We start from the raw sequence: 144,179 nt of genomic DNA on the forward strand, positions 1-144,179 counted from the left end.
AGGGCGTTCGCGCGGCTGGGGTGTGGGGTCCCAGCTGCCTGGTCCGTCGCTGGCGGAGATGCCATTGTCCTGAACCAGAAATGTGTCTTTAAGTGAGAGGGAGCGGAAGAGTGAGCTAGCGAGCAGTTGTGGTTTGCCCTCTGGAATAGAACGCGACTGAAATAACCCAGTCTGGGATGAGGAGGCGGGGAGTCGCTAGCGCTCAGCTCTGCCTTCTCTCATCAGCGTTGAGAGTTAATTGCTAATTGCACAAAATGATAGTTTGAGGGCCTGTAATTAAAAGCTTAAACCTTTCCTTGTTTGGAAGAGGGACCCGGTAGGTTTATTCTTCTGGATATACTTTGTAACATCCAATGTGGAGGCTCCCTAAAAGACAGAAGGAGCGGAGGCCAGGGCCCCTAGGAACGGGGGGACTCTGGTGCCTGGCAGTACCTGAGCCTATCATTTGCCTTTTAAAAGCCTCCTTGGGTTTTCTGGCAGGCTTGCCCCTGTTTGAGGTGTGTTTGAATGTGAAGCCTCTACATGGAGTGAGAGAGACAACCAACTCCCCCCCCCCCCCCCCGTTGTTTCACCTTCTTAAATAAAAGGAGTTTTAGGTATTTTTTAAAAAAGTTGTTTTTTAACTTTGAGTGACTCAAACTTGGCAGATTTTAGTAAGGTCATCTTGGGTCTCCACGCCATTGGTGGTCTGAGAATGGATGGGCGCTGGCTGGCTGTGTCCTTGTCCTAGCTGCCCTGGGCCTTTGTCATGGCTAGCCATTAGATGGGAGCTTCATAGGAGAGAAAGTTTCCAGTCAGGGTACCTGTGGCTGGAGCCAGAAGATCCCCGGGTTGTGGCAGATGAACACCAAGGAGCACTCCTCTCTGGACGGATGGGGTCTGGCACCAAGGCCCCTTTTGAATCCTGTTTTATCCAGTCCTCTGGTTACATGGCTGATACACACTGCCATGCCGTGCACGTGTTGCACGTGAAACTGAACTGAAACGTGTTTTATGCCATTCCGTAGTGAAGATGCATGCTGGTGGTGTTTTACCTCACACGCCCTGGCGTGGGATGGTCATGCCTTCAGTGCACCCTGCCTTCAGTATTCTTGGGGTTAGAAAGGTCAGTGATGAGTCACTTTGCAGAAGAGGCAGGAGAGAGAAGGCCTAGGTGGAATCTGTATGAAAAGGGCACAGCACTACTCAGCAGTCGTCTGCGTATTTTTCAATTTTTTCTCAGATAAATGCACCCGACAAGCTAAACACTGACAGAACGTAGTAAGACTTATCTTTGACAAGCATGCATTATACTTTTCAGCTCTCTAAGAGCTGTAAATAAACTCCTGGTGAACTTAGCTGCAGTCCTGTGTTCAGTCCTGCAGCTTTTTGGTTCAATCAAAAGGAAGCATAACTATTGATTCCATGTCTGTGTAACTTGGGAAAAACCACAGTGCCCGTCTGCGACGGCCACCTGAGCCAGAGATGCCTCTACTTATAGGTGGAAAACAAAAGCAGCACACAACATCAATGGGCTTGGAGGCTTCGAGAAGCAGCTCTGTGAAGTGCTAGTTATCAGAAGGAAAGGCTTTGGAGGAGGAGTGTCTCTGATGGATGCAATAAGTAACGAGTAACCAAAAAGATAACTGGATGATGAGTAGAGATCGCCTTGGTTGAACCGCCTGGGCTCAAGCAGCCTGCTATTGCCGGAGTCCAGAGGTTCCGGGTAAAAGCATGGGAGATCATTCATTTCCGCAGTGCGTCGTCGTATTCCTGTGTTTGTTGCGGCAGCACACAGCACTGTGGGAGAACACTGTACGAGGCGGAGGGCATCCAGAGGTGCTCCTCTGAGGAAGCTTAGGATGCGGTGGAGACAGAGAAGTGGGTAATTGCTGTGGCCTGTTGTAGTGGAAAGCTGCTTCAGGTGCTGTAAGATGAGCCGGAAAGAGCAGCTTACCTGGCTGCAGGAGGGGGACCCCACAGAAGGCCTTGCAGAGCGTTTGTCTGTGAGCTGAGTGCGCTCATCGTGTTCACCAAGTGCTTCCAACTCTCCCAGCTTCCACGGCAGGCTTGCACCTCCTGGTCTACTTGCAGTTGGGTAGGTAGGAAGATGAACTTTGTTTTTTGAGCAGAAGGTACAAGCTGCCACTTCCATTCTAGAGTATTCTGTGGCTGTGTGAGACCCTATCTTTTTGCCTATGACAAGAAACCTTCAAGTTGGCTATGCTATGGGCCCAGGATTGTGAATGACTAAATTCTTTCAGAACTACTCATCTGAATAGTTCCCTGCTGTCCACATATCTCTAGCAAAGCGGACCCACAGCCCAAATCTAGCCAGTGACCTGTTTTTGTGTGGCCTACAAATAAGCGTTGTTTTTACATTTTTCAATTGTTATACCAAACAAGCCAACGGGAAGGAGGAAGGGCATGCAACAGAGGATATGCAACTGTATATTGTTCACAGAGCCTGGAATATTTATCATCTGGCCCTTTAGAGGAAAGACTTGCCAACCCTTGACAGAGGATGAATGGGAAATAAATCTTTGTTACCTTCATCTGCTGAGATTTTGTTACCTTAGGGTAGGGTATCCTGGCATGAACCGGGATGATACACTGGGTAGAGAACAAAGGGGTTCTGGGGTGAGTGGAGGGGGCAGAGGCAAGAGTACCACGTATGTCTTGGTCTTTTTGGTGTTGTTCTAACAAAGCACCTTGAGGCTAAGTGTTTTATCAAGAAAGGAGGTTTATTTACCTTACAGCTTTGGAGGCTGAAAGTGTAAGGTTAGTGACCCCCTCTGGCCTGTGGTGAGGGCCCCACTGACTGCATTAAAATTGGAAGAGAAACCAAAAGGGTCCTTTGCAGAAGGGAGAAGTCACGTGGCAAGGCAGGCAACCCTGAGATTCGGGGGCCAGGCTGGCTCTTATCATAGTAACCTGCTCTCGTGAGAACCAACTGGGTTCCTGAGAGAACTGCTCTAGTCCCTTCCAAGTTGGCCCCAGTGAGCTAACCCCCTTTCACGAGACTATACCCGTTAACGGTTCCACACCTCAACACTGACACTGGGCTCAAGCTTTCCAGCGAGGAATCTGTGGAGGACATACTGAGATCCTATCCAACCCACTGCGGTTCTGGGGATTCGGAGTGGCTCAAGGGTGGCGTTCAGGTGGGAGGTGAGGTAGAGGAAGACAAGGGCTGGATTGAGTGGACCTGGAACGCCACGCTCATGACGTTTTACCCTGTGAACAATGGCAGACTTGGGAGCGATTTGAGCGGAGGCCTGCCATCCTCTTAAGGTCACTCTGACTGTGGTATGAAAGGTGAATTACGTGGTGGGCAGGGTAGCATAAAACTAGAGGAAGAAAAATTAGAGGCCCTGGTATTAAGGGAGGATGTTAAAGAAAAGAGAGGAAGAAGCTACTATTTGTAGAGTTAGTCATGCTCATACAATTCATCCTGGAGATTCTTCTCCCCAGTCCTCTGGCTGTATCCCTTTAAATAATGCTGTGCAGACATGTACGATCCACATATATCACTGGCGATGTCTGATGAAAGTGCAGATTGCCAGGGCCCTCCCTTGGTGGTCCTGATTGAGTAGGTCCAGGGCGGAGCTCAGGCAACTCTGTTCCAGTGGATTCTTGCCATTAGCACTGATTAAGAAACTCTTTCAGAGAATGACTGCTTCCACGCAGGTTTGAATTGCACAGTGCCTTCACTTCTGTGACATGTGTGTAAGGTTCTTTGTGCAGTGTCTCTGAAGGGAGTGATGCAGGGCCCGTTGGAAATGCTAAGGCTAATGCGTATCGTTTCCTTGTTCAGGACCCTTGGGCGAATAGACGTGGGCCTCAGAAGTAACCTCCAGACCACTTGGCTGCCTTGTAGCATTGCAGGCCCACAGCCTCGGCCTAGCAGGTGAGAAGTGAAAAGAGCTGACCCTGTCTCAGACATTGTCATGGTGACTTCCCGGGACCCCGCCATCTGCTAATACCATGACAACCCAATAAGATGCATGGGCAATTCACCCCTCTCTAGGTCCCAGCCGGAGGGCGAGCAGGTGTAAACCAAGACGTCACAACTTTTAGTTTCTATCAGAACCTCCTGGAGGACTTGTTAAAGAGCAGCGTGCTGGGTCCCACTGGAGAGTTTCTGATTTAGTAGCTCTGGGGTGGTGCATGAGAATTTTTTTTTTTTACATATATAGAATTTAATATAGGATATGAGTAGTATTACAAATCAGTCACTAAATAATTTTACATTGAATATAATGCTGGAGGAAAATAGGTTATCTATAGAGAAAGAAATGGTGTTGGTAGACCTGCGTTGTTACCCCAGGTAAAGCCAATGCCTGTAATGCCAGTATCTCATGTGGGCTCTGGTGCAAGTCCTGGCTCCTCCAGTTCAGTTGCAGCTCCCTGCTGGTGTGCCTGGAGAGGCAGTGGAAGATAGCTCAAGTGCTTGGGCCCCTGCACCCGTGTGAGAGACCTGGAAGAAGCTCCTGGTATCAGTGTAGCCCAGCCCCGGCCATTGTGGTCATTTGGGGAGTGAACCAGCAGAAGGAAGATCTTTCTCTGTCTCTCCCTCTCTATCTGTAACTCTGACTTTCAAATAAATAGAATAAATTTTTTAAAGATTTATTTATTTGAAAGTCAGAGTTACACAGAGAGAAGAGAGGCAGAGAGAGAGAGAGAGGTCTTCCATCCAATGGTTCAGTCCCCAATTGGCTACAATGGCCAGAGCTGCGCCGATCTGTAGCCAGGAGCCAGGAGCCTCCTTTAGGTCTCCCACGTGGGTGCAGGGGCCCAAGGACCTGGGCCATCTTCTGCTGCTTTCCCAGACCATAGCAGAGAGCTGGATCGGAAGTGGAACAGCCAGGTCTTGAACCGGTGCCCATATGGGATGCTGGCGCTTCAGGCTGGGGTGTTAATCTGCTGTGCCACAGCGCCCACCCAATAGAATAAATCTAAAAAAAAGCAAAGAAATGTTATTGGATGTCTATTCTATTCCATATAGAAATACAAACTTCTTTCTTTTTTAATGAAGATTTACTTATTTGAAAGGCAGGGTTACAGAGAGAGGGTCACAGAGAGACAGAGACCTTCCATTTGCTGCTTCACTCCCCAAACAGCCACAACAGCCAGGACTGGGCGAAGCAGAATCCAGGAGGCAGGGATTTCATCTGGGTCTCCCACATGGGTAGCAGGGGCCACACACTTGGGCTATCCTCCCCTGCATTTCACAGGCCATTAGCAGGAAGCTGGCTTGGAAGTGGAGTGGACACAGACAGGTGTCCACATGGGATGCCAGTGGTGAAAGTGGTGGCTTACTGTGCTATGCCACAAAGCTGGCCCTAGAAATACAAATTTCAAACTGATTAAGATCTAAATGTGAAAAAAACACATTTATTTGACAAGCACTCATATATACAATACCTTTAAGACCTCTGAAAATGGCAAATGTTACTGAATGAGATAAAAAGCAGAAGCCAAAAGATAAGACATGATAAATTTGACTAGGTCATCATTTAAACAGGTTAACCCCAAACAAAACACACCACCAACGACAGAATCTCTTTTTGCTTAAAAGCATCACAGTGAATATGAAAGACAATCCACAGGCTGAGCGAAAATACCAACATCACATGTAATTGAAAAAAATTAATATTTTATATGAAAATGCACGTGTGTGTGCAGGGAGACGATGCAATGGGAAGAATGTGCAATTCTAACAAGTTCCCAGGGGCTTTCTGATGCTTGCAGTCTGGGGACACAGAAGCCCATCAGCATAGCTTATGCCCTCAGCTAACTCACTATAAAGCCAATTACAAGTAGCTTACATTTTAACTGGCAGTAGATCATACAGGACACGATACAGGATCCATTGTGAACTCATCAGTCTCCTTTATTTTTGCTAAGGGTCGAGTTCAGTTTGTTTTTCGATTCAGAAATGAGATGCTGGACCGTTTAGCTTTCTGGGAACTCAGATAATTAATTCCAATGATTCTGGTCCTAAATTTGATTGTTGTCGTTTAATAGAAATGATTTACAGGAGGTTTTGGAATGTAGTGCTGACGGCATTTCAAACACTGTTAGGACCGGAGTTTCTGTGGAACTGGGAGCTTTGTACCCTGGACTGAGCTAACGAAGCGTGCCTCGCTTATTAGGACTTCAGAGTTTTACTCTGAGTTGTGATGAATGCATCGAGTTGTTTAAGTGTGCATAATTTTGTCGTAATCATTCCGTTTAAAAAGTTTCCAGAGGCATAGAAGACAGAGAGGACAGAGACAGGGAGAGACCTCTTATCCACTGACTCACTCCCCAGATGGAAATCACTCCAAGTCTCCCACGTGGTGGCAGGGCCCCAACTACTTGAGCCATCACCCAGGCGTTTCCAGGGTCTGCGGAATAAGAAACTGGAGCCGGGTAATTAGTATGGCAGCACAGACTTCCTAGCCAGTGTCTTGGCCTGGGCTGAGCACCTCGCCTGCTGATGATAGTTCCATTTCTAAACTTCTAGGAGATTTGTAGTTTGGTGCGTAGTTTATATATGAGTATCTAGTATTTTCTTGTGATTTAAATTCTTCTTACACTGCTGTTTGAACTCCATGAAGGATTGAGTATCTGAATGAATATGTTTCCTTCCCCTTCTCAATTATTTATTTGAAAGGAAAGGTGTGTGTGTTGGGAGAGAGAGAGAGAGAGAGAGAGAGAGAGAGAGAGAGAGAAGAAGAAGAAGAAGAAGAAGAAGAAGAAGAAGAAGAAGAAGAAGGAGGAGGAGGGGGAGAGGGAGGGGGAGGGGAAGGGGGGGAGGGAGGGAGGGAGGGAGGGAGGGAGGAATTGAAATATTTACAGTTCACACCCAAATGGATGCAACAGGCAGGGCCGGGCCAGACCAGACAGGAGTCTGGAACTCCATCCGTGTCTCCTACATGGGTGGCAGGGGCTCAGGTGCTTGAGCCAACTTCCAGTGCTTTCCCAGGCACGTTATCAGGGGGCTGGATCAGGAGCAGAGTCTCACATGTGGGTGACATTATCCAAGCACTTGAATGATCACCTACTGCCTTCCAGGGTGCACATGAGCACGAAGGTGGCGTTGAGAGAGGAGCCAGGACTTGAACTCAGCACTCTGATGTGGAATCTGTCTCAAGAGGCGTCTTAACCCCTTGGCCAAACGTCACCCCTCTAGATGCTTTTGGAGAGACCCTCTTATTTGTATATTTTTGTCCCCAAAGGAATTAGTATGCCATTAAAGGTTTTTGACACTGGGATCAAATGTGCATATTTGGAAATAAGACCATCCAAGAGGGTGATTGTACCATCCAGCATCAAGAGGGCACCCGGGTGGCCCTTGAAAGCCTGTGTACACTGTGTGAATGTGAAAGGCAGTGTGGGTTAATGGTTTGGAGAGTGGGTGCTAGAGCCAGGCTTCCTGGGTTCAAAGCCTGGCTCTACTAATTACCGTAAAATCTTCAGCAAATTATTTAGCCTCACTATGCCTCAGTTTTTTCACCTAAAAAGTGGGAATGTCCGGAGTACCTGCTTCTTAGGAAGGTTCAGTGCATTCATACAAATGAAGCACTTAGAGCAGTGCCAGGCATGTGATAAATGCTCGGTGATTGTTAGCTGCTGTTAATGACGTTTTTCTTACTGTGATGATGATGTAGAAGAGAGGCATAAGAACAGGCCCAGGAGTTGACCATGTAAAAGCAATGGTTCTCCAATGGAAGGAAGACCTTTTTCTCTGTCTGTTTCTCTCACTGTATAACTCTGCCTGTTAAAAAAAAAAAAAAAAAAAAAAAAGCAATGGTTCTCAACCGTGATTGCTAGGCAGTTTAAATGTCCCACTCTAGGCCACTGCAAGCATGATGTTTGGGCATGGCACCAGGGCAGGAGCATTTGTAGGCTGCCCAGACTGGTCTGCTGTGCATTCGAATTGGGAATCGCTCGCTGTCAGACTGGAAGCCCTGGCCCAGAGGTGCAGAGAAGGAAAACTGCACAGTGAAATCTGAACGAGGCTACACCCTTAGGGATTCAGGAATGTTCCTGTGGTTCCTGCAGGAGAGGCAAAAGCAAATCCCCTCCGCGTGTTCCAGAATAGCCCCCAGGGGCCTCTGTGCATCCTGCTCCTGGCCCAGCATCTGACGCTCAGCTTGATCTGTCGGCTGTAAGAGAGCCAAGGATCCTGGGAGGTCAGAAGCTGGGCACCAGCCAGACTGTTAGGAACCCAGCTGGCGTCTACCTATCAGGTGATGGATTACATATCACCAGTCTCATGCCCGAAGGAATCAATCTACCAGCAAGGACTTGTGGAGCGCCTCTGTGAGACCAGCGGCATGCCAGGTGACTGGAGGGCAGTGTGGCTGCTCTGGGTAGGGGGAGCATGTTGTTACGGGTTTGTTTGCTTTTTCTGTGGAGCTAACTCAGGCTTGCTAAGTGGTAATTGACAGTCCTTTCTTCTTAGAAACTTTCTCTTGGATTTGCTGCCAATAGGAAGTGTGTTCTTTCTCAGGGCACTGTAGCATTCATTCATCGAGTGCCCACTCAATTATGAGGAATGACAGAGTTTGCCATCTGCGAGAGGAAAGAACACTTAATGATTCCTAGAGTCAGAAGTCTGGAATCAATGGACAGGAAGATCAAAGAGTTCAGGGGATTCTATTGTGATTGGAGAAGTTCTTTTAGCAGCAGCTGGGGCTCCCACTGAAATCTTCAAGGAGGCCTTGAGTGTGCCTTGTAGATTCCCAGGAAAAGGATGCTTTGGTACCTAAAGGAATAGTGATCTGAGCTGATAGGATGACAAGGCCCCAGGTGGTGGGTTGTTTTGCTAAGCTGTGGGGGAACAGAGTTAAGACCTGGTAGAAATTGACATTCTATTTTGGGATCTTAAGAATTATTTCCCCATCCTTGGAGAGATTGAACTCTCTCAGAAGGGATGTTTATCACAGCCAATTTCTGGGTCTCATTGTCTTTCTGAATTGGCATTCCATGCCTGTGAGGGAAGTAAAACGGCACCCTTTTGGAGAGGTTTCCTTGTCTAGTTGAAGAGTTCATGGTTATTGACCCAAATTCAAGGACAATTGATGGTTAATGACCCAAATCAGAACTCCTTCCTAAATTGACTTAGATTTGCCCTGGGAAGAATATAAGGAAAGGCCATTTGGAACCAGGGATCTGAGGCCTCACTGTTGGTAGCATGGCATCAGGACTGGGATGGGGTTGCGTGGGAATGAGACATACCTGAGATTTCTGCTTGCCTTTCCTTTTCTTCACCATAATTCCCCAATGTCACTGGTGTCCTTCTTTGCAATCAAACTCTTTTTCTGCTGTAAGAAGTAAGTACCTTGTACACAACAAAAAAAGTATCTATATATGTGTGTGTGTATATGTATATATATATATGATTTAATGTTTGTAAGAGCCTCCATTATTTGTGGAAATGATTTGGAATATGGGAAAATATATTTAGGTTTTTTTTTTTTTTTTTTTTTAATTAGACAGGTAGAGTTAGACAGTGAGAGAGAGAGAAAGGTCTTCCATTGGTTCACTCCCCAAATGACCGCTATGGCCGGCTGCGCTGATCCAAAGCCAGGAGCCAGGTGCTTCCTCCTGGTCTCCCATGTGGGTGCAGGGCCCAAGCACTTGGGGCCATCCTCCACTGCCTTCCCGGGCCACAGCAGAGAGCTGGACTGGAAGAGGAGCAACTGGGACTAGAACCCGGCGCCCATATGGGATGCCGGCGCTGCAGGCAGAGGATTAACCAAGTGAGCCATGGCACCGGCCCTGGGAAAATATCTTTCAATCAGGTTCTCTTGGTGCATTCCAGACAGATAACTCTCAGGGACTGACGACAAGGAGGATGGATCACTGGTTTTCTCCTTACGTCCCTTCCTTCCTCCCTTGCATTTCTTTGCCTGAGGTTGCAAGAAAACACAGAGAGGAGAGGGAGAGATGTTGGTTGACATGAAAGCTGTTCAGCATGCCCAGTGGGAAATCCATGGAGTTAAAGACAGTCTCTTCTTCCTTGTATGGTGACTTACAGAGCTCAGCTGCTGGCATAAGGGGTGGTTTTCTAAATGCGAAACATAAAAATGGTAGCTGTGTCCTACTAAGTGTGGCAAGAAGGTTTCAAATTTACATCTGACTTTCTTCTGAGTAGGGTCCAAGTACTCTGCATGCATGATGTCAGTCTCCCTGGGAGCAGAATGTGGACTGAGTGGGAGGAAGTCATTTCTCTTCAGCAGTTTGGAGGAGCTCAGACCCAGTTTCGTGTCCTCGCGGCATTGATGCTATGTGTGCTCTGATTGTTGGCGTTCTCGACCTCACACATAGAAGAATGGCCATGAATATTTAATGTGGCTAGATGGAATCTCAGTAAGATCTTTTCATAAACTCTGTCTCATGCTTTAAAGAAGCAGACCGTAAATTTTTATAGTTTCTTATTCTTTTCTTCCAAATGGGCATACTTAGAATTGGCCTTCATCTCTCTCTCTTTTTTTTTTAAGCAAAGTAAAAATAAAATGAGGACAAAACAAAAGATACCAAGTAGTGTTTGTGTTACCAAGACATAGCCCTGGGATCACCTCAGGTAAAACCTGGAGTCAGTATCCCCTGAAGGGGGATTTGAAAGCATCCTTTTGGGGCTGGAACTGTGGCATGGTGGGTAAAGCCACTGCCTGTGAGGCCAGCATACCATATGGGTGTTGGTTCCAGTCCCAGCTATTCCACTTCTGATCCAGCTCCCTGCTAGTGCACCTGGGAAAGCAGCAGAGGATGGCCCAAGTCCTTGGGCCCCTGCTACCCACGTTGGAGACCTAGAAGAAGCTCCTGGCTCCTGGCTTCCACCTGGTCCAGCCCCGTCCATTGTATTCCTCTAGGGGGTGAACCAGTAGATGAAAGTTTCTTTCTCTCTCTGTCTCTGTCTCCCCCTCCCTCTCCTTCTCCCTCTCCACTCCCTCTGGCTTTTTTTTTTTTTTCAAAATATTTGTTTATTTGAGAGAGAGCGAGCTCATCTGCTGGTTTGCTCCCCAAATTCCTGCAATACCTGGGGCTAGGCCAGGCTGAAGTCAGGAGCCAGGAACGCAGTTTGGCTGTCACCTGCTATCACCTGTCATCATTGCTGCCTCCCAGGATTCAGGTTGGTAGGAAGGTGGAAGCTGGAAGATGGCCAGCATGGATATGGAATGCAGCTGTCCGGAGTGGAGTCTTCATTGCTAAGCCCAACACCTGGCCCTGCCCATGTTATTTTGATTAGGATTTGTTGCAAAGCTTGGTGCTTAGAAAAATCTGTTAATAACTTGAGGACAAAAAGCAGTAGTTATAATTTGTCATAACTGTGCCTTATTTTTTTCCTTTGCAAGAAAATGTTAATCTTGTCCAATAAAGTTACTTATCTCCCCCCCCCCCCCCCCCAATCCCTCTGTGCCTTCTGTTTTGTTTTCTTAAAAATCTCAGGAAGAGATTGGCACTGTGGTGCAGAGGGTTAAGCCACAACTTGTGGCATGGGCATCCCATATGAGTGCTGGTTGGAGTCCCAGATGCTGATCCAGCTCCCTACTGATGCACCTTGGAAATCAGTGGAAGATACCCAAATATTTGGACCTCTGCCACCCTTGTGGGAGGCCTGGATGGAATTCCAGGCTCCCGGCTTCAGCCTCCACTATTGGTGTCCCTTGGGGAGTGAACCAGCAGATGAACCATCTCTCCATCCCTCCCTGTCTCTGTAACTCTGCCTTTCAAGGAAATAGATTAATCTTAAAAAAAAATTTAAGTGAAATCTCAGCTGACTGTGCCCACGGAAAGAAGTTTGTAGGCTATGAAGAGAAGTGGAGCTGTGCTTTGCAGATCTCATATCATTTCCTCAGATCAGGGTCGTTTCAAGAGATGATTCACTGGAGAAATTACCAGAAATATTGCAACAGGGATTATTTGGAAACTGAAGGTGAAGGCAGGAACTATTTATCGGGCCAAATTCTCTTCTCATTTCTCTTTGATATGAACTGATTTTAGTTAGTTGATTTCTACTGATGGGTCTAATAGTCTATTAGAGAAGACATTTTATTAAAATCTTTAGTCTATTTTTAAAATTTTATTTCAAACTTAATTATTCATGTTATTTTTGGTTGACAATTCATGGTATATGTGAATGGGGTATAACGTAATGTTTGATACAGTATATAATGCTGCATGAGTAAATCAATCTGATTAACACATCTGTCACCTGAATTATCTATCGATTTTTATGGCAAGACATTTGAAATTTACATTATTATTGATGATCATCATCCTGTTGTGCAATAGGTCTCCAAACCTGTTCCTTCTGTCTCTCTGAAATTTTGTGCCCTCTGATCAGTAAATTCCCAATCCCTCTTCCTCATGTCCTCCAGCCTCTCCCAGAATCTGTGTTTTTCATAAGTGTCTCAGGTAGGCAACGTGACTGGCCATTTGAATCTTGCTCAGCTATAAATACCTGTCCTAATTCAACACTTGGCAATACACATACTGGCTTTACAACCAAAGCAGCAAGTCAATTGTGACTTCCATGTGTTTAACTGGATTGAGGGGGGTGTATTTTTCTCCCCCATTTTTCCTTTTATTTTTTTCTTTCAATCTTCTAAGGGTTATTGTGGGAATCATTGATATAGTTGAATCAAATCAGAAACTGATGTTTTGTGGCCTGCATTTGTAATCACAGCCCCCAAGGAATCTTGTCAACTTTTCTTGCTGCACGGATTACCTTGCTAAGGAGTTTTCAATGTGTTTCTTTCCAAGGGCTCTCAGTGTGGGCTCTGGGAAGCTCCTGCCCCCACCTGTCTCTGGAGCTTGTCCTCTCTCTTTCCCGAGAACACCCTGCAAGGGTCGTGTGTTTGCTGGCACGCGCCTTCCACCTCCATCTCTAGTATCGTGTGGGAGGTGGTCCGTGAATATTTGTCACATGCACATGTTCTCATATTCCGTAGAACTGGGATCACAACACCCTTGCTCTGTTTGCCATGTGATTCTGCCTTCCTTATGCTATTTTTCAGGTTTCTTCATCTGTGTTGATGTCTCTATAACATTTGGGACCACAACCAAGGAGCCCACACTAGGAGACTCCCAGCAGGCACACGCTCAAAGGACCCTGTCCGTGACTAAGGAGGGTGATATCTCTATCCAGCCTACATGTACTGTGCCTTCTGTAATCTACTGAAATTCCTGTTGTTGATTCCTGGGATGGAAACTCCAATGTGGAGCAGAGTGTGAACTCTCGTTGACATGGCACTTTATACTGGGGTCTTGTGTAACGTGGCGGCAACAGCCTTGGCCTGGGTCTGAGAGACACCAAGCTTGTACTGAAGCTGTTCCATGGGAAGAAGTTAGCAGTAAGGTTCCCTTGCATGTAATCTGAACCTCAGAGTGTGGTTCTGTGGTACAACCATTGACATAGGCTGAGCATCCCTTATCTGAAATGCTTGGCATCAGAAGTTTTCAGATTTTGAATTCTTTTTTTTTAAATTTTTGACAGGCAGAGTGGACAGTGAGAGAGAGAGACAGAGAGAAAGGTCTTCCTTTTTCCGTTGGTTCACCCTCCAATGGCCGCTGCAGTAGGCGCGCTGCTGCCGGCGCATCGCGCTGATCCGATGGCAGGAGCCAGGTGCTTCTCCTGGTCTCCCATGGGGTGCAGGGCCCAAGGACTTGGGCCATCCTCCACTGCACTCCCTGGCCACAGCAGAGAGCTGGCCTGGAAGAGGGGCAACTGGGACAGGATCGGTGCCCCGACCGGGACTAGAACCTGGTGTGCCGGCGCCGCAAGGTGGAGATTAGCCTATTGAGCCACGGCACCGGCCAGATTTTGAATTCTTTCTGGTTCTGGATTATTTGCATTTACTGAAAGAGAAGTCTTGGGGATGAGACCCAAGTCTAAACAGGAGGTCTTTGTGCTCCTTATATACCTCATATATAGCATGAAGTAATTTTTATATAGAACTTTTAGTGTTACTGTATTTTGACTGTGACCTGTGACATGAGGTCAGGTGTAGGATTTTCCACTTGTGTTGTCTTGCTGGCCCTCAAAGAGTTTTGAATTTGGATTTTGCATTTTCAAATTAGGGATGCTCAACCTGTTCAGATAATATGAAAAAAGCACTTGTGTTAACATGTAACCTCTGATGGGTAGGCAGTGGGGGTACCCATGCCTGTCCTATGTGTGCGTCCTGGCTAGGTGGCCACAAGCTCTGGTTTTCCAGGCCGCAGAGGTCCACAACCACTCTGTGTAGATGGAGCAGAAATCTAGATTTGCTCTGAGGGGCAGTCATGCTCCCTATTCTGCTGCAGCCCAGCGTGACCACCCAGGGTTCAGACACCCTCAAAGGACAACAGTGAGTGGCCCAGAGTTTGCTCCAGGAAAGGAAGAATGGCTCTGTCAAAGCAATGAAGGGCCGGTACCGCGGCTCAATAGGCTAATCCTCTGCCTGTGGCGCTGGCACCCCGGGTTCTAGTCCTGGTCAGGGTGCCAGATTCTGTCCCGGTTGCTCCTCTTCCAGGCCAGCCCTCTGCGGTGGCCCGGGAGTGCAGTGGAGGATGGCCCAGATCCTTGGGTCCTGCACCCGCATGGGAGACCAGGAGGAAGCACCTGTCTCCTGGCTTCGGATCAGCGCGGTGCGCTGGCTGCAGCGCACTGGCCGCAGTGGCCATTGTGGGGTGAACCAACGGAAAAAGGAAGACCTTTTTCTCTGTCTCTCTCTCTCACTGTCAAAAAAAAGCAATGAGGGATTTCAGAGCTGCAAAGGACTGTACCTCTGTTACTGCTGTGAGGAAACCACACAACAGGGGCAACTCGTATGCTTCTGGCATCAGGAAGGAAGAGCTAACTAATAAGCCAGTGGTGGTGGATAATTCCAGGATGAAGATTGCAGCCCCTAGATGAAATGTTCATTTACCTGGGCACGTTCGTGTGTGTCAGGGTGTGTGTGTGTGTGTGTGTGTGTGTGTGTGAGAGAGAGAGAGAGAGAGAGAGATTTCCTTCTTCTATTGCTTATAAAATGCTAAGTTTTAAGTAACATTCTCTCTGCTCATCAAGACAGTAACTCTAATCAAATGATCAAATTGGCATTCTAAGAAGGGACTTTTTTTGAGTCTGAGATGACTGCAACATTTGTCATGCTCACTACCTTAATAAGGTGACATCTGTGTTGCTATTTCGATTCAATAGCTGGGCTTTGGGTCTAGGTTCTGCTGCTCCTGAACTCCGTGTACTTGAGAAAGTCCCCTAACTCCTGACTCTCACTTTTCTCAGCTGGAGAGAGGATGTCGTGACTGACCTACCTGTTGCCTCTTGCAGAGCTTCCTCTGGCTCCAACAGGATAAAGTATGTACACATGATTGTCAGTGGCTTTGATGGAGTATCTGGTGAGGTTTTTTGCTTTGATAGTGTGTTAATATTCAAAATGTCAAATTGTAAGGGAGGAGAAAGAGAGGTAAGCAAATTTATTTAAGAATCCTGGTGGCCCTCTAGGGAAGGAAGGGACTAAAATCTTGGCCTCCTTCGCTTGTGATTTCAGGTAACAGAGACCTTCAGTGTGGACTGAGCGATCTAGTGGTATAGGAATATAAAGCGTTGCTGTATTAAGGTACTTGTGAGACAGAGTTGTGCAGAGTGTGCACGGTGACACTGGATCTTGCCTTGTTCCCAAAAGTGCAGGATTCTTCCTTGAGCAGATGGCTGGAGTGTGTCCATCTAAGCTCAGGAACCCAAGTCACTTCTGCCCTGGGACACCCTCAGCCCCTCAGCTGCAGTTACACAGAGAAAGGCACCCTCCGTCTTTCTACCTGGAGATCCATGTTTTGTGGGCAAAGGTTTGCACTCCATTTGGTAGAATCATGTGGTTCATAACTCTAATCAGTCGCCTTGGAATGAGCTTTCTCTGTCCTAAAATGAAAGTCATTGATATATACATATGAAATCTACAGAAATAACAATATAATATTCTGTGTATAGCATAAAGGAAAAATGAGTAAAAACCAATTTGTAGTGCAGTGGTATGAGCCAGCCACACCAGAAGATATTTAGTAGTCAGACATTGCACAGATAGAGTGTCTGTGCTTGGTGTCCTGAGGTAGAGGTTAAGTCCCTGCTTGTGATGCCTGGAGTCCTGGCCACTCCCTTTTGATCCAGGTCCCTGCTGATGCTCTTGAGAATGCAGTGGATAATGGCTCAAGCAGTTCAGGCTCTGCCACCCTTGTGGGAGACTAGGATGCAATTTCAGGCTCCTGGCTTTGGCTTGGCTCAACGTAGGCCAGTGTGGCCATTTAGGGAGTGCACCAGTGGGTGGTTCATGTAACAGTTTGCAATAGTGAGACATGTTTAACAATGTTCCAAGTGAACTAAATAATAATAATCCCTTTATTGCACATAGCAGTTCCATTCCTGGAATATTGAGTTATATTAAAACTATGAAAAATAGGTTGTGCATATATTTAAAACAAAATGAGGACCTTGGAGATAATTATAAGCCTGGGGAAATTCTTAAAGTGCAGTGGAACATCCTTGGGTATTTGACTCATGCAGGCCATGTTTATGATGTGTAGGATCTGTCACCTACCTTACACAATGTCTAGAATCCTGGGCTTTACCCACTAAAAGCCAGAAATATACCTGTAGTCATTATGATGACCAAAATGTGCCCCATGTCCCCCCGACACCCTCTCTGGGAGTGTGCTGTGCTGTTGACATTGCTGGATGTCACGGTGCCTTTCACTGAAGGCAGGAATTGACACTGGAAGGTCTTTTTGAACTTCATGAGACACCATGTTTCTGGATTAATTTTGTTCTAAATAAAACATCATCCATTGGAAGCAAATATGCTTCTGGGATCGGAGGAGAACATCTGAGTCCTGATGCCAGGAGCTAACTGGAAGAAAGCGGGAATCAAAGACCCTTGGCACACAAGGAACTTTCTTAGACTTCATAGATCTATTGGGGTGAGCCGGCCATGAAAAGAGAGTTTAGACTTTATCCTTTTCTGGACAAGAGAGTCCCAGTCCGATCATGTTTGAGAATATACACTGGGCAGTTAGACATATCTGAGTGTGAATCCTATTTCTGTTAATTAGTAGCTTTGTGAACTTGGAAAAGTTACTCATGGTTTGAGCCTAAATCCTTGAATAGCAATAGTCCTGTTGTAACTGTTTTAGTCTGTTCCTCCTGCTGTAACAAAATACCTTCCATGATGTAAGTTATAAACAGAAATTTCTTGCTCAGAATTCTGGAGTCCACCAAGTCCACAGTCAAGGGGCCAGAACACTCAGTGTTTGGTGAGGCACTGTTGCTCGTGGATGGTGCAGTCTGTGTGTCCTTGCATGGCCCAAGGAGCAGGCCTCTTTCATAAGGGACTAATCCCACTCATGAGTGTTCTGTCCCTTGACCAGATCCCCTCCTGAATGCCCCACCTTCTGAGACCCTCACCTTGGAGATTAGATTTCAGTGTTGCAGGGGGTGACATTCAGATCAGCGCATCAGGTCGTGAAGTTGACTGCGTGGTTCCAGGAGCTTACTCCATTGAGCGCTTGTTGCTTCTGATGGCACAACCAGCCTTTGGAGGCTCACTGTAGTAGAGAAGGGCATTAGTGACAACTGAGGCTGCAGCGAACAACCCTGTGAGCAAAAAGGGAAGGGGGAAGCCAGCCAGCTGTGGAGCACGGCACAAAATGAAAGAAAACAGCTGTGTGATCTTTGTAGCTCAGGAGTGCTTACCCTGGCTACTTCATGCTGACTGCCAAGGGGGCTCTGAGTTACTAGAGCAGTAGGAGCATCATATAATAACCTTTACACAATGGGACCTGTAGGCAGGATCCACCAGGGAGCTCAAGTTCACCATGTCACCTTGACTTACCCCCAGCGAAGCAGAGTGGGAAGCTAGTACTAACCTAGTTAGTGGAGGAGGCTGGAACGGAAATTCATGGGAAGCTTGCTTATCACTGTTTTTTTTTTTTTTTTAAGATTTATTTATTTACTAGAAAGGCAGAGTTACAGAGAGAGGTCTTCCATCCACTGATTCACTTCCCAAATGGCTGCAGAGCTGGGCTGATCTGAAAACACTTGGAGCTTCTCCTGGGTCTCCCACGTGGGTGCAGGGACCCAAGAACTTGGGCCAACTTCCACTGCTTTCCCAGGCTGTAGCAGAGAGCTGGGTTGGAAGTGGAGTAGCCAGGACAGTCCGTATGGGATGCCAGCACTGCAGGCGGTGGCTTTATCTGCTATGCCACGGCGCCAGGCCTCATTATCACTGCTCTTTTCCTAAAATGTGAACACTCCCATGTGCTGAATCTGAGGACAGACACTCTCACACACACATATTTTCCTGGGACAAAACACAGAGAAAAACCATTTGAAAATATTCAACGAAAATATTTAGCTAGCTAAGAGCGTCTAAAGAGATCCAGCTTTCTTATGAAAAATGACCAGAATTCATAGAGAAACTATTGATGGTTGGAGAAGCCATCTTTTCCTTTGTGCCATGTTGCCAAAGAAGACCCTGGCTGCAGTCTTTGGTCAAGGGGCGAAGAGTGCTCTGATAATCGGCCTCTCTCCCGCAGGCAGGTTTTCAGATTTGGGTTCCTGTTGCATAGTGAGCCAAGTTCCTTTCCTCTGTCTTAAAAAGACTTTAAGAGCATTAAAAAGAAAATAAGACTATAAAATAAATGAGGACCGGGGAAAGGAAAATAAGGCAAAGGTGGGTACAGACAACGTGTGCCTCTGGAAGAAGGCTTTGGCTGTGGACTTCTCAGGGACCAGTATGAAGAGGAAAGTCACAGTGGGTGACCTGCAAATCGAACATGGAGCTTCTCAGGTGCTCAGGTGTCACCAGCACCAAGAACAGAAGCAGATTGTCTCAGCTGCTCAGAGACAGCACAAATACCAGTGTCCAACTTCCTCCAGTGCCACACAGCAGCTGCCCCGGAACTGTCTAGCACTGCTTTGTGTAACGTTCCTCCGCGCTGACCTTTTGCCAAAGTATAATTCTGTAAAGGGGAAGAAACAACCTCCAGGCAATCTTCCGTTTGTACTCTTCTCTTTCAATGGAACTGTTGTGAAATATGGAGCAGCTCGGAGTTAAGAGGTCATCTCTGCCAAGTCCTGGGAACACAGCTCCTCTCGGCACACGGGCAGGTGCAGAGCCACAGGCTTGCGACAGGTCACTCAGCTGCACAGAGGTGACAGTCCCTTATAAATATAAAAAGGGAGCTGGAAGGCAAGGCCGCCCACCTCTGCTTATCAATGGGCAGATGTCAAAAGAAGGGGTAACAAATCTGAGGGAGGAGAAGAAAAAAAAAACATAACTTTATGCCCTTAAGATAACCACAATTCATACTTTTGGTTATTTCCTTCTCCTTGTGGATAATGTTAATGTAGTCAGAGTATGCGTGCAGCTCTGTCCTCTTTGACTTAACTGAGCAGGGTACAATCAGTTCACAGGTTTCGTACTCTTGTGGGGGTGGGCTGCTGTGGTATCAGTTCCACCAGGGCTTCAGAGCTGCCCTTGCTAAAGTGTGGTACATACCGGGAGCCTTGAGTAAGTGATGCCTTCGGAAGACCACGGAAAGAGGCTGCTTAAGTGGATTGGGGATCCATAATACAGAGCAGAGGGGTCGTCAGGGGGTCCGCCCCCAGCGAGCAGAGGGGTTGAACAGAAGCAGGGAAGCTGAGGGGGACGGACTCGGAGATCGGAAGCCCCAGGGGAACTTAACCAACCTTTTAGGCTCCCCACTGAACGTGGAAATGGGGATTCCATTTTATTTGTAGCTTAGGACGGAATAAGTGTACCTCTTGTATAGGAGAGTACTTCCAAAAGTTCACAGAAAATGGATCTGAAAGATGTTAATTTTGATGCAAACTTTTTGAAATCCACGCACAGCGGGATCATCAAAATGTTCATGGAAAATGATTGTTGTGAAAAACTGTTCATGGATTGAAAGAAATTTTTGCACCAAGAATAAACTTATCTTTTAATTACATTTCCCACAAACTTTTTGAAATGCCCTCATATTTTTTTTTAAATATAAGCATGTATAAGAGCTGCTGTTTTATAAAAAGTGTAAGTAGAGTAATGGAAGGATTTGATATTGTATGGAAAGTGTTTTTTTTTTTTTTTTTTAAGTTTTCCCAGAGGTCAGAGGTCACTTATTCTCTCATGTCAGTAACTTCTTTTTTCAGGGTTGGGGGAGGAGCAAAAGTAATCTTAATCACAGAAGGTGATACTGATGTTTGCAAAGTATTCCCCATATGTAAACACTTCCCAGTGTTTTACTGCTCACTTTGTTAAATTTTCTAGTTTTATCTCCCAGAAGTAAAACATTTCTGATGCTTAAAGGCAACCACAGATTCAATGAAGGCATGTTTTGAATGAAAATCTTTTTTTTTTTTAAGATTTGTTTAGTATTTGAGATGCAGAGTTATAGGCAGAGAGAGGGAGAGGCAGAGAGAGAGGTCTTTCGTCCCCTGGTTCACTCTCCAAATGTCTGCAATAACCAGAGCTTGGCTGATTCGAAGCTAGGAACCAGGAGCTTCCTCCAGGTCTCCCACGCAGGTGCAGGGGCCCAAACACTTGGGCCATCTTCTACTGCTTTCCCAGGCCATAGCAGAGAGTGGGATCAGAAGTGAAGCAGCCAGGACTCCAACCAGTGCCCATATGGGATGCCGGCACTGTAGGCGACGACGGCTTTACCCACTACGCCACAGAGCTGGCCCCAACACTGGTTTTCTGAGCTTGTGCAGATTACTTTCTCACCTGATTGTCTTGCTTTGAACACGTGTCACTGTCTTTCTTTGCTACTGTTAATCACCTCCTGAGAAGGGATGGGTAAATGCATTTCCTTCCGTGGTGGTCGTTTTCTGCTGGCCAGATATGGTGGGTGGTGAAATCCCACCTCCTGCAGGGCCTCAGGGTGACTGTCAAGCGAGGGCCCTCATCTTCTGCCTTTCTGTCGTCTGCAGCTTATTGAAATCTGCCCCACTGTGTGTGAGCACTGTTCTCTCTGTCAGCCCTAAAAACGAAGGGCAGGGGACGTGTCAGTTCATGGCCTCAGACAATCCCTTTCGTAGCAAGAGGCATTCTTCAGAAGACATCAGCTGCATGTGACTTTAACCATCTAAGCTCTTCCCTTCCCAATAAATGAATGTGAGGATCTGAAAAGACACAATGAAATTAGAAAATCTCAATTGATTTAAGTAAGTGGCTGCGATTAATGAGGGGCTGTTTTCTTCTGCACTTACGAAGCCTCTTCTAGACCTGGAATCCACTTAGTGAAAGGAAACAATCCATACGTGTTTGGAATTTTTCCTTCTCTTCAACATTGCCTTTTTTTATCAGCTGCTAGTTTTACTACTGGATATAAAAATCTTATAGAAAGAAACACCCCTTTTTATATGAAAAGGGAATGGGTTTGTGTGTTTATAGCACAGCAGGTAGACCAGCACCAGGTGGTTGGTGTGGGTACAGCCCATACTTAGTTTCTGAAAAGTAAGTATGCTGTAGGCACCCCACCCTACAACAGGTCAATTCCCTGACACATTGATTCAGAATTTAATGATAATGTGCATTCTCCTTTCTCATTGGCTTCTACTTAAAGCCAGAGAAACATTTCCATGCTGGACTGTGTGAATGAGCTGTGCGTCCTCTGAAAGTCGATGGAATGTTTCTGTTGACCCCACTTCTTTCCTGTCCTTTGGAGCTCTGTGAGCTCCGTTCTTGGGATTTCTCTGGATCTTTCCTTGAACCCTAATAACTTCTGTCTCTATATTCATGGTTTCTAAGAGCTTGGTCCTCCTTCTTCCTTTAGTCTGGGTCTTTTTTTAAGATTTATTTTTATTTGTTTGAAAGAGTTACAAAGAGAGGTAGAAACAGAGGAGAGAGGGAGAGGGAGAGGGAGAGAGAGAAAGGAGTCTTCCATCTGCTGGCTCACTCCCGATGTGGCTGCAACAGCTGGAGCCGGGCCAATCCGAATCCAGGAACCAGGAGTTGCTTCTGAGTCTCCCACATGGTTGGTAGGGGCCCAAGCACTTGGGCCATTCTCTGCCACTTTCCCAAGTGCATGAGCAGGGTGCTGGATCACAAGTGGAGCAGTCAGGACTCAACCGGTGCCCGTATGGGATGCTGGTGCTGCAGGCCGGGGCTTTAACTTTCGGTGCCATGGTGCCAGCTCGTAGTCTGGTTATTTACAAGCCATGATAACAGTGGGATTCTGTGTCACTCAACCGTGGGGTTCTCAGCCCACAGACACTTCCAGGGTAAAGTTCGCCCCCTCCTCAACTTCTCTTCGCTCTCATCCTCTCATCTCCTCCCTCTCTCTCATCACCTTGTTTTGATACATTTTTAAAATTTTGATTTATTGAAGAAATACAGCAACACCATGAAAAATGTATAATTGACATTTTAAATGCCCAATTTTTGAGAATAAAGCATTCCAGATCAGATGAAAGTCCTTTCGGATGCTGGGGTCCCTTCTTGCTTCTTCTCTGCTTTCCTAGAGATAATCAGTCCCTATCGAGTAGCTCATCCAGCTTGGAGACTGCTCTGTTGGCCTTTCTTGGTCTATACAGCTGCGTCCACAGGAGCCTCACAGAAGATGGTCCTCTTGCTTTGGGTCATTAGGTCATTCTGTGTTGATGGGTGCTGTGGGCTAGATGGTGGCTGTGGATCATCCAGAAGCAAAAATAATAACCACGGACTCTTAACCCAAATTGTATGGAAGTTCAGCAGGTTGGTGCCCCATGGGCTAACTCCGTGAGGCAGAAGAAAGTGCAGTGACCAGAGCAGGTGCAGCCAGGCCTCTCCGGACCTGTTGCACTCAGAGTTCTTTTTGGTTTCCCAGCTGTATAAGCAGCTGGGTCCTCTGGGTTGCTCCTATTCTCCTTTCCATCCGAGAAGCCTACCTTGTGTCTCCAGCATTCTTGACCTCATTCTCCGTTGTTCTCTGTGTATTTAAGTAGATTTTTATGGTGCCTGTTCTAACACTGGTCTCCTGGCTAGTTCTTGGTTCCCTGGCTACATGATAGTTTGGCTCTCATATTCTTTTTTTTTTTTTTTTCTTTTTTCTTGACAGGCAGAGTGGATAGAGAGAGAGAGACAGACAGACAGACAGACAGAGAGAAAGGTCTTCCTTTTTGCTGTTGGTTCACCCTCCAATGGCCGCTGCGGCCAGCTCATCACGCTGATCTGAAGCCAGGAGCCAAGTGGTTCTCCTGGTCTCCCATGCGGGTGCAGGGCCCAAGGACTTGGGCCATCCTCCACTGTCTTCCCGGGCCATAGCAGAGAGCTGGCCTGGAAGAGGGGCAACCGGGATAGAATCCGGCGCCCCAACCGGGACTAGAACGCGGTGTGCCGGCGCCGCAAGGCAGAGGATTAGCCTGTTAAGCCACGGCACCAGCCTGGCTCTCATATTCTTAAACGTCCGCACCATCCCCAGGTCCTGCTGCACTTAGAGGCAAAAACTCAGCACAGGGCTCCAATACAGTTTCCTTATCCTAACCCCTCAGGGCAAGTTGTTGATAGTGACACGGGATGAACCTGACAGTGCTAGGCTAGCGCTGGGTGTGTGGGGGCTACCTTCCTACTGACCCCACCACTCATTATATGTGTGGTGGTTAATTTACAAAGTACTTTATGAGCTTCCTGTTCTTTTGCTTTGCCTTCAGCTTCCCTCCCTTGTTTCGTTTTTCCTTTTCCCTTTGGCTTGACTTATGAATCTGCTTGATTTTCTCATGCTGTATTGGTTTTCCTGTCCTCTCGGCTGGTGAATTGTAGGGACACATATATGGGGAGATGGAAAATATTGACCTGCCAAAATGTTAAAAAAAATCATACCTTCCCCCTGTGATGAAGTACCAAGCAGGTAAGCTGGTGGGTAATATAAACTCCAACAGGCATCTGAGATTCAGCACTCATGCTGAATGGGTTATTTGCTCTGGGGGATAAACTTGACTTGGTCTGGAAGAAGATACTACCACCGAAGAGTAGCCCTCTGCGTTTACATGCTCCATGTTTTAGCTTTCTTTGGTCTTGAAGCCGTTCAGTGATCACCACTGTGGTTTGTGAGGAGGGTAGGAGTTCCACTTTTCCTCTGTGCCGTTGATCCATCTTTCGTAAAGGTTAGGTGGCAGTGTTTGAGGACTCTCTTGCCTTGTTCCCTTTTCATGCTTTTTAAGGAAAACAAACGAAATAACATAAACACCGCACAGAGCGGGACTGAAGTGGAAGTGTTCCTCCTCCTCCTGGAAATTTGAAGATATTCCGATTCCCAGCCACTCTGCTTCCTGAGTGCCTCTTCTTGGCAGCAGCAGGGACACTGGGTAGACGGTCCCTGGAGCATCTGGAAGTCTGGATTCAGATGCGAGTGCCCCCAGCATTGAGCAGCTGGGGGACCTTAGGCAAATCGTCTAATCCCTTTGAACCTCAGTTTTCCTCTGTGTGAAACAGGAGTTGATGAAACAAACCTGTCTTCAGTTGCTGTGATACACAGAGACGGCGCGTGAAAAGTGCTTAGCCAAGAGGTATGGGCACACAGCGCTGACTCATACTTGCCATTCTTCCTCTGTTCCCTCCTCTTTCTACAGTGATCCAACACATAGTTCTCACACAGGACCGCCAGGATTTGACCTTGACTCTACCCTTTCCGTGTCACCTGGACAAAGCCTTCCACCTTTCTGAAGTTATTTCTGTATTTGGAAATTGATTATGATAATGATGTTGTCTCCAAGTTCACTTAAAGTTTTTGCTCAGTGCTTACAGCATGATGGATGTTCAGTGCCTCTTTGTTGTTATAAAGTAGTTAAGTATTTTCTCAAAGATCTAAAAACCTTGGGTCTCTGCTGGATTTCAGGGGTGCTGGTAGAGTTGAGATGGGGTAGGCTTAGCTATTTATGAAGTTTAGATAAATAGCCAGTGGTTTTTCCAAAGAATACTGTATTGATTTGTTCATTTATAATTAAGTGCAATTTCAGTTATCCTTTCCGTCATGATTTAGTCTTTATTTCTTGTCCCTTGGATGCTGGCAAGGAGATGGAGCTGCAGAAGGCTCCCCTCACAGCAGCTGCTGCCGCGTGTTTTGGTGGGAGGAGCTGCTGCCACTGGAAGGCAGCAGGGGAACTCCTTTCTTTTGAAGGGGGGACTTTTTCACATGCTGCCTCCCCTCCTCTCCAAAATGTGAATGTCCTCCAACGGCATTGCCATGTGGGGTCACACAAACCAGCCCCTGTGGAGTGTTGGTGTTCATGGGAAGTTGCTGACAGTTGTTGGAAATAAAAGCCAGGATCTGGGGTTGGTGCTGAGGAAAAGCCAGCATGCAGAACAGGTAAAGAAGTACCCACAGACAAGTTGTCTGCTTTCTAGGTACTGTGGAGCTAATCTATATCACACACTCCTTTGCTAGGCCCTCCTAGGATACAGTCCATGTAGGGTTCATTGTCTTTGCCCTTAACAAATGCAGCCTCTGATCTCATCGGTTCTTAGTTTGGCTTCTTCCGTGCACTAACCAGGCTGAGCATAATCATATAAGCTGTAATAGTGCTCTGTGCGTGTCATGGTAACTACATACCCCTTCCCACGAGGGGATTCAAGCCTCCTGACTTGGTCAGTAGCATCTCCAATCTGGCTCCAAACAGCAAGCAAAAAGTCCTTTTCCTTACCAGAAACAAATACTTGTAGCAAGGAGTCCTCACCCCACAGCCCTGATGATGTGGTCAGCTCTTCTTCAGATGTCTCACCGAATGTGGCCTGGAGGTGCAGGAGTTAGCCTTCTGTCTTTCTCTGTAGCATAGTAATTGTTGTCCATACTCAACAGAGCTCATGCCCACTTTCTGAAATGCTTTAAATTAGGGTATCATGATTCCAAGTCATCAAAACAAAAATGAACTCAATAGTTGTGATGTTAAACTAGCTATTTCCCTGGGGAATATAAAATTGGAAACCAATGCTGCGATGTGCTTTGCTCATACATGAGCTGCCCTGAAGGAAAATTAAATATATTTCAACTATAACTCTTACAAATAGCACAATTCAGGGGACCAATGGACAAAATCTTTTTTAGGGGGAAGATCATGAACACAAAGGGGAACATAGGGGGAGAGAAAGCAGAATCCAGGTCTGGGGAATGTTCTTACAAATGAGCATCTCCAACTTTCCTATGTTATTTATTGTATCATATCAATATTTTGGCCTGATCACTTAGTGACAAAAGCCTGTTTTCCTTTAAACTAAAAGTCCTCATATTTAGTTAAACACTGCAGTAATCAAATTCAGGGTTTTCCACAGCAAATGGGGAAGTCACAAATGCTTTGGAAAGAAATACTTGTTTTCCTGTTCATAAAATTCACGTGTGTACATAGATTATTTGAAAAATACATGAAAGCATGAAGATGAACCTTCCCAGTACAATCCCACTGTGAGACTGCTGCTAATGTGTTGCTGTCACTTCAGTACTTTACCGTGTGGTACTTCATTTCCTCTTTTGTGTGTGTGTGTGTGTATGCATTTTCCACATAATTTGAGTCATACTATTATATATATATGTATGTATAGATATTTGTAAGCTACTTTTATATAAACCTCATTTATTTTTGAAAGCTTTCCTCAAAAATATTTTAACCCAAATGTGCCAGGCTGTTTAGTTATACTCTGTTGGGTATTTTCACTGGTAATGGATGCTTTGGTGATCATCTTAGAATATTCATCTTTGATTCTCTGCCCATTTCTTTAGGATATATTCTTAGAAGGGGAATCAATTTGTGTAGGCATCTGCGATACTGCCAGTGTGTGTCTTAGCCCAATGATAGTTTCACTCATGAGTGCTTCACGGTGCTCCAAATTCACTGCATCTCCAGTGCCGTTGAGTGGGATTTTCTTCAATCAGTCGTTCTTAACTCTGCCTTCACAGTGGAATCAACACAAGAGCAACTTAGGCAAGCAAATAAATAAGCCTCTGACTGGACTTTACCCCAAACCAACTAAGTCAGCATTTCTGGTGAGTTGAGAGGTGGGAGAGGCGGAGGAGCCAGAGGCTTCTATAACTTTAAAGCTCACAAATGAAGCTAGTTGATGGAAAGGGGTCAGACTACTTTCCTAACTGAGTAAATGACAAGTATTCTCCTCTGCAGCTCTTCTGGTAACAAGACACATTAGCACTTGCATAGTACATGTCTGTCTCATTGGCTGGAAAAACATACTGGCAAGTTATGGTCCTGGACAAGATATTCTGCCTCAACTGGATTTTCATATACTTGGGGAAAAAGTAAGGCCATTCCTGCACCAAGAGAGCTTTTCATCCCCCTAAGCAGTTTACTAATTTGTTTTTAGAAAATCCTTATAGGACTTTTTTGACTTTTTCTTGTGTTATCTTTAAGCTTTATATATACAATTCTTTGAGAAGTAGTAAATTTCAATTATCTTGCCATATCACCGTTCAACTGATGATCAGATATGTTACGTATTTAGGCGCTTGCCACCCCAGTACATGAATTTCCAGATCTGAGTGTTTCTTCTGTATCTTAGTGCGGCATTAATTGTATCCTATCTTAGTTGCTCGGTAGATAAAATGCTAGAGGGCTCTGAGTAGCCTGCAGGCTTGGCCCGCCAGTTTTGATGAAGGTTTCTTGAAGCTCCAACCATGATCTGAAGCCTGGTTTTGATCTAATCAGTTCCTAGAAACCCTTTATGCACACCCTGTTAGTGAAAAGTGATGTGTAATGGTCTGCGCTTTATTAAAACATTTTTGTGTGCATGCAAAATAAGAGAAGGTAATGTTTCTTCTCTAGCGATCATACCACAAACTCTGATTACCTGCCTCAAAGTGATCGTCTTTAGAGGGTTCGTTCTCTGTTTCTGTCTTGCGTCCAGACCCATCCCTTGCTCTTCATCCCAGAATTCTTTTTTTTGGACAAGCAGAGTGGACAGTGAGAGAGAGAGACAGAGAGAAAGGTCTTCCTTTGCCGTTGGTTCACCCTCCAATGGCCGCTGCGGCTGGCGCGCTGTGGCCGGCGCATCGCGCTGATCTGAAGCCAGGAGCCAGGTGCTTCTCCTGGTCTCCCATGGGGTGCAGGGCCCAAGCACTTGGGCCATCCTCCACTGCACTCCCTGGCCACAGCAGAGAGCTGGCCTGGAAGAGGGGCAACCGGGACAGGATCCGGCACCCTGACCGGGGCTAGAACCCAGTGTGCCGGCGCAGCAGGCAGAGGATTAGCCTATTGAGCCGCGGCGCCGGGCATCCCAGAATTCTTTATATTCTCTTGCAGTCATGAGTGGTCGTGTGACATGCTTTTGACTAGTTGCATATAAACCTAATTCTGCTGAGGGCTTTGGGGAAGTGGTTCATTTTCTGAATAAAAGCGCCATGACACTGACACCTCCTTTCATCACTTAGTCTAGCCTTGGATACAGATGTGATGCCTGGATGTTGGCAGTCTCATATTGCAACTATGAGGTATCAGATCTTAGCAAAGGATGGAGAGTAGCAGAGACATTCCAGCACCTTTGCTGCTGAACTGACACTAACCGTTGTCCACATGTAGATTCCTTGTCTAAGCTTCCTTAGTCCAGTCAATGTTAGATCTGTTTCTGTGACTTTTCAATTGCAAACATCCTGGTATTAGTCAGTGTCATGTTTTAGCCATTGATTTGAGCTGGTTGTTTCCTATTGATTCCATGAATGGCTGGATTACAAAGGCCAAGACTGTCTCTACATGGAATGTGGCCCAGCCGCCTTATTCCCTTCTATTGTATTCTCCCTGAAGGCAGTGGCAGTGGTCAGACCTGGACTTGACTTGGGCTGAGAACTGGGAATAATCATTGCTTCTTGTTGTCAATCTCTGATAATATTTCTGTGTTTTGTTATCAGGTCAACTCACTTGGGTCTAAAACTATATAAGTTTAATTCAAATAGAAACAAATGAGGGGGGCAGTGATTGCCTATATCAGCTTCTCCAAGCTTTCAGCTTTGCACTGGTGGCCCCAAACACACAAAGTGATAGTTATTTGCTACCTAATTGTTGTTGCTGTGTGAGAATTTCTCTTTTTTTTACAACCCCTCTAAGGTGGGGAGGTTGCTATTTCAAGCAGGATATCAGTACCTCTTGCCATCTAAACACCATTATTCTCCTCCAGTTTTGATGCAATTTCTCTTACCCTTAATGATTGAAACAGTTTGGTAATGAATGTAATTTGAGGTTACATATATTTATTTTGTGCTGCCAAATGTTATGTCAGTCCCTTAATTGGTTTTGTTAGAGTGAACTTGAAGCCTTGGGTATACAAAGCAATTAAAACCTCTTGGCATTTTGCATCAATCACTGAAGCATCATAAATTTTTGATTGGCTATGTGATGTACATATTTACCAAACACAAGTAGTTATGATTTATGTGCATTAAGCTGGGAGAGGGCCAAGAAAATGCAAATATGTTTGAGGTTACACAGAACTATATTAAATGTTCAATCATTGCAATAATAACTAAGTGTTGAATCAAGTAGGAAAATAAAGACAAATCTAGTCTCCTGCTTCTATAAAATGATCACAAGGCTTACCTGTTTCAGGTTTCCAGGTGAGGGATTTTTAGATGGGTTTTGCATGGTTTTCCAGCTGTTCAATCTGCTTTTCTCGAGACATGTAGGAATTTATGGGAATGGTCAGTGTTTTGCCATTATCTTTGCTTTAGTCATTGTAAGTCTTTAGAAGTATAATGGAAAAAGGAGAAATCGTAATTCTGAAACAAAGACTTGGTTTATTTGTAATCCAGAATCATCCAACTCATCTTCTTTTGCAGATATAACATGGATTGGACCATAAAAGCAGCTATGAAAAAGAACTTTCCTTGGAGCCTAACTTGTAACATCTGCTCACTGGAGCATCCTCTTTCTGTGGCTCTGGCTCCATCTGAGAAGCACAGAGCTTGATCGTGGGAAGAAGGGAGCCTTGTGGACTGTTAGTTCCCAGGACAGTGCCAGGAAAAAGCTGCAAAGGAAAAGGTAGATCCTTTGCAGACTAACACACGAGAGCGAGGGGTGGCCTGTTCCAGAGAAGGCTCCTACTAGTCATGATCTGTGCTTTCAGTTCACTTGTTTATTTTCATCTTCTTTTGTGGTCAGGAAACCTGGATGTAGGCTTCAGGCTGACGCCTTGCTTTTTACATATGGAAGGGGATTTCATGAACAACCTTGCACTCTAAACTTAAGAGTATGTTCTAGGCATGTTTCTGGGTGACAGCTGGGTCAGGAGAGATCAGTGAGTGGAGGAGAATACTGGTGGGCTTCAAAGAGTTTATGAAAAATGGAATTAAAAGTTAATTTTATTACAAAAAATTTGAAGTCCATGCAGTCTTTTCAGAATATGCATTTTCCATGGATTTTAAGATACCTTGGATGTGTGGATTTAAAAATGTTTTGCACTTCTAATTCCATTTTTCCATGATCTTTTTGAAATACCCTTTTATTTCCCTTTCTTGATTCTCCATGTCTTTCTATTGATGTTTGGACTCCTTCTTATGGTGGTGCTAAGAAAAATAAAACAAAAAAGAAAAAATCAGACTTCATTGTGGAATTCAGTTGCCAAGTCTCGAAATCCCCCAAACTCAGGTGGGTACAGCATTGCTCAGTGTTCCTTGCTGCTGACCCAGCATTCGTTTCGTTGATGAAGCTGCTGCATATTCTTGGGAAGCCGAAGAATGTTAAGTTGTTTTACCGATGGAGGACCTGGCAAGAGAAACCAGTTTTTCAGTTTTAGCAGCTCTTGTGTGGACTGTCTTTGCTGGCCACAGGGCAAGATGTCCAAGCTCCATCCGCTGGTCGGGTGTGAATGCAATCCCTCCTTTCCCATTCTGTCCTTGTTAATTGTCAGCACAGACAACCCCCGGTGTGGTAAGACTCAGTAAAACTCTCATAGGCCCGAAGCAATGAGGAGAAGAAGTTGAAAGAAAAATCTCTACCGTGGAAGCTAATTGTATGCTTTTAATTAATTGCTCCAATTAGTCCCACTCTTTTCAGTTCTGCGGCTCTCTAACAATGTCAGCTGGGATGCTTCTGGAAGTGGAAATTGCTGTGATAGTCAGGTACTTGTCAATTAAAACTCTTACTATGTGCAATTAGCTTCTCTTTCCGTCTCCATGGCAGCCCTGGGGCGTGAGACAAGTGGCATGGGTAAGGTGTGTGGCTAAGGCCTTGCCACCGCTACAGTGAATTCCACCAATCTCTCTCCATCTTTATAGTTCTGATGGCAGACAAGCTTACTACAGAGAAAAATAAATTATGTAAGATAGTACAATTAGTGATATTTTGCATTTGGGGATATCTTAAAAGACCTAGTCTTTCCCTTTGATAATCAAACTTTGACAAAGAATACCAAGAACAGTGGATGGTAGATAGTTAAGGTAGGTCTTGGAGAAAAATGGCCATCAGACATCTCAACAAAGCATTTTGTGAACATCTTTAACTTATTTTAGATAACAATATTTGAGATTAGCTTACTCATTCATTACAACCAAGCTTGCTTAGTACCACCAACAAGAAAGATGAGATAGCCAGGCTTTAGTTATATATTACAGGATTCAAAAGATTGTTTCCCAAAATATTTAGACTCTTTATTCTGTAGCCTAAAATTTTGTAATACAACACATTGGCTTTGCTTTCAGATAGAGCTAGGACAGTGTGACAGTTATTGTATGACTATTGTTAGATAAAATTCTTTCTTTGGAAATCTATGTTTAAACTTACTGTGAATAATTATAAGCACAAAGAAAAGTGCACTAAGCAGGAAGGAAAGGGCCTCAGAAAGTTCATGGAAGATGCAAATTATGAGAAAACTATGTCTTTTCAATTTTTTCTGTGCCAACATAAGATTATCTTTTAGTTCTGTGTTCCCATGGACTTTTTGGAAATGCCCTCATGAATAGCTAGCTCCTGAGTTATCACAAAGTCAATTGCAGGTCAAGAATTAAAACACCAACAACAGCCCATGGATCCTCTTTTCTGTCCTCTAGATAATTCCTTCATCTTATGAAAGGGCAGCTACTTTGAAGAAAGCATCCCATTGACGTCTGACTTTCGTTCTTGTTTTGAAAGGATGGCTGTTGGTCTCACTGCATCTTTGAAGGTGATTTTCCTTTTATTCCAGGGATACTTAACATGTTCCCTTTGTGTCTGTTTTTCAGTAATTGTATCATGATTTGCCTCCATCAGGATTTCTTTGCCTTTCTTGGAATTCATAGAACTTCTTGAACCCACATTTTTTTTAATCATTAGCTATTATTCTCTTCAAATGTTCTTTTGGTCTCATTCTTTCTCTCCTTTTTTTCTGGGATTTCAGAAACATGATAGAACTTCTCACTGTCTTCCCTGCTCTCTTAACCTTCTTTTAAAGACATTTTGACTTTTTGTCTCTTTATGCTTCAATATTGAGGGTACTTTTTCTTATCCTCTAACTCTAGTGCATTCAGTCTGTCTTCAGCTGTGTCTAAATGAGAAACAGTGACTTGATCAGCCCTTGTCCTGACTGTTGATGTACAATTTAATACTTTATCCCTTTTAGTATTTTTTTGTTTAGTACTATTGGCTGACCTCTGTAATTAACACACAATTATTCTTAGGTGTTTAAATTTAACTGAAAAGTGATCACTGTGAAATATGAGTGGAAATAAGAGAGGGAGGAGATGTACAATGCTCAATTGGACTTGCCCCAAATGGTGGAGTTAGAAATGTGCCAGGGGATTCCAATACAATCCCATCAAGGTGGCATGTACCAATGCCATCTCACTAGTCCAAGTGATCAATTTCAGTTCACAATTAATCACACTGATAGGTCTAAGAGTCAAAGGGATCACACAAACAAAGACTAGTGTCTGCTAATACTAACTGACAGAATAAAAAAGGGAGAGAATGATCCAACATGGGAAGCAGGATACACAGCAGACTCATAGAATGGCAGATGTCCTAAACAGCACTCTGGCCTCAGAATCAGCCCTTAAGGCAGTTGGATCTGGCTGAAGAGCCCAGGAGAGTATTTTAGGCATGGAAAGCCAAGACATTCTGGGGAAAAAAAAAAAGACGACGACATAAATGAAAGATCTCTGTGAGTGAGATCCCAGTAGAAAGAACGGCCCATCAAAGAAGGAGGTACCTTTCTCTGAAGGGAGATGAGAACTTCCACTTTGACAGCAACCCTGTCTGGGTAAGATTGAAGTTGGCAAACTCAAAAGCTTCCATAGCCTTGGCAACTCATGACAAGAGCCTAGGGAGATTACTGACATCATAAACAAGAGTGTCAAATTGTTAAGTCAACAACAGGAGTCACTGTGTACTTACTCCTCATGTGGGATCTGTCCTTAATGGGTTGTCCAATGTGAAGTAATGCTATAACTAGTACTGAAACAGTATTTTACATTTTGTGTTTCTGTGTGAGTGCAAACTGATGAAATCTTTACTTAATATATACTAAACTGATCTTCTGTATATAAAGATAATTGAAAATGAATCTTGTGAATGGAAGGAGAGAGGGAGCAGGAAAGGGGAGAGTTGCGGGTGGGAGGGAAGTTATGGGGGGGGGAAGCCATTGTAATCCATAAACTGTACTTTGGAAATTTGTATTCATTAAATAAGAGTTAAAAAAAATAAATTAATTCTTCTCCTCCAGTCCATTGACATTTGAAATTTGGCTATTATATTTTTCGATTACATATTCTTACTTAAGTCTTTTACAGTCTGATATGTCCTTTAAAATCAGTGTCTAAGCTGAACTCATAATCTGGTCTTTTATTTCCTGGAAAGAGAGACCATAGTTTTGTTTTTATATTGTCTGTTTCACTGCTATATCAGTGAATACCAGAGGAAAACGATGCTTCCCCAAACAGTGGCATTCAGTGTGTTCTTGAGTGGTGGTGACAAAAGAACCAATTAAGATTCTCTTTAGATTGGTTCCTAGACTTTTTTTTTAAATAAAAAATATGATTTATACTGAAGTAGAAGGAACGTGTGTGGACTTAGAAGACCTATTTGGCAACAACATTATTTTAAAATTTACTCCTGATAAGTCCAGTATCTGGATCTACTGTGGGTCTGTTTCTAGTATCTGTAGGTTCTACTGTCTCTTGGGATTTTTTTCTTGCTCTCCTGTTGTTTTTCAGAGACTGTGTTGAAAAGTCATTTGTTGAATAATTTGATAGTACGGGATTGTTTTCTGCAGGGAAGGTTTTTGTTTTCTTCCAAGTGCCCAGCAGCTCCCATGTCTGGAACTGCCATGATCCGTTTGCAGAGACTAAAGGTGGCCCCAAGCTGAACTGAAGTCCCTGTGAGTCAGTCTGCTTCTGGTTCACCCACGATGGGGTGGCTCACGTTCTCTTCCCAAGCCCAGGGTTTGCGACTTTATCCCTTGAGATGGCAAACAATGTCCTTACCCCGTGTGCTGCCTCTTTCTGAAGTGGTAAAGGCCCCCAGAGGAAAAAAAAAAAAACACAAGGATTTTTACTTTTTATTGTCGTGTTAGCTCTCCAGAGCTACCAAGTAGAACATATGTATATGTATGTGTATGTGTGCATGTATGTTAGTTATCCTCAGCAGGAGGACAGGTACCAAATCCCCTGGTCTACCATTATTAGAAGCAAAAGCCTATTCACATCTCTTAAACAGCCTGTCATCCTGTTCTCATTCATAATAATCATTTTAAAGGGAAAATTGATTTGTAATCTACAGTGACTGCTTGCAGATTAATTAATTTCTGTATCTGTCAATGGAAACTTATTAATCACCGAGTGCTGTAAACTGCTTGATTGTTCTCAGACCAACTGTTTGATCCTGTTCTTTGATGTGTAACACAGGTATAGGCTTTCTGATCCTTTGGTTTTCAAGTAGACGTGACCAGAGGACCCAAATTGGTAGAAATACTGGAAGAAACATAGGGAAAACACTCAAAGACATTGGTATAGGAAAATATTTTTTTGGATAAGATCTGAAAGGCCTAGGCAACAAAAACAAAAATAAATAGAATTTTGTCAAACTAAGTGGTTTCTGCGTTGCAAAGGAAACAACAGTGAACAGACAACCTTGATGAAATGGAGAAAATATTTGCAAACTATGAATCCAAGGGTTTACTATCCAGAATAGATAATGTACTCAATTCTATAGCAAAACCCCCCAAATAATCCAATATAAAAATGGATAATTATCTGAATAGATATTTCTCTAAAGAAAATATGCAAATACCAGCAAGCTTATGAGAACAATGCTCAATATCACTAATAATCAAGGAAATAGAAATCAAAGCTACAATGATATGTCATCTTACCCCAATTAGAATAGCTTTATACAAAGACAAAACATAATTAATGTTGGGAAGGATACAGAAGAAGTAGAACTCTTGTTTTTAAAATTTATTTATTGGAAGAGTTACACAGAGAAAGAAGGAGAAGGAGAAGGGGAAAGAGAGAGAGAGAGAGAGAGAGAGAGAGATCAAAAGTCTTCTATCCACTGGTTCACTCCCCAGATGGCCACAACGGCTTGAGCTGCGCTGATTCAAATCCAGGAGCTATGAGCTTCCTCAGGGTCTCCCACATGGTGCAGGGTCCCAAGGACTTGGGCCATCTTCTACAGCTTTCCCAAGTCTTTGCAGAGAGCTGGGTCAGAAGCGGAGCAGCCAGGACTTGACCTGGTGCCCATATGGGATGCTGGCACTGCAGGCGGCAGCTTTACCCACTAAGCCACAATGCTGGCCCCGAAGTAGAACTCTTATATACTGTTGGTGAGAATGCAAATTAGTATAGCCATTATGGAAAACAATATGGGTTTCCTCAAAAAAATAAATAAATAAACCTAGAAATATAGCTGTCACATGATCCAGTGATCCCATTAGCCAGTATATATCCAGAGGAAATGAAATCATTGTATCAAAGAGATTTCTACACTCCCATTTTTTAAAACATTTTTATTTATTTATTTGAAAGTCAGAATTACACAGAAAGAGAGGTCTTCCATGCGCCAGCTTACCCCCCAATTGACCGCAACAGCTGCACCGATCCGAAGCCAGGAGCCAGGAGCTTCTTCCAGGTCTTCCCATGCAGGTGCAGGGACCCAAAGATTTGGACCGTCTTACACTGCTTTCCCAGGCCACAGTAGAGAGCTGGATCGGAAGTGGGGCAGCCAAGACCTGAACCAGCGGCATATGGGATGCCGGCACTGCAGGTGGTGGCTTTACCCACTAAGCCACAGCACCGGCCCCTGCACTCCCATTTTTAATGTAGCATTATTCATAATATACAAGATATGGAATCTAGCAAAGAGTCCATTGATGAATGAGTAGATGAAGAAAATGTGTATATAAACAATGGAATATTATTTGGCTGTAAAAAAATGAATGAGGTTTTGTTACAACATGAACAGCACTAGAGGGCATAATGATAAGTGAATAAGCCAAACAGAAAAGCACAAATGACACATGTTCTCACTCATCTGAGAAAGCAAAAATATTTGTACAGAAGAGGGTAGAACAGTTGCTACTTGAGGCTAGAAAAGAAGGGTAGAGAGTGATAAAGAGAGTTGTTAATAGATAGCAAAATGCAGCCAAATAGGAGACATTAGTTCTATAGCACAGTGGGGTAACTCTTCTCTGTAACTATTTATGATGATTTCAAAATAACTAGAAAAACACCTTCAAGTTTCTAACACATAGCAATGTGTTTCTAACACATAAATGTTTAAGGAGATAATTACTCTGATTTGATAATTATGCACTGTGTACATCTATGAAACTTTTGTACAGTGTCCCATAAATTTGTATAAATATTATGTGGTGATTTAAAAATTCAAATAAAAGGAGGCAGTAGTAAGAAGGTAGAGGGTGAGAGTAGGGAAGAGAAATCAAGGTGTTCTCACTTCTATTTGTTGCTTCCTGTGGTGTCCTGGATGGTACTCAGCCTCCTCCATGGTTCTAGCTCTTACTGGAAGGCCCATTCCTCCCATCACATGTCCACACCTAAGGGTGGTAGCGGCTTCCTCCTGTTGCTGACCTGGTCCCTTGGGCTTCTCAACTGTTAAATTACTGTCTGAATTCCTGCTCCTTTCAAGATTGAGTACAGTTACTTTATCTGGCCATAGGATTTTGCTATAACATGTATTGTATAATAAGTAAAACATACCCTTGGGTATAGTCCTCACAAGTAATAAAAGACATCTGTATAGGAAGAACTTATAGGCCATACATGTTGAGTGTCAAACATAATGATTTAAATGTTTTGAAAGGTCAAAGTAACCAAGCATGGGGGAAGCCCCTGGAATCCTCATGGTCTCATGGGGAGGTAAATTGGACTATAAGGGATTATGATAAAATAGAACAGGAAATACTCCAGGTAGATAGATAGGATGAAAGAATTGAAATAAGAGAATCTGGAAAACAAAATCTCTGTTCAGAATCTCCATGTGACAGTAGCCTTTGAATTGTTTTCCAGTTCAGACTAACGGCAGATGTGAGTTGTTTGATGGTTCTTGTGGTACATGCTGAAGAAACTCTATCAGTTTTGAAAAACCACGTCAGCTGTTTCATATGATGGCTTTCTTTTGGTCTAACTTAACACATTTTCTCCTCCTGGTTTGTGAGCTTGGGCCTCGCTAGAAATTATTCTGTCATTCATCGTAAACATGCTCTGTGTTTTTAGGTGGTGTCCACAGACAGCTGGTTGAAAGATGCGCAACGAATGAAAGCCAAGAGGTTTGTGAGCAAACACATATTTTTCCAGTGACTAAGGATGCATAATGGGGATCATGTATCTCATTAGAGTGTCTTTCTAAACCAGATATCTCTGTACTTTGGGGTGAGCTACTAGCTGCCTTTTTTTTTTTTTTTTTTTTAAGCTACACTGTAGGATCAGCATTCCTCTCCTTTTGGTGTGTATTCACGCAGTTAGTGGAAAGAGCCTTGAATTTGAGTCAGTCCTGAGTGAGCCATTTTTGACCCTGCTTAGCTCTTTGATATTGAGTGAAGAACTTCTTGAGTTTTGCCGCCTTCATATATAGACTGGGAAAACCAGTGTAATGATTCTGTTGGGATCATTTAGGTGAGAGCACTTGGTAAACTATCTCACAAAGGTAGCTGTTTCTTGCTCAAACATTAGCTGCCCTACTGTGTCCGAGCTACTAAGCATGGCCCGATTATAAGATTTGCTGGGAGAGAGATCACAGACACCTAGATGCACTTCTACACAGCAACCTTGTGCGTGTGGCACAGACAAGGGAGAGTCATGTCATATCCTTTCTTGCTTTGCTTATTTTTCATTTTTCACTTGCCACTCCTAAAGTCTTGGCATCTAGCCCATAGAATATTTGTATTCATTATGTGTACTATCCACATAACATGCTTGGCTTTCCTTCAAAGGTGGAAGTTGAAATCAATAAATGGTTCTTTATTTGCTTTTTAACTAAGCTCCATTTCCTCTCCTCTCTTATGTCCTGGAACCTTCCTAAGATATTTATGGCATGACACATATGTGAAGTGACGCATCACTACTCACATGGCCTTATTAGCAACTGATAATCTTAAAATTTCATTTCCTAAAATGGGTCCTCATTAGGTGTCCTTTGCTGTCCTGACTCCTCATTGTTAAGTCATCTGCTAAAAATCAGAGAAAGATCTCAGGGGGCACCTGCAAGCTTCTGCCTTCCCCACCTAGAACAAGTGTAAAATGGGTAAGAAGTCACATTATTTGCTCCGGGAATAATGCTCTTTTGCACTTTATGCTTATTTTGTCAACCAGCCACAGAAATGATATGTTTGACGTGAACTTCTTCCTAATTATTTTAATTATTCCAGAGGTTTCATTAGCAATAGCCCTTCACTGTTCCCAAACACTCTCCAACTCTGTGGAAGGGCTAACATCTAAAAACACCCTCCTAACGGGACCCCTGGAGACACGGTAAATGCTAGCGTGTGCATCTTCTGTTTGTTTCTTCCTTCTCAAATCTTTCAGCTGTTCATACCAAACATGTGAAAAGTCAGAGTATCATCATCATTTCTGAAAGGGAACTTTTTTCTGTTTGAATTTAAGGTTCTTCTCTAAACTCAGATGTGAGGGACAACTGAATGCTTTTTTTTTTTTTTTTAACTTTTCCTCCAATTAAACCCAGAAAATAATTATGGCCCATATTGTTGATTATGTTAAACAGTTTTCGGCTATCGGCAGACTAGTAAACTTTCAAACTTTCTCTTAGAGCCTCAAAGTGGCTGACAGGGACCCTTGAGAAGTCAAAATAAGTGAAACAACTTCTACGCTTCTCATCACACTGTTTATTTTAAGCAACATTTGATTAAGCATCTCACAGGAGATTAGAGGCAATGAATCAGAAATGGGAATATGAGTGCCTTGTGTCCAGTCAGCTCAGGCCACAGTAGCAAAATAATGCAGAACAAGAGGCTGCAGCAGCAGCAATTTATTTCTCACAGTTCTGGAGGCTGGGCATCCAAGGCCATGGGGCCAGCTATTCCTGGCCTTGTGAGGGCTCGCTTCCTGATTTGCAGATGGCCGTCTTCTTGTGTGGCCATTTTCTGGTGAGTGTACGAAGAGAGAGCACGAGTCTCTTCTTACAGGGGCACCAGTCCCAGCATGAGGCCCCCTCCCTCTTAACCTCATCTAGCCTCCCAGCGGCCTTATCTCCATATGTCGTCATACTGGATTAGGGGTCCCACATGAATTTTGAGGATGGGACACAGCTCAGCCCATAGTGTCCTACTAAATCATAGGTACCAGTGGCAGGCTAAACAGAAAGTGGCTACTTGCTAGGGAGGGACCAATGAAAGCCTGTTATAATATTTCATCTTTAGGAGTGGCCATGTAGTACAGGGACTTCTGTAGAGGTCGGTGGTTGCTAAGGGCCTCGTGATGACTAATGTTCACAGTAGCAGGTCTGAGTGTTTAAGAACTATCTCCAGTGCCCTTTGTTGAACAGGGCAAGCAAGAGGGTAATCTGTTTTAGAATTATTTTTGTCAAGGTACTTAAAATATTGCTGGAACTGGGGGTAGCACTCAATCCTTTGAAATAGCATTTGGATTGGTTTGTTTCCTGAAACCTGACAACCGCATGCGTCAACAAACCCTTCAGAAAGATTTTCTAGGGTCAGTCAATAGGATACCATTTTCAAAAAGAATAATTTTCTTTTTGACTACATTATGCAAGAGCTAACAAAATGTAATGTTGAGGTTTCCCTCATTGGAAGCAGTTCATCACATTTTTCACTACTGGCACTGAGGTTGAAAAAAAAATGTCTTATAGTGCTCTCATCTAAGCATATCTACCTGTGACAAGTCCTTAATTGACAAGTGATAACATCGACTGGGCCTCCATAGAAGAGAAGACCTGTGTGTGCCACATTTCATTCACTTGGGCCAAGGGACAATGGTGTTCCTTATTTATCTGCCCTTTTGTTTGGATGCCTTCTCTCCTGTTAATGGCCATTTCTTTGTCACTGCAAGGGCCAGGTTTCCCTTGTTACTGCCTGCCATGCTTACCAGGCAGTTGCATCCACCTCCACAAGACGGCTTATCTTGCCAAAGCTCCAGGGTTCTCGAAATCAGTTGGCTGCAGTTTTCTGTTATCAGTCCCTACAAAAGTGATGGCCCTGCCAGTGGGACCATAATAATTGCAATCATTTGGCAAATGTTTCCCATATTCTGGATGGTACTTGGAATGGCATGGTCAGCTTTTGCTCCTATAATTCTCTTTTTTATATGTTTCTTTTTATGTATATCTGGGCAGTCCCATTTGGTTGATCTGTCCCTTCTTTAGCCATATGATAACCTTTGGGTTCTGGTCTCATCTTGCTGGCTGTGATACTGAGCTCTGTGGTAAGGTGACGCTGCACATCTGGGTTAGAGCCACTCTGTCCTGATTTTGGAGTTTGTACCTGGATATAAACTCATTCTACTGGATCTCTGTTCTTGAGGTTGCCCCTGTGCAGTACCCCCAAATCAACACATGTTTAGTAACAGTGGGCGTAGTGTACTGTAGCACTGGCCACAGCTAATCTATTAGTAAATCCTAGTGGCTTTGCCTAAAGTTCTTGTTTCCTGATTCCATCTACTTGCCTGCAGCTTCCAGCTGTCACTCTGGCCCAGACCGCCCATCTTCCTCCCCTGGGCCCTGCCATAGACTCCTAACCATCTTCAAATTTCCTCTCTCATTTATCACTCTTTTACAACACAGCAGCCTAAGTGATCCCTTAATACACAAGTATCCCTCTACCACTCTGTTACTCAAATCATCTGCAACTGTTTGCTATGAGAGAAATAAGACCCAAATATCTCAAATCTAAAATGATCATCTTGTAGACTCATGCTCCATTCCTCATCATCTTTCCTTCTCTGCCCATTTATCTTCTCCTTAATTTATTTTCCACTCCATCACCCCCCACACTGTTAGAAAAAGTTCCTGCAGAAATGTTGACAGTAATATCGACCCCCGAGTTTAGAACTGTTCCTGGCTCCCACCGTGCCCTCAGTGAATACACGTCTCCTTTTTTGGACGGGATGATTCCTTATTTTACCCTCACAGCATTTCTTTCAGCAGTTCAGTGCTGGTATTCTGATCTGCATATCTGAAAAAGACAGCTTAGTTACAGGCTTGGAGAATGTAGCTATAATAGAACTGAATTTCGAACCTTGGTCTCTAGGACCCTAAGTTCAGTGTTCGTCACGTCACATGTTTCACCGCCTCTTGTGATGTGAAACTGTGTGGGGATGGTATGGAGTGCAGGCAGGTGGTATTCTGGGCCTTGGCAGGACAGAATGAAAGTTTTCAAGCAGTTACTGAACCATCTACAGAAAATTGATCAAGATCCCGTCATCCCACTAGGGAGAATGTGGAGTCTAGTTTTCTTTCCATTCTCTTCTGAATGAGTGGCTGGATTAGTCACCATGTTGTGGTAATTGCTTATTTCCGCCCTGCCTCACAGGCAGATCACAACAGGACAACCAGGTCACAATAGGACTAAGGCAGTCATCCCTCTGTATCCACAGGGGATTTGTTTCAGGAACTCTTATATAAAATGCATGGCATTTGCATCTATCCTATACAATTCTATATAGTTGAAATCATCAATAGGTTGTTTACAACTCTATTGTTCAAGGAACAATGACAGCCACCAAAAACAATCTGTACGTGTTTGGTATAGATGAGATTTCCTTTTCTGAACATTTTTGTTCCTCGACTGATTGAATCTGAGAAGATTGGAATGTGAGTCCCAAAGACTAACTGTATATGTGGTCTGTGTCCAGAGATGCAATCCAAGAAGTCAGCCAGGTCAGAATCATTCATTCAAGGATCAGAGTCAAATAACCAGCCACAGATCAGATATGGAGTGTCAGACATGAAATTGTCAAGAGTTTCAGCAGCAGGATCTTGTCAGTAGACTACTGGCCCATCACAGGAATGTCTGGGTGGTGTTAGACAAGAAGGGCACTGAAGAGTAACCGAGTGCCCTCACTTGGCTCGTGTTGGTGCCTCTGGGGCCAGGGCAAAGACTGTGTCAGGAGCCAGGATAACCCTGACAGGTGCACGACACTGGAATATACTGTTCTAGCAAGGGGGTGGAGGATAAGGGAGCTCTGTGATTGGTTGCTGATGTACTTGTCCTTGGAGTTCATCTCTAAATGTCTCATAGATTGATGCCACTTGATTTTTGTTTTTGTGTAGATACTGTTCTACAAACTTCCATCTGCCATTTTAACTTGAATGGCTACCAGCACAAGTCTGTTGAAACACCAGGAAATAAGTAATTAGACATAAATGTGTTCTGCAAAGTTAAGGGCACAGGGAAGGTGTTTACTCTGACAGTTGAGATGCCAATTGGAATGCCTGTTTCCATGGTAGAGGACCTGAATTCAAGTCCTGGCTCTGCTCCTGATTTCAGCTTCCTTCTAACCCATACCCTGCGAGATGGCAGGTGGTGGCTCAGGCAGCTGGGTCCCTGGCACTCGAGTGGGAGACCTACGCTGAATTTCCAGCTCCTGGCTTCAGTTCAAGTTGGCCCAGTCATAGCTGTAGCAGGCATTTGGGAAGAGAACCAGTGAACAGGAGCTCTTTCTCTATTTATATATCTTTCTATCTCTTTGACTCTCAAAAAATAAGTTGTTTGAAAAGGATAAAAAAAAAGGGTACAATGAGCCTGGCATGAGTTGTAATATGCTTTATTTATTACTATTGTTATTTAATTTATATAAAGGGAACAAATTCCATGTATTTCATTAGGGTACAGATATGTTTCTGGACCATGAAAACAGGAGACTAGCATGAGTTTCTTTTCCTTATTTTAACAACATATTTTTAGAATGGCTATCATATGCCAGGTCATATAGGTTATCATTATGGTTTATATAGTGGTTTGGGTGTCCTCAATCCCCAGAGTCCTGAGTTAATGAATTAAGAATTGAATGTGATCCAATTATGATGTCTGAAAGTGTTGCCTTAGACATTGATTAAATTGGATTAGATTGGTAAGGTGGGACTTGCATAATTAAATCAGAGGTTTTATAAAGAGCGGCCACCTGAAAGACATTATGACAAGTGTGCTCCCTGTCTCTCTCTTCCTGGCTCACCAAGTGATCTTCCCTCTGAACTCATTCTGCAGCCACTGCCGTCCTCAGATGCCAGACAAATGGGGCTGCTTGATCTTGTACTGTGAATCTCCGAAACTGTGAGCCAGAAATATACCTTCCTCCTTGATATGTAGCTTCTGTCAGAGTGCTGAAAAACTGACAAATGCAAGTAACCCACACTACCCAGAGGGAAGCCCAAACAAGGAGCTCAGAGTCAGTAACTTCTCTGTGGGCTACTTCTAGATTCTTACATTCCTGTTTCTTTCAGCTTTTAGGAATCTTAAAAGGAGAAATAACAAATTTAAAATAAAAGAAATTACTTCACTGGCCTGAATGTTGTTAATTATTGATTAGGGGAGAAATACACAGAGCATGCCTTGTAGACCATTTCCTTTCATGAAGATGGGACTTAAGGCTGAGCATGTGACCCAGTGATTAAATCACCACTTCGAACGTGCACATTTTATATCAGAGAGTCTGATTTGAGTTCTGGCGGCTTCACTTCCAGTTAAGAAGATGACAACCTGGTTATTGCCATGGAATGGGTTTCTAGACTCCCGACCTCAGCCTGGCCCAACCTTGGCTGTTGCAGACATGTGGGGCATAAAGCACTGGATGGTAGATCTCTTTCTGCATGTCTTTCTGTCTCTTTGCCTTTCAGATAAAATGGGAAAAAAAAGTTTTTAAAAAGAAGTAAAAAACAAAGGGATCTAAGTAGCCAGAGAAAAAATGTTAAGAGAACAGATCTGAGCAAAGTCCCTTCCTGATCTTCAAGTTGTAAAAGGATTTACATATATACTATGTATATCTTGTGTGTGTATTTATATCCCCCCCCCAATTTTTTTACGCTAAAGTTCTAAGCCCCAGTGCTTCAGAATGCGACTGTATTTGGGAATGGAGTCTTTAAAGAGGTAACTGAGTTGCATGAAGCCATTACAGTGGGACCTAATCCAGTATAATTGGTTTCCATCTAAGAACAGGAGACTGAGAACACAGTCAGGTATAGATGAAAACCACATGCAGGCGCAGAGGAAAGATGGCATCTACAAGCCACAGGGAGAGACTCAGAACACCATGGCCCCAGACTTCCAGCCTCCTTGACCTCTGGGAAGTAGATTCCTGTTGTCTCAGCCGTTCAATCTGTGGTGCGTCATGAGGAAAGCCCCAGCAGTCTGCTGCACACACGCACACACATGCACACACACAATAGAACTCTGGCATTAAGTTTTTTCAGAACTCAACAGTTCTCTCTGTGCTTCCTGGCTAGTTTAGAGCAGATATTCTCAGGTGCTGGATCATGCTGGGTTCGCTCAGCTCAATGGACGTGAAGCTCATTCTCTCTATTGGCTCCTTCACGCAGTGAACATTTTATTAAGTGTCTACTATGTTCCAGGTGTTGCACTAGGAGCAGGAAATGCAAGTGTGATAAGAATTTGTCCTGAAGGGATAGTTACGCTGGTCATTGCTATGGTGTGAGAAGTCTTCTGACAAACCTGTGGACAGCGCACCTCACTAGTGGGGCAGATGGTCCAGGTCTGTGTTGCCACCACCACTGACTCCCCTGGGGCTTTTGTCTTGTCTCTCCTGTTGTACAGTCTGCCTTCTCAGAGATCTCTCCAGTTCTCCCCTTTTATCTAAATGTCTAGATATTGGATATAAGCCTAGGATTTGCAGAACACTCGGCTGCTGCGTAGTCATTGGCGGATCCTGGTGCAGTAAATCAGATGTTGTGTTAACTCTGACCTGGATTGTTATCGTCTGACTCAATTCCAGAAGAGAGCTACCTCCTGTGACCTCTCCCCCTGTATTTCAGGCCATAAATAGGTGCTGGGGCCCTGCCAAGTTGGGTCAGTGTGGCTCATAAGGGACTGTGAGTTCCTTACCAGCAGCACACAGCTACAGAACTACTGTGCCACCCAAGGTGACTCATCACATCTGCCCCTCTTAACAAGGTAATACTAGTAATGTCACCGCCTGGCTGTCACTGTAATGCAGTTATGAGCCTGGGCCTCAGCTGACTGCCCTGAAGAGTCCTCAGAGGACCCAAACGGGAAATCTGGGAAACCTGACACCGTGATTGACCCAAGGCAAGTTTCAGGAAGTCAGGAAGCAGTCAGGGCGGAAGTGCTGGGCTTTTATACTCTAGTACTGGCATGAAATATAGACGACATTTGACATGACATCTGCTTGTCTTTGGGTTCTCCAAAGAAGGGGAACCAGTGGGAGGGGTATGCGTGTGGACAAGGTTGGGTGCCCCTTATCCAAAATGTTTGTGACCACAAGTGGGTCAGATTTAGTTTTTTGTTGTTGTTTTATTTTAGAATATTTGGCTTGAGCATCTCTAATCCCACACATCCTCCAGTCTTGGAAACTTTTTAAACATCATGCTAGCTCTCTGTCTTCAAGGGGAAAAGGAGAGAGAATGTTAATTTTTGGAAATTTGCTTCCATGGTCATGAGACCTGGCAGGTTTAAAATCTGTAGGGCAGGTCCGCAGGCTGGAAACTCAGGCAAGGTGTCTGTTGCTGTCTCCAAGCAAAATTCCTCCTCCTCTAGGAAACCTCAGTCTTTGATCTTCAGGCCCTCACCTGATTGGATAAGATCCACCTGCATTGTGGAGACTAATCTACTCTACTCAGAATATTACTGATTTTAAAGTTAAATCACACTTCAACGTTCCTTCACAGCAGCCTTAGGTTAGGACTTGATCGCACACCACCCAGCAGAGCACTGTAGCCTAGCCAAGCTGACATACAAAATTAACTCTCACACTTCCTGTAACTGAATCTCCATTTTCTTCATATCATTTGAGAATAAGGAGGTCAGGCAAGGTCATGAGTCAGCACAAAAACCCTCTTAAGTCTCAGATTCACGTCCCTCTGGATGCTTTTACTCCAGAGGCTAGAAGCCACTGCTCCATAGGCCAGCAAATCTGTCTTTGGAGAACTCTCATGGTTGGCAAATCCTTGCTTGAATTTATTTAACCCCATTTCCTCCTCCTATAATTTTCACGTCTTAAGTACATTTATTTCCTGTGGAAAAGCACCAAAACAGGAAAAAGATCAATTCATCTTAAACAGTGCCCCAAAGTGTACTCTCTGGGATATTCGTTCTGTATGACTCTTAGCATGGGGTGTGAGATAGAGGAGATTTTGTGGTTAAATAACTCTGGGAAACACTGCTTACAAATGCTTCCTTTGGAAGATTTACCTTGATTCATATCAAAGGCTTTGGAATCCTATAGCAAAAAAAAAAAAAAAAAAAAAAAAAACCTCAATTAACTAAGCTTTAATTTATCATTTCTCAGACACTTGACCTTGACAAGTCTCCTTTTCTTATCTCAGTATCATTCTACACATTGGAAATGAAGGGCTGGGCATTAGGCCCACATCCCACATCAGTGTCCTGATTCCAGCTCCCTGCTAAGGCATGACTTGGAGGCAGCAGGGGATGGCTCAAGTACTTGGGGGCTTGCCAGCCATGCGGGAGATGGATCCGGACTGAGTTCCTGGCTTTGCAGGCATTTGGAGAGCAAACCTGTGGATGGCAAATCTCTCTCTGCCTTTCACAAAGCAGAGTGGAAATGAAAGATTTCAACAGGCGTCTCTGACACTGTGAATGCCTGTAGTTCAGATGCTCTCCCCACGGTCACTCGGCACCATGGTGATTCTGTCACTTAGCTCTGGTGTGGACAAAACCACTTCAATTTTTAGTGGCTTAAGATAATTGCCATCTATTATTTCTTCCCAGTCTTCAGATGACTGGGTTATTCTGCTGATCTGGCTTGGTCCTGATGGATATTAGCTGCTTCCTTATGTATCTGCAGTCAGTTGATGCATAGGGTGGTGGCTGGCTGGTCTAGTTTGGACTTGGGGGGAATGACTCATTTCTATTCCATGTGCCTTTTATATCCTCCCAGCAGGTTAACCCAAGATATTCTCATTGCAGCCTCAGGGTTGAGGGGTGGAAATAGAAACATGTAGACACGCAATTTTCCACGTTCTACTTCTATCGAGTTTGCTAAAAAAATTCTGTTGGCCAAAGCAAATCACTCTCATGAATTGACAGCAAGAGTGGGGGGGGGGACCCTGCAAAGAGAGGGGATATGCAGTGGCCATTCATTGAGACCGTTGATCATATTCATCTAGCATGATTGTCAAATGCAATTCTGAGACATGGCACTGAAAGGACCACTCAGAATTATAGAGGGATTATAGTGGAAGTGCAGGTCCTCCGATAGCCAGTCCTCAGACATGCTCAGGGTAGGGTTGGTTCCATGTTCTGTTCAAAACTCCTCAGATGGTATTGATGGTGAGCCCACTTTGGAAACTCACAGTTTGGACCTTTCTTCTGTTAAACGATGTTAACTGAGCTCTTACAATTACAAATGCCACAAGGGGTCTACACAGAAGTTTAAGTTGTAGATGTTGGTGCTTCTTCCCAATGCGCCTTCAGTCAGGCACATAAGCCTGCAATTATATAGCAACAGGTCAGTTTTTAATCCCATTGCCATCCCACCTCTTTAAAATCTGTACTGTCTCATGAGATCATTGCAATTATGTCATTTTCTCAAACTGTGATCGCCACACTTCCTTCTGTGTGTGCCGTGCCCTCAGTGAAGGGAGGCAGTTGTGGGGGTGGGACCTAGTCCAGAATAGTGCTAGTTTAGCGAGACACTGAAGAGCCTGGAATAGATGATTCCCATCTCTGCGATTGAGCATACCAAAGGGTCATTGGAATAACTTGTAAGGGAGTTGACGGTGAATAAAATAATATCTCTCAAATATTTTTACAATTCCCCCCAAAGATATTTATATATTGTGTGACTAGTAACATACAGGTGTTACTGAATTTATTATGCCTAATTATTTTCATGCTTTTGTATGAGGAGCATCAAAAATTCTTGGAAAATGGAATTAAAAGATAATGAACATTTTCCATGAATTTTTGTAGCCCCCTGTGAAATATTTTATATATTTATCTATATATAACTTAGTCAACAGATTGTAAATGTGTAACTGACTAATAGCTTGTGAAATTTCAAAAGTCGGGACTCGATTCATTACGTGAGACAACAGCCATAAGAAAATATCATAGACCAGGTGGCTTAAACAACACTATTAATTTTCTCACAGTTCTGGAGGTTGGAAGTCCAATATCCAGGAGCCAAGAGGATTGGTTTCTGGTGAGGCCCATTTTCCTGGCTTGCAGATGGCTACCTTCTCTCTGGGTCTTCCCTTGGCTTTTTCTCTGTGTGCAAGGGGCTAGGAGGAAAGAGAGTGCATAAGAATGTGCACCTTGATGTCTTTTCTTCCTCTTATAAGGATACCAGTGTTATTGGGCTGGGTTCACCCCAAGTGACCTCATTTAACCTTATTTGTCTCTTTAAAGGTCCTATCTTCAAATGTAGTCACACAGGACCTAGGATTTCAACGCATAGTTAGGAATTGTCCTTCATGGCAGCCGTTGTGTTAGGTTGTTGCTGCATGGACAATGTCCTCTGTCCTTGCTGCTGCCATTTGAGAGCTATCAGAAGCTTCCCTAGCTCATTCCTTCATTTTGAGGATTCTGCAGAAATTCTAAGTGGCTGAAAAGACCCCTCGCCCTCTCTGCCTCTTGTGTTCCAACCACATATAAAACATTGAGGCCGCTTTTCAGTTAAAATTTAAACACCTAAGAATAATTGTGTGTTAATTACAGAGTTCAACCACTAGTACTAGAACAACAACAACAACAAGAAATACTAAAAAGGATAAAGTATTACATTGTACATCTAAAGTCAGGACAAGAACTGATCAGGTCATTGTTTCTTATGGTGTCCATTTCACTTAACAGGTTTCCCCTTTGGTGCTCAGTTGTCACCGATCAGGGAAAACAAATGATATTTGTCTCTTTGGGACTGGCTTAATTCACTCAGCATGATGTTTTCCAGATTGCTCCATCTTGTTGCAAATGACCGGGTTTCGTTGTTTCTTACTGCTGTATAGTATTCTATGGAGTACATGTCCCATAATTTCTTTAACTGAAAAGTGATCCCTGTTAAATTTAAGAGTGGAAAAAGACATCATGCTGAGTGAATTAAGCCAGTCCCAAAGAGAAAAATATCATTTGTTTTCCCTGATCGATGACAACTGAGCGCCAAAGAGGAAACCTGTTAGGTGAAATGGACACTATAAGCAACAATGAACTGATCAGCTCCTGTCCTGACTTTAGATGTACAATGTAATACTTTATCCTTTTTAGTATTTGTTGTTGTTGTTGTTGTTCTAGTACTATTGGTTGAACTCAGTAATTAACACACAATTATTCTCAGGTGTTTAAATTTTAACTGAAAAGTGATCCCTGTTAAATCTAAGAGTGGAAAAAGAGAGGGAGGAGATGAACAATTTGGAACATGCTCAATCGGACTGGCCGCAAATGGTGGAGTTAGAAATGTGCAGGGGATTCCAACACAATTCCATCAAGATGGCATGTACCAATGGCATCGCACTAGTCCAAGTGATCAATTTCAGGTCACAATTGATCATACTGATAGGTCTAAGAGTCAAAGAGATCACACAAACAAGACAAGTATCTGCTAATACTAACTGATAGAATCAAAAAGGGAGAGAAAGATCCAACATGGGAAGTGGGATACACAGCAGACTCATAGGATGGCAGATGTCCTAAACAACATTCCGGCCTCAGAATCAGCCCTCAAGGCATTCAGATCTGGCTGAAGAGCCCATGAGAGTATAGCAGGCATGGAAAGCCAAGATATCATGGAAAAAAAAAAAAAGACCTAAATGAAGGATCTCTGTGAGTGAGATCCCAGTGGAAAGAACGGGGCCATCAAAGAAGGAGGTACCCTTCTCCGAAGGGAGGAGAGAACCTCCACTTTGACTATGACCCTATCGGAATAAGACCAAAGTCAGCGAACTCTAAAGGCTTCCATAGCCCTGGCAACTCATGACTAGAGCCTAGGGAGATTACTGACGCCATGAACAGGAGTGTCAAATTGTTAAGTCAGCAACAGGAGTCACTGTGTACTTACACCCCATGCGGGATCTGTCCCTAATGTGTCGTCTAAAGCCAAGTGATGCTATGACTGGTACTGAAACAGTATTTTTATACTTTGTGTTTCTGTGTGGGTACAAACTGATGAGGTCTTTACTAATTATATACTGAATTGATCTTCTGTATATAAAGATAATTGGAAATGAAAAAAAAACAACCTGGTGTTAAATTGGAAATGGCATAGAAAATTAATTAATTTTAAAAAAATATTATGTAGGATCTCTGTCTTTAATGTGCTGTACATTGTTATTTAATGCTATAATTAGTACTCCAATGGTAGTTTTTTCACTTTATGTTGCTATATGGGGCAAACTGTTGAAATCTTTACCTAATATATACTAAACTGATCTTCTGTATATAAAGATAATTGAAAATGAATCTTGATGTGAATGGAAGGAGAGAGGGAGCAGGAAAGGGGAGGGTTGCGGGTGGGAGGGAAGTTATGGGAGGGGGGAAGCCATTGTAACCCATAAGCTGTACTTTGGAAATTTATATTCATTAAATAAAAGTTTAATAAATGAAAAAAAAACATTGAGGCCAAATACATATAGCTTGTGTTCTTACTTTAAAATAATAAACTTATGTATAATTTTCATATCTTAGAACACTGTAATATAAATTTAACTCATCTTTCTGTGCTCACTTGGATAATCTGTTACAGCTAAAAAAAAAATGACAAACTACCTTTCTTCACATTGCCAGGGAATTTAATTCTGTACAGGCACCTATTTCATATCATTTTTACCAATGAGGGTACAGATGATTGACACTTGAATCAGAAAGCATTTGCATCTCGGTGTAACAGAGCATTCTCATCTCCTAATCTGTATATGTGCCTCAGTGGAAGTTGGGAAGCAAATGTTAATGGCATAGCAGTTAAGAAGGGGGTTGTGAAGCAGGAGCCAGCAAATTATAGCTTACAGGCCAAGGTCTGCTTGCTGCATGTTTTTGTAAATAAAGCTTTATTTAAACATAGCCATGCCCATTTGTTTCTACAGTGCTTGTGCCAGCTTTAGGGCTATAACAGCAGAGACCAAAATACTTCGTGTCTGACCAATTTCAGAGAAATTGGCCTTCCTGCCCCGACTCAGTGAAGATCTGTAATTCCTGACTCTGCAGTTCTTGACTGTATGGTTTTAGGCAGGTTATTTAGGTTCTCTATGCCTTTGTTTCCTCCTACATAAAATGAGCATGGTAGCCTTATCTTTCTCAAAGGGGTGTTAGAACTGCAAATGAGCAGGTAAAGATGTCAGCCTTGGGCCTAGCCTAATCCCTCACACAGTAGTCGCCTGTATTAACTGCACAACCCACAACATTCTAAATCCATAATTGAAGATGCTAAACCAAGAAGAATTTATAATTTGTAATTAAAAAGGAAAATTAGCAGTAATTAAAAACCTGACCAACTTGCATTGACAGTGGTGAGACTCCCTCCGAAGTCTCTGCTAGCAAATGTGCAGGAATTCTATTTATATGTGGGGCATGCCCAATGGGAGCTTTCAAATGTTGCCAAGCATTGCTGGCACTAACTCATTTGAGAAAAATATAGCATGAATCCTTGGTAAACTCCGGCAGTATACTAAGTTTAGTTTATTAACAACACAGTTAGTAGCCCTTAATAATTCACTTAATATTTACCAGTAAATAGCCCTTCCATATTCCTAAAAATACAAGTGAGTGGAATTAAATTGTATTTTTAATTCTGTTCACAGACTACCAGTTCATACTATGCAGTTCGGTAGCCCTACTGCTTTTGTGACTTGGCTGGTGGACAGCCATCTGGTTCATGGATTCTGGTTCCTGAATTCAATGAAACCAAGTTATAGATTTCATCCCTAGTTACTTCGTCAGCTTGATTCTCTCCTGTGGCCACTGGCTGTACTTTTCACCATGGTCAGCTGAGGCAAATTGGCCCCTGGGGAAGATGAAGTAGTAGTACAAGCGGTTGGGTAAGCATGAGTATTTTAACTCCCCTGGAAAAATATGTGCCAGTGATGAGTGGTAGCTCAGTAGCATCCAGTTCTGTTCAGGGAAGTACATAATCCCAGAGCTAAGGGCAATGGAGGTTGCTCTCAGTCTACCTAGCCGTTTTGTGGGGTTATAGGCAGTTATCTTTGCAAGGGGTTAGTTTTATAATTATTTGTCTAACAACATTAATAACTCATAAAGGGTAATCGAGGTTTTTGTTACATGTAAGAAGTGTAAATAGGAAGTCCCTTGTCTAATCTTTTGAATGTTTGTATTCTTAATCAGTGTCCGGAGTCTCTTCACAAAATTCTGGAAATAAACAAAAATAGTTATTAAACTGTGAGCATGACTGGGAAAGAGACCTCAAGAATAATCAGTGGCATGGCAATATTCGTTTGCCACAGGAAACTCTAATTATATTTTCTCTTTTAGGTACCCAGTAGATTTTTATATAGACTTTTTTTTTAGAAGTTTTATGTTCAAAACAAAAATTATTAGAAGGTACAGAGATTTCCAAATGCCTCTGTTCCCCAAAATGCATGCCCTCCCTCATTGTTGGCACCCTCCACCAGCATGGTATGTTTGTTACAGTTGACTAACCTACAATCACATGTAATTAGAGTTTACCATAAGGTTCGTTCTTAGTGTTCTATACTCTGTGGGATTGGGCAGATGTATGGTGTAATGCATACACCATTATAGTGCCGTACGAAGTGTTTTCACTGCTGTAAATTCTGTGCTGTGTTTGTTCATCGTGCCATCTTCCCTAACCCTGGAAACTTCCACTATTTTGACTGTGTCTGTAGTTTTTCCCTTTTCAGAGTGTCACATAGTGAGAAGCATGTAGTCTGTAGTCTATACACGCTGGCTTCTTTCACTTAGTATTGTACGTGTAAGTTTCTTTGTCATTTCGTGGCTTGATAGCTCATTCTTTGTTTGTGCTGAGTAACGTTGTGGATAGCTGATGGTTTATCCATTTGCCGGCTGAAGGGCATCTTGGTTGCTTTCACATTTTGGCAGTTGTGAGTAAAGCTGCTGCAAACATCCATGTGCATGTTTTTATGTGGACATACGTTTTCCATTCCTTTGAGTAAATACCAAGAAGTACAATTGCTAGATCTTATTTGTAAGAGTACATTTAATTGGGCAAAGGACTTGAAAAGGCATTTTTCAAAAGAGAAAATCCAAGTGGCCAAAAGACACATGAAAAATGCTAAGGATCACTAGCCATCAGGGAAATGCAAATCAAAACCACAGTGAGGTTTCACCTCATACCAATTAGAATGGCTTTCATACAAGAAATCAACAAACAACAAATGTTGGCAAGGATGTGGGGAAAAGGTACCCTAATCTACTAATGGTGGGAATGTAAACTGGTGCAGCCACTGTGAAAGACAGTATGCAGATACCACAACAATCTGAATTGAGACCTACCATATGACCCAACCATGCCACTCCTGGGAATTTACCCAAAGAAGATGAAAACAGTATATGAAAGAGTTATCTGTACCCCCATGTTTACTGCCACTCAATTCACAATAGCTAAGATATGGAGTCAACACAGATGTCTGGAAGCTGAAGACTGGATAAAGAAATTATGGGTTATGTACACCATGAAATACAACACAACCTTAAAAAAAAAAATGAAACCCTATTGTTTGTAACAAAGTGGATGCAACTGGAAAACACTCTACTTAAGTGAAATAAGCCAGTCTCATAAAGACTAATATCATGTGTTCTCCCTGATCTGTGGTAACTAATAGAACATTAAAAGGTAATCTATAGAAGTGAAATTGACATTTGGAGATGCAATGACTTTGAATAGCCCTTGTCTTGACTGTTGAGGAACAGATTTTTTTTACACTAGTTATTGAACTCTTTACTTAGTATAGGATTAATCTTCTGTGTGTAAAGTTAGTTGAAAATAGATCTTTGAGGCTGGCACTGTGGCTCACTAGGCTAATCCTCCGCCTGCGGTGCCGGCACACCAGGTTCTAGTCCCAGTCAGGGCACCGGATTCTGTCCCGGTTGCTTCTCTTCCAGTCCAGCTCTCTGCTGTGGCCCAGGAGTGCAGTGGAGGATGGCCCAAGTGCTTGGGCCCTGCAGCTGCATGGGAGACCAGGAGAAGCACCTGGCTCCTGGCTTCGGATCAGCGTGGTGTGCCAGCCACAGCGTGCTGGCCACAGCAGCCATTGGAGGGTGAACCAACGGCAAAAGAAGACCTTTCTCTCTGTCTCTCTCTCTCACTGTCCATTCTGCCTGTCAAAAAACAATAGATCTTTGAAAAGAATAAAAATGGGAATAGGAGAGGGAAGAGGAAGAAGGATGAGAGTGCAGGAGGGAGGGCAGGTAGAGTGGGAAGAATCACTGTTCCTAAATTTGTTTTTATGAAATGCATGAAGTTTGTATATCTTAAAGATTTCTGGCAGGAAAAAAGTACATTTAATTTTATAAGAATTCCCAAACTGTGTTCCAAAGTAGCTATGCCATTTTACATTCACAGCATCAATGAATGAGAATTCCTGTTGCTCCATATCCTTGCCAGTATTTGGTCTTGTCAGTGTTCTGGATTTGGGTCATTCCAATAGCTGTGTAATGATGTCTTGTGTTTTTGATTGTGTTTCTCTAGTGACATAGGATGTGGAGCATCTTTTTATATGCGTATCTTTTATCTGAATATCTTCTTTGGTTAAGTATTTGTTAAGATCTTTGGGCCATTTTTAAATTGGTTTGTTCCCTTCCCTTCCCTTCCCTTCCCTTCCCTTCCCTTCCCTTCCCTTCCTTTCCTTTCCTTCTTTCCTTCTTTCCTTCTTTCCTTCTTTTTTTGACAGGCAGAGTTAGACAGTGAGAGAGAGAGACGGAGAGAAAGATCTTCCTTCCGTTGGTTTATCCCCAAAATGGCTGCTATGGCCCGCATGCTGCACTGACCCAAAGCCAGGAGCCAGGTGCTCTCCTGGTCTCCCATGCAGGTGCAGGGTCCAAGCACTTGGGCCATCCTCCACTGCACTCCCGGGTCACAGCAGAGAGCTGGACTGGAAGAGAAGCAACCAGGACAGAATCCAGCACCCTGACAGGGACTAGAACCTAGTGTGCCGGCGCTGCAGGTGGAGGATTAGCCTAGTGAGCCATGGAGCCGGCCTGTATGTTTTCTTATTGTTGAGTTCTAAAAGTTATTTGAGTAATTTGGGTGAGTCTTTTATTACATATGTCATAATTATGTTCATCCAGTCTTCAGTTTGTCATTTCAGTCTTTTAACAGAGTCGCTCACAGAACAGAAATTTTTAGTGTTAATCAAATTTGATTTATTATTTCTTTTATAGTTCGTGACTTTGGTGTTGTGTCTAACAGGGATTTCCACACCCAAGGTCATCTATGTTTTCTCCTTTATTATAGTCTGGGAATTTATAGTTTTGTGTTGTACAGTTCATTTTTTGATGGGAGTAAAGTTTGTATCTAGATTAATTTTATTCTTTTTGTATATGGGTGTCTGGTAGTTCAGCATCATTTGTTGAAAAGTCTATCTTTCCTTCACTGTGTTGCCTTTGCTCAAAATCAATTGTATATTATGTGTATATGGTGTATATGTCTGTCTATTTCTGGGAGCACGTGTCTGTGTGTATGTTTGTTTCCAGGAGTATCTACACATGTGGATGTATCTATTTCTGGAATTGTGCTTGTGTGTGTATAGAATTATGTATGTGTGTGTATGTCTGCAATCTCTTTTGTTCACTGATCTATTCTTCTATTCTTTTACCAGTATCACATTATCTGAATTTTTAAAATTTATCATTTGGAAGGATGACAGAGAGACAGAGACAGAGAGAGACAGGGGACAGGAAAGGGATGGGGGGGAGAGCTTTTCCATCTTCTTATTCACTCCCCAAATAATCATGATAGCTGTGGCTGTGTCAGACTGAATTCAGGAGCCTGAAGCTCTATCCTGGTCTCCTACAAGAGTGGCAGGGGCCCAAGTACTTGGAACAGCTTTACTGCTTTGCTGCTTTCTCAGGCACATTAATAGGGAGCTAGATCAGAACTGGAGCAACTTGAACTCTGCTCTGTTATGGGATGCCAGCATCACAACATCTGCTCCGTTATGGGATGCCAACAACCCTCTGCACCATCATGACTGGCCTGAGATTTACAGGTTATTTTGTTTTGTTTTGTTCTGTTTTGTTTTATGGTTATTGGGAGGCAGAGAGAAGGAGACAGAGAAAGAGAGAGGGAGAAAGATCAAAGTGATTCTTGATATAGTTGAATTAATATAAGGAGACTTTAAAAAGTACATAACAATAAAATTTAAAAAGTGTATTTTGGGGGCCGGCACTGTGGTGTAGCGGGTAAGGCTGCCACCTCCAATGCTGGCGTCCCATCTGGGCGCCAGTTCGAGTCCTGGCTGCTCCACTTCCAATCCAGCTCTGCTATGACCTGGGAAAGCAGTAGAGGATGGCCCAAGTCCTTGGGCCCCTGCACCCATGTGGGAGACCCGGAGGAAGCTCCTGCTCCTGGCTTCACATTGGCACAGTTCCGGCCATTGTGGCCAACTGGGGAGTGAACCAGCAGATGGAAGACCTCTCTCTCTCTCTCTCTCCCCCTCTCTCCTTCTCTCTCTCTCTCTCTCTCTCTCTCTCTGCCTCTCCTTCTCTCTCTCTCTGTAATTCTGACTTTTAAATAGATAAGATAAAATCTTTTTTAAAAAAGTATATTTTGTTGAAAAAATTTTTGAAATCCATGTATATTTTTTTCAAAATATACATTTGCATGAAAATTTTCAAGACTGGTCATATGTATGATTTAACAATTATGTTCTTCATTTTTGATATCCTTGGTTTCTTTTGTAAATCTAAGTTTCTGAATTATATCAACTTCTTTCTCCATAAGGAACTTGTTTGTGTGTGTTTTTTTTTCTTCTGAAGAACCTTCGTACTATTTTCCAAAATGGATATACTAACTTATTTTCCTATTAACAATGTATAATGGTTCCCTTTAAAATAGAATTACTGTATGGTTCAGCAATCTCACTTCTTGGTATATATCTGAAGAAATTAAAATCAGTTTGTCAAAGAGATACCTGCACTCCCGTGTTTGTTTCATATCACTTACAATATCCAAGATATGGAAGCAACCTAAATGTCCATCAGTATATGAATATATAAAGAAAATGAGGTATAATATACATACACATGATGAAATACCGTACAACATTTTAAAAGAAGCAAATTCTGTCATTTGTGATAATGTGGATAGAACTGGAGGGAATTTTGCTAATTCAGATACACCAAGCACACAAAGACAAACATTGTGTAATTTCTCCCATATGTGGAATCTAAAAAGGTTGGTGTTGTAGAAACAGACTGGAAAGGTGATTACCAGAGGTAGGGGAAGAGGAGTGGTTGGGTAAGTGGAAGATGTTGATAAAATGATACAAAGTCTTAGTTCAGCTGTGGAAATAAATTTCCCACTGGGTGGTGACCTCTGAAAGCAATAATGTATTATGTATTTCAACACTGCCAAAAGACGAGGTTATTAATGCTCTTACCACACACACACACACAAAAAGGTAAGTTGGTGAGGTGATAGATATGTTCATTAGCTTGATGGAGTTTTTCTTCAATGTCTACATAGATCGGAGCATCAGATTTTATCCTGTACATATAAACAATTGTTATTTGTCAGTTCAAAACAAAATTTAAACTAGGAAAAATAAAAATATATTCCTTAAGTACTTCTTGCAAGTCTGTTCTACTGGTAACAGATTCTCTCAAATTTTGTTTGGGAAGGTGTCTGTATTTTCTTCACTTTTGCAGGATAAATTTTGCAGAGTTCAAAATTCTGGATTGGTGATTCTCTGCTGTCAGCCTCTGAAATATTTCACTCTACTTTTTTGTTGCTTGCATGGTTTCTGAAAAGAAGTCAGATGTAAGTTTTACTTTTGTTCTTCTCTGTATAAAGGCTTTCTTTCCTGCTTTGACTTCCTTCAACATTTTAAAAAATCATCAATTTCCTGTAGTTTGAAAATGATGGACCTACCTGATGTTTTGTTTTCATTTTGAATTTTTCTTATTTAATATTGTGTACACTTCCTAGGTTTGTGGTTTGGTATCAGACATTGATTTGGGCACATTCACAGTCAGTATTGTTTCAAACATTTATTTTGCTTCTTTCTTTCTTCTCTGTTTGATATTCCCTTTATGTGTTTCAACTTTTGTAGTCCCACACATAGTTCTTAAATATTCTGTTTTGTTATTGCCATCTTTTTTTCTCTGTTTATGAATTTTTAAGGGTTCTGTTGAGACATCTTCAAGCTCACATGTAACTTCTTTTCTCAACTGAGTTGTCTAATAATGAGCCCATCAAAGGCATTCTTCATTTCTGTTCTTAGAATTTACATCTCTCTTTTCATATTGGTCTTCTGTTCTTTTTTTAATGTATGTTTTTATTTATTTTCATCTACTTGAAAGATAGAATGACAGAGAGAGAGAGAGAAAGAGAGAGAGAATGTGTGAAAGAGAGAGAATCTCTCCCATGTGCTGATTTACATATCAAATTCCTGCAACAACCAGGCTGAGTCAATCCAAGGCCAGGAGCCCAGAACCCAATCCGGTTCTCTCATGTAGGTAGCAGAGACACAAGCACCTTAGCCATCATCTGCTGCCTGCCAGAATGTGTTAACAAGAAGGTGGATTGGAAGCCTAGGAGCCAGCACTCAAATTAGGCACTTACATATGGGGTGTGAACATTGCAAATGGAGGCTCAAACCACCGTGCCACAACACTGCCCCCTGGTCATCTGTTCTTATTTGCTATCAACTTTATCAATTACAGCCCTCAGCATATCAAGCATAGCTGTTTTAAATGCCCAGGCTGATAATTCCAACACCCCTCCCATAACTGAACTGATTCTGATGCTTGCTCTGTCTTTTCAATGTCTGTGTTTTTGCCTAGTAGTGTGACTTGTAATTTTTCCTGATAGCTGGACATGATGTCCTGGCTAAAGTAAACTGCTGTACACAGGCACTGAGCAATGTGGTGGAAGTAAGATGTGAAGGAAAAGAAAGCATGCGGTCATTAGTTCTCAGTCCTTAACTAAGCCTGTGCCTCAGCTCCGTGAATGTCACACTTGCTTCTTAGTGTTTCCAACTCCTTCAGGTGGGATAGAATGGCAGCAGGGGCCTGGAGCTGGGTGTGCCGCATCTCCCAGGTCATTTAGGCAGTGGTAACCCTGGAATAGGTGAGGCTTTGGTTAAATATGGTCTTCTGAAGGCAGACACTGTTAAAGCAAAACAAAATGCTCTAGTGTACTTGGTTCCTTCTTTCTGGTAGTCACTGGGAGAACTTAGTAGTAGAGGTCCCACAGGGACACGGTTTCCCCTGGAGTGTTTCACCCTGAGCTGTTCACACAGAACTGCCAGTGATTGGTCCGTTAGTTTAAGCGTCCCACCCAGGCCCTTATTTCTTTTCTTTTTTTTAAATTTTTTAATTTTTTTTTTGACAGGCAGAGTGGACAGTGAGAGAGACAGAGAGAAAGGTCTTCCTTTGCCGTTGGTTCACCCTCCAATGGCCGCCGCGGTTGGCGCGCTGCGGCCGGCGCACCGTGCTGATCCGATGGCAGGAGCCAGGTGCTTCTCCTGGTCTCCCATGGGGTGCAGGGCCCAAGCACTTGGGGCATCCTCCACTGCACTCCCTGGCCACAGCAGAGAGCTGGCCTGGAAGAGGGGCAACCGGGACAGGATCGGTGCCCCGACCAGGACTAGAACCCGGTGTGCCAGCGCCGCAAGGCGGAGGATTAGCCTAGTGAGCCGCGGCACCGGCCCCAGGCCCTTATTTCTGTGAAGGCTTCCGCTGGCGACTTCCTGCTCTGGTGAGTTGACAGGTTCTGTATCCACCTGTCTTCCTCTGCAGTGTGGGAGTCTGCCCCTTGCCCCATGATCTCACTTCTCTTGGAGATTCAAAATGACTTGTTGCTTTTTCAGTTGGTTGAGATTTTTCCATGTGGCTGGGGTGTAATTGTGACTTCCAAGCACGCTTTATAGGCCCTAGGTGTTTTTAAAGTTTCTGTGGATGCTCTGTGTACAGACTAACCCATAGTCAAAAACTCAACCTGTTCTTTCTTCTCATGCTCGCTGGCAGCCTCTTGCGGGTCACTGAGAGTTTTGGCAGTGGCCCTGGCTTAGGGCTTCCTTTCCCGGCTGTTCTGTCTCGTTCTGTCGCTACATGGAGGTCTCCTGCCTTTGCTCTTCAACCACCCAGGAGTTGTGATTATTTTTCAGACCTGCCCATGAAGACACATTGCAGACTCAACCTAACTTTAACCAGGATCGAGTGAAAGTGAACCTTCCGGCTCCACATGTCTTTTTTCCCTGGGTCAGAAGTGACTAGATAAATATCATTAAAAGGAAAGGAAGTTATAAAATACTGCATTTGTGGTTGATAGTCCTTATCTACCTTGCTTGGTTTATAAAATTACCTATGTTTTCTCATTATGGAAGAAATATGTGTTGTAGGAAATTTGGCAAAAGAAAGAAATCCAATAAAAGAAAGTATAATTACTATTATGCTCTATACAAAGGCAACATTTGCTTTTATTTTGCTTTATTTCCTTCCTTTTTTTATACACTCACATCACACATACAAGTGTACATAATTTATCTGTTAAAAACTCATATAATGCTAATTTTCCTTCTATATAATACATTTACTAGATGCTCTGCCAAGAATTTTATGTGCATTATTGCATTTAATCTTCATTATAACCCTGTATGTATAGCCTATATTATTTTCTACTGCAGATAATAAAATAGGACCTTGAGAATAAAGTTATTTGACCAGGATAAATAGGGATGAAAATACAAATGGACAAGAATCTACAGTATTAATTTTTTGCTAATTTGGTGACCATATTGCTCTGTTAATATTAGACTTTAAATTGGATTTATTAGTGATTAATGCATTAGATTTTTAAAAAATTCTTACATTATTAACTTTTGAAGAAATAATTTGCTGATAATTAATTGTAGTTCAAAATATGTAAATTTAAATTTCTTAGCAGAGTATCTTTATTGCATCCTGTAAAATAGGTCAGAGAATTATTGCCTATGTGAAATGACATAAGCAGAGCTTCACTCTTTTCGTTATCCTTGTTTTCATTCCTTCTTTTTTTAAGATTTATTTATTTATTTGAAAGGCAGAGGCAGAGAGAGAGAGAGAGAGAGGTCTTCCATCCGCTGGTTCACTCCCCAATTGACTATAATGGCTGGAGCTGCACCAGTCTGAAGCCAGGAGCCAAGAGCTGCTTCCAGGTCTCCCACACTGGTGCAGGGGCCCAAAGAATTGGGACATGTTCTACTGCTTTCCCAGTCCATGGCAGAAAGCTGGATTGGAAGTAGAGCAGCTGGGACTCTAACCAGTGCCCATACGGGATGCTGGCACTTCAGATGGCAGTTTAATCTGCTACACCACAGTGCTGGCCCTAGATATATTTTTCTTACTTCAGTGACTTAAGCCTAATAAAATAATACTCTTCTATGAAATAATCAGAAATGCTACCAAATCTCCATCTAAAAATATTTGTCAGAAAATATTTATCATTATACACATGCATTTTTATGATCTAATTTTCCAACTAATGTTTCAGTGACTTCCAGACTTTCAAGTGATGTATAATTCTTGACATTTTAGGAATGTCTGTGCTGTTTCTGAGCATACAAATTGTATCGATTTTATATAGATGAGCTTCAGGGGGCACTGCTGCAAAATTTCTTCCAACTCTTGGGATTCATTTCCCATGAAATGTCAACCTTGCTGCTTTTTACAGAGAAAGGAGAATACATTAGCATCCAAAGGGTATTCTTACAGTACCTGATTTCCAATGCTGAATAACAAGGTTAATTTAGACTCACAAGATTTTCTGCTCTAAGGAATATCAGGTATCATTTCAACTCCTTCATTCTGTAGGTGACTACATGGAGATGATAGTTTGCCCAAGGTCACAGCTAGAAGGGAAGCATCTTACCTAGGAGCAAGCGAGTCTTCTGTAATATCTTAAAATAGAAGGCATTTATTTATTATTCCCCAATTCTTTTAATTTAGAGAGAATTTCTAGAAGATTGAGCTCTTTCCAATCTCCCTGATCTCTGAAATGCAATTTCCTACCACACCCTACCCTCTACAGCAACTTCTGCAACCAAGGCTATGCAAGACCACCTAATGGTCAAAATTTTGAATTACTTTTTGACTTAGAGGAAAATACAAAATAGGCGTTCTACATTATCTTTGTAAATATCTTAATTCCTTACTATTTGCTACTGTTAACATTTTATATATCATAGTATAATTATCACCACTGGGAAATTAACAGTGGTATAGTATAATGAACTCAATCCTCCATTTGTTTCATTTTGTTTTATTTAAGTTATACAAATTTCATACATTTATCTATACAGATGTAAGAACATGGTAATTCATACCACCTATCCCTCTCTCCCACCCATGCACCCAACTTTCTTCCTCCTCTCTTTCCTATTCACACGCTTAATATTTTCAAATATCTATTTTCAGTTTACTTTATACTCATAAGATTAACCCTACATTAAATAAAGAGTTCAACAAATAGTATAAGGAAAAAAATACTGTTTGTCAACAGTAGAGATAAGGGATGTAAACAGTCATCGAATCTCAAAATGTCAATTTCACTGCTATATATTACATTTTATGTATTCTATTTGTTATCACAGATCAGAGAAAATATATGGTATTTGTCTTCTTGAGATTGACTTGATTCACTAAGTATAATAGTTTCAAGTTGTAATAAATTTCTTTGCAAAAGATAGGATATCGTTTTTTTACCTCAGAGTAGTATTTCATAGTGTAAACATGCCATTGTTTCTTTATCCAGTCATCAGTTGATGGACATCTTAGTTGATTCCATATTTTAGCTATTATGAATTCAGCTGCAGTGAATACAGAGGTATAGATAACACTTTATTTAATAAAAAAAGATTTTATTTATTTATTTGAGAGGCAGAATCATAGACAGTGAGACAGAGAAATAGAGAAAGGTCGTCCACCTGCTGGTTCACTTCCCAGATGGCCATAATGGCCAGAGCTGGGCAGATCCAAAGCCAGGAGCCAGGAAATTCATCTGGGTGACCCATGTGGGTGCAGGGGCCCAAGCATTTGAGCCATCTTCCACTGCTTTTCCAGGCCATCAGCAGAGAACTGGATCAGAATAAGAGCAGCTGGGACATGAACTGCTGCCCATATGGTGTGCCAGCATCACAGGCAGTGCCTTAGCCTTCTATGCCACAACGTCAGCCCCAGATAATTATTTCATAATCTTATTTCATTTCCCTTATGTAAACTCCTAGGAGTAGGACTGCTGGTTCATGTAATAGATCTATTTTCAGCATTCTGAGCTATCTCCATATTGTCTTCCACAATGGATGTACCAGTTTGCATTCCTACCCACTGTAGATTAAGGTATCTTTTCCCCCACATCCTCACCAGCATTTATTGTTTGTTGATTTCTGTATGAGAGCTATTCTAACTGGTATTAGGTGAAATCTCAGTGTGATTTTTATTTGCATTTCCCTGATGGCTAGTGATCCTGAGCATTTATTCATGTGTCTGTTGGAGAGTTGAATTTCCTCTTTTGAAAAGTGCCTGTTCAAGGCCTGTGCCCATTTTTAAACTGGATTGTTTGTTTTGTTGTTTTTTAGTTTCTTGAGCTCTTTATAGATTCTGGTTATTAACCCTTTATCAGTTGCGTACTTTACAAATATTTTCTCCAATTCTGTCAGTTGCCTCTTCACTTTGCTGAGTGTTTCTTTTTCTGTGCAGAGGCTTCTCAGGTTTATGTAATCCCATTTGTCAATTTTGGCTTTGATTGTCTGTGCTTCTGGGGTCTTTTCCAAAAAGTCTTTGCCTATGCTAGTGCCTTTCAGAGTTTCCCCAATGTTCTCTAGTAATTTGATGGTATCTGGTCATAGATTAAATTATTTGATCCATTTTGAGTGAATTTTTTGTGTAAGATGTATGGTATGGTAGGGCGTCTTACTTCATGGTTCTGCATGTGGGGATTCAGTTTTCCCTGGACAGTTTGTTGAAGAGACTGTCCTTGCTTCAGAGATTGATTTTACCTCCTTTGTCTAAGACAAGCTGGTTGTAAATGTGTGAATAACTTCTAAAGGTTTGTATTCTGTTCCATTGGTCTACATGTCTGTTTCTGAACCAGTACCAGGCTGTTTTGATTATAACTGCCCTGTATTATGTCTTGAAATCTGGTATTGTGGTGCTCCAGCTTTGTTTTTGTTGTGTAAGATTTCTTTAGCTATTTTGGGTCTCTTATGTTTCCATATGAATTTTAGCATAATTTTTTCTAGATCTGAGAAGAATGTCTTGGTATTTTGATTGGGATAACATTGAATTTGTAAATTACTTTTGGTTGTATGGACATTTTGATGATATTGATTCTTACAATCCATGAACATTTTTGTGTGTCGTCTTCTATAATGTTTTACAATTTTCACTGTAGAGATCTTTGACATCCTTGGTTAAATTTATTCTGACATATCTAATTGTTTATGTAGTTATTGTGAATGGGAATGATCTTACAAGTTCTTTCTCAGCCATGGCATTGTCTGTGTATATGAAGGCTGTTGGTTTTTGTGTGTGGATTTTATTTCCTGCTATTTTACCAAACTCTTCTATGAGTTCCAATAGTCTCTTTGTGGGGTCTTTTGGATCCCCTATGCATATAATCATGTGATCTGAAAATAGGTATCATTTAACTTCCTCCTTCCCAATTTGTATCCCTTTGATTTCTTTTTCTTGTCTAATGGCTATAGCTATAACTTCTAGGAATATACTGAATAGTAATCATGAGAGTAGGCATCGTTGTCTGGTTCCAGATCTTAGTGGGAATGCTTCCAACTTTTTCCCATTCAGTTAGATGCTGGCCATGGGTTTGTCATAAGTTGCCTTGATTATGTTGAGAAATGTTGCTTCTATACCTAATTTGCTTAGAGTTTTCATCATGAAAGGGTGTTGTATTTTATCAAATGTTTTCTGTACATCTATTAAATCATCATATGGTTTTTATTCAGTTTATTAATGTGATGTATAACATTTATTGATTTGCAAATATTGAGCCATTCCTGAATACCAGGGATAAATTCTGCTTGGACCAGGTGAATGACCTTTCTGATATAGTGATGGATTTTATTAGCTAGTATTTTATTGAGTATTTTTGCATCAGTGTTCATCAGGGATATTGATCTGTAATTCTTTCTCCATTATATCTTTTTCTGATTTTAGGAATTAAGGTGAATCTGGCTTCATAAAAAGAGTTTGGGAGGGTTCCTTCCTTTAAAATGTTTTGAATAGCTTGAGAAGAATTTGAATTAGTTCTTCTTTAAATGTCTGGTAACATTCAGCAGTGAAGCCATCCAGTCCTGGGCTTTTCTTTGTTGGGAGGATCTTTATTATTGAATCAATTTCTGTCATGGTTATTGGTCTGTTTAGGTTTTCTAGCACTTTATGACTCAATTTTTATAGATTGTATGTGTACAGAAATCTATCTATTTCTTCTAGGTACTCTGATTTGTTGGAGTGCAGCTCTTTGTAGCAATTCCTGATGATTCTTTTTATTCCTCTGGTATCTGTTGTTATATTTCATTTTTCATCTCTGATTTTATTTATTTGGTTCTTCTCCCTATTTTTTATTTTTGGTTAGTTAGGCTAATGGTGTATAAATTTTGTTTATTTTTTAAAAATCTATCTCTTCATTTTACTAATCTTTTGTATTTTTTTGTTTCAATTTTATTTCTTCTCTAATTTTAATTACTTATTTCCTCCTTCTAATTTTTAGGTTTGATCTGTTGTTGTTTTTCTAGGTCCTTGAGATTATTGATAGCTCATGTATTTGGTGACTTTATAATTTCTTGATGTCGACTCCAATCATTATAAACTTTCCTCTTAACACTGGTTTTGCTGTATCCAGTAAGTTTTGATATGTTGTATTGTCATATTCATTGTTTCTAGAAATACTTTTATTTCTATTTTGATTTCTTCTATTACCCATTTTTCATTCAGAAGCATATTGTTCAGTGTCCATGTGTTTGTGTATGTTCTGGAGATTCTAGAGTTGTTAGTTTCCACATTCATTCCATTGCAGTCAGAAAAGGTACATGGTATGATTTCGATTTTTTTGAATTTGCTGAGACTTGTTTTATGGCCTATCATGTGGTCTGACCTAGAGAAAGTTCCATGCACTGATGGAAGAACGTGTATTCTTCAACTGTGGGATGAAAGGTTCCATAGATATCAGTTAGATGCATTAGGTCTATGGTGTACATTAGCTCTGTTGTTTGTTGACTTTCTGTCTAGTTGATCTGTCCATCGATGAAAGTGGAGTGTTAAAGTCCCCCAGTTCTGTTGTGTTGGAGTCTGTGTCTCCTTTTAGATACATTAACATTTGTTTTAAATAGCTAGGTGCCCTTGAATGGCATGTGTATCTATTTATTAGAGTCACATCTTGCTTTTGAATAGATCCCTTAATTATTACATAATACCCTTCTTTGTCTCTTTTAACAGTTTTTAAAGTCTATTTTGTCTGGTATTATCAAGCCTCCATTTGAACATCACTCTGAAGCTTCCACTTTTTTCTCTGTTGTTATTGTTCTCAAGGTTTCATTCAGGATTACACATTGCATTTGGCTATTATTTCTTTGTGGTCTTTTGCTGTTTTAAACAGCTCCTTAGTCATTTCTTGTTTTTGTTGTTGTTTTTTGTTTTGTTTTGTTTTGGGTGTATGTGTGTGTGTGTGTGTGTGTGACTTTGACACCCCTAAACAGCATGGATCTATTATTTTGCTTCCTGCCTCTTAATCTAGGCCTGTCTGGGATCTTCTCATGACTAGAATGAGGTCATCCATCCAAAAAATGTTGCCTCATCCTTTTCAGTGTATTGAATTGGAGTAGCATTATGATAATGCTACAGAATGTGTGTAGCATTCTTGGTGATGTTGGTGTTGGTGACTTGGTTAGGAACCTCACCTCTAAGCTTTTCCACTATAAAACGACTATCCTAATGGCAAAAGAAGGAACATTTTGAGCAACACAATGCACAATGATAGTATTGGATTATAAACTGTAAATAACCGTTAAGTTTGGAGTGATGCAAAGACATAATTGGTTGAATAGATACAGTCAATTTTGTTATTCACAATATTTCTGTTAAGTCACTGTGAATGCTGACATAGCAAATACTGAACAGCATTTCAATGAAAAATACAAATTTTATTCCTATGAGCCTGTGGTGAATAGTCATTACAAAATCTTGTGGTACATGCATTTCTACTTTAAAATGCCTCCTTGAATATTTTTTGTGGTTTGTTGACATTGAACTCAAAGCCAACAGCACTACAATCGGGACTCACTGAAGCTCACCTGGCACTCTTGTTTTCTCTGTAAGCCACATCACAACTTTCTCATGCTGAGCAGCACTGCACACACTTCAGCACCATGCTTGCAGGTGTCTTGAGCAACAAAATCACCAAAAAAAGCACAAAAATATGAAAAGTATGGCACTGAATAGACTGCAAAAATGACACTTGTTGACAGTTCGAGAACTGAGATAAAAAGACATTATCATTTTGTTCATCCTCAGCGAGGAATGTGGGCATTGAAAACTGCCACGTGTCTGTGAGTGACCAAGAAGATGCCTTGAGTACTTATTTGAGGATTATTAATAAATGTTAGCAGGTAGGAAAATTCTTGAAAGTGGAACCTATTCATAATGAAGATAAATTGTGTATGGGAAGTGGACCTCTCTCTCTCTCTCTCTCTCTCTTTTTTTTTTTTTTTTTTTTTTTTTGACAGGCAGAGTGGATAGTTTGAGAGAGAGAGAAAGGTCTTCCTTTTTGCCATTGGTTCACCCTCCAATGGCCACTGTGGCCAGCGCATCTCGCTGATCCGAAGCCAGGAGCCAGGTGCTTCTCCTGGTCTCCCATGGGGTGCAGGGCCCAAGGACTTGGGCCATCCTCCACTGCCTTCCCGGGCCACAGCAGAGAGCTGGCCTGGAAGAGGGGCAACCAGGATAGAATCCGGCGCCCCAACCGGGACTAGAACCCAGTGTGTCGGCGCCGCAAGGCGGAGGATTAGCCTGTTAAGCCACGGCCCTGGCCGGACCACTCTTTTTAAAAACATGCCAATTAGTAAATGTCACTGTATCCACGGTGATAATTGTTGCAAGTGGATCCACTGGTGGATACTGGACACAGTGGGCAAAGTTTTGAGGAACAAAAGGATTTGGGTAATCACAAAGTCTCTCCCCCATGGCATATATTAACTATAAAGAAAAATAGAGTAGGCCGGCGCCGCGGCTCACTAGGCTAATCCTCCGCCTTGCGGCGCCGGCACACCGGTTCTAGTCCCGGTCGGGGCACCGATCCTGACTCGGTTGCCCCTCTTCCAGGCCAGCTCTCTGCTGTGGCCCAGGAAGGCAGTGGAGGATGGCCCAAGTGCTTGGGCCCTGCACCCCATGGGAGACCAGGAGAAGCACCTGGCTCCTGCCATCGGATCAGCGCGGTGCGCTGGCCGCAGCGCGCTACCGCGGGGGCCATTGGAGGGTGAACCAACGGCAAAATGAAGACCTTTCTCTCTGTCTCTCTCTCACTGTCCACTCTGCCTGTCAAAAAAAAAAAATCTAAAAAAAAAAAAAGAAAAATAGAGTAAATTTTGTATTCATTCTAAATTTAATACTGCATAGTTTTCCCTGAGTATTTATGTAGTATTGTTATGGGTTCTTGCCTTTTACTTAAAGAAGAATTCTAAATACAGGTCCAAACACATCATGCAGTGTGATAAACTATTTACAAAGTGAGAAAAATGGGGCCGGCGCCATGGCTCACTTGGTTAATCCTCCACCTGCGGTGCCGGCATCCCATATGGTTGCCGGGTTCTAGTCCTGGTTGCTCTTCTTCCAGTCCAGCTCTCTGCTGTGACCTGGGAGGGCAGTGGAGGATGGCCCAGATGCTTCAGCGCCTGTATCCGCATGGGAGACCAGGAAGAAGCACCTGGTTCCTGGCTTCGGATAGGTGTAGCTCTGGCCATAGCAGCCATTTGGGGGGTGAACCAATGGAAGGAAGACCTTTCTCTCAGTCTCTCTCTCACTGTCTAACTCTGTCAAATAAAAAAAATTTTAAAAAAAGTGAGAAAAATACACAGGCCCATTAGGACTTTATTAAGAGAGAATGGAGCCAAAAAAAGGGGATACCTGCTCTGCTGGTTCTGAGTCCACGTGGAGAAGAGAGTGTGCCATTCTTCCTAGCTTTTTATGAGCTTAGAAAAATGGAAGTGTTTACGTGGTACTACCCCAACATCCTGGGTAAGAGCAGGTATTTCCTGGGGGGGGGGGGGGAGGCTCCCGTGATTGACAGGTGGATGAACATGACCACACAGAGTGAAGGAGGTGTAGCTTTCAGCTCATGATCTTAAAATTATCTATCTAAGCTTTCCCACATCAGTATTTACAGATGTTGACGGGCAGATAGGGATAAATAGATGGCATGTGCTCAAATTCTTGGTGATAATGGAGCACCTAGTCTTTTTTATTGCATTTTCTCATCTGGATAGCTAGCTAATGTTCAGTCAAAGATGCTAATTTATGTATAACTGGAGACAAGCTGAAGAAGTTGCCACTTGATCAAGGATAGACTTGGGCCTGTTAAGGAGCACTGTCTCTGGAAATCCTTGCAGGTAGAGGTCATAAACACTTGTTCTTCAGGAGACTATGTCTATTTAAATAGAGAAGACACATCTACTTTGCAGTACAAAGTTGACTGTGGATGTTCTTGTCTCCTGAACAGATGTTTCCTAGTTCAGGGACTGCCACTTTCATGTTTAAGTCTCCAGTGGCAAGCACGTTCACTCCCACATAGTAGGTGCTCAATAAATGTTATTTAGAAATGGGGTGTCTGGGGAGAGAATGTCTGGGTTTGTTAGACAACCCTGTCCACATATTTTTTTCACAGACAAGTTTTGCCCTTGCCACATCTCTAGATGCTCATATTTACCTCCTGCTGGTGATGGAAACACGCGTGGCCTTTGTAGTGTTTGAGGGCATGTGGAAATGAACACAGGCCTTTGGAAGTGCATTTAGTTCAAGAGAATCTTCTTCCACATGCCTTAGTGCGGATGTGGCCATAAGTGCTCTATCTGCATACCTGCCTTTATACTACTAGCAGGAGTACTGAGGCAAGGAGACAAGACAGACGGAGGCAGCTTCACCTGGAGATATGACGAAGCAGCTTGTCTGCAGAAATGTCCAGGGCCAGTGTTGGTTCTGGGCATTTGTGATTTCAGGTTGCACCAAGCGTATTAGTCAGGGCAGCTAACTGATGAAACAAACAGCTCTCACATGCCAAAGGCTTAGCGTAATGCCTAATATCTTCTCATAAACAGTGCAGTGCAGGGGATGCTGGGCAGGCTGTTTGCCCCTGGCAGTGTTTCAGCGACTCAGGTGTCTGCTAGTCAGCAGCCCAAGACTTCCGACTTCCCCCAGGTCCTGGTGCCCTCTCCTCTCAGCTGGTGAATTGCATGAGCCAGATCCAGAAGTGGTTTCCTGCCTTCGGTCACACCGTCGCACCCCTTGACTATCAGTGGCTCATATTTCCATACTTAAGTGCAAGACATACTGGGAAATGTTGTCCAACTTTGTGCCCAGTCTTTGTCCCTGCGCAGCCTAGCATTTGTCCTCTGAATTCTCATGTCATTTGTTTCTCTTATTCCTGTTAGGACGATTAATGCTTTCTTCATTGTATTCATTCTTTAGAACTCATTAATAATGTAACGGGCTCCCTTAACATGCTCGTTCATGTGAGTTGTTAAAAAAAAAAAAAACAAAAAAACTCAGGTGCAGCTGTTCCATGGTACTCAGTCTAGTTCAACCCTATTTAGCTGCCCCAGTACTTAGAAGTCATGAAATACTCATCGTTAACTTGTATCAGCAAAAAGGAAATAATGTTTGCATGAATACCTATCCCACAAATAAATACTTGAAACTACTTAGGTATCCCAGTTTCACCCCAAATATTTATTTGATGCTTATTTTGCCTTTTTGTAATCTCACTAGAAACAAGCAAAGGCAAATACCCGAGATTTAAGGAATGTATATAGGGGAAATTTTAATTCTCCCCCTAAATTTAATTATTCTTGAAAATTTGGAACAGGATGTTATTCAGTCTTATTAGAGAATTGAACACCGCTAGACTAGCCTCTGATTACCTGTGCATCTTTAAAAAAATCATAATCTGTGTAGTTTTTTTTTTATTTGACAGAGTTACAGACAGTGAGAGAGACAGAGAGAAAGGTTTTCCTTCCGTTGGTTCACTCCCAAAATGGCTGCTACGGCCAGAGCTACGCTGATCCGAGGCCAGGAGCCAGGTGCTTCTTCCTGATCTCCCATGTGGGTGCAGGGCCCAAGCACCTGGGTCATCCTCCACTGCCTTCCTGGGCCACAGCAGAGAGCTGGCCTAGAAGAAGAGCAACCGGGACTAGAACCCGGCGCCCATATGGGATGCCGGTGCTGCAGGCGGAGGATTAACCAAGTGAGCCACAGTGCCGGCCCCAATGTGTGTAGTTTTAAAATGGAATTATTGTGCCACTGCTTGCGACCCCCACGTACTGCATCAGAGTGCTGTTTCACGTCCTGCGTACTCCGTTTCCTGCTTCCTGGGAGGCAGCAGGTGATGACTCAGCTCATTGGGTTTCTGCCACCTGAGTATGAGACCCAGATAGAGTTCCAGGCTCCTGGCTTTGGCCTGGCCCAGCCCTAGCTGTTATGGCCATTTGGGGAGTGAACCAGCAGATGGCAGGTAGATCTCGCTCTCTGTCTCTCTCGTTCTTTTGTGCATGTGCATTTGTATATATGTGTGTGTCTCTGGCTTTCAAGTAAATAAATAAATCTTTTAAAAATGGAATTATTATATAAAAAAACTATAAGTAAGCAAAAGGACAATTAGAAATGCTAATTCTCCTGCTCCTGTTAAGATGATACTGTGCAGTTCCAGGCCTTTTTTCTGCAACATGTATGCCTATATGTGAGAGAGAGAGAAGAAAACTACAGTGTGTGTAACCTTTTATTCAATGGGGCCAAGCTAAGCATATAGTTAGAAGTTTTACAAATGTATTTATTAACATCCACTTTATGTGAGATGTCTTTCTACTAGAATTTCATTATGAGTACATTAAGAGTAAGTAAATCATGATGTCATAAATAAGAGTGTCAATTGTTAAATCAACAACAGGAGTCACTGTGCTCTTACTCCACATGTAGGATCTCTGTCCTTAATGTGTTGTACTGTGTGAATTAATGGTATAACTAGTACTCAAACAGTAGTTTATACTTTGTGTTTCTGTGTGGGTGCAAACCATTGAAATCTCTACTTAGTATGTACTAAATTGATCTTCTGTATATAAAGATAATTAAAAATGAATCTTGATGAAGAATGGGATGGGAGAGAAAATGGGAGATGGGATGGTTGCGAGTGGGAGGATGGTTATGGGGTAAAAATCCACTATAATCCAAAAGTTGTACTTTGGAAATTTATATTTATTAAATAAAAGTTAAAAAAGGAGTAAGTAAATCAATAGATGAAAAAGATTAATAGATGAAAAATAATATCATCAAGAAATTTGCGTGTAAAATGGACAACAGAGGGGACACAGTGTTGAGCTGAGATGAGGAGGTGAGGTCGTTTGGTTTTGCAGTATATGGTATGGTATGGTGTGGTGTGGTATGGTATGGTGTGGTATGGTATGGTATGGTATGGTATTGTATGGTATGGCATTCAGTGCTCAGACCTGAGTTTAAACTGAAAGTCAGCATAATAGCCACAATCATGATGTAGATTATTTTGTATAAACATAAGTTATATTTGGGTGAAGAGTAGAAGCATCGTTTTGTGATGTGAATGCAACATCAGCATCCATACATCCAGCTTTGTAACAGACTACTAGCAGTTCTTTATGGCTTAGGTTTCCTTATGGGCATGAGAGGTACCAGTCCCCACCCCACTACAGCTTGAGTCACCATATGTAAAGAGACTGGTGTATACTGTCTGCACACTCACAGCCAGCTGTCATCAAATGTGTCTGACTTCTCAAACAGTAGGGAGTACTGTTTCCCTATAAGCAGGTTTTTTTTTTCTTTTTTTTTTTTTTTTTGACAGGCAGAGTGGACAGTGAGAGAGAGAGAGACAGAGAGAAAGGTCTTCCTTTGCCATTGGTTCACCCTCCAATGGCCGCTGTGGCTGGAGTGCTGTGGCCGGCGCACCATGCTAATCCAAAGCTTTTTTCAGGTCTCCCTTTCAGGTGCAGGGCCCAAGCACTTGGGCCATCCTCCACTGCACTCCCGGGCCATAGCAGAGAGCTGGCCTGGAAGGGGGGCAACCGGGACAGAATCTGGCGCCCCAACCGGGACTAGAACCCAGTGTGCTGGTGCCGCAGGTGGAGGATTAGCCTATTGAGCTGCAGCACCCACCCCTATAAGCAGGTTTTTAATCTCTAGTTTTCACCCAGGAGTCGTTTCTTCTATCCTACTCCCCAGGGGACATGCAGTGGCTGGAGACAGTTTTGGTTGTCTCATTAGATAGTAAAAGGGAGTTATCACTAGTTGAGGCCAGGAACTCCACTAAGCATCTTAAAATACATAAGACAGCCTTCCCACCCAGAGACATATAACTCCAAATGCCAGTCATGCCCACATAGCTCTAAAGGGGTGGATATGCAATGCTGTAGTGTGTTGAGGAGGGATTTGCCATCAAAGTTACACAGCCAAAAAGTAGCATCTAGCTGGATATCCAGAAAAGGGGTCAGTAGTAGCCAGTTCACCTGTTTTGTTTTGTTTTTTTTTGTGGCCATCATATGAAATATTGTATTTAACTGTTTTGTAAACTGTTGCACTCTGCAAGTATATGTTCTAAACCTTTCTTCAATTTTTGTAGTTTTAATTATTGCTACATTAAGGAGGGTTTTATTTTGTATTTATTTATTGAATATGTTTGAGAGAGAGAGAGAGAGAGAGAGAAATCTATTCACTGGCTCACTCTCGCAATACCTGCCACAGCCAGGTCTGGGCCAGGCTGAAGCCAGGAGCTGGAAACTTGGGCCAGGCCTCCCACAGGCATGGCAGGGACCCAACTGCTGCGCCATCAACCACTGTTCCCATAGTGTTGCATTAGCAGGAAGTTGGAATAGGACTGGAGCTGTGACTCAAACCCAAGCTCACCAGAATGGGATGTGGGCATCCCAGTGGGTGGCTTAGCTGCTGTGCCGAATGCCTGTCCCCAAGGAGATTTCTTAGATATTTTTTCCTTAATTCCTTCTCTCTCCATGAAATTGTGCTTCCACAACTGTTCTGTATGTCTGGTTATATAGTTTAATAAGAGTGGGATTTGGAGGACCACAAACCACTGTGATTAACAAGATTATTTTTACCTTCATAAACAAAATGTTCACCACTGGGAATGCATAGTCTAAGTAAGAGGAGTGAAGTCAGAAAGCAAAATGTGTTTTTGTTATGATGTTTTAATTACTTAATTAAAATTACCTTCATATATTTTATTATTCCCTTAGGATCATATGGAGATGACAGTTGAAAACTTGAAAAATAATACCATTGATATAAGATGCTATAGGTATTTTAAAAGAACAGCAATGCTCATACAAATGAATGGGGATTTAGTGAAATCTGAAAATGCGGAGAAAAAATCTGATAGAGGGTAAAACTACAGGAAATTGAAAAAGAGATGAAAGCTTCCTGGCGGGACAGCTAATCTGAATGTAAGCTTATCATCAAACGGAGACATGAAAGGAGAGCTTGTGAGGCCGGGGCATGGAGGGAGGCTGCTGGATAAGGAAGCTGAAGGAAATAATGTGAACCTTTCTCTTTTGTCAGTCGAAGTTACTACAGTAACAGAGTACCCTTTTTCTGCTGTGTTTAAAAAGGAAAGATTAAACGTGACCAAGTCTGCAAAGTGCGAGGCTCGTCACACATTAGGGAAAATTGGAAGTGTACAGCCTAGGAGTTAACATCTGGCAGTCAAGTTGCAGGTCTGGAGGGGCTCCTTCCGTTGCCTGATCGGTTTGCCTCTATTGCTTTCGTTCCCCTGCCCTTCACCTCCCCGGTGAGTCCTCAGTAGAGGCTCCTGCCGGAGTTCGCAGCCCTTCCTCTTTCCCTCTCCATAGACATCTTTCTGTTAGCTCAGCCTTGCAGACTCCCAACAGTTCTTTCGAGTTCCCACTTCCTTACTTTTGCTCGTAACAGATCCTTCTACCGGACTGCCTCCTCAGTGCTTCCTCTTCTACTCCCTATTCCTTTTATTTCATTTTTGAAAAGATTTATTTTATTTTGTATTTATTGGAAAAGCAGATAGAGAGAGAGAGAGAGAGATCTTCCATCTGCTGGCTCACTCCCCCAATAGCCACAGTAGTTTGGACTGGGCTAGCAACTTAACTGACCTAGGTCTTCAAGGTACATTTTGTTCTAATGAATGGATAGATAGATACCTTTCACCTTGTGGATGGATGAATGACCGCGAATATGAATACCAAAGTAATCTGCATTATAACCTTGGTATTTATTGCTCATTTATTGGTATCTGAATGCAATTGGAAATAAAACCTTGGAATCCTTGCCTTTCCTTCTGAAATGTTTTGTTATCATCCAAGATGAGAGCTAAATGTTGATTATACAATAGGAAGATCATAGATGTTGTTTCTGTGGCACAGACCATGGATCTTTAGGTGTATAGAACAGGTACATGGCTGTACATAGAGGTCAAGGTGTTCACAGCACTGGATGTTAGATTCTTTGAAGGTAGAATGTTTTCCACCTATTTTTATATCCATGAGCCCAGCCTAGTCATGGAGCGTGATTGGTGCTGAACACATGCTCATTGAAGCAAAGGAGCCATTGTTTCCCTCCTGCTTCGTTTGGGGTGTCTGCCAAGTTTATAACAATTCTCCCTTCTCTGGAAACTCAGAATTGGCAGTGGCTGGTTCTTCCTTGAACTCCCACACTTGCCCTCTTCCAGTTGTAGTTAACTGACCAGGGCTGAACACCTGACCATCACTGGGCTAAATTCCCATCATTGAGACACTGAGAGATTGAGCGTCCGTCTTTGTGGTTAAGCCTGAAGCATATAAACACAGTAGCTATTACAGAGCTATTCTGTGGGTTGAAGCGTAGAGAAAGCCAGCCTTATAGGGTAAAAGGGTAAAGCCACCACCCAGAGAAGAGCAGAAAGAATCCTCAGGGATTTTAACCAATCCCTAAGTCTTGGTTGTGTTTCTGCATTTGATTCCATGAGACACTCTTATAATAAACTCCCATTAGTATTAAAATTGATTCAAGTTGGTTTGATTATTTGTAACTCATACCCTCTACTGCTATATCAAGCTATCACATTTCCCATTTCAATAAAAGAAATTATACCAGGCAGAAAAAATACACAAGGGGTAGGGACCAAACTTACTTTAATAATTATAAACAAAAATCATTTGGGAATCCGTAATATGAAAAATAGATTTGGTAGAATAATGCTAAGGAGCTCTGCACATTATTCATGTTGAAGCACTAGGGATTTTTTCCTTTAAGGTGAAGCAGGAGCATGAAGAGAGAAAAATATTGAGTGCCTAAAACCAGAGACAAGCAACAAATGAGGAAGCAAAGGGTTACTCATTCAAATAGAGTCCAGAAGAGACCTAAGTCATTTCTCAGTGCTTCCTGAATGGGAATGCTCTTGCCGAGCCACTGCCCCGTGCTGTGTATTTTCCCGCTGAACAATATCTAGAGTCTGTCTGCGTCTGCCCTAACCTCTGTGGCCAGTACTTCTGGTATTAGCTTGAGCACTGGCCTTCTGTAAGTAGATTTCACACCATCACCAGGTCTCCCCACTGGGACTAGCGTGATCTCCTAAAATTCCCAACTGATCCTGTCCCCGTTTCCAGGTAAAACATTTTGTGGCTTAAAGTACAGCGTAGCTCCTGTCCACCTGTCCAACCTCATCTTGTACCTATTGTTTTCCTGTCTGGGTCCTTGGCATGGGCTTCTTTTCCTGTCCTGGCCTTGTCAGGCTGCCTCTGCTATGTGGCTTTTGCCCTGTTCCCTCTCCTAGAACATTCTTTTCTACTGCCTTGACCTAGCTTTCTGTGGCCTCTCTGACTAGATGGAAGGAGATCTCTTAACACAGTCCTGTGTTGCCTTCCTTTTTTACCATTTATCATTGCAGTTTTACTTTTACATCTCCCCATCCCCCATCCTTTGGTTATCCATCAGATCCACTAGAATGGAAATTCCACAATGGAGAGAAATCTCTGCTTTATCTATGGTCTTAGTCATAGCACCTAGCAGGTGCCTGTGAGCAGATCAATGAATAGTTACTGAATGATCAGTGAATGGGTTACTGTGGAAAAGTAAAAGGAAAAAAAGCAAAGAGAACAAAATAGCCTCAAATTTACATAATCTCTCTCAAAGATTGAGTATATAATTCAGCTGTTTGTAAATCATACTCTTTGTTACTAGGCTATTTGTGAATACTATTAATCATGATCAAATCCCTTTTACCAGTAGGGATATAAGGTTATCCATAAATAAAATCTCATTAAAGTTAGTAGTACTTTTCTGCCACTCCAGAAATCCTTCTTCTACAAAGGCCTACTTAATGCTTAGTGCCTTTAAAATCCTGGTTTTAATTCCTGAAATCTACTAAACTCCCATGGGATTCAAGAGGGATTCAAGAGAGATACTGGGGATACAGAGGAAAGAAAAGAGGGTTCCGAGAGGAGGAAAGATGCTATCAGAGTTGTCTCTGAGGGCTGCAGCTCAGGTTGTCAGCATGGGAAAGGGCAGAGGGTTGGGAGTGGAGGGGGGCCTCAAGGACCCTTCAAAGGAGGAAGTCTCTCATAAGCTGGGTGTCAGGGCTGGATGGGATGGGTTCCTCTTCCTGTCTCTTTGTGGCTGTCCCCATGGAAAGTGAGTGCCAAATAGAAGATACAACTTACCCTGCTGGCGGTAGACCTTTATTTCAACTAAACTATCTTTAAAAGATTTATTTACTTAGATTTGAAAGGCAGAGTGATGGAGAAAGACAAAGAGAGAGATAAGAGATCTTCCATCTACTGGTCCCTTCCCCAGATGACCGTATTGGCCAGGGCTGGGTTGAATTGAGACCAGAAGTTAAGAAGTCCATCAGAGTCTCCCATTTGGGGGTTATGGGTCCAACCACTTGAGTCATCATCCACTTCTTTCCCAGGCACATTAGCATGGAGCTGGTTTGGAAGTAGAGCAGCCAAGATCCTAATCAACCCTCCAATACCCACTGCGCCACAATGCCAGTACTTCATTTAGACTGCTGAGTTCATGGTACTTGGTGCTAGAATTCCTGGATAGGGTGGGTGTTTGGTTCAGCAATTGGGGCACTGCTTGGAATGCCCATGTTCCAAATCAAAGCGCCTAGATTCAAGACCTGGCTATGCTTCTGATACCAGCTTCCTGCTAATGTGCAGCCAGCAGTGGCTCAAGTTTGGATCCTGCTGCCCTCATGGGAGACCTGGATTGCATTCCGGACTCCTGGCTTTGGCCTGGCCTGACACTGGCTTTTGCAGGCACTGGAAAGTGAACCAGTGGATGAAAGATCGTCTCCATCTCCATCTCTATCTGTCTCTATCTCTCCATCTCTGTTTTTTTCTCTAGCTTCTCTTTGTGCCTTTCAAGTAAAATGAAAAATAATAAGTGAATGAAATTTCAGAAGAAATTAAGTATAAGTTTATTTAAAAGAAGAATTTCTGTATAACCATCCATGCCAAGAAGGGGGAAAGAGTTTTCAGAGGCAGATGGATAAGCTCAGAAGTACTCTGAGGAGCTGGCATTGTGGCCTAACAGGTTAAAGTGCCGCTTACAGCACTGGCATCCCAAATGGGCACCAACTTGAGTCCCAGCTGCTCCACGTCTGACCCAACTCCCTGCTGATGCACCTGGAAACAGTGGAAGATGGCTCAAGTGCTTAGGCCCGTGCCTCCCACATGGGTGACCTGGTTGAAGCTCCTGGCTCCTGGCTTCAGCCTGGCTCAGCTCCAGTTATTGCAGCCATCTGGGAAGTGAACCAACACATGGAAGATTCTCTCTCTGTTTGTCCTTGTCTCCCTCTCTCTCTGTAACTCTGCCTTTCAAATAAATAGATAAATCTTAAAAAAAAAAATGTGTAGCCGGCATCGCGGCTCACTAGGCTAATCCTCCGCCTGCGGTGCCAGCACCCCGGGTTCTAGTCCCGATTGGGGTGCTGGATTCTGTCCCAGTTGCTCCTCTTCCAGTCCAGCTCTCTGCTGTGGCCCAGGAGTGCTGTGGAGGATGGCTCAAGTGCTTGGGCCCTGCACCCACATGGGAGACCAGGAGGAAGCACCTGGCTCCTGGCTTCGGATCGGCGCAGTGCGCCAGCCGTAGCAGCCACTTGGGGGGTGATCCAACAGAAGGAAGACCTTTCTCTCTGTCTCTCTCTCACTGTCTAACTCTGCCTGTCAAAAAAAAAAAAATGCGCTCTCAGGGCAGGGTTACAGTTTATGGAGGTGATGATAGACACTGAGGCTGCACAGAAGGGCAGATGGCCTATGGGAAGGGAAATGGAGGAAGAGAGAAATGAGAAAACACAGGCTCCCTACCTGTGAGTGAGGGACATGAGCAATTCTGCTTTCTACAACCCAATTTTCTGACAAACACTCTGAGAGCATAGCTCAGAAGGACCAGTTGCTTCAGGTAAACCTTTCTAGAGAATACTTTAGCCACAAATAATCTAGCCACAAAGTTACGAAAAATGTAAAATCCAGAAAATACCAGATTATATATACAGTTACACTGTGATGTGTTGTTTTTGTGAAATGAAATAGTACACAGTGCCCTGGAAAACCTTTGTTAAAATCCCTACCAAGAGAATTGCCTGAAATTAAATCCAGTGTTCTTTCCAAAGTGTTTTGCAAATCCCACCTGTGCAGCGTGAAGGCAGGAATTCTGATGGGAAAACATTGTTGGAGAAATTTATCTCCTCCTTCCCTTTCACTCCGGAGGTGGCCTCCTCTCTGCAGCTGGTGGATATAACCAGTGAACTGAATGCTTGCAGTCAGTTTGCTGGTTTGAGAAGAGGTTATTGATTCTCACAGCATGTGCATACTGGGGAAATTGTATTGTTTAACTCTACATGTGGGTGATTGTTGGCTCACGCTACTTTAAGTTCGGCAGACTCGGTAAGGCATATGGACTCCTTGCTTTGTTCAAGTTTGCAGAGGGGTTGAAAAATATAAATATGTTTATGTTCTAAATATGGCCTTGGTGCTTCTCTGAAAATGTGTGGTTAAGTTAGGGACATCGTTTTTAAAGATTTATTTATTTATTTGAAAAGCAGAGTTACTGAGAGAGAGGGAGAGAGAGAGAGAGACAGAGATCTTCCATCGGCTGGTTCACTCCCCAAATGGCTGTAACAGCCAAGGCTGGACCAGGCCAAAGCCAGGAGCCAGGAGCTTCTTTGGGGTCTCTCACCTGGGTGCAGGGGCCCAAGCCCTTGGCCCATCTTCCACTGCTTTCCCAGACACATTAGCAGGGAGTAGGATCAGAAATGGAATAGCTGGGACTAGAACCGGCGACATATGGGATGCCAGCACCACAGGTGGTGGCTTTACCCATTACACCACAGCGTCAGCCCCAGGGGTCCCTTTTTGTAAGTGTATAATCTATTTTTGAGGGAGGATGTTGGAAGAGAAGTTTTTATACATTTTGTGTGGTACCAATAAGACAATGGTCATGATTGAGAAAACACTAAATTAAACACATTTATTTTTGGATCTTGCTTAAAATGATCACTAAGCTATTTTTAGAATTGCAAAATCTAGTCACTGCATTCTTTGTATTATATTATGATAGTATGATCTAAATTTGAATTCTTGAAATAAAAGAAAGCCTTCCGCAGCACAGATGGGAACGAAGAGAGATATCAGAATCATATACACATTCCCTGAATGATCCTGTGCATTTGTATTGCGTTGTACTTGTTGACAAAATTTCAACTGCATCGTCAGTATTCAACTGTTTTTTTAAGGATTTATTTCTTTTATTTGAAGGACACAGTTACAGAGAGAGGTAGAGAGAAAGAGAGACAGGAATTGCTGGTTCAATTGCCAGATGGCTGCAATCATTGGGACTGAGTCAAGGTTTCCTACTTGGATGGCAGGCAGGAGCCTAGGCACTCGGGCCATCTTCTGCTGCCTTCCTAGGTGCATTAGCAGGGAGCTGGATTGGAAGTGGCTCAGCTGGAACTCCAACCAGTGCCCATATGGGATACCAGCATCTCAAGCAGTGGCTTCATTCACTGTGCCCCAACAGCAGCCCCAAATCTGCATCTCTTTGAGTCAGTGAAAATGCATACAAACTCAGCGCATTTGAGGCCAACATCTCTTCTGGGATTTTAAAGAATCAATGTGAGGTGATGCAGGTATTTGTTGAATGTTTCCCTGCAGGTCTTGGAAATGAGGGCCTGAGCCCACTCGAACTCCCTACCTCTCCACTTTTCCCCTAGAAGTGGTATTATGGGTCCAGGGGATGTTTATCCCTGGAGGAAGTCTGCCATTTTCAACCAATCTGACCAGTAGGAGGAGGCCAGGATCGATTGTTGCCAATCACCATTTTCAAGATCATCATTATGATGAGGAAGTTAGCTGATAGACCCGTGGCCACAGGGGGGCACTTTAATTTGTGACAAGGCAAGTTTCTAGTTTATTCTGAAGAGACAAATCCCACCCTTACCTGTGCAGGCTTAGGGTGAAAAGGAAACTTTAGGAGTTTTTAATTGACTTGAACTGAGGGAGTCTTTCTAATCTGTGGAGTTATATTTCAGAAATGAAACTGTTTAAAGTCTCATTTGAGATGGGTAATTAGTGAGAGAAAGAATCATTTTTGTTTGAGATATTTTTCTCAAACAGCTTGTTTGCTTTTGATTTTTTAAAATTATTTATTTGAGAGAGAGAGGAAGAGAGGGCTCCCGTCTGCGGGTTCACTTTTCAAATACCTACTATAGCTCATGCTCAGCCATGCTGAAAGCCAGGTGCTGGCATTGAGCCAGGAATTCCCACATGAGCTAGGTCTCCCACATGGGTGGCAGGAACCCAATTACTTGAGCCATTACCACTGCCTCCCAGGGTCTGCATTAACAAGAAGTTGGAGTTATGAACCGGAGCCGGGTATGGAATTGAGTCTCTTTGAAATGGGCCACATTCATCATAACTGCTAGGCTAAATGCCTGCCCCCAACTTTGTTCCTTAAATGGATGAATTATTTCTCTCTTAAGCCCTGTGGCTGATATAGAAGGCTATCATATGACCCAAGAGCGTGATGAAACCAAAGAAATTATTCAAGCATCTTGCTAAGGGACATCAGGAGCACAAGTCTCGGGGAACAGGGGCACACGCTTTGCCGGAATTGATAGCAATATGAAAAGCATCTAGTTACAAGTTTGGCTGGTAGCTTGTGAAGCTTGGAAAGCACTGGCCCCAGCATATGTGTCTTGTGCTATTATTTGTAAACATATGCCGCAGCCACTCTAGTCATACAACTAACAAAAATGAGTTGTTTTGTGTCCGAAGTGTTAGGCACTATGGTGATCAACGTCTGAATGTCTTCAAGACACCTCCAGAGAATCAACTGTCATGTAAGCCCAAGACAGTGTTCAAGAGGGGAGATCCCTGCAGGTGTTAGGGTTGTCTCAAGATCTACCCTCCAGTTCTTTCCAGAGTAGCCCATCTGGAACTGAAATTCTAAGAGACAAGAGCAGCGAGGAATTACTGCTTTGTAGGGGGATTCAGAGTAAACCCTTTCCTCTTGGGTTAAGGGCTATGATAAATGCAAAGGGGGTAGGAAAGAACATGGCGGCAGAGTGATATTTTCCATATATAAATTGGTTCCCATGCTCTGGCAGCTCCTGTTCCCTGTCTCTCCCCTCAACAGGCCTCATTTATTGCATGTAGGCATCATTTATTGCATCCTTAGGGAGAAATCTTGGATGGTTCCTAGGGAACAAGTGGGCTGAACCAGCTCCAAGGAGTGGAGTACCCATTGGTACAGTACATGAGTTGTTAGAGTGAGGTTTTTTGTTTTTGTTTTGTTTTTGTTTTGTTTTTTTTTTTAAGACCCATTTATTTTATTTGAAAGGTGGAGTCACGGAGAGGGATAGAGAGACAGAGAGATCTTCCATCTGCTTGTCTGCTGGTTTACTCCCCAAATGACTGCAATGGCTGGAGCTGGGCCAGAATGAAGCCAACAGCTTCCTCTGGGTCTCCCACATGAGTTCAGGGGCCCAAGCACCTGGCCATCCTCCAATGCCCTTCCAGGTGCACTGACAGGGAGCTGGATAGGAGGTGGAGCAGCCGGGGATCCAACCAGCGCTCATGTGGGAACAGGCCCAGCTGGTGCAGGGATAGCATCAGATAGTAAGATCACACCCATGTCCTGGAACAATTTAAGCCCCTGGGAGCCCAGGGAAAAAAGATGAGGTGGCCAAACTGAGTAAAAGTGATTGAAATTATGTTCTAACACTTAAAGTGATCTCAAAATAAAATAGGGAAGCCCTTATAGAAAAATTAAATTACATATCTTGTCCAATAGACTTCATAAGTTGCAACCTGAAATAAAAAATAAAATCGTTGAATCAGCAAATTAATGTTATAAATCAGACATACATGAAAAACTATTTCATCTCTCCATTTGATAATTTAGGAGAATTTTGTATATCCTAAGAGAAATCTTGACAGTTGCTATGTAGCCAGGTGATGTGCAACCGCTCAGCTTCCTGTGTGTAGTTCCTTCAGCTTGCTTATTAAGTGCTGGATGAGATGTCACCATTTCACTCACTTAATCCTTAGTATCTGGGAGAGTAGAAATTATTCCATTTCACTGAACCAAGGCTCAAGAAAGTAACATCTGAAAGCCTCCTAATACTTGTCAAGCACCTCCTTGAGACAGGCGGGTTCCACGCCATGACAGTACCATGCTCCTTCTGCCTTCTTCTCCCAGCAGTCTTCTCCTTTTCCTTGTGTATCTTTCACTCTGTCCCACCTCTCGGCCCTTTTCCCCACTGTTCCCACTTCATTTACTGCTCTTCTTCCCTATCCCTTTGAAAGCTCTGCTTTCCAAGGCACAATTCAGATTCCACCTGTTCAGATGCATTTCCAGATCTCTTGGTTGTTATGTTATCCATACTCATGTCCCTTTAGCACTGCACGTGTTCTTTATAGTCCTTTACCAAAGTTAGCTCTGTACTGAAGTCTGTTGAGTATCATTTGTTGGGCTGTGAACCCAGAGGGCATTCTATCTTATGCATTCATGGCAACTACCATGAATTTAGCATCCTCTACTGGCTGGGATAAAACCAACCATAAAACCTTAATGCATGGGGCTGGTGCTGTGGCATAGCAGGTAATGATGCCACCTACAGTGCTGGCATCCCATATGGGCACCAATTTGAGTCCTGGCTGCTCCACTTCCCAGCCAGCTCTGTTGTAATCTGGGAAAGCAATAGAAGATGGCCCAAGTCCTTGGGCCCCTGCACCTGTGTGGGAGACCTGGAAGAAGATCCTGGCTCCTGGCTTTGGATCAGCACAGCTCCAGCCATTGGGGCCATCTGGGGAGTGAACCAGTAGATGGAAGATTTAATCTCTCTTTCTCTCTTTTTGCCTCTGCCTCTCTGTAACTGCCTTTCCAATAAATAAACAAATCTTTTAAAAATCCTTAATGCAATCTTTAAAAAATGGCAAATCTTTTTAAAAAACTTAAAAAACCTTAATTTTTCAAATTAAGTTGAGTTTATGAACACCTAGTTAGTGAGACTTGAGATACGTACTTGAAGGAATGTTTAATTGATTGTGTGTTTGATTCCCTCACTGCTTTTCTTCTTTTTCCTCAAAGTTTTCCAATTTTGCTTCAAATATATAGAACAGTTGAAAGATATGTTCAATGAATACCTATATAGTGAGCACTGAAATTCTATGTCTCCATTACATATATGTTACTGTATTTGCCCATCTGTCCATTCCCATCCATTAATACCTATCTATGTTTCCTAAGTCTTTCAATGCATACCATGTTTGAGAGTCCTTTGATTCAAAATCATATCTTGGGTTAATTCCTGGATTCCGTCTTAGTCTTTGTGTGACCCTGGACAGATCTCTTAACCTGACTTTGTTTCCCATTTTGTACATGAGTATTTTTGGATGTTTTGGTGAGAATTAAATATGATAATGTTTATGTACACTCTAGTGTATGTTCTATACATGGTGGACAGAGAAAGGGGACAGTATAAATATTAATTTCAGTCATCAGCCCTGATTTGCAGTGATTTGTACTTCTGGTGTTCGGTCTCTGCTATAAGCTCAGAAAGAAAAGAAAGTCACAGGAGAGCATCAGTCTTAAACTCCTCCTGGGTTATGAACAAGAGTACATGGATCCATGAGCTTTGCAAGAAGAGATTTGGAGTTTGCAATCTGTATTCGATGGCACAGTTAAAAGGCTGTAGAGCTAATGGTTGAATTACCAGTCATCTACTTTCACCCAGATGAGATGAAGGATGTTAATGCTTATCTAAAACTCAGAAGAACCTTTGCTAAAAAATGTAGTTGATGAGCAGAGAATGTCGGACATCTACTCGGAGCCCAAAAGCCCTCTGCCGAGCCCTTTGGTGCAGGGATTTCTATGTTTCCTGAGTCCTCATTAGTGTAAGCCCCACTCTAAGACTCATGGAAACATCCCTTTGTTAGGCTTCAGATCGTCTCACCCCTGAAATGGCCCAGCAGACTTTGGGCTAGAGACTAGGAGAGATCACCTTCTCTTCTCAGAACAGGCAGGCATTAGGCCACTGGAAGGCTGGGAAAAGGAAATCTCATCTTTCATTGCCTGGCTGTGCTGTCCCCAGGCCCAGTCTTTGGAATGTCCTTCATCCCCCTTGGTTTAATCGTGCTGAATCCAGGGCGGTGAGAATCTCATGGTTGGACTAGAATTGTGGTCTGTCCACATAGACGGCTTTCTGTTGGTGCACTCACAACTGGGGCCTCTTTAATTTCTAATTTGTGTTCATGTGTGCAATAGTTGTCCCTAAATGGATTGGAAAATGCCTGATGTCCTTTTCCCTGATGGTTTGCAATAAATGACCTATCACATTACTATGTGGAACACTGAAAAATACAAGTGCCTGCTTCCTCCAGCCCCTCCCTTCAGCCTCGGAGTCAGAGGCAGTGAGTCTTGGCACAGCCCACTGGAATCTATATTGTAAAAGTCTCTACAAATAATTTTATTTTATAGCCGGCACTAAGAATAGCCTCTTCCCAATAAAGCTACATAGCTCTTCTTAATGAAAACAGTGAGAGATGGAGCGTGTCCTCTTTTGAGATGCAAAATCTTGGTTGACCTTTTCATTTTTGCTCTGTTTCCTAATACTTGATGGCCATAAAGTGGAAAACAAGCTGGAATGAAAAGATTAAGACTGTTCCCAAAGTAGAGAAAATTAGGCATGAAACAGAGATGAGGGTGTCCCGTCCATCACTGTCCCGTCCCTCACTGGAGTGGCTGTTCGAATACTGACCACTCTGCTTCTGATCCAGCTCCCTGCTAATGTGCCTGGGAAGTAGCAGATGATGGTTCAAGTCCTTGAATCCCTGCCACCCACATGGGAAACCTGGGTAGAATTCCTGGCTCTTGGTTTCAGTCTGGCTCAGTCTCAGCTATTGGGGAATGAACCAGTGAATAGAAGATCTCCCCTTCCCCCCAACTCACTCCCTCTTCCTGTCTCTCTCCTTCTCCCACTCTGCCTTTGAAATAAATGAATAAATGAATAATTTTTTAAAAGAAATAAGGATGAACCAAGAGAGCACTTAAGGAAGCTCAGCTACAGTAAGCAAAAGCTAATGAGGGTTTGCTCTGCCAGCTGGGAAAACATTATAAAGTAAAGAGCATAACCTAGGATGAAAAGGCAGACATGCAAAAGAAGTCACTGTGTTTCCTCAATTATTTTTTTTTAATTTTTAAGATTTATTTATTTGTTTGTAAGTCTGAGAGCAAAATACACAAAGAGAGATCTTCCATCCATTGGTTCACTCCCCTAGTGGCTGCAAGGCCAGGGCACGGCCAGGAGCTTCTTCTGGATCTCCCAAAAAGGTGCAGGGATCCAACCACTTGTGCCATCTTCCACTGCTTTTCCCAGGCCACCAGCAGGGAGCTGGATCAAAAGTCGATTAGCTGGGACACGAACCGGTGCCCATATGGGACGCCAGTGAGGCAGGTGGAGGCTTTAGGCACTTGGCCACAATGCCGGTCCCTTTCCTCAATTCTGAGACATCCGGCCACTGAGGAGAACATGCAAAACTAATCAGGGGACAGTCTGTCACAGTGACTGTGTGTGTCCAGCTTTCAGAAAAGCCAGCTTCGGAGATCTGAAAGACCACGTCGTTATCTAAATTATTGATTTCCAATGGTGCCTTGGACAGTCCTAGTGGCCTCTTTCCAGTTTGACCCCATTCACATCTGGTGGGCTCATTTAACATCACAAGCTCACTTAATTAGGGCATCATCCAGATGGCATTTTGCTGGCTTTTGCATGAAAATATATTGAGAGGATTTCGCAAATGCTTTCTGAAATGTCATACATCTCCTGTAGGTTGGCTTTTCCTAACCTATGCATATAGATTTCGGGCCAGTAACTAAAGGTGAAAACAAATAAGTGAAAGAAAAGGAAAAAAAAAGGAAGTTCCAAAACAAAGTCACATCTAATGTGACTTTGTAGTGAGTGCACCTTTTTTTTTTTTTTTTTTTTTTCATTTCCCACAAGGCTTTGGAAATGCAACGGCTGCCACAACGAGTAGATAGTGGCCAAGGAATATCTAAGCATGATTTTTCCTTGAAAAACAAGCCGAAGATCTTGCTCCTGGCTTTCACTGAGGGAAAAAAAAATGGCCTATTTCTTTACACCTGTCAAGGACACCTGCTTTGGGAAGTCTCCCACACAGCTCAGGTCCATGCTAGAGTATAAATTGACTATTTGCTAATCATGTAAATATTATTGCTGTAACGAAAACATGATTGAACCTGGAAGTGTGAACTGAATACAGAAAGTGCCAGCTCTTTAATGTAAGCAATTAATTAGGCATCATCTTTAAGTCTGGTGATAGGTCCCAGGGTGTTAATCAAATCAAATATCACCAGCTGCTGAGCAAACAGGCTCACTCAGGCGGCATTCCCCACACAGAAGGGGAGAAGGGTGGAGAGAGAAACTGGTTTTCCGAGGCGCCCATGGCTAAAGCCACCTAGACAGGAATTGCAGGAAACTGTTAGATGGGCACATCCCTAACAGATGAGTGTTGTGATTCAGCTGACGTATGGGGAAAAAGCCTAGTTGTGGAAGCCAGGCAAAGCTAGGTTCACCTCCCAATTGTACTCCTTCTAACCTTGGGAAAATCACATGGTCTGTGGGAGCTTTTGTTTCTTCAGTGTTAAAATTGGGTTGCCAGCACCTGCCTTGCAGGGACTTGTAAGGAAGAGGGACCCCGTGCATGGCAGCACCCAGGACCAGGCTCAGCCTTTGGGAAGGGTTGTATGTGACTTCTGGGATGATAGCAGTGGTGGTGGTGGTTAACAGTTGATTGGGTTCTTGTGTTCTTGTCCCTCTTTGCTGCTCATTTGTCCTCTTTGACCTTGAACCTACCCTTAACCTTTCAGTGCTTGCTCTGAAAAGAGTAGATGTGGTGCTCCAGGGCTCACTATCGGTGATTCCATGACAGGGGATAAGATTGGGGCAGTTTTTCCTCAAGGGTATTGAGACTTGGAAAAGCCCAGTGTATGTGGAAGCACACTGTAGTCACCAAGGGCGTTGCCCCCGGGAGTTCATTCTCCCCACTCCAATCCCTTCTTCTCCCCCTGCAGGCCCTGTGAAGTGAGCCGGCATCCCCCACTCTCACCACTGCACCTATCTGGCAGTTAACACAAGCAGCAGCTCAAGGTAGAACACCTTTGTTCAGGGCAGGGAGAGATTTAGCACTGTGACAAGGGCACCAAGAAGATAAAAGTAGGTTTGGGGAGGTGGGGAGGACCTGTCTTGAACTATTGGGATATTTAAACTTGTATTTCTTTTTCCTTGCTGCAAATAAATACATGGTTGATGCAGAGAGCTATGAATACATGGTACCTTGAAGAAGGCTACCACATCAGTATTCTCTATATGTATTTCAGTGACTTCTATATAAAACAACGATGACCTCATGCTGGCAGCCTATTTTATAAGTTTTCTGGGTACTTTTCCCCCTTCCTCATCAGTGCTATTTCAGTTTTGCAGATTTCCACTAGTAGTAATGTCTCGGTTATTTGGCAAAAGTCTCCAGTTGAGACGCTTGCTTCTCAGGCATTATGCAAGGCAGGTTAGGGAGCAGGAAGAAAATCTTAGAAGTTATGTTTATATTTTTATGGCATCTTTTTAACATGTGTGTATTTGTGTGTGTATGTTTATAACATGCAAGAAGTGTATCTGGAGGTAGAGTCCAGAGCTGGAATGTTGGCTCCAATGACTGCAGCTCTTTCCAACTCTCTGCCTCCACCCTCAGCTGCAAAGCTGCCGACCCCACTCTCACCCCGCCCCTTCCCCCAGGCTTGTAGTCTCACATTCCAAGATGGCTGCCACATTGTGGACATCTTCCATTCGGATTCCAGGTGGGAATAATGGAGAAATGAAGGGAAAATGATTTTTTTCTCTTGAGGTTTTGCTTTTTATTCAAGAAGCATCACCTTCTTTCTTGTTGGTCAAAACCACAGAGGTTGGGAAATTGAGACATTTAGCTTTTCAGCTTCTGTGGTAAACACAGTCGAGGGTGTAGGCAATTATGAACTGTTTGGAGCAGGCCATCTACAAGGTTTGCCAGTCCTCTTCCCAGAAAAGCACACACACTTTAAAAAATAATTTATTTATTTATTTGAAAAGCAGTGTTATATACAGAGAAGGAGAGACAGAGAGGAAGGTCTTCCATCCACTGATTCACTCCCCAAATGACCACAATGGCCAGAGCTAGGCCCATCTGGAGCCAGAAGCTTCCTCAGGATCTCTCGTGGGTGCAGGGGCCCAGGGACTTGGGCCATATTCTGCTGCCGTCCCAGACCATCAGCAGAGAGCTGGATCAGAAGTGGAGCAGCCAGGACTTGAACCAATACCCATATGGGATGCTGGCATGGCAGGTAGAGGCTTAGCCTACTATGGCACCACGCCAACCCCAAACACATGCACTTGTACACATGTCTATATACATGTAACTCAACTTGCTAGGCAATTTCAGGAGGATTCTCTCCTAAGTGTGGGTGGGGAAAAAAACTCCTTTGGGCCAAACTGAAAACCATGAATTGAGTGGGGCACTCTATTTAATCCACAGCCAGGGCGCAGGCAAACAGGCAGGAAACAGAAGAGAGAAGAGAAAGTGACAAGATATGAATGGGAGTGGTGGTACAGAAAACAGAGTAGCCACAATAGCTACAGGGGAGGTACTATAAAAACAGCAGAAGAGAAGTTCGTGGTGAGGAGGGAAGAAGGACAGAGTAGTGCTCCTACGGGGAAAGGAGGAATGATCACGGAGGTGTCTGAAGGCTGTGGGGATGCACCACCCTGAGGGTCAGAAGTGAGCTCCCCAGTGGGGAGGCTGGCATGGTGAGACGGGGCACCAGTTACTGAAAAGTTGAACCGCATCCTTTTTACATCTGTGCAGTCACAGAACATTCATCAGGAATTCACAGGGATTTTCCAGAGGATTTGAACTTGGAGATTTGAAGTTTGACAGAGAACAGTCAAGCAAGATAAACTCAGGACTATAGAATGCAGAAATGTGGTAGTAAGCTAGATTTCACAAGGAATTTCTCGTGGAGTTTGTCTTGGCCGCTTGCAGCTATTTCCCTACACTTTTGTAGAAACTGATCATACCACTTGGGATTAGACGAGTTGCTGATAACATACACCCGGGCAGCAAAATAACCAGCATTCCTGCAGCCGCCCTACAGGAGCCAGAGTTAGAACAAGCACGGTCGCCCCAGTATCTTCGGCTCATTGTTAATTCCAGAAGCAAAATGTTTTTAAGAGAAGCCTAAGTGGTTGACCCATGTCTTTTTTCCTCTAGCAGACTTGCGGGTAACAGAGAAGATCACTATTCTGGAAAATAAGGCTTTGAAAAACAGTGAAAATGATGAAGCTGAAGAAGACCCCAGTGGCTTTTTCCGTGGACGAAACACTGATTTCTGCACACAGTCTGTCGTCTCAGCTGCTTTACAGAAGTGACATAAGTGACTCATTCTCATAAAGCATTCCAAGTCCTCAAAGAGGCGAGCAGTTAAAGTAAGCCTATGCTTTTTGCCTGTTTCTGACCTGTAGTCGCCATTAAGTAAAATTGTAAATCTTGAGTAAAGACCATTGTGGTTTTGAGGGCTGGGGTCCCAAGGTTGGGATTCATAAGTTGCACGATTTGGGGACATGTGACTCTACTTTCCTGCCTCCACTTCTTCACCCATGTAATGGGGATAACAACCTTCTAGGATGGTTTTGGGGTTAAAAATGAAATAATCTCAGTGAATCTCCCCACTGGGAATGACAGTATTCTGAATGGTGCAGAAGCACATGGATGGATAAAGAACACTTTGCTTGCTGACAGCTCTGCATATTTTCACTTTAATTTCTATGTCCATATCATGAACTGGCCTGTAGATTGGAAAGCATTTTCATTGGTAGTGCACCCTGACAGCATGAATTCCTGATAAGGTTTTTACCATATCATTTGCCAGCATCAAAATGACATGTTTAAGAATGGTGACTACCTCACTGTTTCTGACACTTTAAAAATTTCTTTTTTATGCTCTGAACCTTTTATTTAAGGTATACAAACTTTAGGCATTTCATAAACACAATTTAAGAACACAGTGGGACCGGCGCCGTGGCTCAACAGGCTAATCCTCTGCCTTGCGGTGCCGGCACACCGGGTTCTAGTCCCTGTCGGGGTGCCGGATTCTGTCCCGCTTGCCCCTCTTCCAGGCTAGCTCTCTTCTATGGCCCAGGAAGGCAGTGGAGGATGGCCCAAGTCCTTGGGACCTGCACCCGCATGGGAGACCAGGAGAAGCACCTGGCTCCTGGCTTCAGATCAGTGCGGTGCGCTGGCTGCAGCGCGCCAGCCGTGGCAGCCATTGGAGGGTGAACCAACGGCAAAGGAAGACCTTTCTCTCTGTCTCTCTCTCTCTCACTGTCCACTCTGCCTATCAAAATAAATAAATAAATAAAAATAAAAAATAAAAAAAAAAAGAACACAGTGATTCTTCCCACCCTACCCACACTCCAGGCCTTCTTCCTTGGGCCTCAGTGGTTTTATCTGTAAAATGGGGATGCAGTTAAATGACTTAACAGAAATAAAGTGCTTATGCCAGTGCCAAGGTCGTAAAAAGTGCTCAGTGCTTCACAGTCATTGGCTTTCCCTAGAAACCACACTTTTCGGAAGAACAGATAGAGGTAAGAGGTGATACCATAATGCAGGCTCCTTCCTCTTGTGACTTAATAAACTGAACTTCCAGTCTCATATCTAAGAGGAAACTTTGAAGGTTGTGTATTTCAGGAAGTATTTTTTGTAGTCAAACATTAAAGACAGTGAGGGTCTGTCCAGATAGACGACAGACACATGACTACTTACTCCCTACAACAACACACTAGAATAGTGGCAGACATTACTAATCTATCTTGGAATGTTTACTGACTTCATATTCAGCCTCCAGATTTTTGCAACGTGATACTCCAGGAAACCATTGTCCATCTGATTGGTATTCTGTGGAATTAAACATTTCTCATCCTTGTCTTCAGAAGTCTGATTTTCCCTGGAGAATGAAAAATGTCTACATTTTTTATAGAAAGCTTTTTTAAAAATAAATATAAATTTCATAAGTACAACTTCTGGATTACAGCAGTTCTTCCCTCCATACCCATTCTCCCACCCCCAAACCATCCCACCTCCTACTCCCTCTCCCATCGCATTTTCCTTAAGATTCATTTTTAATTATCTTTATATACAGAAGCTCAACTCTATACTCAGTAAAGATTTCGACAGTTTGCATCCACACAGATACACAAAGTATAAAGTACTGTTTGAAGACTAGTTTTATCGTTAATTCTCATAGTACAACTAATTAAGGACAGAGGTCCTACATGGGAAGCAAGTGCACAGTGACTCCTGTTGTTGATTTAACAGTTGACATTCTTATTTATGATGCTGGTGATCACCCAAGGCTCTTGTCAAGAGCTGCAAAGCCTTTGGAAGCCTCTTGAGTCCACAAACTCTGATCTTATTTAGACAAGGCCATAGTCAAAGTGGAAGTTCTCTCTTCCCTTCAGAGAAAGCTACCTCCTTCTTTGATGGCCCCATCTTTCCACCGGGATCTCAGTTACAGAGATCTTTCATGTAGGTCTTTTTTTTGCCACAGTGTCTTGGCTTTCCATGCCTGAAATGCTCTCATGGGCTCTTCAGCCAGATCCAAATGCCTTAAGGGCTGATGCTGAGGCCAGAGTGCTGTTTAGGGCATTTGTCATTCTATGAGTCTGCTGTGTGACCTGCTTCCCATGTTGGATCAAAATGTCTACATTTTTAAGTATATACCTTCTAGTGAAATTTCAGTCAAACTGATCAAGAGTGAAAGATAATCCTCCCTCACATCCTTGAGTAAACAGAATGAGTTATATAGAAAAAGAGAAAGGAAAAGTTAACTGGAAGTTCTTCTGATCTATTGTTTGGATTTCTTTGTAAAATGCTGCTAAGATGATGATGTTAATAGATGTAATTAAAAAGAACAGATTTTCTAGAGTCTGAAGAAATCTTTTGGGATGTGATTTCCTTAGCTGTTAACTCAGTGAATAATTTTCTGGACAGATGACAGTTTACAGTGTTATCTTAGGGTAAAGGTACAAATGACTAAATGTGAAGGTGGCTCCTAGATATGATTGGTTTATGCCATTTAGCTGTAGGTTCTATAGCATCTTGTAATCTCACCATTGTTACTCATATCTTGTGATGCTAGTTCTTCAAGAAATGGTAGTTATGCTCATTAATACACTATTTAAGAAGACAAGGAAATGTTTATTTTTTGGAAAAATTTAATCTTCTACAGACAAAGTTAAGAAGGGTTATGTTTCAGAGAAAAGAAAATTCAAAAAGTTAGCAAGGATATTAAAAGATGCACAAACTAATCATTTGACAGAAAAATATAAGTTTCATGAGATGTCACTTTCTGTGAATAGACTGATAAACGCAAGGAAGCTGGATAATGTCATGTATTGGTGGCGATGTGGGACCATGGGAACCTTCATGCACTGATCATGGGCCTGTAGACTGGTGTAGAAATTCTGCAGAAGACTCTAGTGGTAAAAGTAGACTGGGTCTGTGTCTACTTTCTGACCCAGCAAACCAAAGCCGTTCCCAGTGTATCCACCAGGAGGGAATTCTCAGAGCTCCTGAGGGTCCTTTCTATGTGAGCAGGGTGACAAAGGACCCCAGCTTCCCAGGGACAGTCACAGAGTTTTGCTGCCGTCCTGGTATAATAATGAATAGCAAGTACCCTTTCATGATCCAAAGTTTTCTCCCAATATATGAGGCAGCTCATCACAGCACAGTCATGTTGGTGGGGGTCTAGGAGGTAATCTGGGGCATACAGGAGCAAAATGTGTTGGAGTTACTTGTTCAGCAGAGAGTAATAATAGGCTAGATATACTGAGAGCAAAATACATAGATCTTAAAAATAGTACTGAATTAAAAAAAGAAAGATTGAGGTATATAGCAATGTAGTGTGCATATAGTTAAGGCCCATGCATATAAAACTATATGATTCCCAAGAACACTTAATAATAGAAGGACATGGTTGGAATGGCTGCCTTGAGGCCATAGAGAAATAGAAGTGGGATCAAAGAGAAAAAAAGAAACTGTGAAGGTTCTTCCTGGGCCAAAGATAATAATGAACCATTGAAAAGTATGATTAATTCAGCCTCAGAAATAGAGTTCCATCAAACAGTGAAATTGAATCATCAAAAGTTTTATATTTATTTATTTAAAAGGCAAAGGAGAGAGACAGAGAAAGACAGACATGTTCAATATCTCTTCTATACACTGGTTCACTTCCCCAAATTCCTCAACAGATCGGCCCAGCCAGAAGCCCAGGACCCCACCCACATCTCCTACGTGGGTGGCGGGGAACAAAATACTTGAGCCCTCATCTTGGGCCTCCCAGAGTGAGGGAGTAAGAAACTAGGTCAGAAACAGAGCTGGGACCTAAATTCAGGCACTCTGATTTGGGATGCAGTGTCTAAAGCATCGTGCTAACTACTGCACCAAACACCCGCCCCCAAAGTGAGGATTTTCTTCATAAAGCATTCAGAAAACTACATCGTAACTTTCTAGGGAAATTGGTATTTATTTATTTATTTATTTATTCTCTTTGAGATTCCATTAAGCATTTAGGCAACTTGCGTAAGATTCTTAAGTGGGGGCTGGTGCTGTGTTGTAGTAGACTAAGCCTCCACCTGTGATGCTGGTATCCCATATGAGCACTGGTTTGTGTCCTGGCGACTCCACTTTGCATCCAGCTTTCTGCTAATGGCCTGGGAAGGAAGTGCTTGGGCTCCTGCACCCATGTGGGAGAGCAGAAGAGGCTCTTGGCTCTGTCTGTAACTCTGCCTCTCAAATAAATAAACACAATATTTAAAAACCTCAATCTTAATTAGAATCAAATAAATATAAAAATATTTGAGGGGCTGGCTCTGTGGCTTAGCAGGTTAAAGCTGCTACCTGCCATGCCTACATCCTGTATGAGTGCTGATTTGAGTCCTGGCTGCTCTATTTCTGACCCAGCTCCCTACTAATGTGCCTGGGAAAGCCACAGAAGGTGGCCCAAGTGCTTGGGCCTATGCACCCACGTGAGAGACCCAGAAGAAACTCCTGATTTTGGATTGGCCCATCTCAGGCCATTGCAGCCATTTGGGAAGTGAACCAGTGGCTGGAAGATCTCTTTGCCTCTCTCTTTCTGTAACTCTGTCTTTCAAATAAATAAATCTGTTAAAAATATTTAAATGAGGAAGTAGAACAAAATGTATTTAGAAGTATAAGGCAAAGCCAGTGCAAGGTTAACTTCTAAAATTCACACCAAAAAGACCTGTAGATTTGCTAGGGATGGGTCTCTGGCTGTCAGTTAATTGTCCAGCAGGTGATGCAAGGGGGCTGTTCTTATGTGCCCAGTCCTCATTATCTGTAACAAGAGCCACCCCCAAAACCACTCCAAGTGTGAAAAAGCAGCGCATATTTGCCATCTGAGATCAGAAAGAAATTTTTCCCTTGGGCTCTTGTAAGGAGGGCACCGTGTGATGGAATAGTGACCTAGAAAACTAATTTCTGCAGAAGGATTCATTCCAAAGTCATATTAAAAACTGAAATGTTAATTTACTCTAACAGAGTTTCGGCTCCTTAAATTTGCACAAAATAACCAGATTTCAGTTGCAGCTTTTTTCAGGAGACGTTCCTAGGTGTGCAGTGTACCTGGGGCCCACAGATGTTTGGCTTCTTCCAGTAGATTATGAACCAGTAGGTCCTGGCCATTACAGCAATAGCTAATGAGAGAACAGCCAGAAAGGATTCTCCGTCCAGATTCCTGGAGCGCAATGTGTTCATGCCTCTCAGGTGTGAGTGGGAGATAAAGAGGGAATGACTTCCTGTGTCTCTTCCTGAAACCGTTTGAACAGCAGTAGAGCTTTTATTGACTCCAAATGAAACACAGTAATTGTTGTAGAGATCACGGAAGGTAAAGCTCTATTTTGAAATGAAATGGGTGTCACCCTACAAGTGAAACCAGCAAGAAGCAGTGAGTCATAGAAGAGCTCACCCTGGGGCACCTGCAGAAGGACAGAAGGAAGCCAGGCTGAGAACTGTTCTCCACATGGACATTTGGTGGGGGGGGGGGGGGGAGGGAGGGGGAGGAGAGAGAGAGGGGAGAGTGGAGAGGGGAGAGGGAGAAGGAGGAGGAGAGGGAGAGAGAGAAACTGTGTGAGAATTTGGTATTCAGGTACATTCTGGTTTTGAAGCAAGGGTAGTCCATCAAGTTTTTTGAAGTCTGCTGAAATAACCCCTAAGCATGATCCAATTACGTTTCATTTTCTATCTACCTTGGCTTATTAATTCAGTTTCCAGGAGCCTCGGAAAGGGAGGTGTAGTGGACTGATGCAAAATAGTCATCATTTTTTCCCCTCCCCGAATGCAAGCCCCGTGCATGGAGACTTTGCACTCATCCTCTCAAAGGGCAGAGCTTTTTTCTCAGCCTGTGAATCTAGGCTGACCGTATGCTTTGTGCTGGCCAGAGGAATGTGGTGGAACTGATGATGAGCCACTGGTAGTTCTAAGCCTACGTCTCAACAGGCCTGGAATCTTCCAGCTGTCTGAACCCTGTGCAACCACCATGGGAACACCCAGGCCAAGTTGCCCAGTGGTGGGAAACATGGTCATTTACTCCTGCTGCTCTGGCTGATGGCCACACAACACCAGCCTCAAGTGTGAGGCCTTCTCAGATGAGCCAGCCTGCCAGGGGCCTGCTGAGCCCAGGAGGGACCAGAGGAACCTCGGGCCAGGTCACAGGACTTTGTCTGCTGGCCTCTGCTAAGTGAGCACAAAGAAACGCTACGTGTTTTACCTCTGACTTTCGGCGTTGTTGTCACTTAGTCATAGCTGATTGGCACGGAAGGGACCCTGATGTGTTATGATTAGTAGAAAATTATGTTCACTATTAAAAATAAAAAATATAAATTATATGACTTATGAGTCAGTTAACATGGAAGTTTCTGAGAACTTGAATAGCTCTGAATACATGGATGAAGCTGAATTTCTGGACTGGCAAGATGGAGGATTAGAACGTAAAGAATGATTTTCCAAATATTCTCACCTCACATTTCCAGCATGCATCTGAGAGCAGCGCCATAGGGCTCTCAAAGAACCAAGAGAGAGGAGTTCAAAATCTTGTGCTCTCAAATGTGTGAGCCTATTATAGTTCACTGTAATTCTTTAAAAGCTGTATTTATTTATTTCAGGGAGAGACCGACAGACAGACAAGGATATCTTAAATTCACTGGTTCACTCTCCAAGTGACCACATGGGCCAGAGCTGATCCAGGCCGAAGCCAAGAGTCCATCAAGTGAGAAATATCCTGCATTTAAAAAAGAGGAGGGGCAGGTGTTAGTACAGCAGTTCAGGTGCAGCTGGGGATGCCTTCATCCCACCTTGGAGTGCTGGGTTTGAGTTCTGGCGCTGCTTCTGACCCAGCTTCCTGCTAGTGTGCCCCTGGGAAGCAGCAGGTGATGACTCAAGTATTTGGGTCTCCGTCACCCACATAGGAAACCCAGATTGATTCTGGACTACTGACTTCAGCCTGGCCCATCCCTGGCTGTTGCCAGCGTTTGGGGAGTGAAGCAGCTCATGGAAGATCTGTCTCTGTCTCTCTCTGTGTGTATGTGTTTGTCTCTGACTTTTAAATAAAAGTCAAATTTTATTTAAAAAAATGTTAAGAAAAAGACTTCTGATACAAAGAAGTGAAAAATGTTTAAGGAGATAATTCTAATTACATTGATTCAATCATTATACATTATAAACACATAGAATTATCACACTGGACCCCATAAATATGTCATTTTCATGTGTCAATTAAAAATATTTTTTTAAAAAAAATCTCATGGCTGGCACTACGGCTCACTAGGCTAATCCTCCGGCTGCGGGGCCGGCACCCCGGGTTCTAGTCCTGGTTGGGGTGTTGGATTCTGTCCTGGTTGCTCCTCTTCTGGTCCAGCTCTCTGCTGTGGCCTGGGAAGGCAGTGGAGGATGGCCCAAATGCTTGGGCCCTGCACCCCATGGGAGACCAGGAGAAGCACCTGGCTCCTGGCTTCAGATTGGTGCAGCGTGCCGGCCGCAGTGGCCATTTTGGGGGGTGAACCAACAGAAAGGAAGACCTTTCTCTCTGTCTCTTCTCTCTCACTGTCTAACTCTGCCTGTCAAAAAAAGAAAAAAAAAATCTCTTAAGATCTAAGTCACATGGCCGGCGCCGTGGCTCAACAGGCTAATCCTCCGCCTGTGGCGCCAGCACATCGGGTTCTAGTCCCGGTCGGGGCGCTGGATTCTGTCCCGGTTGCTTCTCTTCCAGGCCAGCTCTCTGCTGTGGCCTGGGAAGGCAGTGGAGGGTGGCCCAAGTGCTTGGGCCCTGCACCCCATGGGAGACCAGGAGAAGCACCTGGCTCCTGCCATCGGATCACTGTCCACTCTGCCTGTCAAAAACTTAAAAAAAAAAAAAAAAAGATCTAAGTCACCAAGCTCCCAGCTCCTCCTGTTTTCTGCAACACCGGTTGTTTTCTCTTGAAGTGTCTTTAATTATGCCCGCATTGCTTCACACCTGCTACTGTGGTTTATATTCTGTTAATCATCATCTCTCCTCGAGGAAGTGACAGGAATGGTGCCCAGAAGTGCCCGTCATAAGGAAAACTGGGAAACGCCAACTTTTAACCGGTTTCTACGGTGCTTTGGTGCTTTCTGCAACCAGTTCTGACCTCAGGACATTATCATTTTGTTGGGCGTATGGTTGGTGGCAGGTGGAGAAGTATAGGTGAGTCACCAGCGTCTGGGCTGAACATCTTTCAGAAGCAGGGAGGCCTCTGGGATCCACTGATGATGCGGGGGGGGGGGGGGGTGGGGGGGGGTGGTTGGAGTGCAGCAGCAGTGCCCCTGTCTTGGGGAGGTCACAGTGACAACGTGGCCGCCGGTGATCTACACGGAATTTTTCTTTCTCTTTGTAAATGCTGAAGGAGCAGGGCCAGATTCTTAGGCCAGCCTTCTAGGAAACCAGGCAGAATTTGATATTCAACCTAGAAAACATCTAGGAACTTTGGGGATAGTTTAGGGAAATTAACATGTTTCCATTCTCTTGGTTCCTTTAAGAATTTGAAAGTTAGAGCATTGTGGCAGAATGATTCCTGGAATGCAAACAAAGGCCTTGGATTGAAGGCACGCTTGGGAAACATCCTGCCTGCACCATGCTAACCGTGTGCCTTGTAGCAAGTTATTTAGCTTCCCCGAGACTCTGTAAAGTGAGATTGGTATTAAATTTGTCATGAGGATTAAGTAAACTAAATGTGCATGATTCTCAGCTTGGAACTTGCAGCATATAGACACTTAATAAATGTTAGTTTATTTCTTTTTCCCTCGCTTTTCATCATTTCTATCTTTTAACTTTATTTTCCATTTTTTTGGTTCCTTACTTATGTGTGTATATTTATCCTGTAAAAGAAAGGGCAGGTTTTTAGAAAGCAAGATGGCATTTATACAGAAATCTTTAAACTATACTTTTTACCTCACTTAAGTAAATATGCACTAAACAGTCATCTATCCACATTCTTAAAAAGTGCAAAGCTATAGCCATAACCAGAGCTATTGTGTCATTAAAAATGTCTTTCCTGATTATTTTCCTATTCACCTTATTTTTTAAACAGCAGTTTTTATCCTTTAAAAAAATTACTTGTGCTATTTGCTACTTATTCTCTGATTAATGCTTCCATATAGTCAGTAAATTCTTAGCCCTTTCCCAAATTATTAAAAAGTAGACCATGTTCATTCCCCATGGGCTCAACATGAATCTCTCCCTTCTAAAAAGCTTCTCAAATAAGCTTAATTCTTTAGGCAGCCAGTTTCCAGGAGAAGCAAAACTCTGGATTGTAACCTGTTGTGCATGTATATGTACATGTATCTTTTGGGACATATTTCTGGTAATAACTATGCCAATCATTCATAATATTTGAAACAAAATGGTTAAAACAGAGTACACTAAGAAGACAGTCAAGAAACCATTTTAAGTAGAGGAAACAGAGCACATCTTAACGGTCAGTTGCCCATCAAAATGGCAATGGTGAGTAAGCCATTTAATCTTCCATTTTCCAAATTGGAAAATGAAGTTCCAAGATTTCAAAAGGCTTGTCTACAGACCTAAGAATTTGAACAAAAGGATGCCTGACTTCAAAATCCATCTTCTCGAGGCAGACTTTTAGCTTGGTGGCTACGATGCCCGTTCCCCCATCCCTTATCTGAGTACCTGCATTCAGTCCCCAGTGGCAGATCCTGCCTCTGGCCTCCTGCCAATGCAGATGTTGAGGGGAAGCAGGGATGGCTCAGGCACTGGGCGCTGGATTGCAGTCTCAACTGCTGACTTTGGCTCTGTCCCAGCTTGGCCATTGAGGGTAACTGGGGAGTAAACCAGCAGATGGGGGGACTCTATCTGTTCATCTGTCTGTCTTGTGCATGCATGCTTGTTCTCTCTCTGATCTTCCTGCCTAATTAATTAATTAATTAAAAAAATCAAACCCATGGTCATGCTTCTATTCCCAGAAGCCTCTAAAGCATTGGTGCTTCCCTTAGCTATATATTGGAATCATGTAGGGAAGCAAAAAGAAAAAAAAAAAAAGGAAATGTACAACACAATACTACAGAAGGAGAAAAGGTTGGAGGAGGCACAGTACTTGATTCCAAGACTTACTGTAAGGTTTCTGTAGTCAATATGATATTGCATTGATAAAAGAATAGAAATATTGGTCAATAGAACAGAATAAAGTGCCCAGAAATAGACCTACACAAACATGATCACTTGATCTTTGACAAAAGTGCAAAGGTGATTTAATCAAGAAATAGTAACTTTGCAACAAATAGCGCTGGGACAAGTGGAAGAATATATGTTGAAAAAAATTAACCTAGGCACAGACCTTAAACTTTCATAAAAATTAACTAAAAATGTTTTATAGACTTAAATGGAATAAATGAAACTATAACACTGTTAGAAGAACATAAGAAAAAATATATGACCTCAATTTGAAAATGAATCTTTAGTTATGTGGACAAAATCATGAGTTATGAAAAAAAATTAGATTGGACTCAATTAAAATCCTATATTCTGTGAAAGATACTATTAATAGAATTAAGAGATAATAGAGTCTCTTAAGCCACAGACTGGGAGGAAATATCTACAAAATACATGTCTGATGAGGGATTTATGTCCAAAATAGACAAAGAACTATTGAAAATCTAAGAAAAGAAAACAATCAAATTCTAAAATAGATGAAAGATCTGAACACCTTACTAAAGATGGTGTGCTGATGGAAATTAGCATGTGAAAAAACAGCAAATATTATTTCTTATGAGAGAATTACAAATTATGTCCATGACATAACACTACACATCTATTAATGTTGCTAAAATGGGGAACCGGCACTGTGGCGCACTAGGTTAATCCTCCACTTGCAGCGCTGGCATCCCATATGGGCACTGGTTCTAGTCCCAGCTGCTTCTCTTCCAATCCAGCTCTGTGCTATGGCCTGGGAAAGCAGTGGAAGATGGCCCAAGTGTTTGGGCCCCTGCAGCTCCATGGAAAACCCAAAAGAAGCTCCCAGCTCCTGGCTTCAGATCAGGCCTAGATCATTTAGATCATTTGCAAAAGATATAATCCAAGAGTATGGGGACAGAATGATAATTGGAAAAGAAGAACATAGGAGAGAGCTGGATCAGAAGAGGAGCAGCTGGGACTCAGCCAGCACCCATATGGGATGCTGGCACTGCAGGTGATGTCTTTACCTATGACACCATGGCACCAGGCCCATATGCATGTATTTCTTCGTCAGCTGCGATAGCCTAGATTTTTCAATTTAATTTTTAATTTTATTTAAATTAATTTTTAACAGATTCAATATGGTTTGTAGATAAAAAGCTAACTATATAGTGATATCACCTTCCTCCATCCCTCTCGCCACCCTTCTTCCTTCTTCCTCTCTTTCATTTTTTTTAGTTTTTGAGATAACATATTTTAAATTTACATTAAATTTATTTATTTATTTATTTTTAGAAGAAAAGTTTATTGTCTAGTAGGGAAGCCCAACAGGTTGAACAGGGAGGGTACATTAAATTTAATAAAGTAAAAAGACTTAATACTTCACCAAATAAGAAGTTTAACAAGAAAAAGCAATAGACACTAGTGAGAATATAGACAATGGCTATAAACAATAGTTGAATGGAAAAATGACTGTTTCAGCCATATACAGTTTTTTGATCAATTAGTCATTCATAATTTTATTCAATGAAATAGAACCAATACCAATGTAACTTTTAAATATTTCCTATATTATAATACAGGATAACTAATAAATAAGTTCATTTAGACTTTAATCCATTTCCTCTGAACAGTTTATGCACAGGAGTAATTTTATGCAAAATATTATTTGCAATGCAAATAATTATACATGTTTTTGTACTCTTAGTTACCACAAGTCAGGGAAAACATATAATATTTATCTTTTGGAACTGGATTATTTCACTAAATATAATGGTTTATAGTTGCATCTATTTTTTTGCAAAAGACAGTATTTCATTCTTTTTTGATGGCTGAGTAACATTCCATAGTGTATATATACCACATTTTCTTTATTATTTTTATTATTTTTTTGACAGAGTGGACAGTGAGAGAGAGAGAGACAGAGAGAAAGGTCTTCCTTTTACCCTTGGTTCACCCTCCAATGGCCGCTGTGGCTGGTGCACCACGCTGATCCAAAGCCAGGAGCCAGGTGCTTCTCCTGGTCTCCCATGCCGGTGCAGGGCCCAAGCACTTGGGCCATCCTGCTCTGCACTCCCAGGCCAAAGCAGAGAGCTGGATTGGAAGTGGAGCAACCGGGACAGAATCTGGCTCCCCGAAGAGGACTAGAACCCAGTGTGCTGGCACCGCAGGTGGAGGATTAGCCTATTGAGCCACGGCGCTGGCCCATACTAGTTTTTATTCCCACCAATAGTGAATTAGGGAACCTTTTCCCCTACATCCTTGCCAGCATTTATTGTTAGTTGATTTCTGTATGAGATCTATTCTAACTGGGTTGAGGTGAAACCTCACTATGGTTTTGATTTGCATGTTCCTGAAAGCTAGTGATCCTGAATGTTTTTTCATGTGTCTGTTGGCCATTTAGATTTCCTCTTGAAGAATGTCTGTTTAAATTCTTTGCCTATTTCGTTACTAGGTTGGTTGTTTTGTTGTTGTTGAATTTCTTGATCTCGTTATAGAGTTTGGTTACTAATCCTTGATCAATTGCATAGTTTGAAAATAATTTCTCCCATTCTGTCAGTTGCCTCTTCACTTTGCTGAGTGTTTTGCAGTGTGGAAGCTTCTCAATTTGATGTAATTCTATTTGTCAATTTTAGCTTTGATTGTCTGTGCCTCTGCATTTAGAGTCTTTCCCAAGAATTCTTGACCTATGCCAATGTCTTGCAGGGTTTCCCCCAATATTTTCTAGTAATTTGATGATATCAGGTTGTAGATTCAGGTTTTTAATACATTTTAAGTTGATTTTTGTATAAGATGTGAGGTTGTTGTCTTGCTTCATATTTCTGCATGTGTAGATCCAGTTTTCCCAGCACCATTTGTTGAAGAGTCTGTCCTTACTCCAGGGATTGACTTTAGCTCTTTTGTCAAAGATCAGATGGTTGTAGACGCATGGGTTGATTTCTGGTGTTTCTATTCTGTTCCATTGGTCTATCCATCTGTTTTTTATACCAATACCAGGCTGCTTTAAGTATAGCATCCTTGTAGTATCTTGAGATCTGGTATTGTGATGCCTCTGACTTTGTTTTTGTTCTATAGGATTGCTTTAGCTATTTGGGATCTCTTCTATTTCAATTGAATTTCAGCATCATTTTTTCTATATTTGAGAAGAATGTCCTAGATATTTTGATTGGTATTGCATAGAATCTGTAAATTGCTTTTGGTAGTATGGACATTTTGATGATATTGATTCTTCCAATCCATGAACTTGGAAGATTTTTCCATTTTTAATGTGTCTTCTCTTTGTTTAATGCTTTTCAATTCTCATAATACAGATCTTTGTCATCCTTGATTTAATTTATTCCAAGGTGTTTGATTTTTTTTTATATATATAATATTGTGAATGGGATTGATCGTAGAAGTTCTTTCTAAGCCATGGCATTGTCTGTGTATACAAAGGCTATTGTTTTTTGTACATTGACTTTATATCCTGCCACTTTAGCAAACTCTTCTTTGATTTCCAGTAGTCTCTTAGTCTTTTGGATCCCCTATATATAGAATCACGTCATCTGCAAACAGGGGTAGTTTGACTTCTTCCTTCCCTAATTATATTGATTTGATGTCTTATTCTTACCTAATCGCTCTGGCTAAAACTTCCAGGACTCTACTGCATAGAAGTTGTGAGAGTGAGCACCCTTGTCTGGTTCTGGATTTCAGTGGGAATGCATCCAACTTTTCCCCATTCAATAGGGTGCTGGCCATGGGTTTGTCATAAATTGCCTTGATTGTATTGAAGAATTTCTTCTATACCCAATTTGCTTAATATTTTCATCATGAAAGGGTGTTCTGTTTTATCAAGTGTTTTCTCTGCATCTATTGAGATAATCATATATTTTTGTTCTTCAGTTTGATAATGTGATGTTTCACATAGATTAACTTGCAAATGTTGATCCATCCCTGCATATAAAGGATAAATCCCACTTGGTCTGGGTAAAGGATCTTTATGATGTGTTGTTAGATTTGATTTGCTAGTATTTTATTGAGGAATTTTGCATCTGTGTTCATCAGGAAAATTGGTTCATAGTTCTCTTTCTCTGTTGTATCTTTTTCAGGTTTAAGAATTAAGGTGATGCAGTCATCATAGAAGGTGTTTAGGAGGATCTCCTCCCTTTCAGTTGTTTTGAATAGCTTGAAAGAATTGGAGTTAGTTCTTTTTGAAATGTTTGGTAGAATCTGGTCTTGGGTTTTTCTTTGTTGGGAGGGTCTTTATTACTGATTCTATTTCCATCTTCATTATGGGTCTATTTCGGTTTTCTGAGTCTTCATGGCACAATTTAGGAAGGTTGTATGTGTTTAGGAATCTATTCATTTCTTCTGCATTTCCTGATTTGTTGGCATATAGCTGTTTGTAGTAATTTGCGATGATTCTTTTTATTTCAGTGGAATCTGTTTTTATGTTTCCCTTTCCATCTCTGAAAATATTGATTTTGGTCTTCTCCCTCTTTTTTTCGTTATTTCAGCCAGTGGTCTGTCAATTTTTATTTTTTCAAAAAACAGGCTCTTCATTTCACTGATCTTTTGCATTTTTATTTTTAATTTGCTTATTTCTTCTTTAATTTTAATTATTTCTTTCCTCCTACTAATTTTGGATTAGGTTTGCTGTTGTTTTTCTAAGTCCTTGGGATGCACTGATAGCTCATTTATTTGGTGCCTTTCCAATGTCTTGGTATAGGCACTAATTGCTATAAACTTTCCTCTAAACACTGCTTTTGTTGTATCCCATAACTTTTGATTTGCTGTATTTTTGTCTTCATTAGTTTCCAGAAATTTTTTGATTTCTTCAGTGACCCACTGTTCATTCAGGAGCATGTTGGTCAGTCTCCCTGTGTTTGCATATGTTCTAGAGATTTTCAAGTTGCTGATTTCCAGCTTCATTCCACTGTGGTCCAAAAAGATGCATGGTATGATTTTGACTTTTTTGAATTTGCTGTGACTTGTTTTATGACATAGCACATGGTCAATCCTAGAGAAAGTTCCATGTACTGGTGAGAAAAATGTGTATTCTTCATCTGTAGGATGAAAACTTCTGTAGCTATCAGTTAGGTCCGTTTGGTATATAGTATTGATTAGCTCTGTTGTTTCCTTGCTGATTTTCTGCCGGTTGATCTGTCCATTGCTGAAAATGAGGTATTAAAGTCCCCTATTATTACTGTATTAGAGTCTACGATTCCCTTTAGATCCATTAACATTTATTTTAAATAGCCAGGTGCCCTGTAATTAGGTGCATATACATTTATAATAGTCACATCTTCCTGTTGAATTGATCCCTTAATCATTGCATAGTGCCCTTGTCTCTTTTAACAGTTTTTGTGTTGAAGTCTATTTTGTCTGATATTTGGATGACTATACCAGCTAATTTTTTGTTTCTGTAAGCATGGAATATCTTTTTCCATCCTTTCACTTTCAGTCTGCATGTATCTTTGTTGGTAAGATGTTGTTTCTTGTAGGCAGCAAATAGAAGGGATTTGTTTTTTTTTTTAATTCCATCTGTCCAGTCTATTTTTTTTTTTTGACAGGCAGAGTGGAGAGTGAGAGAGAGACAGAGAGAAAGGTCTTCCTTTGCCGTTGGTTCACCCTCCAATGGCCGCCGCGGCCGGCGTGCTGCGGCCGGCACACCGCGCTGATCCCAAGGCAGGAGCCAGGTGCTTCTCCTGGTCTCCCATGGGGTGCAGGGCCCAAGCACTTGGGCCATCCTCCACTGCACTCCCTGGCCACAGCAGAGAGCTGGCCTGGAAGAGGGGCAACCGGGACAGGATCGGTGCCCCGACCGGGACTAGAACCCGGTGTGCCGGCGCCGCAAAGCGGAGGATTAGCCTAGTGAGCCACGGCGCCGGACAGAATTCTTCATTTCTAATATTTCATTTTGATTTCTGTTTAAAATTTCAATTTTGTGGGGAATATTTTAATTCATGTCACGGATGGATTTCTTTAATTCATGGATTTGCTTATGATTGATTACTTCTAAATAATACTACAATCAATCATTTGGATTCTATTTCTGTATTTCTTCAATCTCTTCATCTTCACATTTTATTATTGAAGTTTTGTTGTGTTATTTGGGGGCATCATGTTGTCTTCCTTATTCTTGTTTCTTGAATTGCTTCATTTATTTTTAAGCATTTGTAGAGAAACTTGCTGGTTTTTTTTTCCACTGTGATGGCTTTTATCTTTGTAGTATGCCTTTGTGGATTAGTGGAGTGCCCGCTCTTTCAGTGAATACCCAGAGGTATACACTGGGTGTGGCCAGGTAGCTCTATTCAGTGCTCCTGTGTTAGGGGAGTGACGATGTTGGGCATGGTAAATCTCCTCTTTTTTTTTTTTAATCAAAGCAGAGGTTTGATCATCTCTGGTGGTGTAGTCTTACACTCAACTCCTCTAAGGAGAACAATGTGTGGATGTACTGTACCAGTGGGTACAGTATTCATCCACATTGCCACAATCACCACACAAAGGATCCATGCAGTCCTCAGTGTGGGCGTGGATCCTGCAGCAATGACCCTCACCAGGCAATCAGGGGACCCTGAGCATATGGAGCTGCCCACAGTGACTGCCCAAAGTCCCGGCCACACCCTGCACACTCGCATGCAGCCACAGTGTTTTCACAGTCCCAGCACACAAGGCTCGCACATCATGAGCACCCAGCCTCCTGTCAGTTATCTCAGCCAGACTCTGGACTGGTTCTAGGCATGTGGACACAAGCTGGTGCAGCTGTTACATATGTCCAAATGGTATCCGTCCTCTCTCTGCTAGTTACAGGATGCCAGTGCCAGGTGACTGGGGAGAAAGATTGCCCCCCTTGTTTTTTTCTCCCGGGGTTGGCATTTACACTAACCCCCACAGGGCTCCAAGCCAGACTCATGCCTGACTCTTCCCACAGCTTTATTGCCACTGGCTTGGGCTGCTGCAATCTGGCCTCACCTCACTCTACAAAGCTGGTGCTGAGGCTCTTGGTTGCTGGTGTCCTGAGTTGTGTGCATCTACACCCTCCATATAGATCCATAGTGTCCCTCTAGTTTGCATGGAATTTCCTCTGCAGTTTTCTTCCTAACTCTTCCCTGAGATTGCATTCTCCCCACTTTTTTAAAGCTGTCTTCCCTTAGATTGGAGCCATAATCTCCCTCCCTATTCTGGACTTTTTTTTTTTCTGACTTTGTTGGGTGTTTTCTCTGTAGCATAGAAGCTTCTTTGCTTGTTGTAATTCCATTAGTCTACTATTGCTTTGATTGCCTGTGCTTCTGGGGTATTTCCTAGGAAGTCTTTGCCTATACCAGTGTCTTACAGACTTTCCTCCTTAAGTAATGTGATGGTATCAAGTCATAGATTTAGATTCTTGACCCATTTTGAGTGGATTTTTGTATAAGGTGTAAGGTAGAGGTCTTGTTTCTTACTTTTGTACCTGGTGATCAATTTTTACCAGCACCATTTGTTGAAGAGACTATCCTTTCTCCAGGGATTAATTTTAGCTCCTTTTCAAAGATTAGTTGGTTATAGATGCATGGATTGATTTCTGTGGCTTCTGTTCCGTTCCATTGGTCTGTATGTCTATTTTTGTGCCAGTATCAAGCTGTTTTCATTATAAGTGCCTTGTAGTATGTCTTGAAATTTGATATTGTGATGCTTCTGGCTTGATTTTGTTGTTTAATTGTTTTACCTCTTTGGGGTCTCTTGTGTTTCCATATGAATTTTAGCATTATTTTTTCTAGATCTGAGAACAAGGTCATTGATATTTTGTTTGTGATCACATCAAATCTGCAATTGCTTTTGGTAGTATAGACATCTTGGTAATATTAATTCTCCCAATCCACAAACTTGGAAGATTTTTACATTTTTTATGTCTTCTTATATTTCTTTCTTTAATATTTTATGATTTTCATTGTATAGATATTTCTCTTCCTTGGTTAAATTTATTCCAAGGTATTTAAAATTTTGTGTAGCTATTGTGTTTGGGATTGATCTTAGAAATTCTTTCTTAGACATGGCATCATCTGTGTATACAAGGATATTGATTTTTGTCTGTTAATTTTATATCCTGCCACTTTACCAAACACTTTTATGAGTTCCAATAGTTTTTCAATGGAGTCTTTTGGTTGTGCTATATATAGAATCATGGCATCTACAGACAGAGATAATTTGATTTCCTCCTTTCGAATTTGTGTCCCTTTGATTTCTTTTTCTTGCCTAATGGCTCTGGCTAAAAGTTCCAGGGCTGTATTGAATAGAATGGTGAATGTAGGCATCCTTGCATGGTTCCAGATTCCAGTGGAAATGCTTTCAACTCTTCCCATTAAATAAGATGCTAACTGTGGGTTTGTCATATATTGCCTTGTTTGTGTGGTGGGTTGTTCCTTCTATACCCAATTTACATAAGGTTTTTATCTTGAAAGGATGTTAACTGCTCTCTCTGTATGTATTGAGATAATCATATGGTTTTTGTTCTGCAATGTGTTAATGTGATATATCACATTTATTGATTTGCAAATGTTTAACCCTCTCTGCATACCAGGGATAAACCCCATTTGGTCTAAGTGAATGATCTTCCTGATGTATAGTTGGATTCCATTGGCTAGTATTTTGCTGAAGATTTTTGCATCTATGTTCATTAGTGATATTTGTCTATAATATTCTTTCTTTGCTATATCTTTTTTCTGGTTTTGGAATTAAGGTGACCTAATAGTAGGAATTTGGGAGGATTCCCTCCCTTTTAATAGTTTTTGAATAATTTGAGAAGGATTGGAATTAGTTTTTCTTTAAAAGTCTGGTAGAATTCAGCAGTGACACCATCTGGTCATGGGCTTTTTTTTTGTTGTTGAAAGTGTCTTTATTACTGATTCAGTCTCCATCTTTGGTATTGGTATGTTTAGGTTTTCAATGTCTTTGTGCCTCAGTTTGATACATTGTGTGTTAGGTGTCTATCCATTTCTTCTAGATTTTCCAGTTTGTTGGCATATAGCTGTTTGTAGTAATTCCTGATGATTCTTTTTATTTCTGTTGTATCTGTTGTTGCCTCTCCTTTTTCATCTCTGATTTTATTGGTTTGGACTTTCTCCCTTTTCCTTGGTTAGTTGGTCCAATGGTGTATCAATGTTATTAAAGAAAAAAAAAACCTTCATTTCACTGATTTCTTTGCTTTCAATTTTGTTTATTTTTCTCTAACTTTAGTTATTTCTTTCCTTCTACTAGTTTTTGGTTTAGTTCTTTTGAGGTTCTTTAGATGCATGCTCATTTATTTGGTGCCTTTCCAATTTCTTGATGTAGGCACCAATTGCTATAAACTTCCTTGTTAATACTGCTTTTGCTGTATCCCCTAAGTTTTGATATGTTGTATTGTCATCTGCATTCACTTCCAGGAATTTTTTAATTTCTCTTTTGATTTCTTCTGTGACCCATTGTTCATTCAGGAGCATGTTTTTCAGTTCCCATGTTGTTTTTATATGTTCTAGAGATTCTTGAGTTGTTGATTTCCAGTTTCATTCCATTGTGGTCAGAGAAGGTGAATGATATGATTTTGATTGTTTTGAATTTGGTGAGACTTGCTTTATGGCCTAGCATATGATGTATCCTAGAGAAAGTTCCACGCACTTACAAAAAGAATGTATATTATTCAACTATTGGATGAAATGTTCTGTATATATATTAGGTCCCTTTGGTCTAATTTATCTATCCATTGATGAAAGTGGAATGTTGACATACACCATTACTATTGTATTAGAGTCTAGTCTCGCTTTAGGTACATTAACATTTCTTTTAAATAGCCAGGTGCTCTGGTATTGGGTGCCTATCCATTTATTACAGTCACATCCTCCTGTTGAATTGATATCTTAATCATTATATTGTGCCCTTTTTTGTCTCTTTTAACAGTTTTTGTTCTAAAATCTATTTTGTCTGATACCAGGATGGCTATACCTTCTCATTTTTGCTTTCCATTAGCATGGAATATCTTTTTCCATCCTTTCACTCTCAGTTTGTGTGTATTTTTGTTGGTGAGGTATGTTTCTTGTAGGCAGCAAATAGATAGGTCTTGTTGTTTTAATTCATTCAGCCAATCTGAGATAGCCTAGAATTTATGACACCCACTATTAATGAATATACCTAGTGACAAGACCCTGGTTTCTAATATCATTTTTCAACAAAAGGAACAATGGTTTAGATAAATGATGAATTTTCTGACTAGCATGCAAAGTGTAAAAGGTGATTATGGAGCATACTATAGTGTCAATAAGTAAGCAAGTGCTCAGAACACACACACACATGCACACACACATAGACATAGACAACAATAGGATGTGTAGATAGGCAGCAGCCCACTGAAAGAGCTCCCACTGGCCAAAGGTGAGTTTGCCCTTGAGCAAAAACATAAATAAACTAGTGTTGGATGAAAACCCAAAGCATAAAATACCTGTCTCCATGCTGATATGAATAAGTTATTAAATACTCAATAAGGGAAGCTCCATAGGGAAGCTTTCTGTGTCAAAGAATTCCAGACACCTTGTGTTGATTCTCTGTTCTCAAAGAAGTGAACGTAACTCTCCATTCCTTTAGTTTATGTTGAATAAACCATTTCCTTCCAAAGAGTACAGTGCAGAACGGGAGAAGATGAGTAACTATACTGGAGAAACGTGACATGCATACTACCTCATACAGTTGACCAAGTCAAACCCATAGTGAGTGCTATTGATGTTATGTACTCTGAATCTGTTGTGATGAGAATGGCTTATTCTCCTACAGTCTTCTTCTCTGAGGCACATAGTCCCAGCCTAGTCATGAGAAAGATATTAGACAAACCCTAACTGGGGGACATCCTACAAAATATCTGACCAGCACTCATCAAGAAGTCAAGGTCAGTGTCAACAAGCCAAATCAAATAACTGTTAACAGTTAACAGGAGTCTTAAGAGGCATGCTGACTCCATGTAATGGGGTACCACAGTTGAGATCCTGGAAGAGAATGAAGGGCATTTGGCCAAATCTGAAGGAAAATGAAAATAGGATGGACTTTAGGTACATACCAGAGTTGGCTCATCAATCCTAAGAAATGGAGCATGCTACTTTAAGATGCTGATAATAGAGGAAATGGGGTGTGCGGTATATGAGCACTTTCTGGGGCTATCTCTGAAATGTGTCTGTAAACCCTAAACTATCCCAAAATGAACCATTTATTTAAAAATAGTGACAGTGTTTGGGTACCACTCCTGGGATTCTGATGTAGCTGGTCTTGGGTGCGGCCTGACCCTTGAGGACTTTAAAAGTTCCTTAGGAGACACTGCTATGCACGCAGCAGACCACTACTCTAAAGGAAGGAGTGGCTTCTACACACGACATGCTCTTTCTTCCTTCCACCTTTTGCTTACTTGCAGTAAATGTCCTGCCCTTGTCCTTGCGGGATCAGCAAGTGTGACTTTATGATTTGGGTTGTTTCTTCCATGCACAGCCAGAGCTATGGAACCTAGACAGTGATATTTCCCTTAAATAAAAAATCTTGTCCAAGAAGCCTGAAATATGCTGAAGAGTTCAGGTAAATAGCCAGTGAAGGAGAGGGTATGCTCAGTGTGTCGTCAGCTGAAGTCTGGACGTGTTAGCAATGCCTTTCTTCTCCCCCTGCCATGCTTTTCCATATGTGCTCAGGGGCGAGACATCCCCTACGTTTGAGGTGCAAAAGGTTCGGCTTTAATTGGATAGCAGATTTATCCTCCGGAGTTTGGTTGTAACAAATGAGATAAAAGCATTACCTGCCGGCAAATGCAGCTTAAAGGTTCAGGAACCAGAAACTGAAGCGAGCTGTCTCTTTTTCTCCACAGGGAAGTGACAGCAGGGGTCTCTGGGACTCTTATCTGGTACTGGAGATGACTGGCTTCAATAGTCAGGGAGGAAGGAGCCCTGCAGACCCCAGCACCCACACAGCCTGTGGTGAAGGGACGAGGCGGTGAGGCAAAGGCAGCACTTCCTCTGGAAATGGGGAGGCTCTGTTTTCAGACTTACTACTATTTGCTTAACACCCCCCCTCCCGGGCTGGGAAGATTGCTTCTTCATACACTTTAAGGTATGCAAAGATTTATTTTCCCTCTCATTTTTCTTCCTCAAATAGTCATTGTTAGGAATTCCTGCTTTTTGTGAGAATTTCTAAGAATATTCTCCATCCAGGGCCGGCGCCGTGGCTTAACAGGCTAATCCTCCGCCTTGTGGTGCCGGCACACCAGGTTCTAGTCCCTGTTGGGGTGCCGGATTCTATCCCGGTTGCCCCTCTTCCAGGCCAGCTCTCTGCTGTGGCCCGGGAAGGCAGTGGAGGATGGCCCAAGTCCTTGGGCCCTGCACCCGCATGGGAGACCAGGAGAAGCACCTGGCTTCAGATCGGCGCAATGCGCCAGCCGCAGCAGCCATTGGAGGGTGAACCAACGGCAAAAAGGAAGACCTTTCTCTCTGTCTCTCTCTCTCACTATCCACTCTGCCTGTCAAAAAAAAAAAAAAAAAAAAAAAAGAAAGAAAGAAAAGAAAAAAGAATATTCTCCATCCAGAAAATGTTTGTTGATTGGGTCTTATATTGTGCTGGCCTCTGAGGGGGTACATTTTAAAAGTTACAAAATACTAGTGGCCTTCAGTGCATTCATACATGCAATAGTTAATTGAGTGCATATTGTGTACCTGGCATCTGCTAGGCATTAGAGATTTTAAAAGAATAAGACAAAAATTAAGTAAGATTTGGTCTTCTTTCCTTGCCCACATTCTGTGACTTTACTTCCTTGGGCAGTGGTTGTCTACCGCGGTGACTGCCTCCCATGGGGACATTTGCCTATATCTGCAGAAACAGCCGGTTGTCAGGAGTGTGGGATGAAATGGCATCAAATGGGTAGAGGCCAAGGACACTGCTAATGTCCTACAGTGCATGGTTCAGCCCCCACCCCTCCCACACCCTAAATGTCAACAAGGCCATGGCTCAGACAAACCTGCACACCTACAGCTCTTTCTTCAACAGAGAGCTTTGCTCTGCACGCATGAATTAAAGCAAGTTATAAAGCCTCCTTTCGCCCTCCCTCTACCATTTGTGGTAGGAAAAGACGAGAGGAGAGGTTACCTGGCGCCCTTCGGGTAAGATATGGTGGCAGCACTGTTCAGAGGAAGGGCGGCTGTTCTGACCTTGAGCTCCAGCCCAGGCCAGAGGCATGTCCTGGTAAATCATACTGCTCCAGAGAGAGGAGGAGCTGAGCCTGCGCCTTAGAGAAGGCAGAGAAGCTTCTAGAGACAGAGCTAAACACACACAAGTCCTTTCAAGTCATCTCACTGAGGGTCAGTGACATTATTTACAATTTCAATGTGACATTTTTGCCTCAACTGAAACCAGTATAAAAATTTTGTATTGATTTACTTATGTGGAAGTATTAGCTATAAGTTTAAGTGAAAAAGTAGCCTTATGACCATCCTATATCATAGACAGCTGCTAACCACATGTGGCATTTTAAAATTTAAAGGAATTAAAAGGAAATACAAATGTACAACTCAGTCCTCAGTCACACTAGGGCCATTTTAAGTGCTCACTAGCTGCATGCGGCTACTGGCTACTGAAAGGGTTTGTGTGCATGTAGAATATTTTTGTCATCCCAGCAGATTCTGTTGGGCAACACAGTCTTACAGCGCTCCAGTCCTAAATTCTTAGAAGTACACATGTTTATTGCTAGGAAAGGCTTGTTTCCTAGCAGCTGAGGCAGAGGGCAAGGTTTTCCAGGACCTCATTATCATTGATAGGACGACCCAGACTTGTTCTGTTAGAGAGACCATCTCCTTTCGGACGTGGCATTTCAGGAAGGGTTTATATATTAGATATGGTAATATAGCATGTGATTGAAACTATGATTTTCCAGAACAGTACAAGATTTCAGGAGATAACTTCCATAAGCCAGTTCTCATCTAAGTCAGGTGTGTCTTGTTAAATAACAGTTCCATTAAGGTGCATCATCAGGGAATTAATAAGATGTGTGACCCAAATCCATTTCTTTTTAGTAACTGAGTATAGTAGAGAAATAGTGCTCAATGGCTCTCAGCTGATGGTTGGGGTGGAAGGAGGAGGAAATGTGCAGGTCATAGCCTCATGAGGTTTATCAGCCTGCCAAGGAATGGGCAAGCGTATGGGAAGGCCTCTCATGTGTACATTCTGAAAAAGTTCCCCGTGTTATTCTAATGTCCAGCCAAGTCTGGTTCAGAGATGTAAAAAGGAAAATTAGTGTGCCTTTTGCCATTGTATGAGTGGAACAGGGCATGTGAGACTTAAAAAGCACCTCACCCTTCACAAATTTTGACTTAATACACTTTGGATAGGGCTTAGGCTTCCGTCTTGTTCGCTCTTGCTCTCCTTTGTTTACATTGCTAAAGTGTTTGCTTATTTCATTTGGAAAGCAGAGAGAATCAGAGAAATCTTCCATGCACTGGGTTTTTTCCCCAAATCCCTGCGACAGCAGTGGGGGACAGACTGGACTGAAGCCAGGAGACTGGAACTCGGTTGGAGTCTCCCTCACGGGAGTGGGGACGCGGCTACTTGAGTCAACACCTGTTGCCATGCAGGGTGTGCATTTTAGCAGAGAACTGGGATTAGAAGTGGAGCCTGGGCTGGGTTTAGAACAACGGCCTGAGGCAGATTTTTTGCAATGTCAAGCGTCTCCAGCAAATGTGCACACGCTGTGTTCCTGGATGCAATTTCTGATCAGTGCCTGAAGTGACAATATTGTGTGTGCTGATCAAAGGAGGTGTCCCAAACACAGAGGATGCACTGGCCAGATTCACCTTAGGACATTCAGGTCATTTTCTGGTTTTGCTCAGAATTCAAGTGCACTGCACTAACATAGAAAAGGGGGCCGTGAGTGCTCCTCAGAAGGACCTGTTCCAGCCCTGGACCACTGTGGGAGTCTTGAGAACCCAGAGTATGGTCAGGGAGCTTTTCCCTTGTGTGGTTAATATCGGGAGGCTGCTATTAGCCAGGGGGAAGACTGTCAGGATGATAGCTAGTTTTGTTTATGGGCAGACAGCTTTCATAGCCTTCGCCTCCACCCCGGTTTCAATCCAGAATTTTCATGCCATGTCTTCAAAGCCGATTACACCTGAGTGGGCTGCTGTTTGCTTTTCATTTTCATTCTTTTCAGGTTGAGAACAACCTCATTGCATTCTGTGTTATCCTCAAACCAGATATCACATTTTTTCCCAGTAGAATCTCGGTGTTCCCTCTGATACATAAAATGTTGGTGTTTTATGGGATAAGGGAGCACTTGGTGTTTCAATGGGATATGGTGGGACTCCTATTTCTGGGGAACTGTCCAGAATATAAAATCCTTTGTGTGGCATTAGGAAAAACTACCCCACCCACCCCATGAAAATGGCCAGCCCCGGCCTCCTCTCCCTTTGAAGCTGGTCAAAACGTGCTGGTTGATGGGGAAAGAAAGGTTGAGAGGGTGATGAGAGAGGAGAAGGCAGTCCGTCGGTAGTTTGGGTTCCGTCTCGAAGTCCTGGTGAGCGTTTCTCATTTGAGTCTGTGCGTGGGATGGCAGAGTGTGCAATGCCCTAGTACTCAGGAGAGCAGGGCTCATCTTCTCTTGATTAGCCAGCTAGAGAGGAGGAGGATGGAGAAACTGTGTAGACTTTAGGCTTCAGAAATTCATGACATCGTGAAGGAAGGGGAGAAAGTAGGAGGGAAGAACTGTAGTCACCTGCTACAGACTGCACCATTCATCAGTAAAGGGAGATGTTGCAGCTGGTAGGTGCCAGACACAGGTGCAGTGGGCTGGGAGGCAGGATCAAAACCGATTTGTTGGCCGGCGCCGCAGCTCAATAGGCTAATCCTCCGCCTGCGGCACTGGCACCCCGGGTTCTAGTCCCGGTCGGGGCTCCGGATTCTGTCCCAGTTGCCCCTCTTCTAGACCAGCTCTCTGCTGTGGTGGGAGACCAGGAGAAGCACCTGGCTCCTGCCTTTGGATCAGCGCGGTGCACTGGCTGCAGTGCGCCGGCCGCGGCAGCCATTGGAGGGTGAACCAATGGCAAAGGAAGACCTTTCTCTCTTTCTCTCCCTCACTGTCCACTCTGCCTTCACTGTCCACTCTGCCTGTCAAAAACAAACAAACAAACAAACAAACAAAAAAACCGATTTGTTCCTGGTCCCAGTTTTTGGCAGAGTTCCTAAAGCTCTAGGAACTTTCTGAGTGGTAGTAGGTATGTCTTTTATATGTTAATGAGGTGACCACAAAGAGAGAGTTGCTTCAGGATAGGGACTTTTTTTTTTTTAATTAGATGTGTTTATTCCAGATTCTCAGATATATAAATAAAAATCAAATAGTATATGCTCTTTTGTTTGTCATCTTTTTAAAAGATTTTATTTATTTATTTGAGAGGTAGAGTTACAGAGAGAGAGAGAGACAGAGAGAGAGGGTCTTCCATCCGTTGGCTCACTCCCCAACTGGCCGCAACAGCCGGAGCTGCGCCGATCCAAAGCCAGGAGCCAGGAGCTTTTTCCAGGTCTCCCATGTGGGTTCAGGGACCCAAGGACTTGGGCAATCTTCTACTGCTTTCCCAGGCCACATCAGAGAACTGGATTAGAAGAGGAGCAGCTGGGACTAGAACCTGCGCCCATATGCGATGCTGGCACCGCAGGCAGAGGATTAACCAAGTGAGCCACGGCGCCGGCCCCAGGATAGGGATTGAAATTGTCAGCTGTGCATATTGCCTCCCCTCACTGCTCCCACTCCCACCATCTCCTGAGAGGAGAAATGGGATGGAAATTGAGGATTGAGTCCATTCGCCAGTGACCAATGAATTGGTCAATCATGCTACATAATGGCACATCTGTAACATCTCTGAAACAGAGAGGTGGAGGCCGTGTCCTGGCTGGCAGGCCCAGGGAGGTGCCAGGAGGGTGACGTGCCCAGGGAGTGCATGGAAGCCACAACACCTTGCTGTATGTAGCTCTTCCCTAGCTGTTCCTGGGTTGTATCCTTTCTAATATGATAAAACTGTAATTAAGGGGAGAGAGAGCGTTCCTGAGTTCTTTAAGTCATTCTAGCACTTTACTCAACCTGCAGGGATAGTTGTAGGAACCCTGAACTTCTGCAGTGGATTGTGTAGAAGTGCAGCTAGCCTGAGGCCCCTGTTTGCAGCTGGTGCCTTAAGTGAGGTCATCCTGTGGAACTTGGTGCTTAACTTGTGGGGTCTTCTGTGCTAACTCTGAATAGTATGTGGATGGAATTGAATTCTTGGCCACTCACTTTGTATCAGAGGATCAGAGAATCAGTTGGCATTTGCATGAGGTAGCTGGGAATACAATGATGGGGAAAAGGAGCTATGTTGCTGCTTTCACAAGTTACAAATACCCCAATGAGTTTGCTGAGGTTCTTTAGCGCCAGGCATCATCCACGTGTCCCTCCAGATACAGTCAGCCTGGTCCTTTGAGGCTGACCTCATGGGACCTGGCTTCCTGTCTCTGCTTGGGGTGCACTGGCAGGAAGTTGAAGCGAGGGAGGTCAGGGTATTGATTCCTTTGTTCTGTCCTTGGGAAACCACCTATGTCTTCATCGCCTTTTATTGCAGACTTCTGAACACGGCTTTCTCCTTCCACGTGCTGCTGACGCCTCTTCCTTGTCTTGTGCCTACGGGTGATAACAGTGCTTCCCTATCCACCCCTGGGTTATTGCCAGCGAATTCTTGTGCTCCTATAACATCCTCTGTACACCATTGTTTTTTAAAAAGTCAATGAATACGCCTTTGAATTAGCCTATTGTGAATATTCCATCTCAGTGGGACCCTGGCTGATACAAGCGCTGTCTGTTTGAATGCTGGATTGACGTGTGCCAAGTATGTTGATTTTTATTTCAGTAGAGTTGGTGCTGAGCCAGCTGTTGAGCTGCAAGAGAAGGTGACCCTGGTTTGCGAGGATAAAATCACATCATAGAGCAGAGTGCCTGCCTTCCTGTTTCCTTTGGCAGGAGAATATACGTTCGATGAGCTACAGAAGAGGGGAGCTAGAACATCAGTGCAGGTTTATAGCATTGAGAATTGCAGTTTGACTTGCCAGAATGCTCTTCTGGCTCATTATGATTCTGGCGTTACTACCATACTCCAGGCTTTGAAGATGCATTAATGGTCTGGGATTGATACCAAGATGATACACGCTGATGAGAGGTTGATAAATGTTGCACAAAGTCACGGTTATTAACTGTTTTATTAGTGAGATGGAACAGGATAGGGACACGCAGATGTTTAATAGAGGCCCCTGAAACCTGTTTCCTTTCACGATCAACATTTTCGCGTGAGAGAGCGAGCGAACCCGGAAATGAGTTCTAGAAAGAGTGCAATATGAATGCACTCATTGTTTGCCTTACAGAAGTTCTGCCATGGTGAGGTGGTTCATGAAATTCACATTTACTCCTGATCTTGTCCTGAGCCCCGCCCTAGCACCTACGTTAGGAATGTTTATAAGCTAATTTTTCCAAGTGATGTCTTTCTCGTAAAAAAAGATATGAACTTGCAAGTGCATAGCCTTTCTTAAGAATCTCTCTTTTCTCCTTGTTTTCCTTCCTGAAGTTATTCCTGAAATATTAACTAGGCAGGCCAAAGAGAATATCCAAAGCTGGTTATTACCCACCTGTGGTCCATCGATCTGTTGATAAGAGAGAATTTTCTCAGAAGGTGGTGATTGTTTACATCTCGGGAGAATTGCCAGGAGGCTCCTTTCATCCTTGATCGTTAACCTTCAGAGATTCTAGCAACTTCCTATGTCATCCACTGCTCTAATGCTATCCGGATGAGGAAACAGAGGCCCTGGGTTTTCAAGAGATTTACCTAGGAGCATAGCTAGGGCCACCATCACAAAATATCATAGACTGTGTGCCTTACAAAAAAGACGAAATGTTCCATCTCGGTTCTGGAGGTTGGGAGTCCGGGATGAAGGTTCCCACGGGGGAGGTTCCTTGTGAGAGGAGCGTGGGAAGGATCTGCGGCAGACCTCTCCCCGTGGCTGGCACGTGGAGACCCTCTCCCCACTGTGTCTTTCATATCATCATCCCTGTGCATGGCCTGTGTCCCAGTTTCCTCTTGTAATGACGTAGGGCCCAGCCTGACAGCCTCATTTTACCTTGATTACCTCTGTGAAGGTCCCACCTTCTGAAATACGAGGGGTGTAGGACTTGAGAACCTGGATTTCCGTCCACAGCTTCAGTTGTCTGAAGAGCAGCTGGACCCGTGGCCTTCCGGGCCCTTGTGAGTTTTTCTATTATACGGCTGTGCCTTCTGATATTGTTACTTCTTGTTGCTAATGAGGGGTCACAGAGGTTGGCTGCAGGGGAGTAATTAGCAGCTCAGATTTTCTCAGCTGCTTCAAATGATTCAATGTAGAAGAATATAAGACCCAAGTAAATTTTAGGAGAGTTATGATCTTCACTAATATGACCTATAAATAGTCAACATGAGAATAAAGATAAAGAATATTCGATTATTACATGGCTGATACTGTTGAACTTTTGGAGTTAGACATGAAATTTTCCTTGACTTATTTTATGTATTGTGGTTTCTATTACTCAGTTGTAGTGATAAATGAGTTATTTTCCTCTTGGACTTGATTCTCCCTACCCCGGGAGAAATGCTTCCAGGGAGGCATACTTTCCTTCCCAGATGTCCTAGGGCTGCAGCTTTAGCAAAACCACCACCAACCCAGGCATTTAATTCTTCTGAAATCATTTTGTCAGCTTAGAGATGCTTAAAGCATATAAAGTATAGGAGGCAACAGAATGGGTGTCAGATATCTCAGGGACATGTTTGCATACTGGGAGGCAGAATGTTTTGTTTTTGTTACATAATACCAAGGAATCTCTCTAGAAGGTGGATCTAAATAAGACAACTAAGTTCAGATACAAGAATCACTGAGGTCACTGTGGCTTGGTCAACTTTGCATCAAACAAAACTGCTTTGATTAAAGGTTGCAACAGGAGAACAATAAGAGAGCATTAAAGTCTCCAGCAATGACTGTGTTCTTCCTGTTCTCACGTAGCCTAACGTGTTTATTTTGAAGAAAAGGAATCTGGTGATGAGAGGGAATGGCATGATTAACCCACAAACATGATATACTTCCCCCTCGACCCGTCTGCAGTCTGTCACTAGCATAGCGGCTGTCACGCAGAACCCAGGAGCTATGGCCTCGGGGTGGTCCCAGCTAAACAGGGACAATTATTAGGGTACACGTCAGTTTGGGCACAACCTACTTACCTCATCACAGAATCTCTCTCTCTTTTTTTAAAGATTCATTTATTTATTTGAAAGGCAGAGTTACAGGGGGGCAGAGGCAGAGAGAGAAAGAGGGGGGGGTCTTCCATCTGATGGCTCACTCCCCAGATGGCCACAATGGCCAGAGCTGTACCAATCCAAAGCAGAAGCCAGGAGCTTCCTCCCGGTGTCCCACGAAAGTGCAGGGGCCAAGGACTTGGGCCATCTTCTACTGCCTTCCCAAGCCATAGCAGAGAGCTGGATCAGAAGTAGAGCAGCCGGGACTAAAACTGGCACCTATAGAAGATGGCACTACAGGCGGTGGCTTTACCTGCTATGCCACAGTGCCAGCCCCAGAATATTACTTTTTTTTAAAATATCAAACATATCTCACATGTGTGCCTTTCTATACTCTTTTATTTATTTATTTGAAAGAGTTACAGAGAGATGTAGAGACAGAGAGAAAGGTCTTCCACTCGCTGGTTCGCTCCCCAGATGGCTGCAATGGCCGGAGCTGTGCCAGTCTGAAGCCAAGAGCTAGGAGTTTCATCCGGGTCTCCCACATGGGTGCAGGAGCCCAAGGACTTGGGCCATCCTCTACTTCTTTTCCAGGCCATAGCAGAGAGCCAGATTGGAAGAGGAACAGCCCGGACTAGAACTGGTGCCCATACGGGATGCCAGCGCTTCAAGCCAGGGCTTTAACCCACTGCACCACAGCAACAGCCCCCAGAATATGACTCTTGATACCTAAAAGAAGTCGTAGGTTTTAGGATGTGCTATGGCATGCCTCTCCACTAGCAGCATCCCGAAAGCTTATTTCTCATGTCATCAGCCTTCCAATGTAGACCAAGGGAAAAAGATTTGATACTACATGGCACAGCCCTTTCTTGGATGTTCATTGTGCATGCTGGAATGCTGAAGGCTTTGCCATGGTGACAGTGAGGAAGCCATTTGGCTTTCCTTAAGCAGGTGTTTTCTGAAGGTACCTCATCATGGAACCGTTTGTTCCTGTGAAACCTGTAATTTTCAAGCAAAACTCTTTTTCCTTTTTTTTTTCATAAGTTTTGTCTAAAATTTACATGAGTTGAAGAGAGAGATACATGGGAAAAGAATTTAGGTCAAGTTCGCAGGGTGTGCCAAAGAGGCCTGCTGAGCTATCCCCATAGAACACGGACACCTGCCATGGGATAGCCTGTGGCTGTGAGTGGGGATGGAATCCTAACCCAGGCCGGTCAGACTTTTCTCAGAGGAGGGTCTTTCCTCATTCTGGATCTGTGGGTGACTGTGCAAGGATATGTGTGTATTTGGTATGAATCATCTGGTGGCTTAACGAAGAGAAATTGCCCTGGACTAACAATCGGAAAGTATGGCCTGTTGTTGGCTTGTCGCATCGATTTGTGTTCTGCTAGCTCCTGTGGGTGCTAGTGCACAGCCCCCACCCCTTTGTCACAGTGCACATCTTTGGTACTCACACAGCTCCTCTGTGTGGAGGTGAAGAGGAAGAGGATGCTGTGAGGCTATGACACAGTGTCTGTGTTGTATGGGCCACCTCGTGTCTACACTGTTTGCATCACCTTGGAGGATTCGAGCATTCGGTACAAAGGGCTGTGTCATTGCTGAGGGCAGTGGCAATGGCGGTCTGCAAGCCTTTAGTAACCATGCTGCATAGCCTTCTCGGGCCATGCAGAGGGTTGGTGGTTGGATGCTCCTTCAGCAAAGAACTTGTGTTGTTTTAAACAATACAAATGACCTTGAGCTTGCTTAAGAAGAAAAAAAAATTTGGGAAGGATATTTATGCATATGATAGAACTGGGAGAATTTAAACATGGAAGTCTTTTATTTTTTTTTTTAAGATTTATTTATTTATTTGAGAGGCAGAGTTACAGACTGAGAGAGGGAGACACAAAGAAGTCTTCTGTCTTCTGGCTCACTCCTTAAATGACCACAATGCCTGGAGCTTGGCTGATCCAAAGCCAGGAGCCAGGAGTTTCTTTTGGGTCTTCCACGTGCATACAGGGGCCCAAGCACTTGAGCCATCTTGCACTACTTTCTCAGGCCATTAGCAGGGTTCTGGATGAGAAGTGGAGTAGCTAGGACTTGAACCAGCACCCTAATGGGATGCCAGCACCACAGGCAGAGTCAGCCTACTATGCCACAGTGCCAGGCCCAACATCCAAGTCTCAAGAAGGTTGAGAAGTAGGAGGACAGTTCAAGGGATGTGCCTTTACCTCTCAGTGTCTGTATAACTCCACTGTAATTCTTGAAAAAAGATTTTATGGGCCCCAGTTCGGGTCCACTCTAGTCCATGTAGCTATGGCTTAGCTGGGAGCCATCACTCTCTCAGCTTTCCTGTTAGAATCTGGATTTGCTCAGGAGACTATGGCAATAGTTTGATCTTAGAGAAAGCAGCTCCATACTCAAGTCTGGGGATTAGTTGTGACAGTGTAAACCAGTCATAGTAATTCCATTTCCCTTCGTCACTAAGCTGCCCTGTGACACAGTTGTAATGTAGGAAGTGTGTAAATAGAAGTTGGTTTTAAGAGAGGGTGACACAGCAGGTTAAGCCTCCACTTAGGACACCACGTCCCCTATGGGAGTGGCTGGCGTCTAGTTCTCATCCAGCTTCCTACTAATACTGGTCCTGGGAGGTACGCAATCATGGCCCAATACTTGGAGCCCTCACAATGGGACCCCTATTCAATCCGGAAGTCTGGATTGAATCTCCAGTTCCTGGCTTCCGCCTGGCCCAGCTTCAGCTATTGTAGGCACTGGAGGAGTGAATCCGCGGATCAGAGATTCTCTCTCTCTCTCTCTGCCTTTCAAATAAATAAATAAATAAAGAGCCTTTTTTAAAAAAATTGGCTGGATAGGATTCAGGAAAAGCTTTTGTTTTCCTAATAAAAAGGGAACAACAGATTTACTTGGCATGGCTCTTTCTCATTTTGCTTTTCTCCTTCTTTTCTGGAGTGCAGGCATGATGCCTGGTGGTATGGCAGCCATCTTGTGTTCATGATGTGACAAGTGGGAGGAGAAAGCTGTGAGCTGGGAATGTAGCACAGGGGACAAAGAGCCAAGGCCCATTGGCCAAGCTGCCACACCAACACTGGTGCATGTGCCTTCTGATGTGTTCTTACGGCAGAAAAAAACTAACCTGCTTGTTGAAATTACAGTGTACTTTAATAGGATGCCGTGTTTTTACTTGTAACAAAAAGCATGGCTATGCGAAGACGATATGTAGTATAAGCAGGTGCCAGGAGCCAACTCCTGTGGATCACAGAGCGATTCCCAGATGTTAATGGGACAGGGGGACTTGAGGGGATGGCGTCAGGAAATGGTGAGATTCTCAGAAACATCTACCAGGTCTACTAGGGAGCTGTGATGTCTCATGTCGGGGCGCAGAGCACAAAATGAGAAACCCTGTATGTATCACTAGATACCCATCCTAGGTAGAATTAGTTAACTAAGTCATTCCACTAATTTTTATTGATCTCTCATTATCTGCTTGGTATTTTTCTAAGTACTAGGGCTAGATTGGTGAAGACAGAGAAGCTCTTGACTCTCATTAAGCTAACATTCAAATTAACGTGAACAAGAAATGAATAGGAACATTCCAGACAGTGTGCAGCCATGCCACAGAAAGACTAAGAGTGTTGTGTCGGAGAATTGAGAGGGGGCTGGGTACTTGGACGGTCTAAGATGGTCATGTTTCAACTAAAACTGGATTGCAGACAGGAGCAGCTGAGCAAGAACTAAGGGCCAAGCCAGTCCAAAGGGAATGGTCAGTGCAGAGACCCGAAGGCAGGCTACTGTAGCCTCCCTACCTAGAGCCTGCTGGAGTCACAGTGTGTTGCTCGCCGGCACCTGCTGCCCAGTGATCTGGGTGTCTGCCCATGCGCTTCTCACTGTAACTGTGCTGCAGGCTCAGCTCCTGCGATCACTGACGTGTCTTGAGCCTGCTGACCGGGCAAAATGTTGCGTGGTTTGAATTCTGTCATCTGCTTCTGGCTGTTAGAGCCCAGAGGGTGGAGCTGCCGGGGAACCATCGGACCAGAGTGGTGAGTCCGTCCTGTCCAGCCGTAGCCCCGTGGCTCCCCAGGGGCCTGCCTTTCACCTGAGCTGTCAGCGCTGGCCTCCCCTGGAGCGGGGTCCTCCCTCTTCCGAAAGGACTGGCAGAGCATCCAGCCGGCCCTCTCCAGTCATGCCCTCCACTTCAGCTCTCACACCTGACACGTCTTGTGCTTGACAGTCACCCTGCAGAGGCCAGAACAGAGAGGCAGGAAGCCTGCGAGGGCTCTGGCTTTGGGTCCGAGCCTGCCGGGCCTGCTCATTCGCCATGTCATTTGCACGTGATTTTCCCAGTGAAGCAGTCCCAGCAGGTCACAGGTCTAGAAGCTCCCTCAAAGGTCCCGTCTTGCTGTGTCTGGCATTGCCCAGAACAAGTGTTGGAAGCCGTGCCACCCCAGCCACCCCCAGCAGTCTTCCTGTGGAGCCAGATGTCCATTCGGCCCTGACAGAGAGCCCAGGGCTCTTTTATCTAACACATGAACTTGGAGACGCTTAGAACTACTGTAATATTTGTGGGCTGCTGTTCGATGTCCCTTGGGAGTCCTTGTGATTGGTGGGACATTAAGGCTGTGGTTGTTCACCCTCAGAAGAGAAGGTTGCCTGGAAGTGCCCAGTGCCTCTAGACCTGGCACACAGAGACACCGAATGCCAACGTGGGAAGGAATCTTGGTGGTTGATACCTCTCCTCTTATGGATGCAAACATTCTGAACAAGGAAAAATGCCTGGCCAGGGTGGATGGGAATATTGCAGAGGAAGGCCCTGTGGGATCATACAGGACTTTCCTAGATGTTCATGGTCTTTTGTTATAATGCATTCTTTGTCTTGCATAACAGAGTGGGGGAGAGGCTTCTTGTGCCCCCGGTGTTTGTGATCAGAGTTCTCTGTTCCTTGGTCTGGTTTGACTTTCACCATCCTATGTGGCAGGCATTATTTTTCTCATGTCACATGCAAGGAAAATGAGGACCAGAAAGGGTGAATCCATTTAGTCAGTGATGGGCACTACGGGGCCCAAGCTTAAGTCTTCAGATTTCTCCAGGGTCATTTCCAAGTCCATTTCCAATGTCGTCCCTGAGCGTTGGGAGCAGAGCAGAAATGTGATGTAGGTAGGGTAGGCTACAGAGCAGCCCTGGCACAGGCCTCCCGAGTGGGCAGTGCCTGAGGCACAGTCCCCTCACCTCTCTGGAAGGACACTCACCATTGCCCCTGTCGCTGAAGCAGGCTCCTGGCCTAACTCAGTTCCAGGTCGTTCCAGTTGCCGGCTCCACTTCCTTTCAGTATCATGCCTGGGCATGGTGTGGCACTTCAGAGCCCTGGCTGTTGGGATCCAGGTTAACTCTAAATCCTGGTTCCAACACTCGTTACATGGCCTTGCAGTATCTCAGTGTTTTCATCTGTAAGATGGGGCTAGGGATGAGCAATATCCTCCTGATGAAGTCATGAAGACTAAATGAGATAAAGCTCTCAGAGGAGAGTGCTCCATAGACGTTGCTCGCTGTTGCCTTTGCTCTTGACCCAACGGAAGGAAGTCTGTCTCAGACCAAAGTTCTCCCCAGCCATGCAAAACAAGAGTGTATTCATGGTTCACCACAGCTGGTGGGCATGCCAGAGTGAGAAGCGACCAAAGGTACCGTTGGCCTCTGGACTCCAGGGAGTGATCTGCTCTGGGCCTCGTCCTCCTTTTCAGCCAACCGAAAAGCAAAGGCTGACCCAGAGGTTATGATTAAGCGTTTAGTCTGAATGAAGACACAGAAGTCAGGGCCTCTTATGTAACCTGGAGAGTGTGGAGGAGTCAGTGATAAAGCCACTGCCTTGAACTTTTCCAAAGCACTATAAATCTCTCTGCGTTAAGATTCTCCAGTGTTGCCAAGGTATCATTTGGCTTGTTTTTGTTTTAACACTGACTAGAAGAAAACAAGTTAACAAATCCCCTCCTGCTAGATGGTGTATTTGTGATTAAAGGCTATAAAAATGCCACTATTTCAAGTTGCTCCCATCGTGGAAAATATACCCCGTGCTTGCTCTCTGAGTCTCAGCAGTATTCTAACTAATTTGTTCACTTCCTATGAGTATTTCCTCACTCCACGCTGGCTCTCCCTCTCCTCTTCCCTTTCTAGCTTTTGCCCTCTCTCTCTACATTTGTATTTGCTTATTTTTTTACATGTGTAGATCATCTGCCTACTGACCTTAGTGGCTTAGCGTTTTGTTGCAATGCCGGAGTCGAGTTGGAAAGCAAAGCCAAGTGGCACACTGTGAAGCAACAGCTTAGGCTCGGTGGAGTGAATATGCCCTGTGCTATTTCTGGCCAGAGCAGATGTGGCCTTGCTGAACTGTGGAGAACAAAATCACTCAGGTAAAAATAAATTGCAAAGATCAGGACCCAAATGATACAAATCCTTCAATCTACAAACAGATCATAAACTGGGGGCCATGTGGGGAAAAAAAAAAACTGAACTGGGAATTAGATGGGCTCCTGTCCTGGGCTTTAGTCCAGAACATGCCCCCAATCACAGTGTGGCCTCAAGTAACTTAATTAAAAATATTTTTTGAATCCAAAAAATAAAATATAATCACATTGTTCTATCTGCCTCCCTCCACTTAGAGGTGATCCTAACGTTTTCTTTTTTCTTTCTTTCTTTTTTTTTATTTTTTAAAAGATTTAGTTACTTATTTGAAAGGCAGGGTTACAGAGAAGCAGAGGGGCAGTTGGGGGGAGAGGATCTTCCATCCTCTAGTTCATTCCCTAGATGGCCACAACAGTCGGAGCTGTGCGGATCTGCGGATCCGAAGCCAAGAGCCAAGAGTTTCTTCTGAGTCTCTTGTGAGGGTGCAGGGGTCCAAGGACTTGGGCCATCTTCCACTGCTTTCCCAGGCCACAGCAGAGAGCTGGATGGGAAGAGGAGCAGCCAGGACTAGAACCGGTGCCCTTATAGGATGCCAGCACTGCAGGCAGCAGCTTTACTTGCTATGCCACAACGCCGGCCCCAGTCCTAACATTTTGACTGGCTTACCTCAGACTTGCTTAAAGTTCCTTAGGTACATCTCCTTGCCCCATTTCCTTTCCCCTACTCCGAGATAAGCACCAGCTCACATTTGCCTGCTCTCATTCCTTTTCTGCATGCACATGTCTTCTCCAGCAGTATGGTCTTCCCTTGTGCATGTTTACAACTTTAAATAAATGGAAACACACTGATAGAACATTCTGCAACTTACCATTTTGGATTTAACATTAGATTCCATATAGCTCTGGTTCATTCATTTGAACTGCTTCATTGTAAAATGTTCACAAAACATTTTACACACATTTGAAAGAGTTTTTTTATATTTATCTTGTCTCCAGGTGATGAACTCTTAGACTGCTTGTACTTTTGCCCCATCATAGGCAGTGCTTAAAGGAGTGTACTGAATGTTTCTGTGTCAGTACATACAAATGCTTCTCTAAGATAGCACTTATTCCAAAAGTTCTGTCTACAGCTACAGTTAAAGATATACTTTAGGGGCCAGTGCTGTGACACAGTGGATTAAGCCACCACCTGCAGCACCAGTATCTCATATGGACATCGGTTCAAGTCCCAGCTGCTCCACTTCCAATCCAGCTCCCTGCTAGTTCCCCTGGGAAAGTAGTAGAAGATGGCCCAAATACTTTTGACCCTGCACTCATGTGGGAGACCTGGATGAAGCTAGACTCCAGGTTTCAGCCCAGCCCAATCCTGGCCCGTTGTGTCCATTTGAGGCGTGGACGTGCTCTCTCTCTTTCTCTCTCACTCTCTCTCTCTCTTTAACTCTTTCAAATGTGTGTATACTTTATATGGAAATCCAGCACATGCACGTGCTACATATATGTGTGTAGGTTTGTGCACCTGTGAGGGCACTTCACAAAGGTTGTGGAAAAATGGAACTAAGGCCGGCGCTGCGACTCACTAGGCTAATCCTCTGCCTGTGGCACCAGTACCCCAGGTTCTAGTCCCGGTTGGGGTGCTGGATTCTGTCCCGGTTGCTCCTCTTCCAGTCTAGCTCTCTGTTGTGGCCCAGGAAGGCAGTGGAGGTTGGCCCAAGTGTTTGGGCCCTGCACCTGGCTCCTGGCTTCGGATCGGCAGCGCGCCGGCCGTAGCAGCCATTTGGGGGGTGAACCAATGGAAGGAAGACCTTTCTCTCTCTCTCTCACTGTCTAACTCTGCCTGTCAAAAAAAAAAAAAAGAAAGAAAGGAAAAAAAAAAAAGAAAAATGGAACTGAAAGATATGTTTTTGTGCAAAAGTTTTGAAATCTGTGTATATATAGAATTTTATAGTGTACATTTTCCTGAACATTTTGAAGATCTCAAATACATATGGAACAAAAATGTTTTAAAGTAATGCTTACTCTTATTTTATTATTTAAAATATTGCTCATTTATTTGAGATAGAAGAAATGTGGGGTGTGAGGAAGAGAGAGAGGGGGGAAGGAGAGGGAGTGAGCTCCTTCTGCTTGTTCATTTCCCACATGCCCACAGTGGGTGGAGCTGGACAAGGCCTGAAGTGAGAGCTGGGAACACAACCCAGGTGTCCCACGTGGGTGCAGGGAGCCAGCCATTCATGCTGCCGGTTGTTGCCTCCCTGGTCTGCTTTAGCAGGATCTGGAACCAGGATCTGGAGCCAGGAATGGAACCCAGGTACCCTGGTGTGGAATGTGGGAATTTTAACCACTGGGCTAAATGCCCACTCATTTTCTATTCAAGTTTAATTTCTTCTATTTCACGTCCCCTGTTTCCCACTCCCCACACCCCTGCTGCCTCCCCAAATGCAGGTTGCAATTCCATGACAGGGCAGTGCATCTCCACTGAAAATCTGAAAAGTGCTGTTGTGGGAGGCATAACCAGACATGGATTTGATGGGTCGTAAGTCATGCCCACTTGCAAACTGATGAGATTGTCTTTATGAGGTCGTTTCTATGCTTTCATATGGGTATTTGTAGTAACTGGCACTGTATGTGTTCCTAGAGAGGGCGCTATCTGGATTGTTTTGCGTGCTGTATGGCTGGAATTATTTAGCCTGTTTGAAGCTTTCTGGGCTTCAATTTTTCATTGGTCCAGAGAAGTCACATATACAAAATACTACATGACTCAGTGTTTTGCAGACTCTTCTCTCTGCAGCCCATGGGTCCCGGGGCGAGCCTTGGAGTTTGCCACCATGTCACATGGGGACTGGAAAGGAGAAAGAGTGAGGAGGTGGAGTCCAGGCCTTTCCTCCCCATCCCTACTCAAGGAGCCGCATGGTAATATGGGCCCTCGGAGTCCTCTACAGCGATGAGCAGGGGTCCCGCTCAGACTGTGTCTGCCTGTTGGAGGGCAATGTTTCTGTTTCATCACTGGGACTTTGTCTGCATAACACTGCTTTGTGAAAAGTATTCTGCTTGCTTTGTTTGTTCTGTGAATAAGGGCCTAGTGTAGGTTTCCCCACAATCCATTTCTGCCCAACGAACGGCTCCACACGCTCACAATAAAGCTCATTTACGCAGCAGGAAACTCAGTGAAGGCATTACGTTCACAGAGATGAGATTTTATTATCATTTTAATGAAAATGTTTAGCTCCTTGCATACTTATTTTTGCCTTCCCAAATGTAGTAAGAGCACAAAAAAAGAAAAACCGAGTAGTAACTCAGTAGTAAAGTGAATTAGGGGTGGACGTATGCTGGAATTAATTTGTGGAGCATAGGGGCCCTCTTTTCTAATAGCCTTGCTTCTCTGCCTCCCTGGGGCCTAGATTAGAGCCTCCTCTCGGATTCCAGTCCTTTCCTTCAATTTGTCCTGCTTGTATTTCACCTTCCTTAATCACTGTTTTCATCACATCACTCCCATGTTCCGAAACCCTCCAGGGACCTTTATTCCCAGCACATCAAATCTGAACTCAGACGCCTGTTGCCAAGGCTTCTTCTAATCTCTTCTTTCCTTACATTTCTAGTGTTATTTCCCTTGCCAGATGTGGTTCTGGTTCCTGTGGTTTAGAGATAATGGGATTTTTGTGCACAAAAAAAAAATATTAAAATTTGCATCCTTTCTCTTAGGCACAGTTCAGCCCACTGCCCTTAAACAAAGGCACATATCAGCAATTACTGCTTATCTACCCCATAGGCCAAGGGAGCGAGACGGTGCGCTCCTCTGAGGGCAGCGTGGAGAGAAGCAGTGTATGCAATGCTCTGGGAGAAGGGTAGGCACTGGGGAAAAGGACTTTCTGGAGGGGATTATGAAAAACTCTGTCTTTGTGACAAGGCAGGCAGGATACAAACAACATGGCGGGCAAGTGTGAAAAATGCTAAAACTTGTACCAGCAATAGCTGCTTCCAGAACTTGTGGAGAGGAACACCCTTCTGAGAGGAGAACTCAGCAGGTGAGAACGTTCTGGAAAAGGTATTGGAAGCATTGGTAAACAAGACACAGGAGAAGGTTGACATATGGGAGGAACCTTTTAAGATCATCACTATCATTTATTTTCAACTTTTTGTATACTTGGATGTTTATAAGCATGTGTTAACTAATGTCATTTGCTTTGTATTTATTTCAAGAAGTCTTGGTTTCTCCACTTACTAGCTGAATGATTTGGGAATAGTTTCTTTATCCACACAATGCAGGGAACAATGGTATAATCTATAGAGTAGTTGTGAGTAAATGAAGCATACATTGAAATGGAAGAGAACACGGTTCAACACAAACATAGCAGCTATTCTTTGAATCATCACATCGATCAGAAGTGCACATAAGCTGCTCTTCATTTAAAAGCCGCTGTAATTCCACCGTCTTGCAGAATGCCATCAGGTCGGGTCAGTTCGGCAAGCCTTAGTGGGCACTCAGTACATGCCAGGCACTGCGGGGACGCTGGTGAGCCTGTCAGTACAGCCTTGACCTTCTCTTGAGGAGCTTACCTTCTAATCGGGAGGGCAGATGTGAGAACTGACTCTTTCAGTGTAAGTCTGTACTGTCCATTATAGTCACCACTAGCCCCATATGGCCATGGAGCACTCGGGACAAGGGCTCATCTGAATTAAAATGTGCTGTGTGTAAAATACACACCATATTTTAAAGAGGTGACATGCATTTAAAATATGTAAAATATCTAATAACTTTATTATGGTATTGATACTTGTTAAATGAAATACATACTTAAAATTATTTTCACTGTCTTTAGTTTTAAAACATCTGGCAATGAGAACTTTCCAGAGCTCTTGATAGGTTTCTCTTGGACAGCACTGGTCTAGGGTAATGCAGGTTAGGCAGCCAGGTGTTGAGGGAAGGCTGTTGGGAGGAGTAGAGGAACCTCTGTTGAGTAACAAGGGGAAGCGGAGTTCATTCAGGCAGAGAGAAAGCTTAGGGACTCTCCAGAGGCACAGGAGGCCAGTGCTGGTGGGGCACTGGAAGCATTTGGTTGGTTTACAGCATCACGTATTGTGATTTAGGCACTGACAGAGGAGGAAGCTGCGAGAGACATGGAGCCTGGTCTTCCCATCCATCATGTAAGTGCTCTGGTCTTCTTCTTCCACATGAGGCTTCATGATGTTCCCACCCTCTATTTGTCTGTTGCTTGGCTATATCAGCTGTGGAAAGTTGGACGTTTATGTCTATACAGGAATAAACTATCCCCCTGGATAGGAGGAATGAGGGCACCTCTGTTGCTTGGGAGGCAGAAGGCCATTTTGCTTTTGCAGATAGTCCTAAAGCGTAGATGGGCAGCCAAAAATCATTGCTTGTAGGACAGGACTAACGAATGAGATCATGTAGGGAGATGAGAGTCTTGGGTGTGATCTGGTTCATTGAGGCCAAGGAAATTGTACCTGGCTGCATTCATACATATTCACCTGTTGATAGGTTCCAGTGGATTTCCCTCCTCACCCAGCTTTTCACTAATAAGAAATGGAATCATTCATGAGGTGATATTAATTATGAAACTCATTATACCCTTCTATCCAGAATCACCCTGAGGTAGTTGAGGAGTAGCTAAAGGAGACTCCAAGGACCTGACAGGTAGAGAGACTACAGAGGTAAAGGGCATTGTTCACACCTGCTGTCTCACTTTTCAGTGTGTACTGGATTCACGTGGAGATGTTATGGACATGCAGGCTCTGATTCGTCAGGTCTAAGGGGCATCCATCTGTATTGTTATTTACTCCCGGGGATGTCAGTGTTGCCAGTCATGGGCTGCAGTTTGAGTCCCAAAGCCTTGAATTCTACGTGAGAGAGTCCTTTCCCAGGGCTGCAATCTATGTTGCAAACAGCCCTGGTGAGCTGTTGAAAGCTCCTGCTGGAAGACCTCTGTTGCAGCTTACCTCCTCCTCCTCTGTGGAGAGAGCCTAGTTGTTGGAATGGTTTTTCTTGTCCCTAGATGCTATCTGGACAATTTCTGTGCATTGGTGTTCATTCTATCTTTGGGATGCCTGAGAACGACTCTCATCTCTCTTTCTCATGACGGCCATTTGGAAATTGGAAGAGCACTTTTACATTCACCTTAACTCTTCAGTGAGTTAAATCTCATCTCCCTTAGCTGCTAATCACAGAACTCTCTGGACTCTCCCAGGAATCAGTGTTCCTTAAGGGTACCCCCTTGTAGCTGAGCACAGTGTTCCAAGTGTTATCCTAACAACAAAAAATAAAATGGGGCTTATTACCCATGTGGCTTCTGAATCCACACTCCACCTGAGAATCCTCAGTTGTCCTATTTAGCCACCGCATCAGACTTTAGACTCAGAATGAATTTGCTTGGTAAGAAAAAGCCCTCTTCATTTTTTGTTCTTTCTCAGGATCGTCTGTGGCTGATCTAGCAATTGTGGAAATGCTTTTTAAAAGGGGAGCTATGATATATTATTTTCTGATTATGAAATCAATTCAAGGAAATTTGGAAAATATGAACAATCAAAATGACCATTATTGATTTGCTGATGTATAAGCCAACTTTCTCCGTATGGAGATATGTATGTAGTATTGATTACATTTTGCAATGACACTGAATGATCTTTTGTGAACATATTTCATACAGTGTCATTTTTATTAGCTACACATTTAGTTATGTTGAAGTTTTCTGTGATCTCAATCAGTTCCAGGTTGGACTTTTCGGTTGTTTCTGATTTTTTATCATTATAAGCAGTGTTTTAATAAATGTTCATGAACCAAAATAGTATATACACTTTCAAAAGGGTACTTTCCTAGAAGTGAAATTACTAGGTTGAAAGAATGGGATATTTAAAGTTACTAAGCTGAATAGTATATTTTGTTGTGTTGCCCCATAAGAGAGCTGTATTGAAAAATGCATTACCAACAAAAGAGACTGAAGAAGACCAATTTCTGCACCCACAAATCATTTGTAAAAGTCTTTGACTTACTTGAAGAACAAAAACGAATGGAATTACATTATTTCCTTTTGTATCTTAATAACTAGTGAGATTGGATATTTTTTCATTGATCCGTTGCCATTTTAATTTCTGCTCTAGGGGAATTAGCTTTTCATGTCACTCATTGTTCTATTAGGGCATTTTTACTTCTTTTCATGGTGACAGGTAAGTGCAAGTAATACCTCAAATCATTTTCCCAGTTTGTTATTTGCTTTGTAGTTTCATAATTCATCATAACTAAAATGTGTCCTGGATCGTGTCTTCCATCAGATTACTCTCAACATTTAGGACAGTTGTATATTTTGTCAGTTGTGTATTCTTGTATATATCACTGGTGAGCTTGCTAAACATTAAAACTCATTTGGATAGTTTTTAGTTAATATTTGATTCTTGTCTTACTGTGTTAGATAATTCCAGAATAATGTTGAATAATAGTGGTGGTAATAGGCATCCTTGTTTCATTTGTTGCTTTAATTTGAGATATATTTCAAACCAAATATAAAATATATACACATTTAGAAACCATTCATTTATTTAGATATTTTCACAGCCTAAAATATCTACAGTACATTCTGAATTTTATTAAAAGTATTGCAGCATGTGTTTATATGAATGTGATCTTGCTCATGCTCTCTCAACAATTTCAAATGTAGAGAAAGATTGTAAGTACAATACCAAAAAACACTATTTGTCTGAAGAATCTGAAAGTATATTACTGACTAGATGCCCCTTTTGTGCTGAATATCTTAGTGTATATTGTCTACAAGTACAAAATTTTCTCCTACATTGCCCAAGTCAACCCTCAGAACCAAAAAATAACCACCAGTAGATACATTGCTATCATCTAATCTTTAGATTCTACAAGTCCTGCCTATTTGCCCAGCTATGTCCTTGTAATGTCCAGTTCGGACTCACATTCTAACCACAGAAAAAATATAGACATGAATGTTCAAAGCAAAATTATTCATAGTAATCGAAACTATGTACAACCCAGACGTCAACTGGTGACTAGATAAGCAAAGCACAATACATGTATACGGTGGAATATTTTTCAGCTATAAATAGAAGCAAAGTATTAATACATGTTAACGCAAAGATGCATCTTGAAAGTGTTATGTTAATTAAAAGAAGCCAGTCAGTAGGGCAGGCATTGAGGCTGCTTGGAACTCCCACCCCCATATCAGAGTGCGAGGGAAAGTCTGGGCTGCTCTGCTCCCTGGTTGTGTGCCTGGAAGGCAGCAGATGATGGCCACGTACTGGAATCCATGCCATCCTCATGGATGGAGGGCCTGCCTCCTGATTTCAGCCTGGCCCAGCCCTGGCTGTTGCAGGCATTTGGGGAGTGAACCAGAGGAATAGCTCACTCCCTGTCTCTCTACCTTTCAAATAAATAAATCTTGGGAAAAAAAAACAAAAATTATGTATTTCAGATTTCATGAAAATCTCAGATTACACAAATCTATAGATCCTGATGGACTGGTGTTACTAAAGCATTGGGGTATGGGAGGCCGGGTGGTGAGTAATTGAGTGAGGGAATGGGGAGTGACCACTCTTGGCTGTGGGGTTTCTTTATGTGGTGATGGAAATATTCTAAACTTAGCTGCTGCTGCTGCTGTACTTCTATGAATATAATAATGATATGGAATTGCATATTTTAAATAGGCAAATTTCATGTGATATAAATTATACCTGAATAAAGCTGTAATTTCAAAGCGTAGCTATATGTTACACTTAGCTTCCACGTTTCTTTAGTCTCCTTTAGTCTGGAACAGTTTTCAATCTTTCTTGACTTGTTGACCTTGGCAGTTTTGAAAGCTAGAGGCCAGATCTTCTGAAATATTAATGTATATATTTATACATTTGTATAAATATATACATTTATAATGTATATATTTATATAAGCACATTAAATATTTTCATATTTAATTTTCCATGTTATGATCTGTGACTAAACTTACGTATCTTGATGATCAAGTCATCCCAGATTTGGCAAGTGGAAGCCTCTTCAAACTGGCTTCCCTGTCCTTGTGTTTTATCCTTGCCATTCTTTGAACATTTCTTTACTGTCTAGTACAAGGAGATGTTCCATTTTCATCCCGTGCACTGTCTACCTCAACCCTAGAATCAGCCATTTTATCAGGAATTTCTTGTTCTTGGCCATGGAGAATGATATTTACAAACCATGATTTGATCTTTAAGCTATGCTCACTGCTCTCTGGGATTCATTGCTTCTATGCCCCTTCCAGGAGACTCAGCTGGAGAATATGTATCTAAATATAGACACATACACATTTGTATCTTTGATTTTCTAAATGGTCTCTCTGTCTGTACCTATCTATCTGTCCAGCCAGCCAGCCACCTATATGTGGAAAACCATGAGTTTGTATTGATATTTTTCTCAGATCTAACTCCATAGGTTTATTCTAGTTTTCCCCCTTTCCATCTATGTAATTTCCTTATGTGAGAGAAAGAAACTTGACTTCTATTATTCTTTTTTTTTTTTAATTTGACAGGTAGAGTTACAGACCGTGACAGAGAGAGAAAAGTCTTCCTTCCGTTGGTTCACCCCGCAAATGGCCGCCATGGCCAGAACTATGCTGATCCAAAGCCAGGAGACAGGTGTGTCCTCCTGGTCTCCCATGCTAGTGCAGGAGCCCAAGCACTTGGGCCATCCTCCACTGCACTCCCGGGCCACAGCAGAGAGCTGGACTGGAAGAGGAGCAGCCAGGACTAGAACCTGGCACCCATGTGGGATGCCGGTGCTACAGGCAGAGGCTTAAGCAAGTGAGCCACGGTGCCAGCCCCTATTATTATTATTATTTTTGACAAGCAGAGTAGACAGAAGACAGAGAAAAAGAGAGAGAGAAAGGTCTTCCTTCCATTGGTTCATCCCCAAAATGGCCACTACGGCCGGAGTGCTGTGCCGATCCGAAGCCAGGAGCCAGGTGCTTCCTCCTGGTTTCCCATGTGGGTGCAGGGCCCAAGCACTTGGGCCATCCTCCACTGCACTCCCGGGCCACAGCAGAGAGCTGGACTGGAAGAGGAGCAACCGGGACAGAATCCAGCGCCCCAACCAGGACTAGAACCCGGGATGCCAGTGCCACAGGCGGAGGATTAGCCTAGTAAACCACAGCGCAGGCCCCTTATTATTCTTAAGATAGTTGCTTATGTGATCAAACCGTTGTGAAAAACCTGTATTCCACTCTCACACTATTCAAGTTCCAACTTATCCCAGCTCCTTTTTGGGCTTAGCTAATGGCTTTTGAATTGAATTCTTCAAGAAGATAAAGAGGGTAGGAGGAGAATAAGGAGCTGTTTTGTTCTCTTGGCTTAAAATTTAGTAAATTATACTAATGGATTTGTGTGAAATTGGGCTCATCCTTGGACCTTTGTGTGAGGCATACTTTCATTTCTTTATTCTTAATATTTCTTGATAAGTTAATTTATTTTGCTGACCTGAAAAAGCTTTAGAATGTTATGAATTTTCTTAGGCATTCCTTTAATTTTATTCTCTTTGATTTCTACCAGAGAAATGCAAAATGCAAGACGTTCTCTTGACTTCTTTGCATTTATTTAGTGTCTTCGATTTTACTTTTTTTTAAAAAAGATTTTATTTATTTATTTGAAAGGCAAAGTTACAGGGAGGCAGGGGAGAGTCTTCCATCCACTGCTTCACTCCACAGAAGGCCACAATGGCCGAAGCTGCACTGATCCAAAGCCAGGACCCAGGAGCTTCTTCTGGGTCTCCCACACAGGTGCAGGGGCCCAAGGACTTGGACCATTTCCTACTGCCTTCCTAGGCCACAGGAGAGAGCTGGATTGGAAGAGGAGCACCCAGGACTCGAACTGGCGCCCATATGGGATGCTGGCACTGTAGGCAGATGATTTACCTACTGCACCACAGTGTCAGCCCAGTATCTTCAATTTTGGAAATGCTGTCAGAATCATGGCTGCATTTTCAGTGATGGAAATCTTAGTATGTCCCAGAAATGAGGAATCATACAATACTTACTTTCCATTGGTGATGTATGATTTTTGAAAAAGCCATGCCATTATTTATCATACCCTAATGGTTTTTTTCATAATAACAGAACAGAGATTTCTATTCTTTCATGGAAGTGTGTGTGTGTGTGTGTGTGTGTGTGTGTGTGAGAGAGAGAGAGAGAGAGAGAGAGAGAGAGAGAGAGAGAGAGAGAGAATATGAATAGAGGAATCAAGGAAGGGGAAATGCGGTAGAGAATCCAGTGAAACACCAATGTGTTATCCTAGACTCGGATGGCACCACTTCTTAGAAGAGAATGATTGGTGAATAAATGGATACCGGTATCACTATTCTTTATCCCTTTCATATCCAGATGAACCCAACAGAATTTTCTGGCTCCCCCAAGAAGGTTAAGTGAAATAATCGATCTGCTTTGGAAAACATGTGTGTTTTAAGGAGAAAGGAAATTTTGGCAAGTGCTCCAGAGGCATCTGTCATTCCATGCAGTCACACTTGTCAGTGACCTGAAACCTGGGGAGCAGTCATCCTGGCTAGATCTTCTCTTCAAGATAGGCTTTATCCCACCCACTGTGACCTCACTGCCCTGCACCTTTCTGGCCTAAAGTACATAAATGGCTTCTAGTTATCTGGATAACTGGTTGATTTTGGAGGTAACTTGCAGTTCCGATTTTCTTCCTCTGACAGACTACAAAACCTGGATTGCTGTCCTTTGTGTACTTCATCTACCCTAGACTTGCTTCCCCATCTCCGCCATGGCTCCCACCGTCTCTGTTTAAAGAAGATACTGTGTAATATATATGCAGGTTCCTCCAAAAACTTGACCTCTGCTGTGTGTACTAATGTGCACAGCATACACACATGCCCACAGTCTGTGTGTGCTCTGTGCATGTGCTTTTTTTAAAAAAATTTTTTTTAAACAGGCAGAGTGGACAGTGAGAGAGACAGAGAGAAAGGTCTTCCTTTGCCGTTGGTTCACCCTCCAATGGCCGCCGCGGTAGCGCGCTGCGGCCGGCGCACCGCGCTGATCCGATGGCAGGAGCCAGGTGCTTCTCCTGGTCTCCCATGGGGTGCAGGGCCCAAGCACTTGGGCCATCCTCCACTGCACTCCCTGGCCACAGCAGAGAGCTGGCCTGGAAGAGGGGCAACCGGGACAGAATCCGGTGCCCCGACCGGGATTCGAATCTGGTGTGCCGGCACCGCTAGGCGGAGGATTAGCCTAGTGAGCTGCAGCGCCGGCCTAAAGATTTTTTTAACTTGATTATCCCAGAAATACATAAATATATAAAATATGCAAATATATAAAAAAGGGTAGAGAAGGAGGACAACTGACACTTTTTGGTACTGGGGTTTATATGTATAATAGCATGACCAGCTGGCCATTGGGAGAACTGTTATTGAATTCCACAGTTCCATGATACAATTGTCTCTGATTAATCAGAGAGAGGACAAACCAATTATCCACATACAGACATGCCTGAAAACAAAGAATACATAGCAGCTGCATTTTGGAAGCATGCTTATTCATAAAATTAGTGGATCCCATTCATTCCAGAGAGACATCAACTAAAAAGCTATCTGAGCTGGTGGTTAAAACACTTATTTATTCACTCAACAATTACTTCTTGAGAGCTTTCTGTGTCCTTGACACTTTCTGGGTTCTGTAGGTGTGTTAATAAGCAAAGACAAACATGGTTTTTGCTGGTGAGTTTTTAACAACTTGCTTTCCAGAAAAAGCACACTCTAATTTTTAGTATTTACCAATTTCTGTGGTATAGATACTCCCAACATAACCAATTTCAAGTTATTATTAGTGTTATGCAAGGTAAAAAGATGTGAGAACAATTATCAACAATTTTTGCTGTCTAAGAGTGTGTAGTCATGATGGAGAGACATCTAGCTGAAAAAATTATTCTACTGAAACTATAACTCAAGCTGAAGTAGGTATATGAAGAAGAGGAGTGTGGCATTATGACAGAATCTAATTCAAGGAATACAAACTAAAATGTGGAGTCATAATGAATACTTTCTGGAGCTGAGAGCTCCAGGTACAAAAGGAGATTACTGGATGAAGGGGAGAGCATTGCAAGTTGAAGTTACAGCTAGTGCAAGGGATCTGTGGCAGAGAACTTCATATATTTGAAGAGAAAATAAAGCTTGTGGCTGAAAAGTAAGAGGAAGTTGATTTTGAATTTTGGGATGATTTTGAAAGGATTTTATGAACCATGTGTGGTGGCTATGGGCTATGATAAGAATATGGATCTTTATCCTAAAAGCAGAAGTGATCCATTAAAGGATGTCAAGCTTGGGAGTGAAAGATGAAATTGCATTTTGCAAAGATCACCATCTCTAGAGCATAGAAAATAGATTGGAGTTGACCTTGATGGAATGCTGGGATGCAATCAGTAGTCTATTACAGTTAAAGATGCTTATAAATTGAGCTAGAGTATTGGCAGTAAAAATGGGGAGATTCTAGAGATATTTATGGCTTTAAATTGAGATGAGTTAATAAGGGTTAGTGTCCAATATTTTACCAGGTCTGTCTGGGGCTTACAAAACTAACTGAATATTGGTGCCAGAGAAAAAGTATGAGAATACCCGTGTGTGTGTGTGTGTGTGTGTTGGGGGTCATAATACTTGAGTATGATGTGTCTGAAACATCTTTGAGACATGTAAGTGGATATATGGGTCTAGATCTGAAGATCCAGCTCTAACCTAGAGTACCATTCCAGATTGATTTGTGTGTGGGTATGGTTTGAGGAGGCCTGGGATGTTCACCTTGCTTCTCTGGCACCAGAGCTCTTTCTTTTCCACACTTGCCCAGTGTGTTAATCTGTCCTTTTCTGGGAAGGGTATCTTGTTATTTACCTCAGGGCATAGTAATGCATCTTGCCAACTTGAACAAGATTTGCGGTAATTGAATTCCTTTTCAAAGTTATTTTTCCATAAAGAGGTATATGAGCTTTTATAAACAGTGCGTTACATCAGCTAATGTTCATAAGTGATGATCATTGTGTTTGTCACATGATAAGAACTTAAAGGTGGCACATAGCATATCTTGATCATAATTCTCTAATTATCATCATCAATAGGCTTGCTTTAGCAATGTATTGAAAAGGCAAGCATAGTCCATAAGGAAAAATGTTTAGGGTGCATACATAGATGTGTATGTGTGTTTGCATATGTGTAGGTATACATGTACAGATATAGAGAAACAAAGAAATCTGAAGAGATACACAATATATCTGTTATGGTCACCTCAGAAAGGTGGAGGATTGAGAGGGAGTTAGGCAGCTTTACCTAAGAATCTATAAAGTTTGGATTTTCATTAGTAAATATTACTTTACAATTTTTTAAAAACAACATTCATTGCATCTGTTGAACAAGGATATCTCTTTCATGATGCTTGTCAAACAGTGATCAAGTGAGTATTGGACACAAGAAAGTTATTACTAGAGAGTCAGCTGTCATAGGGATTATTGCGGATGGCATCACTGCTAAAGGATTGTAAAGTTGTTTTCCTGCTTAAAAATGACTTAGGTGTTGACAGAACAGAATCACTACACGTGACAGTATGCCAGTTGGTATGTAACAAATCAAACAACATTTATTTTGCTTGTAGATTTGCAGTTTGATTGGGTCATGGTGGAGACATTTTTCTCTGCTCTGTTTGGCATCACATGGGGTCACTGGTAGGCTGAACGAGGGGCACTCATTCTCAGGTCCGGAGGCTGATGATTAATCTGTGGACTTGGGACCATCATGGGGCTATGACTAGACCTTCCCTTCCATGTGGCTGCTTGTCTGTCTTTCAGTGGTGGCTGAGCTCCAAAGGCTAATGTCCTGAGACCCAAGTGGGAACTGTATAAACTTTATGACCTCATCCTGGAAGCTAGCCAACATCCCCTCCTCCACATTAACTCAATCAAAGCAGTTGCCAAGTATCACCCACTTTCTAGGAAAGGAGAAATTCTTGATGAGCAAGTACCAAGTTCTGCCAGAGTTCCTGGGGTTAGAAATGCCAGTGCAGCCATCTGGGGAATGTATAACCTGCCGCAATCAGCCCTTGCCATTCTGTTGTCGTCTCTGCCACCTCTCTGCTGTGCAGCAGGGAAAATGAGCCAGATCTTCTTGGTTGCCACAGCTGAATATGGGAACTGCAAATTCTCCTCTACTCCAAAACCACATGCATTGTGAGGAC

At 42.9% G+C, this 144,179-nt stretch overlaps 1 long non-coding RNA gene across 1 annotated transcript; it reads left to right on the top strand.

Annotated features, from left to right (window-relative positions):
- The first annotated feature begins 3,824 nt into the window (after positions 1-3,824).
- LOC133771926 (uncharacterized) lies at positions 3,825-92,199 on the top strand. The gene is made up of 3 exons (XR_009867649.1): positions 3,825-3,889; positions 37,624-37,676; positions 91,802-92,199. It is a non-coding gene; the product is annotated as an uncharacterized LOC133771926 (long non-coding RNA).
- The last annotated feature ends 51,980 nt before the right edge of the window (positions 92,200-144,179 follow it).

Source organism: Lepus europaeus, chromosome 12, assembly GCF_033115175.1.
Source record: "Lepus europaeus isolate LE1 chromosome 12, mLepTim1.pri, whole genome shotgun sequence".
NCBI classification, from domain to species: Eukaryota; Metazoa; Chordata; class Mammalia; order Lagomorpha; family Leporidae; genus Lepus; species Lepus europaeus.